The 129533-nt window shown below is 36.5% G+C and overlaps 2 protein-coding genes across 2 annotated transcripts; both read right to left on the bottom strand.

The window, feature by feature from the left end:
• Positions 1–8754: 8754 nt before the first annotated feature.
• Positions 8755–16637, bottom strand: GPR75 (G protein-coupled receptor 75). Its single transcript, XM_054575392.1, has 2 exons — positions 16505–16637; positions 8755–12049 (listed from the first exon to the last, which is right to left on the bottom strand). Exon 2 carries the CDS (start codon positions 11928–11930, stop codon positions 10308–10310), a length of 1623 nt encoding a protein of 540 aa, XP_054431367.1. The 5' UTR covers positions 11931–12049; positions 16505–16637; the 3' UTR covers positions 8755–10307.
• Positions 16638–19965: 3328 nt separating this feature from the next.
• PSME4 (proteasome activator subunit 4) lies at positions 19966–104453 on the bottom strand. Its single transcript, XM_054575446.1, has 47 exons — positions 104198–104453; positions 86070–86210; positions 85332–85448; positions 75360–75404; positions 73419–73568; positions 72200–72263; positions 71568–71642; positions 70317–70439; positions 68455–68547; positions 67657–67922; positions 65196–65382; positions 64181–64270; positions 63418–63482; positions 62987–63137; positions 61018–61116; positions 60733–60802; positions 60189–60256; positions 59339–59554; positions 58616–58773; positions 57508–57603; positions 49661–49716; positions 48780–48836; positions 48498–48553; positions 48306–48404; positions 46835–46897; positions 46604–46699; positions 45529–45660; positions 42984–43193; positions 41788–41924; positions 41021–41074; positions 40599–40728; positions 39870–39951; positions 38402–38555; positions 37773–37842; positions 36713–36838; positions 36032–36184; positions 34180–34284; positions 33506–33597; positions 32353–32484; positions 31796–32004; positions 29931–30016; positions 28404–28532; positions 27351–27506; positions 25583–25745; positions 23634–23767; positions 22277–22415; positions 19966–21530 (listed from the first exon to the last, which is right to left on the bottom strand). The coding sequence occupies exons 1-46, from the start codon at positions 104437–104439 to the stop codon at positions 22281–22283; spliced, it is 5532 nt and encodes a 1843-aa protein (XP_054431421.1). The 5' UTR covers positions 104440–104453; the 3' UTR covers positions 19966–21530; positions 22277–22280.
• Between the last annotated feature and the right edge of the window lie 25080 nt (positions 104454–129533).

Genomic DNA, 129533 nt, shown 5'->3' with positions numbered 1-129533 from the left:
GTGTTTGGTTCTTGAGGAAAAAATTTTTCTCAGTTTTACAATGGTTAGGAAAGAAAAAGGGGTATAATTACTGACTTGTTTCATCTGTATTTCTTTTCACTCAGATTCTGCATTACATTATGCAACTTTTTTGCTATCTTAACACTGCTTCCTCAAGCATGGTTCTGTATGTCGCTTCTCCCTAACAAGAGTACAGTGTCTGTGTCTCCTGTTCTATTTCCCCCATTTGTGGGCAGCGATTGAAGTCAAATTCCTGATTGCTAAGGCCAAGAAAAGAATTGCATTTTCTTTTCTTAAAATTTTTTTTTAACCTTAAAAATATTTTTTACAAATATCTATCAGTTGCCTCTCATAAGCGCCCCAACTGGGACCAGGCCTACAAACCTAGGCATGGGCCCTGACTGGGAATAAACCCAACAACCTTCCACTTTGCAGGATGACACTCAACAAATTGAGCCACACTGGTCAGGGCAAGAATTGTAATTTCAATCTCCAACTCCGTGAACTGAAAACATTCCAGTTCTAAAGTACTGACAGAGAAAGTGTCTAACATCATGGTTTCTCTGAAGAAACACAATTTCAGTCATATCTTTCCTCAGAGCAATATTAATAAAATCAGGTCTTATCATTTCTTTGACATACTTTGTTGCTAATGTCAAAGAAATGAGCAAAAAGCTTTCTTTAGCCCTTGCTAATATCAGATGTGACATGTGTTGAACCTGAAGCATTTACACAGGTTATAAAACCATCCCTAGCCCTGCAGCCACAAAAGGTAGGCATAAAGCACTCTTTGTGAATTGCTCCACTTTTTAAGGTCTGTCTGGCATCTGAACAAGCTGCATTTTGCAAAACATCAGGCTTTGCATGAAAATCAAGATTCCCACATTGAGAGTCAGCTGAAAGATCTCCCACTCATCAGCAGGCTACAGGCAGCTGAAGGTTCAAGAAAGTGTCAAAGGGGCAAACCTGCACATAAATGGAACTCAGAGAAACAAACTGAACTTACCTTGGCACCAGCGAAGTGTATTTTTTAAAAAGCAAAATTATCTGTTTACTGGACTACGGAAAGAAAATTCACTCATTTTTCCATAAGCAATGAAGTAATATCTTTACTTTGGTAAAATTAGTATCAAAGGTATTGGACCTAAAGAGATTGCCTGTTAACTCTCTCTTACGGAAAGCAAAATTTCACTAAATCTGCACCTTTATTCAAAGTGCTACATAAAGTAATTGGTATCCTCCTTTCTCTCCCTGCAAGAACCAGTTACCCCCTTTCTCCTTTAACTTCTGTCGTTGCTGAAGATAGTACTTTCATTTTCAGTGTCCTCAGGCTGCCAAATGAGCCCAGGGATTCCAATGAGAATGAATGCAGGTTGGCGGCAGTTCCTGGACAGCCAGGTGGTCCCTTTGGAAAAGATGCTCTGAGGAAACAGATAACAGGCCTTGCAGTCCTCCTAAATCAGGACTCATGTCCCCTTTCATTAGAGTCCTGCTGATCATAAACCAGGGAATACAGAGAGGGATTCAAAAAATGAAAAACATGAGAAAATTGTGAGCCAGCCGGATAGACTTGGGTTGGCATCACTTCCAGGCCTCAAACATTCAATCATTTATTATTTGATTCATTTATTCCACAGTTATGCCCTGAAAGCCCACTAGGGCCAAGGACAGATAGGTACTGAAAATATGGAGCTGAAAAAAAAAAAGACAGTGTCTTCACCCTATTAGAGCTTTATTCTGGTGGGATAGACAGCCAGTAAAAACAATGTAATTGTTACGGACTGAATTGTGTTCCCCTCCCAAAAAAATTCATATTTGAAGCTCTAACCTTGAATATGACTTTATTTGGAATAAAGGCCTTCAAGGAGGTAATTATGGTTAAATGAGGTCATAAGGGTGGGACCCTAACCCAATAAAACAGCAGAGTGCAGTGTGTGCTGCCTTTAGTAAGAGTTATTTCATGAAACGATGTAAGCGTGTGATAAAGTGTACTTCTTAGAGTGGATTATGACCAAAAAAGATGAGAAAACATGATTATGTGTGACTTGCATGAGGCTACTTAAATTTCCTAAACCCCCGTTTCCTTACATGTAAATGGAGAATAATTATAGTAACTACCTCATAATATAAGGTGCCTGGTACATAGTGATGCTTCTGTCAATAAATGTAGACATTATTATTATTATCATTATTATTATTATTATTATTATTATTTAATGGAGCAGTTTGGGTGGGAGGTTGATAGTAATGCCGATGCTTTGATTTAGTTAACAACAAATATTTTAACTTCAGAACCCCCTCTGAAGCATCCTTAAAAGCACCAAAGAGCCATTAAGAAAGTAAGAGATTACAAGGCAAAAATATAAGAGAAAATAAGCACACCAAGAGGTAAGTGAATGATGGATACTTTTGCCCTGAAGGCATTTGCCAAACCTACAAAAATTGAGCTTCATATTTGATGACTCCCACCTCCTCTTAAAAGGAGATCCATTTCCCATAAAACTGGGACCCCCAAAGATCTCTATCCTCAGGGTAGGGAAAAAGAAGAAGAAAACTTATGCCACTCTCATCTACTCCATTTCTAGAGGTCCTCAAGAACAAGTCTTAGAGGAGTTAACAGGGAAATAGCGGGGAAAACCCCTTATAGGTTGTCTCCACAAGCTTATTGCTTTATACAGGGTCCAGCAGAAGTAAAGCCTGTTTGAGTGTGGTTGGTAGGGCAATAATATGGATGTAATAATTTATAGTTTTAATTTGAACATTTCACCTAAAGTGTCATATGGTGTGCTTGATTGTAATATTGTTATGTTACAGAATTGCATGTTTACGATTTTGTAATAAAAGATTTTGTAATAAAAAAGGAGCGTTATTTGTGCCAGACCCTGTAGATAAGCACCGCTCACATAACCTAGGTAGTTCCAAAACACTTCAAGTTCACTTTAAAGCAGCCTTGGCCTGGTAATACACTTAGATGCAAATTTTTTCTGGAGGAATATGCCTTTATATAAACCAGTGTTCTCAATGACGGGCAAGAATTTTCATAGAAAATGTCGGGAAAAATTAGCAACTCAGAATAAAAGTAAACCATGAAGGGAACAAGGCACCATGAGGGAGTACTGACAAAAATAATAGACAAGAGGCCTATTAAAAAATAAAATATTGAAGTTATCGATTTTAGAGAACTATCCTTACTCTGTTTAAGAAATAGTTCACCTTTAAGTACATGTAGAAACTGAAAACTCTAAAATTATAATTTAACAGCCTTTTTTAAATGATCAAATAAAATCTCTAGACATGAAAAATATAGTAATAATAGTTAAAATTAGAGAGGAGTTGATGAATTTTAACAGATTACATTTAGGCAAGGAGAGAACTCCTGAACTGGAAGATAAACTGAAAAAACTTAGTCAGATCTGGCTGGTGTGACTCAGTGGATTGAGTGCTGGCCTGCAAACCAAAGGATGGATGGTTTGATTCCCAGTCAGGGCACATGCCTGGGTTGCAGGCCAGGTGCCCAGTAGGGGGCATGCAAGAGGCAACCACACATTGAAATTTCTCTCCCTCCCTACCTTGCCATCTCTCTCAAAATAAGTAAAATCTTTAAAAGAAAAAATTACTCAGAATACAGTCATACATCACTTAATGACAGGGATATACAGGTTCTGAGAAATGCATTGTTAGGCAATTTCATCATTGTGCAAACTTCTTGGACTATACTTACACGAACCTAGATGGTATAGTGTGCTACACAGCTAGGCTATATGATATATGTAGCCTATTAGTCTTAGGTTACAAACCTATCCAGCATGTTACTGTACTGAATAGGAACTGTAACAAAAAGTACTTGTGTACCCTAGCATAGAGAAGGTACAGTAAAAAATATGGTATAAAACATTAAAAATGGTACACCTGCACCAGGCACTTACTATGAATGGAGTTTGCAGAACTGGAAATTACTTTAGGTGAGTTAGTGAGCGGTCAATGCATGTGGAGGCCTAGGACATCACTGTATACTGCAGACTTTAAAAACACTGCACTTAGGCTACCCTAAATTTATTTTTAAATATTTTTCTTTTTTTCAATAATAAGTTAACTTTAGCCTACTGGTAACATTTTTACTTTAAAAACTTAAATTTTTTTAACTTAAAAAAACGTTTTGTAATAACAGCTTAAAACAAACACAATGTACAGTTGTACAAAGATATTTTCTTTCCTTTATCCTCATTCTGTGAGATTTTTTGTACTATTTTATTTCTACTTTCTAAACTTTTTAATTAAAAACTAAGAAACACACACATTAGCCTCGACATACACAGGGTCAGGATCATCAATATCACTGTCTTCCACCTCCACATCTTGTCCCACTGGAAGGTCATCGGGCCAGTAACACACCTGGTGCTGTCATCTCCTACGATAACTGTGCCTTCTCCTGGAACACCCCCAAAGGACCTGCCTGAGGCTCTTTATCTTAAGGAGTCATGTTTGCAGAAGTATGTCTATGATGGTTTGCTTGGTTTGTTTCTTATTTGCATAATAGATTTGCTTTTAAGCAGATGATGCGCCATGAATACTATTAATGAAAATCTTTTGTTCTTGGGGTCCATGTTTTCAAACTTTTCAAGGAGCTTGATGAGTTCTGCAAAAGCTTCTGCTAAACCCTTGACTATGAATTTTCGGTGTGGGGACAGAGTTCTTGTTTTTCTTCTGAAGTTTCCTTTTCTCTTGCCTCTTCTTCAGCTGTTTACTTCTGTTCCAGTTTCAACAACTCATTAGTCAATTCCTCAGGACCACCTCTGGGAGCCCTTCAATGTCATCCTTATTCATACCCAGGTTAGTTATTCACCTTGTTTGCTATCTCAACCACAGCCTTGTTGATTTTTGCAACCTCCTCATTCTTGGCAAATTCTTTTTGTCATGGATGACTCTTGAGAGTCTTCTTCAGATGCCATTTCCTATACTCCTTGGTGACATTGCCCCAAACCCAAGCAAGGTGTTTATGCAAATGTTGTAATCATTCTAGAATTGTTTCAGTCTCTTCCTCAGTTGAAAAATAGCCTGAGCAAAGATCCTCCTTAGGTAGCAGGCCTTAAAAGCTACTATAACTCTCTTTTTTTAAGATTTTGTTTGTGTTGGAGGAGGGGAGAGAAGAGAGAGAGAGAGAAACATTGATGTGCAAGAGAAACATCAATGGGTTGCCTCTCGCATGCCCCCAACCAGGGACCTGTCCTACAACGCAGACACAGCCCTGACAGGGAACCAAACCGGTGACCCTTAGGTTTGCAGGACAATGCCCAACTCACTGAGCCCACCAGTCAGGGCTAAGAAGCTGCTGTAACTCTTGATCCATTGGCCAGGCCAAAGAGGTGATGTTTGAAGGGAGAACACCACTTTGATTTTGGGATAAAACACACCAATAAAAGGAGGCTGTCTGGGAGCATTATCAATAAGGAAAATCTTGTAAGATATGTTATTCTCCAAACAGTACTTCTCCATTTCACTGATATCAATTCAGGAGGGCATCCTGGAAGAGGAGCTAGGTCATCCATGACTTCTTATTGCACCTGTAGTACACTGGCAGAGTGTGCTTACTGATGTGCTTGAAAGCCATGGGGTTCTCACTGCCTCAGATCACAAAGGGTTTCTGTTTACAGCCTGCAATGCTGCTCTCAAGCAAGACTCTTATCCTGTCCTTATAAACCTTCAAACCTGGCATTGATTTGGCTGTCTTTTCAGATATCAGTTTCCAGAATAGGGAGGCTTCATCCACACTGAATATTTGCTCTGGCAAGTAATTTTCCTCCACGATCGGCTTATCTAGAAATGTCCAAAACTTTTCTTCAGCTGCCTTCACATCAGCACTTGCATACTCATCACTCACTTTCACAGTATGTAATGAACCACAATTCTTGATTCATTAAAACCACCCAGACCAAGCAGGAAGTTCACCATTGTAGTTGCATCTAGCCTTTTCTTTCAAGATGGCACACAAACTTTTGCTTCGGCCATGATTGTCACAGTGCTGAGAAGGATACACTTCCGCGTCTGGCCGTCAATCCAGGGTATTAGAAGCTCCTCTCTGTATTGGAAAGGCCTTTCCCAAACTTTTGTCATTCTAATCACCTTCATTGAAGCAGATCCTTCAACAGCTTCTGTCACTGGTAGCTATGGCGAATGGAACATGCCTGACTGGCAAGCTGACTTTCCACCTGAACCACTTTTAATTTTGGATGTAGGTCTATCACCCAACGTGGTCTCTTACTAGCAACATTAGCAGTGGATTTTCACAGTTAGACACCATGATGAACAAAATAATATGAGATTACATCAAGCACAAAAGAAAATGATGTAGTCAAAATTCACAGTAAACACGAGACAATGTGAGACAGCTGCCAGCATAACACAGCATATACGACAAACTTTTCTCTTAAGTAGAAAGAGTACACTCTAATACAATAAAAAATATAGCAAATACATAAATCAATGAATACATAAATCAGTTTATTATCAAGTAGTTATATACTGTACATAATTGTGTGCTATATTTTTATATGACTGGCAGTGCAGGTTTGTTTACACATCATCACAAACACATTAGTAACATGCTACGACATTATAATGGATATATCACTAGGAAGTTTTCAGCTCCATTATGATTTTATGGGTCCACCATTGTGTATGCAGTCTGTCTTTGACCAAAATGTCATTATGCACTGCATGACTACACAACAGAGAAACAAAGACATGGGGGGAAAACATCCAAGGTAAGTGTAGAGAAAATGGGAAAGAATATTTGAAAAGATAATTGTTCAGAACTGATGAAAGACACCAAGACATATACTCAAGGTGTCCAACTAATCCTAACATAAATAAAAAGATACATATCATATTAAAAATGCAAAACACCAAAGCAATAGACAATAATAAAAGCAGCCAGGCTGGATGAAAGAAGGCATGTTTCTGTTTAAATGGGAGAAGCTGCATTATTTTAAGTGGGAGGATGCCTAACGGTATGAATACAAATGTTGGGTACCAAAACGGTGGCCCACTGTGGACAGAGGTGACTGGAACTCAGCATCTGTTCCGAACCTCCTTTTAGTTTACCTTTTTAGTGTTACTAGTTTCCAAATTTGCAGGAAGGTAGGGTTTTAAATGCAAATTGGGTGCCACCAACGAAATGCGCGGTGCCAAACTGTTCCTGCAGCAGTGTTTTGGTGTCCAGCCAGTTGCTTTGGAGGTGTCAAGAGGGTTAGTTGTGGGCATAGTGGCAGTGGAGGTTTCTGATCTCTGGATAACTACTTCAACACGGTGCCCCTGAAGTCATCCAAGAAGGCTTCGTGGCTTCCTTCACAGCTGCAGCAGAAGTGGGGGCTCTCCTGGCTCTTCCGGTGGTCGTGCTTACTGTGCAGCCTTTCCTGGACACATGTCATGGAGCCCTGATCTTCTAAGGATTTAGAAGACATCTAATTTCCTGTAGTCAATCCTCTTCTGCTTCAATTCATATTTTCTGATTCTTTATACCAAACTCTGATTGATACATGAAAAATTCTAAAACTATCTTTTTCCAGATTTTAATCTTGTTTTAAAAAGGTTTTTGAAATGTTTAGTCAGGACCTTTCCTGCCAGGTGAGAAACTTAGTTTAATAAATAATTAACCTTTGCAGTTATTCTTAGTCTGAGGATTTATGCATGCTACAAAATGTGGTCAAATTATTTCATCTCTTAAGGAAAATAACTGTCTCTGAGCTTCAATATATTACCTACGTTGCAATAATGACTACTGTTATTCTCTGACAGTTTTTAAATGATTGGACAGAAAAGTCATAATATTGCAATCTGATATTCAGAAATGTTAGAATTTTCAATATTTTTATTTTCCAAACATTATTTTAAAAGAACATTAAAAGCATCAGAATTACAAATCTGGCCTAATGGTTAACATCGGAACAATTATAAAATGCTTGAAATACACACATAGTTTGCATCACAGTAAAGCATCAAGAGAACTAATTAATATACCCTGATAATTAGTCATATTCAACTGAATTTTCATTACTTTTAGTTCTCATTTTAGCCCTTATGAAGAGAAAAGTTGTATGTGTATGTCTGTATCTATAGATACAGATACGGAGGAGGGCTAAGAATCTAGCCCACTACGTATTTCATGCAAAATAAATCAATAATTTACTGACAAGCATAGAGACTGAATGCCCCATATGCACATGCTTAGTTTTCTTTATACTATAATTTGTACCTCCCCAAAATGAGTCATCGCAAAGGTCACACAGGAAACCTGTCATCTTTAATTTTACAAGTAGAAATTGCTTTTTAAAAAAATCTATTGAATCATATTTGAAATGCCTAACCAAAAAAGAGATACATACCTTTAAAAGTGTGAAATATCTTCTTAATATTACTAATTATAAACCTGTCTGGCTTATTGGAATAAATACCAGGCTCTGATTTTAGACAAAGTCTAATTTCTAAATTGCCACAAGTCTTCAAATGTTCTTGGGAGAGAATGTTAGATACCTTAATCCTTTATTAAAAAGAGATAATATACTAACCTATCTCATGAGAATATTAATAAATGGAAACAGTGTTATATTAAAAATATAAAAGCACAATTGAAACAGGTCATAGTGACTTCCAAAAATAGCATTCAATTACAAAAAAAAAGTGGATATTTTCTCTCTTTTATTATAAAAGTGAATAGCAAAAATAAAAGAAGGGAAAGGGAAAGAAGGGAAGGAGAGAGTCCTAAAAGGTAAAAAAAAAACCCAAAAAACAAATTAAACCCATATCTGATACTTCAATCTCAGAAATAGAAATGACTGGTTGATACTGAGGTTGAGCACAGTTCTAGCTGAGTATCTACTGTGTGTTCTCTTTACCTCTTATGGCCTCTGTACTTGGGAACAGCCTGGGAGAGGATGCTATAAATTGAATATCTTTCACCCACAGGAATAAAATGCCTTCCAATCTGCAATAACTGTTCTTGAATATAACAATTTATAAAGATACATTTTGTTTCTTGATGCTCATCTTGTGTCTAGCAGTTATTGTTCCAAAACTATAACAAGTTCAAGTGCTAACTGTATAATGAAAATATTTTTACATAAAAATATGAGTTTACAGTTATGTTAGAAATCACAGAGTATATAATAAAATTAATTTTAGGTGTAGAAATACTTAATCTATTTTTCCTTATTGCCCATCTCCAGTTTCAGATTGATGGGAGGGAACTAACACAATTAGTTTAAAAATAGATCTTAAGAATTTTTCCACCACAATAATATATATAAGTAAAGACAAAAAATATTTCTGAATAGCTACTTGGATACTCTTTGTCAGATCGATAACAAGCATTCTCACACAAAAGGAAATTATAAATCAAAACATTCCCATTCCCATCCTTATCCCTTCTTGACGATAATAAAAATCGTCTAACATGTAACAATCAAGAATGCTTCCCACATAACTCCACCCTGGCTGAGATGAACACGTTTAGCACCGACACTCCCCACAACAGCATACCTCTTCCACAGGTGCAGTCATCTTCACTAGGATTTTTGGGCAAGACCATTCCGAAATAGAATATTTCACTTTTACCACAGAAAAACATCTTTCTTTTTAAAAGAACTATAGAGCTACTCAACTGACACAGAATAAGAATGTCTATAATAAGAAATGATAAAAATCACAATACTATAGTCTTGGTTGGCTGTGTTATGAAAGTACCTAACACTTGTGTATTTTTGGTAAAGATCATTACAGATAATCTATTTCTGATCTTCTGCTTTAACAATATATTATTTATTCAATAAGTCTGCTACCAAAAAAAGTGTATTCTTCCCCATTTCAACACTTCAAAGAATCAAAATTTATAATTCAATTAATAAAAATAACATCTCAGTATGGATCATACCTTCACATTCTTTCAATATCCAGCTCATATATACTTCAAAGCATGGTAACACTCAGTCAAATGATCATCATCAGTTCATGCTCTACTTCAACACAGTAGCATGATCATTCCAGGGGATCTGTTTAAAAGTTTAGTACAAAAATTTGGAACACAGGTCAGGGTAAAAATCTAAATAATAAACTTTTACATTAAATCTTAAAATGTAAGAAACTACAAAGCAAACCAATAGATGCTAGTACTTCAGATAAAAGAAAATCATAACTGCCAACTATTTAGTTGAATCTTTGTTTTGTTTTACTACTGGTCTCACAAAAGTGAAAAAAATATCAATTAGTATTAGAAACAAAAACAGTCTACACAAGATCCTCCAGCCTCCATGACTCTAAACAGAGGGGACCGGAATCTGCTTGGCTGAAGTGCTGTCATATTCTTGTATTAAATCGTTAGTGGTGTGATAATGCATGGCAATATATGAGCTGGCAAATCCAAAAGAGTTTACTGGCTGTAAGTTACATGGGATATTCTCGTCCTGGGAAGGGCTGCTGTTATAGATACTGTAGTACGGTTCAATCCGAGTGTTGACGGGTGTTGAGCTGCTCTGACCATAGTGTTGATGTCCAGCCGAGATCTTGGGACTGACCACACTTTCCTTCGACTGACTTGGGCCACAAGCCTGGTCTACAAATTTCTTCTGGGGCTTTGGAGACAACACGTAGGCAGAGTTTGTTTCATGATGGGAGGATTTGTTTCTGTTGACTTCGAGGTTCCCTTTGCCCATGGCTCGGAGGCGAGTCTTCTGTTTGCAGCAGAAAAAACCCAGGCCTACGTACCTGAGGCACCAGAGCACTTTCCTCCTCAGCCCTGCACTGTTCCGAGAATATATAAAAGGGTTTAATCCTGACTTGAAAAATATAAGGGTGAATCCAAACAGTTCAAACTGGTAAAGGACGAAGCTCCCACTTCTGGACAGAACCACCTGCACCAAGGAAATCCCCAGTGGAAGACAGCACACCAGGACCGACAGCACGATGATCACGCAGGTGACCACTGCTTTGGAATCCTTAGCTGTGGAGAGATTGACAGCTGAGACCAGCTGGAGCCGGCTGGCGGCAGGGCTTGGCAGCAGGTTAGGACTCTTGGTGTATCCGTGGGTCTGAATGTGCTGCAGTTTGTTGTAGTTCTGGTTCCTGTACAGAGCTGGCATGGGGCACTGGAGGGGATCTTCACCTGCCTTCACAGGCGCCCCCATGAAAGGCTGTGGTCTGGAAGCATCAACTGTGATTACAGGCGGGCACTTTCTGACTTGAGCATTTTTCCACAGGGTCTGAGCGATCATGATGTAAGAGACAGAGACCACAGCGACACAAAAGGTGAAGTCAACCACATAGAGAGACAGAACGGCTTTCCCTTCTCCAGCAATCAGACTGGACATGGGAAGGCAGAGGTGGGACTTGCTGGTTTTCAGGGTGGCCAAGGTGGCGAGGGTGAAACTGGTGGCCCAGAGAAGCACCGTGAGGAGCAAGGTGCAGGGAAAGGAGGCCGTGCGGTTCGGCTGCTTCCCCAGCACCATGCGGAGCCGGTGCAGGGCGATCACTGCCACCGTCTTAAGGGACATGAGGATGAAGCCGGAACTGGTGAGGTGGAAGGTGAAGCAGAAAGCATCTGGGATGCTACTGACTGAGCCGAAGAATAACACAAAGGTGAACATGGGGGCCGTCACTCCACAAATGAAGAGGTCACAGAAGGACAGGTTCAGGATCATGAAATCAAAGTTGGTTCTGAATTTCCTGAAGGCTGGATCAAAGAAGGACAAGAAAACAATGAAGTTGCCGTAGGAGCCCAGGCAGAAGATGACTGCGAGTAGAAAAGTACAGGTTACCAAAGTGGCCGTGTGGGTGAGACCCTGGAGGTCCGCCTGGAGAGCAGTGCGGTTCCCCGTAGGGAGGGGAGGCGCGGGGAGCCAGGTGGTGTTGGGAGCATCCTGGAGGTGGCCCGTTGAGTTCATCTTCAGAGAGAAAGGTCTCTTCCTTCTGTGGGAAGGGAGTCAGGGCCTCAACTCACAGATGAACGATAGGTGACAAAAGAGACCTGAGGCAGAAGAGCCTGCACACGAAAAGGCATATCCTGAAACAGAAAGGAATTAACGTAGCAAGCAAAGATCTCATGGTCTTTGAGAAAAGCACTGGAGTTTGTGAGCTCTGACCCAGTGCACAGAAAGCCCAACACAGAAAAGACACAAATACCTTCAAATACGTTCACCCAGCTAATCTGAGCGTTTAGGACACAGTGGTTTTCAAACTAGTTTTAAGCATCACCTAGAGAGCAGATTTAAAAAGTTGATTTCTGGACCTCACCCACTGAGATTCTGATTGAAGTTTGTCCAGATGTTACTTTTACTTGTTTTATTCTTATTTTTCTGAAAGATTTTTAGAAGATTTTATTTAATTTTATCTTTAGAGAGGGGGGTAGGGAGGGAGAGAGGGAAACATCAACATGAGAGAGAAAACATCATTCAGTTGCCTCTCATAAACGCCCCTTCCAGGGGACTGAACCTGCAACCCAAGCATGTGCCCTGACAGGGAATCGAACGAGCGATGTGGGACAATGCCCAAACCACTTAGCCACACCAGTCAGGGCCAGACGTTACTTTTAGAAACACCCTGGTGCTAGTCACTGGAGACACAAGAACACAACCTCTCCAATGAAAAGATCACAATCTAGTTGGAGATCAACCTACCTATGTAATTAGAGCCGATCGTGGTAAATCAGAGGATAGAAGAGTGCTATGGAAGTAAGAGAAGGGGCACCTAATTCAACCCAGGGTAGAGGCTGAGAGAGGCTGCAGTGAATCCTGTGAAGAGGAGCTAGCTGGGTGACAGGTGAGGCTGCAGGGGTTAGCAGCAGGTTAGGGCTCCAAGTGAATCCATGGGTCTGAATGGGGAGACAGACTTCGAGAAGGGGATCTTTGCAGCAGGATTGGGGTGAGAAACAGCATGTGCTTAAAATATTAGCAGCGGGTATAGCTCAAGTATACTGTGGCCCTTTAAATGACTCCCACAAATCACGAACAAACCCTATTTCTTTCTCTAAGAAGAATCCTTTATTTGCTATTCTTTACAATTTCTTCTCCCTGCTTGTGATTTCTTGGCTAACTCCACACCCTCCTTTGGAAAATACTTTGTGTAGGACCATATTTGAGGGGAAAATGAAAGTAATGAAGGGTATCAGAATCATATTTGAGATTTACAAGGTGCAAGGCACAACTTTGTAAACTTTAAACTGCTATATAAACGCGAGTTATCATTATTCCAACAAGAATATCGAAAGTTGCGGGGGGGTAGGCAGAGACAAATGTAGTTGAAAAAATAAATTAAAAAATAAGAAATAAAATAAAAATGCAAAAAAAAGAATATCTTCGTGATGAAGCAGGAGGCACGCAGCCACTCATGCATTCATTCACTCTGTTTACGTTTACCCTGTACATACTATATGCCAGCTGTATGTAAGGTGCTGTGGGTAAAAAAGATGAGTAAGACACAACCTTTACTTTAAAAAAAGAACTTGTTTTCCTTTTTGCTCCTTCGTTTTCTTAACCTTTCTCCCCCTATGTAACAATGAGGTTTAAAGTACATTCGCACAAATTTTCCATTATTCCAAAAGCCCTAAGTGGCTTGGTGCCTACCTGCTCCCAAAGATGCTCCAAGTGGGACTGCTTAAGTTGTTCCTTGGAGATTGATGCAATGCTCATGACAACCAAAAGGTATTTGCATTAATCCAGCATCTTAGGGATAACTAATAGCACTGGGGAGGCCCAGGGGTGCTGTTCAGAATATTTAACCACCAGCTCAAGCTGAGGCCTCCAGCTGTGCCAGAGGTTAACCCTTTCAGTGCTGGATAATGAGGTGCAGAACAAGGGGCTAGGTCAGTGAGGGATTACTGGGGGGCTCCAAGAAGCTGCTGTGGACCACCCAATGCACAGAAGCCTCTCAGCCTTCAATAACAGGGATGGCTGTGCCAGTGAGTATCAGACAAAACTTCAGTCCTGGGGAGACCCATGTAAGTACCTAGTGTCCTTCATGAAGAGAGAAGAGGACTTCTACATGCTCAATAGTCGGCTCATGCGGATCATAACAGTGTGATGAGTATCTCCACTGGGAAGTGAGACCAACTTTTCTGTACGTTCCTTATAGAAGTTCAATGAGAGAGAAGAATACAAATCCTGACTTTTTGTATCTTAATGATTAGAACTCTAAAAATAATAATGGATAGCTTATTGTTTTCACTTAAGATTGTATTCTGTTTCTGAATACTTTTTGATACCCATGTAGTGAAAAAAAATACCCTTTTATTATTTTTTATTGTTAATCGGAGGATTCGGATTAACTGATTAAAAGTGGAACAGGGGCTTCTAGAAAGGGAAGCAGGAATTTAGTTTGGGGGAAATTAGAAGGATGAAGAATCTGGAATTAGGATGCGAAGAGAAATATTGGGTAAGTGGATAATCGTGAAGAAGTGGGGTGATGGAAGTTACGAACCCCAGGCTAGGAGATATTTGGAAATGGAGCTGTCAAAAGGAAAATGAGATGAGAAACCAGTATTAGTCAAAGGTAAGAGGTGGGAGGAAAAAAATATCTGGAGGAGATGAGGGGCAAGCTGTACTTTCTGTACAATTGTAATTTTTTCAATAAATTAAAACTTTTTCCAATAGATTATAAGACTTCTAGGTCAGTAATATAATTATCAGTACCATGACGAGAATGTTAACTTCACTGAGTGCTCGTGGTCCTCTCACTGTTCTCAGTGCTCCCCCCATTAACCTACTGAATCCTCACAACAACCCCAAGATAGATAATATATTTCCATTTTATGGATGAGGAAACTGAGTCAGAGAGGAAACACTTAACTTAAAGTGGTTGAGCATGAATCTGAATCTAGGCAGTTACTGTCTAAAACCCACATTCTTCACCACCAGGCTAAACAGAACAGCAAAGAGATCAAAGGAAGGATCCCAGATCAGAAGATTGTTACAGCAGCTATAATTTATTGGGCGGTTATTAATTTCCAGGCACTTATACTAGAAGCTTTACATAAGCTACCAAACTTTATTTCTTTCTCAATATAATCCTTTCAAGTAGGTACTGCAATCTCTTCCCAGGTCAAAGTTCTTGAAACCCAAAATTTGAATACACGCACATACATACTTCTGTGTACCTTTTTGTCAATGTTGATAATTATGGTCCTGGTATAAAGTAATTACAAATCACTCCTATTGGGATACTTTGGAAAAAAAGTTAGGAATCAGAGGCTGAAAAAAGAATAGAGAGGGAAAGCAGAAGACAGAATAGAAGTAAAGATTTTGGCAGAGAAACTTGAGAAATAAAAGAAAGGGAGGGTAAGTAAACCTAGGTCTTGGTACTAAGTTTGGGACTACAAGAAAGAGGAGGCTGAGATCACAATTTGGAACAAAGTTATGAAGACAGAACCATGAAACTCATTCATCTGAGGAGGCGGGAAATGAATAGCTATTTGCTATGCCTAAATATTAAATAAAGGTTGCCAATTTTTTTTTTCAATGCCAGCATACAAGCTACTCTTTATCTCTGGGACCTGGAGGACGATGTGATTAAAATCATAAACCCAGAAAAATTTTAAGCTGGAACACCTGTCTTAAGCAGGCATCTTAGCTACAATAATATGGAATAAATTCATAACATGTGCATCTTGTTACAAGTAAGGAGGAGGGATCCCTAAGTAACTAGTAAGCAAGAACAATAAATAAAAATTTATTGTACAATGGCAATGATTTCTCCTTAAGATGTGTGAAGAGTCTCTCATAATTTAGTATGCTGTCTTAGTATTTTAGTACATATTAATACATTTTATATGAGCTTTCCAAGTCAACTCATGACCTGGATACTTCCCACTCATTTTTTCCTCATAATGCCTTACATTCCTCGAGGACCGGCATATTCAGTCTGACCCTCACTCACTGTATTATTATTCCCACTGTATTTGTATTGATCCGGAACACCTCAGGGAAGTTAGGTGACTTGCCCAAGGTCACTAAGATTCAAGCGAGCTTTATCTGATTTTAGAGTCCAAGCTCTTTGTCCCCACTGGAACTACATCTTGAAAACCGGGAGCAGCGGATGGGGTGGGGTACGGTCAGTGGCTGAGGGGGATGGGGAGGCTGTGGAGCAGGCCACCCCCAACTGAGTCTGGGTATGCAATGGGGATGGGGGGTTCGACCCCTGCCAGGGGCTGGCGTTGGGTAGGAGCTCCCGGGGTGGTTTAGGTTCTGGTAAGGAGGGCCTAGGCCGGGCCAGGAAGCTTGTAAAAGAGTCAGGAGAGGGTTGGTGGGGTGAGGCGGTCTTGGCCAGGCCATGGGGGATGGGGAAGGGGTTTCACGGCCCGGAGGAGCCTGGGAGTGGGCCGGACAGGGTCCACAGGGCTGCCCAGGGGTCGCAGGTGCGCGGCGGCCCGGCCTGGACCGGCGCAGCGCGCTCTACGCTAACCCACCGGCTTCCCGGGCCCCCGTCCCCGCTGAGTCGCCTCCTGCAGGAGCCCGCGGCCTCTCACCTGCCCGGTGGCCGCAGCGGCGCCCCTCCTCCTCCATCTCGCAGCCCGGAACCCAGCTCTGCGCGCCGCCAGGGATAACGCAGGGCTCGAGGCACCATCGCCATCGCCATCGCCGCCGCCTCCGCGCATCCCGGGAGCCGCGGCAAGCCGGGGGCGCAGAGGCGCAGTCACGGAGCCGCGGAGGGCGCCGCCCCCTACGCCGGACACCCAGGCCCGGCGCCCCGCCTGCGCTCGCGGGCCCCTCGTGCGCCGGGGGTCTGTGGCTGGCTCCTCGTCCTCTGCGCGCGCCAGGTTCGCCGGTCGAGAGTCGGGGCTCCCTGATACAGGCTACGGCTGACAGGAAGAGAAGCCGGCGGACGGGGTCGAAAGGAGGGAACTGTGGGGGGCTCACGCGGCACAGCGACCCACAGGATCTCGGCCTCAGCGGGATGGCACCTGCGTTAGTGAGTGGGTGGCGGCCTCTTATCTGCTCTCAGCCGGGCCTGGGGGCCACCTGGGCTTCCAGGCCCGCCAGGAGCCTCTGGACTGCAATACGTTTCCTCCTCAATTGGCATCGTTGTCCAGTTTCGTACTTTGAAAGTTAGAATTTGTAAATCAAGTCGTAATTTAAATCAAGCCAACTTTATATAAAAGAATTTTCTCCTCTCGGCTCTCTGAAAATATTAATGAATTTACTAAAGGAACTCAGCAAGGGGAATTACAGGAAAACAAATGCAAAGTAAAAAGAAACTACCCAAGCAAATAACCAAGCCAAGAAATCATGGACATTAATGTGGAATGTTAAAAATCATGAAAAGCAGTGGCGGTGGGTATGCGGCTAGGCACATTTTTAGTACACAAGAACACAAAACCAAACGAACATCCTCTCGTTCTTCCGGAGTCCACACGCCTAAAACAACGAACTCATAAAATGGGTTTAATTTTATTCCGAGCCATCAAGTAACATTCTTAAGTATGTTTGGCTATTCTAAATAGGGATTTTACTATTTTCCTAACCTCAGGTAGTATTTAGAAATGAGAATGCTATTTGAATGCCCTTTCCTTCACCCTGGTGCCAGAAAACCAGAAAATTAATTCAAGTGAAATACTTAGATTATTGCTCTTGAAATCCCATTTTGGCTAAACTCTTTGGTACCAAACACCAAATAATTTGATTTATGCATATAACTTATCTTTCCTAGTTCCCCTGTGCTTGCATCAAAAACAAAAGGGCCGGATAATTCACGAAGTAGACATTCAGTCCAGTTGACTATGCTCCCAGAATTGCTTGGAAATCAACTTTCTTCTAAGGAAAAAATCCCCATCAATTCCCATCTAATACCCCACTGTTGCAATCTAGGCTGTCAGTAATGGTGACCTTGGGCCCCAGTGGTAGTAACAGGAAAAGACAACACTATTGAGCGTGGAAACTCCAAAGTTATATCCCTCTCCATATGAATTAGCTATTGCCAGCTTATTTCCCAGCATTTGACCATGCCAGGAGATAAAAGGTTAGGGCTTAAATCCAGCAGAGTTACACACCTGTGGGAGAAATGATCATACTGGGAGGGAAAGAGGAAGAAACAATTTACAGGTTTTAAGGTATTCTAGAAATCTTGAAGAGGAAATCTGGATTACCGAAGTGCCAGAACGCCTTAGTACCATCAGCAAGGCTAAAACTACTTTATGTAGCAGCCCAGAGTGCCAAGTTGAAAGTGCCAAGTTGAAAAGAATATTGGTTTAGCCCTGGCTGGTGTGGCTCAGTGGATTGTGTACCAGCCTGTGAACCAAAGGGTCGCCGGTCAGGGTTGTGGGTGGCTCCCCAATTGCGGGGCACGTGAGAGGCAACCACACACTGATGATTCTCTCCCTCTCTTTCTCCCTCCCTTCCCCTCTCCCTCTAGAACCAAATAAAAGCTTTAAAAACAGAACAACAAAACTACTGGCTTAATAGTCAAGCCCAAGCAGGGCTGACTATCACGTTAAAATATGAATGGGCTATCAATTAGCAGGGAAACCGGCATTCTAATACACAATGTCAGATTGACAAATGTGCACTTTGAGGGAAGCTTTACCAGAGCCACTTAAAAGTTTAGATTCTTGACCTAAAAATCTCACTCCTTGGAATTTATCCTAAGGAAATACTTGGAAGAAAAAGTTCTCGGCATGAAGGTATGAAAAGGGTCACCGCAGTGTAATTTGTAGTAGGGAGAGCTGAAAACCACCCTGATGTCCAAAGGTGGGGGGATACAATGAACATTAACAAGAGAAATGGTCGTTGTCTATAAAACTATGAAGACCATGTAGGGTAAGTTAATTTTTTTTCAGTACAACAAAATTTCTTACCGGTTCTTTCTGGCCACACTACTATTTACTAAAACTGGCCTTCAACCTAAGCGCTTGGCAATGCCCTTTCAAGTATCTGAAAACAGCCTTCTTAACCTGTTTGTAGTTGTTTTTGGCACCAAAACTTACTTATTTACATTAATAGGCCGGTAAATTTTCCTTCTTAATTTTGAAACACACTTTGCAAAGTCTTTGTTTAAAAGATCCAATTCAGAAACAAAGATTATTAGCTCTTACCTCAAAGACACGAGCTTTTTCTTCGCCTTTCACCCTTCATTCCCCTCCCCCGCTAAAAACCTACCTCATCACACTGTTCCTGCTGTGTCCTCCATTCTTTTCAGTGCAATGTACACTTAAGAACTATCCTAGGCAACAGCAGCCACCCACCTCTTTTCTTTCCCTCCTCCCTTTCAGTTTTAAGCCCACCAGTAAAAAGGGAATTAAATAATTCAGTTTAACCAGATTGAGGTATCAAGGTAATAAGCATCATGTAAACCTGGTATCAGAATCACACAGGGCACACATGTTAGAAACAGGTTTGTACTCTTTTGGTCTATTGTGGACCAAAGTCTTCGCCAGTGGCTCTCAATCCTGGCTGCACAAAGGAAGCATTATGGAGATTTACAAAGATGTTGACATTGAGTCCCAACCAGAGAAACAGAAACACAGTATCTTCTATTTTTTAAAGTTCCACTTCAGTAACGTTGCTAAGGCATAGTTTCATACAACTCAGGAAAAGCTGAAGTGGTTTTAATATAACGCCTCACTGTTCCAAGAGTCATCTCAGGAAAAGGCATCAATATCATGAGCTGGGAGCACGAATTAAAATCCTATTTTTACAAAATTCCCCATGTGATTCTTAGACATATCAATTATCTAGATTAGTGCTGTCCAATAGAACTTTTTGATGAAAACATTGATCAATGTATGCTATTCAGTAGTGTAAACCACTAGCCAAGAGTGGCTAATAAGCACTTCAGATGTATCTAGTGAGACTGAGGAAATGAATTTTTAGTTTGGTTTAAATGGAAATAGCCACAAGCAGCTATTAGCTACTGTAGTGGACAGGTCCAACATAAATCATTCATTTTGGCTGGTGGCATGAGTTCATGGATCCAGATCTATGGATGCAAAAGGACTCCCCTAGGGTCACTGCCTACAGGACTATTCTCTCCACTTAATGAAGACAAAAGCCAGGTGTTAAAAACAATCCATTTATTGGGTTTTAAACTAGTTAAACAATGAAATAATCAGTTTGGCACTACTCTATACAGGGATTACACCTGTGTATGCTGATACTGTACCAGGGACCAGTGCTGTGCTTAGGTCTGCATTGAGGCATTCAGCAAGTAGATACTAAAAAATATAGTGTAGTGTTCCTTTAAGGAAGACTATACAGAGTGTGTTGCAAGATGACTTTCACCAACTTGCCAATTACTTTAACCTAGAAGATTACCTTGCATTCGATAAACTTGTCAAACCCATGGCGTCTGCATTCAAAGATGCACACAAAAAAGTTACATAAAAATTCAGACATTCTAACATTAAATGAACTCAAACAAAGCCCCACACCTCAGCTTCTGTAACATGAAAATAATTTAAAATCACAAAAAATGGCATTCAATTGGTACAAAGGCCAAAAATCACTATAATAAAGAGCTACATGGGAATCTTTACAAATTAATTACACAATGGTGCTGTGTAAAAGGTTGCATTTGTACAAAGTCTTGCCAATGCTATCTCTACAGTTTATACAGTCTTTTACATCTATATAACATTTATTAAACAAGTCAATTAAATACCAAGACTTCTTAGTCTTTCAACGATTCTGCAGGCAAAAAAAAAAAAAAAAAAATACAGATTTCCCGCAAAAACAGCAGTCTCCCATTAGGTGAAGTATAACAGTTTTCAAAGAGTCAAACAGTATTTGTAAAGAATATAGGTAAAAGTCAACCAGTCGGAGTTTTTATTGTTGCTGATGTTTATTTTCAAAATCACACATTGTGCACACACACAACAATCAATCAAAAAATGTATTCACCAAACCCCCAGTTTAACAGCAACTGCTCTTCTATTCAGCACCAAAAACTCCAGTCTGCGGGAAGCACATGTTAGACACAAGACTTCACTTTTGTGTCTTATCGAGCAATCCATCAGGGCCCTTGGTTAGGTTTCAGACTTGTCCTCTTTCCCCTCCATCTTCATGGCTCTCCAGGCTTCAGATTTAATGGCCCACAGCCCTACTACCATCTAAACCCAATAGCCATTTGGAAGGAATTCAAAATTATTTGAGATGAATGAAATGACAGGACCCATATTACAGATGGGCATTCTCCATCTCCAAGTAAACTGTTTCTTAATGAGTTCCTAGACTCCATCTGGTCTTCAATGCCATGATTATATTGGGTAATTTCTGGTCTGAGACACTGTGGCTTTGTCAGATGCCTCAAAGCAAAAAAAAAAATAATAATAATAAATAAAAAAAAAAAAGATCGATATTCTGGAAACAGTTCTGGACAAGTTAGGAAATCAAATGGCAGCTGATAACCTGTGGAATGCAGACTCATGAGACCAAACACAGAAGCCATCAAAATGAGAGCTCAACAAAGGCAAAATTTTAAAACCTGCAGAGAGCCACCGTAGATGGTACCTGAGGATCTGGAATTTTTGATGAAAAGAGCTTGAAGTGAGGACTACTCATCTGTATTAGGGAGGAAAAAAATTTCAGTTAGGCAACAGGACATCTAACTTTAAAATCGCGGTAGGTGAATGAATCTCTTTTTATTCTTCCTATCCCAGTGGAAAGGCTTCTGGGTCCTCCCTCTTCAATACAGAATAGATAATAAATACTTAAGAAGCCAGATGAAGCCCTGGCTGGTGTGACTCAGTGGACTGAGTGCTAGCCTGTGGAAACTAAAGGTCACTGGTTTGATTCCCAGTCAGGGCACATGCCTGGGTTGTGGGCCAGGTCCCCAGCTGGGGGCACAGGAGAGGCAACCAATTGATCTCTCACACATCAATGCTTCTGTCCCTCTCTTTCTCCCCCCTTCCTCCCCCCTAAAAAAATAAATAAATAAAATCTTAAAAAAAAAAAAAAAAAAGAGTCCAGATGCAATGTTCTCACTAAAACATAGAACCTAGAGTTCTCAGGACAACCCAAAATGCCCAGGCCCCACTCAGGAGGCAACTAAGAATAGTATTTCTTTTGTCTAACCATTTCCATGCTACTAAGCCTACTCGAATACCTGAAGAAAAGCAAGGAAAAAAATTCTTTGGGAACTTACTTCCACTGGCCATAGCAAAAATTATATTTAAAACTTCATCTAAATAATGACTTCTAGGAGTCTCAGCAGAAAGCATAACTTACACCCACTTCTCAGCCTTCACACCAAAGACACTTGCCTCAGGATGCCAGATTTATTTAAACTCAGAGCTTTGCTGACTTACCCTTTTATGCATAATAGCATGGTGACACAAGGAGGTCGGTGAGAACAAGCAGCTGGTCATCCGTGAACTGCTGTTTGTGTTCCTGCCAGTTGTCATGGTGTGTCCTTCGGAAATTAGATAAGGTCTTCTTTACAGTCATCTGCAGAGTGGGCAACCCACATGCATTTATTTTAATCTCACTGAACAACTAAGGTTATACTTAGGAGACATTAAGCTAAGTAACAAATCCTCTAGACTTCAGATCTCACTGTTCACCAAATGCTACAGAACCAACAGGCCAATCTTACTTCACAAAGCCAACAAGTTCACTTTAGAATTACTTGGACAAGCTATGGAAACTTAAACATTATTAAACCAGTTTCCATATACACCTAACATCTATTTACTAAGGTGAAAAGGCCAAAGTCATTCACCTTTTGAGTTGTTTACTCTAGAACAGAGGTGCTCACTAAATAATACCATCATAATTTCCTGTTTGATATTTGCTCCTAATTAGATACTTCGCAGATACAATGGGGGACCCCCCCCCCAAAAAAACCCCCAAAACAGAATTATCTACCCAAAAGGCAGACCCTTTGTAGAACACTCCCCCGCTAGGTGAGTGTTCTAGGAAGCCATTTGTATCAGTGTACCAGCTGGCATTGTTGTGAGAAGCTGCATTGAGCTTCAGTGAATTTTTTTGGAAGACTGAACAAATTTGTCCATTTCATGATGGGTGATTTACAAGCGCACCTGCCCACCGTGTGCTTAATGTTCAGCAGTTTTTGACCAAAAATGGCACAACCCCTGTTCACCCAATCTCGCTTCAGGAGACCTTTTTACTGCTGTCCTCCTCCCTACCCCCAATGAAAAAAGTCCTCAAAGGAAAATGTTTTGCTGATGTAGAAGAAGTGAAGGAAAAAAAACAGCAGAAGCACTAAAACACATCAAAAATAATGAGTTCAAAAACTGTTTTGAGAGGAAAAAATGGCTCAATAGGTGTACAGCATCAGATGGACAGTACTTTGAAGGTGCCTGAAGTGTAAACATGTTAAGACTGTGAAATTATTTAATAAATAAATTCTGGAGTTTTGCCCCCACCCCGCTCCTGTAGAACATGCTAGTAAAATAGAAGTATAAAATTTATACTGACAATATTGACAATGCTTTACTTTCATTAGATTGGGAAGGATAGAAATTATAGTAATTTCCTTGTTACCAAAAGACTTTAAATATACATGGGAACAAACTCTCTGCAAGATTTTAATAATTGATCAGCAGATGGTCCAGAGTGTACAGGAAATGAACAGTATAAATAGTGTGTTACAAAACATCACTGGTAATATGTGTACAAAGAAATTAACAAGGAATATTTTACCTCAATAGGCTGAGGATCATTCAGATGTGCACTCAGATTCATAAGGAGCTGGGGCATCCAGGTAGGAACATCATAAGGACTAGAAAGAACACATGCACCAAGTCCTAGCACCCCAGCATGGCGTTTGACCAACTCTGCAAAGAAAACAGCAATATATGTGCAAGTATTTATAGGACTCTATTGCACTTGGTGCAGTGAAATAAAATTAGTTCCAGATCATGTTAGTTGTTTTCAACATGTAAATTTATGCATTTAAAATTAACCTTTATTCATATCTGAGGTCTGTCCAGAAGGTATCCTGCCATATAATATGGAAGAGAGACATATTAAAGAAGATACAAGAAACACTGCATAGGACAATGATGCCTCAGTTCCCTTCAAAGTAGGACCCTGGGACCTCACACAGTTCTCCCAATTGCCATCAGCTGCCCACAATATTTTCCTGAATCTCACCGACGGCCTGAAATCTCTTCTCTTTCAAAGGTGATTTTAGTTTTGGAAAAAAAGTCACAGGATGCCAAGTCTGGGCTGTAGGGGGGCTAAGTCACCTGGGTGATTTCGATGTTTTGCCAAAAAAACTCTGTACAAGACATGATGCATGAGTAGGCACACTGTCATGATGAAGCCACCAATCACCAGTTGGCACCCATAGCTGCTGCCTTCTGACTCATCCCTAATAGCTTCCACAAAGGAATGTTCAAGCTTAATGCAAAATCTTACGCACATTCATTGCTCTACTCAGTCATTTTGAATGCAACAGCCACACAGTACACATGCTCACTCAACAGCATCTACCACCCCCAATGACTAGTGAAGTCATCATTGTTCACACATGTGCATTCCAGTCCACTTTCCTTGGCTGCCAGGTTACATCAATGTTGTGCAAACCATTCGTGTTATATTAACAATGGCTGGACTTCTTCTGGACAGACCTTGTACATCAGAAACATGAATTAGAAGCTGACCTAAAGACATCCTTAGCCTGTCAGTGACAGCCTAATTACATCTAGGACAGAAATGTGTCATACATTTGCTAAAACTAACAAAACAATGGCTTTTGTGATTGAGTCTTATCATATGCAAAAGTATAATCTCTGATCTTAAACAAATTCCAATAAAAATTGGACCCCTCTTTTCTGGATGCAACTACTCCTCTATTCATTAGGCAAACACACTCAAAACAGAACTGCAATTTGTCTGTATTCTAAAGGGTCTATATTCTTTCTTTAGCAATGTAAATTAAAGTGCTTTCTGATTTTCACTATATTTTAATAAAGATGTGCGTATGTATGTGTTTATAAGTATATTATATGGTATACATGAAACATAGTGGGGATAGGGAACTGAAGTTAAGGAAAAGGGAATTTGTAGTAGTCAGACTTGTAAACAATGCCATTTAATAAAGTATAATAAAGACCTTAAACTCCTGTGGTACTTAATTATTAAAATATATAGCTCTTAAGCAAAGAAACTAGAATATACACTGGTGTTTTATTGGAAGTTGCTATTAGGTAACTATATGACATAACTAAGAGAACCTACTATAAATAGCACTTATGAGCTTCGTATTTGAAGCACTTATTGCAAATTCAATAAGCTTCCTACTTACTAATAATCTTTCTCTATATTTTCCATTCTTGTGACTGTAGTTACTTATGGCAAGATCAGATGCTTCTTTGCAATTGCATTTAAATTTTTCTTTAAACATGACATTGTAATAAATCTTATTGTCTTGTTTATGTTAATGTACAGGTTCCTCTGAACCGATCTCAATTTTAGCTCTTACACACCAGAACTTGCCTTCTATATGCAAAGCTCCCCAAAAACAGAGACAACTATTCCCAGTACCTAGCATACCCCTAGGGCACATCCAAGTATTCAATCAATATTTGTTGAGTAAACCTGGTTAATTCCCAAAAGAATATGGTGTTTTCTACCATTACTGTTACCTGCAGAAGGAATTGTATCTCCTACGAATCCAGGGTCTCGCTTTCTTTTCTTCGGTAGTTTTGTTTTGCAAAGTTGTTCAAAATGAATCTGCATAGGACTGTCTATGGTAAGGAAGTTACACTGTAACAGACCACTTAAGGTGGTTGCAGCCATTTCTCGAACCTGCAGAGATAATCACTTTTATTAGAGCTAAGATTCCCAAACCTGGTGGAATAATGGAGACTAGAGGGTGATATGGGAACTGCAGTGGGGACTTTCCCTGGCATTTGTATAAATGTTCTTTTGCAGTTTCTTAATAGAGATTTTTTTAAATAATTTTTTATTTTACAGTTACAGTAGGCATACAGTATTGTATTAGTTTCAAGTGTATAACCCAGTGATTAGACATTTCTATAACTTATGATGTGAGCACCCTGATAAAGCTAGTGCCCATCTGACACCACACATAGTTATTACAGTATTAACAGAGGTTTTATCACATTGTCAAAGGGTCTATAAACTCAAAGTGGAAGAAAGCCACTACATTCAGGTAAATGCTTAACTGTTTTATACAAAATTAAATTTCTCCACAAATTGTTTTCCTACTGAAAGCCTTCTTTAAACATTCTCAAAACAATGTTTTTCCCCCAATATTATCATAAATAGCTGTATTTAACTATTACTGATATTCAGCATCATGTTTTAAAAATGATAGTTTTAATAAACATCATGGTTACATTTATGATAAGAGCTATGTTTAAGCCAACTACTTGGATGAAAATATAAATATATAAAAATGCTCTAAAACAAGGTCCAGAAAATGATAAATTATAATGCAATGGCTATAATCTTTGAGGTTGTTAAACACTGACTTCCAAGTTTCCACTTTTCCATTTCCATTCTTTAGTTAAAAAAAGTAACAGAAAAAGTTACGATTTTGTGTTGGACTGCACTCAGAGCCATCCTGGGCCGTGTAGGGCCCGCTGGTTGGACACCCCGGCAGACTACATCTGCTCGAAGAACAGAAGGAAGCTGGGTTGCAAAATGAATAGGCTCATTAGGGAGGTGGAGAAATTTCCATCCTCAATCTCCTGCAGGTACACTCTACTTGCAGTGCTCTCAAATAAAATACATAATAACTGGGAGTGCTCCACTACATGGAAAACCCATTAAGTCCATAAAATGAGTAAAGGATTTCAATTATGTTTTCTTTACCTAAAGCCAATTTAGGAAGTTATATCTTATTCCACATTTATCATAACATGCTTTTCTTATATTAAGCTATTTCAACTAATGTATCTTTTTTATTCAAAATTTTAATGTAGTCCCACCACAAAAGTTATCTTTAATTTCTCTACCAAACAAAATAAGAGGGGAAAACAATCCTATCTTAAGTTTACTGGATAATAGCATTTACATGTAGATTTTCATTCTCTTGAAACTACCTTCATGTACATTTTTATTAGTCCTTTATCACATGCAATTTCATAGATGAGAAAACTCTGGTTCACAAATGTTATCTGCCCAACTGCAAACAGAAACCAGGAAAAGAATTGCCCAATGTTTGTTTCCATCAGTACTACAGAAAATCATACTAGGGTATCAAAACTTTACCATAGCCCTATGGGGTATCATAATCCCATAGGGCTATGTTGAAATTAAAGTCCCTTTCAGTAATTTACACTTTAGTAGATCACATCTTATTAATGTGTAAATACTACTTAAAAGGGAGCCATGATGTTCTCTTTAAATTTATTGTATTTTGATTTGCTTTAACTTAAATTTTACCTCTAGCTGTTCATCCTCCAGAAGACTTATAACCAGCCACCTGATGTCTTTAACAGCATCTTCATTGTTTAGGAAAATAAAGAGGTTATAAAATACCATGGTCTGGAGGTAGGTCAGTACTGTATATCTAGCATGCCAAGAACTGCTTCTTGCTGTCTGTGAATTAGAAGTAGAAACAATGAAAACAGTGCTGACAAGAGCATGAGATGACAGACATTGAAACCACCCACAAATAATATAATCTTCTAATATAATTCTACCTATTTTACAGGTATAGTTAGAGCAAACTCACTTTATAGTTCCTTTAAATGAAAGGCTGTATGAGCTATTTCAGGTAAATGTATTCAGAACATACGAATGGTTGAGAGTAAAGGGAAAGGAACATACAGATACATTTTAAAAGAGAAAATTATTTGTAATTAATGACTCACTCCTCCAAGAGCTGCACATAATTTTATTTTATTTGATAGTAGAAGGCAAAAAAGATTGAGAACTACTAAATTCCATTACAAAAAGAATACCAAAATTTTTGGCTGTTAAAACATTCTTCAGTGTTACTCAAACTTAAAAATCTGAAAACCATGGGAACGTGATCCATTTTTATATTCTATAACACATATATGACCTGAATAAAGCAGAGCACACAGTTTACTAAAAATGCTGCCAGAAAATATAAAATCACCTAGGTCTTTCTACCATAGGCTAGGAAATATAAGTGAATAAATTAAAGGAGAAATGATGAAAGAAAATGACCATCCCCTTCCCTCATGAGCACTTTCTATCCAAGGGGCTTCAATATAAACTCTTTAGGTACACAGAAAAACTTGGGGTTGAGTGACCTGCCCAAGGTCACAGAGGTTGGCAACAAAGCCAGGTAGAGAATCTAGATCTGTACATGTATCCACTCATACTAAAAGAAAGTTCAAAATGAAAACAAATACCAGGCACTGTGGTGCATTGCAGTTGACTTTGTACAATTCTTAGAATGATAAGCCAAAATCCCAACCAAAAGATATGCATACATACATATATATATATTTGTTATACACTTACTTGTTTTAGCACCTGAAGTACCAAAGGCACTTGATGAGGGTAAAGCAACCCCTGAGACATTAGTGATAAACATAACTTTGCATCTCTTTTTAGTTCATCATAGCTATTATCATTTTCAACGGGGGCAATCTATAGAATAAAACAAACCAAAGACATAAATTGGAAAATAACAGCCAATGAGTACAAACCCAACCACCTTTCCCCTCACTCAGAATGATTTCCCTCCTATCCTTCAAAAGTGAACAATGATTTAAAAAAAAAGGGATCATTAGGAACCAATGAATTTCAACAAACTTAATGGCTTTGATCCATTGTAGTTACTCTTTTTACTGATGCTCAAATTGGCTCCTGAGTCCTTTAACACAATTATAGCACCCTGATTTCCAGTATAACAAGATGACCGGGGTTTATCCTATATATTTCTTGGTCTATACCTGAAATCAGCCATTTCTCTAACCGACCTTGGTTCTTCTAGTGGAAAATGACACTTAGAAACTGCAATCTGGGCACTAGGAACACTGACTGCTACTTGGTTGGTTAGCGGTTCTGGGCTTTTTCAACAGATACTGTTAGCAAATAAGCATATTTTCTAAACAGAAATGGATCATGAGATCAAAACTATAGCTTCAAATTTAGGATTACAGGGATTTACTAAACAGCTTAGATTTTTTATATCTCTTGTCTTTCATGCTTAAAAATCCTGGTTCCTACTGACAATTATTATTTGCTCTTTATTATACAATACAAATAATAGTTTCACTCCAATATCATTAATTAAGGATGTTGTCTACAAGGCATGTGTGAATATCTATGTTTTTAAAAGTCACTGTTCTGTGTGTTTATACTACCAACCAGATTCACAGTGGGGTACAGCTCATTTATTTAATTTTGCCTTTTTGTAAGGGATTTTTCTGTCATTCAACCTTTACTGTGACAAACTTCAGACAGGATCCTTCTGAGCCCTTTTTTTTATCTCAGTTTCATTATCTCCATCCTCTGACTACATGAGTAATTAAAACCATCTCATGTTATACCTTTTATCAAATAAAATTTCAATGTGATTACCAGATAAACCCAAGTTCCTTCCTATAGTCATTTGTTAGGACTAATAATAGTGCCATTTAACACTGTGAAATAAATACAATATACCAGCCATTTTGATCTTCAGATTCATTATACACTATATTAAAAAGTCAGAAATAGTTATATTCAAAAATTTCGCTGTGGCTTTTCATTTTAGCTATCAGTATTTTTCTATTACTTGGAAAATTGCCTATCAGTGAAACAATATTCTGTCTGTAAACTTTTCACCTTATCAAAATCCTACTCTTACCTACTTTTACAAAGATTATTTCAACAAATATTAAACCACTATCACCTAATGATTTTCCTGTGGCTATCCTATTCCTTTGAGATACAACCAAATCATACAACACAGTCTGAAAACCTATCAACCCTCAGATGATAAGTATAAATCCCTTTTGAAAGCCAAAGTGGATGCATTCTTAATTTTAGCCATAAACTTACCTTAAAAAACAAAGGTAAAAGCTGAAGTTGTTCTGTGACTGCTGTAGAGAAGGATCTTCCTGCACTCGCCATCAGCCATTTCAATACTATTTAGAAATGAAGATGCAGAATCCAATCAGAAACCACAGAGCAGAACAGCACTGTAATGCTAGCGTCAGGCAGCCATGCTGACAGTGCTTCAGTGTCAGTAAACAGGCTGTTTATATTACTTCATAAATTAGACACCAATCAGCAGTATGACAGGACTCACAATAACACTCTAAATCGGTGTTAACCAATCTAGCATACTGACGCCACTCTCAAAGAACGAATCAGCAAATTAACAAGTCTACCGAATAAAGCTAGCCTTAAGTAATTCCAATGTAGCAAAAATAATGACTAAGTTAGTCGCTTATATTTAGAATCCTTGAAAAACTTTGAGATTATGAAAACGATAGGACACCACAAATAACCAAGGTAATTTTGCAAAAGAACTAAGTTGGAAGACTCATACTTCCAGGTTTCAAAACTTAGTACAAAGCTAAGTAATCAAAGTAATCAAAACAGTATAGTACTAGCATAAGGACAGACATACAAACCCATGAACTAGACGAGAGGGCCTAGAAATAAACTCTCACACATTTGGCCAATTAATTTTCAAGCGTGCCAAGACTATTCAATGGAGAAATGAACGTCTTTTCAACAAATGGTTCTAAGGAACTGGACATCCATGAGCAAAAAGAATGAAACTAGTCTCATATCTTACACCATTCACAAAAATTAACTCAGAGGGGATGCAAGACTCAAACATAAAGGATGAACTCTTTTAAGAATACCTAAGGGAAAATTTCATGACATTGGATATAGCAATGATCTTTGGATATCAAATGTAAAAAAGCAAAAAGGGAAAAAATTGATAAATTAGGCTTTATCAAAACAAAAACATGTGCATCAAAAACATGTGCATGTGGATACTATATCAAGAGAGTAAAAAGACAATCCACAAAAATGGGAGAATATTTGAAAATCATGTAACAAATAAGGGACTGATATCCAGAATATAGAAAGAACTACTCCTCAGAAACAGTAAAACCTAATTCAAAAATAGGCAAAAGACTTGAACAGGCATTTCCCCAAAGATACAAAAATGGCAAATAAGCAAATGAAAAGATGTTCAACAACTTATCATTAGAGAAATGCAAATCAAAACCATGAGATAGATACTTTCTTTACACCAAATAGGAGAACTATAGTCATGAAAACAAGCATTGGCAAAGATATGAAAAACAAATGGGACCTCATTGCACTGCTGGTACATAAAATGGTGCAGCCCCCATGGAAAATAGCTTGGTGGCTCCCCAGAAAGTTAAACACATAATTACCATATGGTCTAGCAATTCATTCTCCATACACAAGAACTGAAAGGGCAGACTCAGATACTTCCACCAATGCTCATAGCAGTATTATTCACAATAGCAAAAAGATGTAAATAACCTAAACATCCACCAACAGAGGAATAAACATTTTGAAAACACTATGCAAAATGAAAATTTAAAAAAAGACATGTATGATTCCACTTATATGAGGTATCTAGACTAGGCAACATTACAGAGATAGAAAGTAAAATGGCAATTGCCAGGGGCTGGGGCAAGGGGAGAATGAAGAGTTACTGCTTAATGGGTACAGTTTCAATACTGTAAGATCAAAAGAGTACCAAAGAGAGACGACGGTGATGGCTGCACAACAAAGTGGATGCATTAGAAGCCACTGAACTGCAAGTTTTATATTATATACTTTTATCACAATAAAAAAAGGGAGAAAAAAGCCCTAGGAAAATATAAATAAATGTCTGTTTTTAGGTGAGTTTCTACTAATGAGCTACTCACTAGTTTTTAAGAGTTTAATGCCCTGAGTTCGTTCATCTTCTTCCCCAATTCCATTTTCCTCCATAACATGGTTCTGAATTTCTTCATCCACATCCATGAGGGGTTTCAATTTCTCTAGAATTCGAGCAGTAAACTCAGGGACACGAGGAGATGCAGTTGGCGCGGTGTTTGGCAAAGAAACATCTATCATGAATATGTAGGTCAGCACACTGTAAAATAAAATATGTATTTTAAGAAGAGAGCCCACATTCTCAATAAAACTAGGGATCAGAAGTTATAACCCAACTAAGGCAACTCCTGGAGAGTCTTTTTGCCTGTGCCTGCAATTCTGAGATAATAAAAACTGGGGTGCGGTGACTGTGGCTTTTGAGCACGCTGGCATCCTATTTGACATTCAGAGCCTCTTGTCTCAGTCCCACAACACAATACAAAACAAAATCTGAGGGAAAGGACAGCATGAAACTCAAGAGTAACATAAACCAGGATATTATTAGATATTTAAATATAATAAAAAGAGCTCAAGAGGTATACCATACCACAGAGAAAACAGTACATACCTCCCTATTCTTTCCCTGACATTTTTGTAAACCTGGGTGAGTTTGGGTTCCAAATACTTCAACAGTCTGTGCAATAGCTCAGGCACTCTCCACTCTTGCTGGGCAAGGCCACCTTGCAGTACATAGAGTCGACTAAAATGAAAGCACAGGAGAGTTGTATTAGGGTCTTCACATCCTGACAGTATAGAGTAATGATGTCTGCATGCCACTGAAAATTGTATATTTTCTCACCTAATAAATAATAAAAATGACAATTCAAAACAGCATCTTTATGAAGTTTATTTTCCCTGCATCATTTTCTTTGTATTCTCATTTCATCTCTACTATCATACAATCAAAAGAAGATTGAGTTAATCTCTAAACATCAGAATTTTCCTAAGAAAAATAATTAATCTTCTTGTTAACAGAATTATCTGGAATTCTTTCTCTTATCCATTGAATTTTTCTCTTACACTCCACCAAATATATTTTTTCCTAATAAGAAAGACTGAACAATGAGAAGCCCTGAGAAAGAAGTTAATAATGTCCTAGTATAAGAAGGCAGTCCTGATATAAAAGTGGAGAAGGCTGAATCTAACTTATGTCTGAATTGTTTCCATTTCTGTTACTTGTTCCCAATTGAGAAATAACTATTTAGTATAATATTGTACTGAAATGGAGCACATCCTATCTCACAGAAGAAAGTACAGCTGACCGTTAAACAACAGGGGGATTAGGGGTGCTGACCCCTGAGCAGTTAAAAATCCCCATGTAACTTTTGACACCCCCTAAATTTCAACTGTCCCTTGGAATCTGCAGGAGGATTGGTTCCAGGACTCTCTTGTGGATGCCATAACCTGGAGATGTTCAAGAGCCCCATATAAAGTGGTGTACAACAATGCAAAGAGTTGGCCGTCTGCAACCATGAATTCCTTTTTTGAACCAAGGCTGGCTAAATCCTCGGGTGAGGACTGGCTGTATATGTATTGAAAAATATCTGCACATAAGTGCACGAGCACAGTGTGAGCCCACATTGTTCAAGGTTTAACTGTAATTATATTATCTAGCCTTTGGGAGTGCAGGCAGTTCACTTCCATTCATAAGTCAAACACAAACATATTTTCTTTTGTTGTCAGATCTTTTTGGTAACTACATAAGTTTTCTTTTTATTTACCATGCATCTACAAAGGATCCACCTTCACCACTTAACGGTGATTCCAACAGTAGCTCAAAAAGCCAATGAAGTTTCCGGGGATCTCTGCTTTCCTGCATTCAAAATATAAAATAACAATTAAAACAGGGGTCCTACAATGCTGTAAATAAGTCAGGTCCTGTCATTTTAGAAACGTAAGTATATATATTTTATATAAAAATATGTATAAGTAAATATAAGCATAGAGGAAGAAAATCAAAGTAAAACTCACAAGTGAGTAAAATCCAAATGTTATCATAGCTCATATATAAAGATTAACAGTGAGAAAATTATTAGCTAAATGGATTTTTTAAAAATTAAAGTATACGAGCTATGGACTTACTTAACATTAAAAATAATACCAACAATCATGTATCACCTGGCTTTTACTATCTGTAAGTTACATATGATCTGACTTATCATCTAATCTAAAATATGGCCATTACCATGGCCAAAAAAAATAAAATAATCTCTTAAGGTTATCACTCCAGGCTTATTTGAAAGACTGAACAGATTCATTTCCAATTATGTTAAGATGACACAGCTATGAACAAAATTCCAAGATTCAAGAGGTATAATGAGATTTTACAGATTTTGAGACAGGGTATAATGTTTGAATAGATGAGTTAGACACAAAATTAAGCAGGAGAACTTACACAGGATGTTGCTATACAAGTTCCCCAGTCATTGTAAGTTTCTACTGTAATGTTGGACAATGCTGTTCTAAGCAGAGGGCACAGAAGTTCCCACAGCTTCTCCACCTACTCAAAACAAAATACATGGGAAAAAGTTAATAACAACTTGAACATCTTTCTTCAACTACCTTTTTCAGGAAACACACACATACAAGCACACAAAGTGCATTTAAATTAGTTCTTAGAATACTCAAATAATCCAGGAAAGTACACTATATTATCATCAGACATACCCAGTTATAAGGTGAATTTTTCCAAAAAAATTATTCAGAAAAGAGGAGATACCTTATATGATTCCTTACAAAAGCATACTACTGAGAAACTCTCTTTTTAAAATTTTAAATAGTAAGAGTATACTGGGCTGGAAAAAAAATTGCATCATTTCAAAATTTTGCATGCTTTATTGCGGACAGTTAATTGAATCCTAATAAAGGAAGCAATGACATTTTAATACAATTTAGTATTCGTCTGTAGCATAATCTTCAAATTTCAAGTTTTAGACTACCGTCAATAGCCTTTCAAGGGTGTTCAGTTATACAGAGACTGCAAATATGTGCCTATATGCTTTTCACAGTTTAATAAGAATACAAATCACCTTGAGATCTTGACAAAATGCAGACTGATTCATTAGATCAGGACGGAGCCTGAGGTCCTACTTTTCTAACAAGCTCCCACATGATACCCATGTTGCAGGTCCATGGATTGAACTTTAGTGAAAAGGACCTACAGAGAGACCTGACTGGTGTGGCTCAGTGGGGTGGGAGTTGTTCCACAAACCGAAAGGTTGATAGTTTAATTCCTGGTCAGGGCACATGCCTGGGTTAGGGGTTCAGTCCTAGTTGGGGGCATGCAAGAGACAACTGATGGGTGTTTCTCTCGCACACAGAACAAATGGGGAGGGAGGGCTCAGGATAAAGTTTCCAGTGGTAGCACTAGGCACTGATTAAAAATAATCAAAAATAACTTTAAAACTGTATCTAAACTTATAAGGAAATGATACGTGTTCTGGAAAAGAAATAATCAAAAAAGAAAATGACAGAGACAAGATGACAAGGGTATGTGTGGCATATTTAAATAAAATTGTTTCATGATATATGAACAGGAAAAGGAAATAATACAAATTAACACATACTTTTATTTAATAAGAGATCTGAACACATATCACTAATACATTAAAAAGTATTCACAGGTCTCTAAAAGTATGAGTAATTAAGCTGGCCAAAAGCAGTATTTATCTTTTCTTTGAGGAAATGGTGGCCTACCTTATATTCAGGCATTCCAGACATTTCACCTGGTTATTTTTAGTCTAAGGCATTTTGCTAAGAAGCTAACCTTCAGGCAAGTATATAAAACTAACTTTTATATTTAAAAAGTGTGATGCTCAAAAGAAAAGAGGGGGTGTCAAAGTCAAACTCCCTACAACACAAAATTTGCAATGTAGATAAGCAAGGAGGCTAAGAGAAGGGATTTAATGATAAGCTACAGAGTGCCTCATGGAGGGAGAAGCCCATGAGCAGCACTAGCCAACAGATACAGTGCAATAATGTGGGACCAGTGTTCCAGGCCCTTCCTATTTTTCAAGGGAAACCCAATTTTTTATATGACATATCCTGATTTTCCCCCAAATGCTGGTAATAATTCAAAAATTTAGAAGATGCTGAATGTTGCTACATATCAATGGTTTGCGGCCTACACTCAAAAGCATTATGGAATTGAACATTCCACCCTTTAAGTATTAGTAACTAATATGTTGGGAATTACTGCATAAAAGGAAAATGGTTTTAACAGATAATGTGCTATACAAATACATCACCTTTTCAAATGTCCAATGTTTTGAACCTCTGATTAAACCAGCTATAATTTCTGCAACACATCGCTGGGTGCTTTCATGTGAATCTGCAACCAAACGTTCTAAATGGGGCTTCAGAACTGGCAAAAAGGCATCATCAAAATTTCTGAATATACCCTACAAAAACAAAAAAAGAAAGTTCCTCAGTACTTAAATGTGACTATCACCTCCATTATAATTATAATACACTTGTATTTGTTTACAACATTACTGCTGTACTTAAAAAACCCAACAGTTCTTTCCTCTGGAACTTCATATTTTAATGTGATATATAAAATGACGGTATTCTTACCATTTTATCTTAGAGGTATTGTTCATCAATAATAGAAATTAATAATCTTTCTCACCTTAACATTACACACACACCCCCTTAAAAAAATCAAATGAATATAGTTTGCTGGGGTTTTTGTTTGCTTAAACTGCTAATTACAATTACTAAAGACAAATACTAAAAAGTTTTTTTTAAACAAAGAGTTCTAGGACATTAAGCCACAATCAATATGACTGGCATAACTTCTATAGCCATTTTAAATAAAAATAACAAATGACTGAATTTCAACTTTGATCAAATACTTTAAAATGTATGAACCTACAAATTGACAGTCACTAAGCTTTATAAATAAGGTATATAAAGAGCATAGTTACCTTAAAGAGGCAAAAACGTCGAGGATTAAATTTATCTTTTCCTTTTCTGTCTTCTAAAGATAGAAAAGTAATTAACTGTTCAACAAACTTAGGATCAGAAAAATGATCAAATATAATCTGTTCTGCCTATAAAGGTAAAAAAAGAACAACATTCAGTGTTTAACATGTATTTAAAAACATGATTCTGAAAATATTAAAATTCATCTATAAAGTTTTGATATCCAACAGTAGGCTGCTACTTTTGTTCTAAACAATTTTTAGTTCTCAGAGGCTTTCTAAAACCATTATAATATTGCTTCCTAAAACTGCTAAATCCATAAGAATAGCTGAAAGTTTCCCTCAGATCTTTAAGTTCGGATTCCATTTCTCAAACTGAATTAAAACCAACAAATCTTCTGCATGGGAAATGAAGGCTTAATGCTACTGTACCTTCCTATGTGCAATTTACAAAAAGTCCCCAAACTGAAAACCAAATCCCAGTAAATTACTTACAAAACATCAGAAAAGTTAAAAAGTAAACTTTTCAGAATTAGAAAATGAAGCCAACAACCAGTAACTTAATTGAGGAACATACAAACTTAAAAGCCTTTAAATCAACTTTTGAAATGATAAATGTTTTATTATAAAGATTAAGGAGTTTCAACTTAAATCTAAAAACATTTATTTACTGGGTACCCATCATTTATATACAAAAAACTCCGCTAAAAGCCAGTCATTATCTTTGTGTTCAAGAAGCTTGTTAGCAGACAGAAATGGTACAAAAAACAAGCACATCGCTACATAAAGTAGTGCCCAAGTGAGAGCTAAGTGGGGTAGTAATTTCAGAGTAACCTTAGACACAGAAAGACTCCAGACAACTGGCTTTACTAGAATCGGGAGAACAAGAGAGATAGGCAGGGTGGAGTAAGGGAGTACACATTTACCAATACTTAATCCAGGGCTTTGCTGAAATACACAAATTGAGGGAAAAACATGAACTGAGTTTAAAATGAATCCGACTAAAACTAAGATGCATTTGAACCACATTAAGTGTTTACACATGGTAAAAATGAAGGCTTACCTCTGTCAAATCCTCCCTGCTTCTGCCAAGCTTGGGCTGCTCTTCCACACCAGCATAAACAACCATATTCCTACACCGTGAGAGTTTGCATTTGTAATACACATAGGAAAAAAATCGGAGCTTCATGGATAAAAAGCATTAGAAGGCACTTCTAATGAATTCTATTTAGGTGCTAAATTTGAGAATAAGAGTACATCACTAACAGTCTTGGCCTCAAAAATCCATTGGGTCACTGTGTCCTTAAGACAAATTATTGGAGTCAACAGTAAGAGATAAGTATTTCTCTGGGCTGGTTTAGACATGTTTAGTATTAATAGGTAGGAATATAATTAATGGCAGCTATTAATAAACATCTTAGCCATATAATGGTGGGACTAAGGAAGTCTAAGGATTTCAGAGGAAAAAAACAAGAGGCAGGACCCAAGGCACAGTAATGGCAGGAACAAAAGAAAAAGAGGAAGAGTGAAGAGGAAAAAAAAACCAGAAAAGTATGTATTTTTGATGACAGAGTCCTTCTGTAACTGCTTCTAGTGCTTCTGAACATCCCCCAGAAATTCCAAGATGATAAAACAAATTATATCAAAGATAACCTGTTTAAATAACAAGGTGCATGGCAAGATGCAACTTACTGTGGCCAGGTGTAGTATCCCCAGTGAGTTTTTTCCACAAAGCAAATTGACTCCCATTCTGTTTTTGTTTTTGGTATACTTTTGCTATCATAATGGAGCCAATGATTATCAGGTCTATCACCAGCAAGAACTTGGGTGGGTTTAGGGTATCCACCTAAGGAAAAGACAATTACATCTGATGAACTTAAAAACAGTCACGTAATAATTATTCTCAACTTTCAATCAACAGGATTAGTGTGACTTTGTCTCCATAACAGGACTATCTTAAAATCTGCTCAAGGCAAGACTGACCATATGTATATGAGGCATTTCAAACGAAGAGAAAAAGACTACCCATTAAATAATGGGTGGGTAGTTATTTGGAGAGAGTAAATCAAATGTGATCGACTGTATTTATTTCACCAAAATGAAAAGGATTAATTTTGTTACAACTTCTTAGTTTTGAATTAATCCCTTTACAGAGCTCAAATATCCCCGCCCCCCATATATTCTTCACAAAGATGCTCCAAAATTTAACATTTTACCATGTGTACTTTGACATTCTCTCCTTACACACACACTCACACATTTACTTTTTTTTTGGAACCAAATATCCATTTAATATGGGACTTACAAACGTGTTTTAGTGAGTATGAGACAAGATCAGTAGTTGGGAAATAATGAAAGTCTTCCCTACATTTAGTTAACATCATTTTTATAATATTCCAAAATAAAGATGGTAATATATAGCTATACTCCCCTCCCAAAAGTGGGGGATGGAAGAAGTAAAGATAGATGTTTGAAGATCACAGGAGTTATCAGAGATTAAAAAAAAAAATTTAGTAACCAAAGGAATAAAAATGACATTTTTTTCTCCTCCAAAATCAAATTACTTTATTTTTTCTGAGTATATGAAGATTACTATTCAAAAAGTCTGATAATACAGTGAGCCATGAACAAAATTAACCTTGCCCCTAATCCTACCACCCAGACAGAAACACCTAACATACTGATATATCAATTTTAATGATAATGGTATTTAAGTCTTTGAAATACAGTTTGATAAATTAATAGTGTACTTACTTACCTGGTAAAATAAATAAGTAGATGACATTTTTGCCCAGGTGTACAAAAGATATGTGTATTAATTATGGAGACACAAAGAGTCAATCTATTCTTACATTTTTATCACTAGTTTTTACTAAGCCAACTGTTTTTCTTTAATATTTCATACTTCTATGTCTATAATTTGTATAGAAAAATATTTGAGATCAAGAACTATAATTTATACTTTTTTTCCCATTTCACCAATAACTTTATTGATTTGGATATCCTGAGCATGGTGGCTATCTCCCACTATTGGCTTCTAGCAGGTAAAGAGCAGGGGTGCTGCTAAACATCTTCCAATGCCTGAGATGTAATTTATACTTTCAAAGAAACTTTCCAAGTCTGCTGAGAAGCACTGTTAATTACATTTGGAAGTACTTACTGATTTCATAGGGGTTGATGGTCAGCTTTTTATGAGTTCTTTTAAGCTGCTTAAGAATACCAGCAACAGCTGAGATTGCCATCTAGAAAACAAACAGGTAAGGTAGATGTGTCAACATTTTAAATCTCTTAAATGGTTGCCTGCCTTAACCAAAGCAGAAGCTGGACTCGGTTTCTTTCAAAAGCAGAGAAGTATCTCACCCAGTGACACCTGGTGGCACAGTCAAGTGAGTGCTAAGTCCAACTTGAAAGGAGTCATTCACAGTTCTTACCCTTTAACCTTCATCCATGCTAGATCTTTCCATTGTTAAACCAATACGTGTTCATTTTTCAAATTTCAGCCTAAACATTTCTTAAGGGTCTCTATACTATACACCAGCCTACTTCAGCCCCATCATATACCCCACCTCCAATGCTTTTGTGAGTAAAAACCAAAAACTGTATCCTCAGGTATCTTCCCCTTTCTGTAACACTTCATCCTATAATTAATTTTTCCAAGTCAATCTTTTCCATTAACCTATAAACATATTCTCTGCTATAGCCCCAGTGCTGAAGTGTACAGCGTCTGAACATGTTAGAGGAATTACCATCTCTCAACCAATGGAGGTAGACTTCAAATTAATCCATATCGAGATATTTATTAAGTGTGCCTTGTTGGTGAAGAATTTAAATGCTTCAGGTGAGGTAAAAATTCTCAAACCCAAGATTGTAACTAAAATAAAGTATCTACCTTTCGAACTACAATTGCATCATGGTTGAGATTCTCAATAAAAAAACGTATGGCACGAAGAGGTAACACTCGGTCATCTCTCAAGAGTAGAGACAGAAGACCAATGCCTATATGTTCAAATTTCCAGGGCCTAAAAAGGGGAGTGGGAAAAGAAAATTACAAAACGCATTGCTCATAAAATCACTTTTTAAAAAAAAGGAAAGAAAACTATATTTGAAATATTTTTAAGTTTCCCAAGAATTAAAACAGGTATCTTAAAGAATATCATTTCTATCATTAGCCCCAAACTTGCTTCTTAATCTTGTAAACTCGTTAATCAGACCACAATATTTTGTGATAGTCTTTCATAGCCTCCAGGGCAGAAACCTCCTATAATATTTAAGATAAAAGCTTTGAGAATAAAAACAAATTCTTATACTTACAGATTTCTCTGTTCCACACCATCTAGCAAAGTGTCTACCAAATTTTCATAGTTCCTTTAAAAAAAAAATTCATGTGAGGTATTGTTTTAATACATCACTAAGATGAACATCAGACAATATAACACGAATTCGAATTCTGGCCAGATTCACCCTCTCTTACTGGTGAGACACAAACCAGGGAAAAAGCAGATGGATGAACAGAGACAGCAAGAAAAGAACATGAAGGGTACAAAGAAACCAAAAAAGTGCTAGGTACACTGAGCAACTCAACTGTTCCTGAGTGGACTTTCAAAAGTAAATTTGTGAGTAGTAATCAAATAGTTGGGAATGGTCTGCCTATATGGCCCTCCAAGTATAATAAGATAGGCTACTATATAAAAGTTTATTATTTCTATATAGACAGGTTAGGCTAAAATTACTGATAAGCATATTCATAAGGCAAAGAAACAAATCAAGATAGGAAGGCCCCTGACTGAGTTTTATCACTGAAGCAATTAAGTGCTTTGGTTTGAAAAATCTAAAAACAGTTTGTTAATATCTTGATACCAAATTTGTATAAATCTAACTGATACATGTACTTAAAAATCTCCACAGCTAAAAGTGACAATCAGGTATCTTCTCAATGATTACTTTCTAACATTTTTGTTATTTTCTCAGAATCAATGTGTAAATTTTATTAAATAGTTATGGCTCACTATATTTTAGAAACATTTAAAACCTGCTATCTATAATGTAATCTATTTTAACAGGTAGGCACTTATAATTACCTTAGGGCATCAGCATTCTTTTCTTGTTGGCGTTTAAATCCTTCTTTTATTTCTTCTGAGCTAGGCATTGTCTGGTTGGTAGAGGGGTTTTTTGATTGCTGAAGTAATTCTGCTATTCGGACACATGAGTTTGGAATCTTATTAAAAAGAAAAGCCAGGGGAAAAAATGAAGTACTGACACATACTACAACATGGATGAATCTTGACAACATTATGCTAAGTGAAAGAAGCCAGATACCATGTGCATGAAATGTCCATAATAGGTAAGTTCACAGAGAAAGAAAGCAGATGAGTGGTTTCCAGGAGCTAAGGATATGAGAGAATTGGGAGGTAACTGTTGTTGGATACAGGGTTTCTCTGACTGATAAAAATGTTCTGGAATTAGAGTAGTGATAGTTATACAACCCTGTGAATATACTTTCATGATTATATAAGCACATAACACGTTAAAAGGATGAATTTTTTGGAATGTGAATTACATTTCAATTTTTAAAAATTTAAGATGATGTAATCTAAAAACAGGTGTAAATAGCAAAACTGTTTTATAGAAAAGGCATACATTTAGAACAGTGATTTTAAAACCATAGGATGGATGTCAAACATAACCACTTTAGACAAGTGGGACATTCGACTGCGCTCACCCCTCTTCAACCCATCCCCAGAGCTCTGATGGGTGTGCGAGTATGCACCTGAAAATCTGTGAATGACCCGCTGTGACCTCTCTCCACCTGAGCACCAACGAACCTGATATTCTCTTACCCTGATATTCTCTTATTTTTCTTTTGTCAAATGATTCCATTTTAATTTTCTTCACTATAAATTATGAGCCCTGTGGCCAATATTCTGCAACTCTGGCTAAGATGATCACCAATTCTTACAGAGGCCACAGACATACAGGAAATAATGGTAAATGCAACAATGTAATAACTCTTTGTGGCTTATCAGAAGAAAAACAACCTAGCTCTCTCCTGGCCATCCTCCAACCGAGTACTCCACCCTGCTATCTACATGATCACAAAGGAAACCAAAAGCAAATGCTTAAAAAATGATCACAAAGGAAACCAAAAACAAATGCTTAAAAATATGAGAATCAAATAGCAAAAATATTATTACTAAAAAAAGACATGAAAAATAAAAAGCACTGTAACAAGGCAGTATTTCCACTAAAATCTGAGTTACAAAAATGCTATGCTTACTGTGAAGTCCAAGCCAATTGTTTCATATTGCCGATGAATCTTTTCCGCAAGATCATCAAATAGTCTCACTATGGATGGCTTTTCCAGGGACATTGCTTTACTAAGACCAGAAGAAACAATTGCTGGCCATGTCTGTACAATACAGTCCCAATCATGAAGGTTTGCCAAGCATACACCACTGTGATTTCCAAGGAGACAATACAAAGCACCCTGTAGGAAAAAATGATTAATATGGGAACTAAGAAGCATTGTTTAATTGCAGCCAACTCACCCACATGATGTTTTTAAATTTACTAAACACTGATTACTTAAATGTTTGATACTGTTTAATAAATTAGGCTCACATATTCAACATGTTATGTTACTTTCAGAAATTTGAACTTGACATCTAATTGTAATCCAGCAATATTTTCTCTAAGTCATTTAATAAAGGGTTAGCTCAAAACATGGCTATTAATATAAAAATGAAAGGATGTTTTTAATGCATAGCTTTCACTCCAGTTCTCTTGTACAACTATATCATAAATGTCATGAACTGTGCCACTCTTAGCATTATAGGGCATAATGTTTGGAATACTTTCTAAAACAGTAGTTAACATTTCTTTGCATTGTATCTTCCCTAAGTATATAAAAACTGGGTTACTTAATTATACTGCACATTTTCTACAAATAAAAATTCAATTAATCAGAATGATTCTGACAACAGAAAAGTACCCCTTTTTAATGAAAAGAGCAATTAGTAGTACCAGAATATTTTATTTCCTGAACATTCACCCTAAGTTCCAGTCTGGCTTCTTACCCACCTGATGCTCTCCTCCTCTTTACAGGCTCTCATAAGGTCACTGGTAAGCTCAATTTTCCTGATACAGTAAGACAGTTTTCGATTTTGATATTATGTGACATATCCAATTTTGTGCATTTAAAATGCTCTCAACAAGATCAACAACATACCACCCAATGAGGTACACCTTCTACAACACTCTTGAATTACACATCTACATTGGGGGACAGTAAATTTTTCCCATAAAGGGTCCGGTAGTAAATAGTGGGCCATACAGTCTCTGTTGCAACTACTCATCTCTGCCATTGTAGCATGAAAATAGCCACTGACAATACCTAAAGGAACGGGCATGGGCATGTTCCAACAAAATGTTACTTAAAAGAGCCAGCAACTGAGCCAAAGCTATAGTTTGTTGACCTGTCATCAGAGGCTAACTTCAAGGAACATGATTAGCTCTCATCTTAACTCTTTCCAGAAAGTAACTGACAGTGCTGATTGAGTCTTCCTTCTGGAAATAGTACATCCTCATCTTCTGTAATTCCTCCCCATTTCTTTTTTTTAGAAGATTTTATTTTACAGAGAGGGAGGGAGGGAGAAAAAGAGGGAGACACACACCGATGAGGGAAACATCTATGTGCGAGAAAAACATTGATCTGTTGCCTCTTGAGCACCCCCAACCAGGGGCCTGGCGCACAACCCAGGCATGTGGCACGACTGGGAATTGAATCAGTGACATTTCACTCTGAGAAATGAAGCCCAACCCACTGAGCCACACCAGTCGGGGCTGTAATTCCTTGTCCTTTCTTGATGTATTTCTGACCTTTCCCTTCTGTGTTAGCTCTTCTTCTTTGGCTTCTAATTAAGTTTTCTCAACACTTGCCCCCTGGTCCTCTTCTCATTCTCACTCTCCTCCTTGGCTCTCTTACCCATGTCTAAAGATTTCAATTACCATCAACACAAACTGAAACGTTATCTTTAAGTCCAAAGTAACATGTCTAACTGCCTACTTGAAATTACCTATTTGTTTATAGAAACCACTTCTTCAAATTAAACATGTCCAAACAAACTAATTTTAACCTATTCTCCCTCTGATGTACCCAACAACCAGCTGTACAATCCAGAACCTCAATAATTTTGATAGCTCCTTTTTTCAGTCCCCTCATATTCAACCATCAAGTATTAACAGTTCTCCCTCCTAAATCATTTTCAGTCAACCCAATTCTGACAGTATAGCAATCACTGTATTTCACCTACACTCTATATTGCATCCCTATGAAATAGTATTTTCCTTGTCTTGTGTCATTCCCTTCCTTCTCTTCTCTAATCACATAAGCCTTCACTCCTTTGTTCAAACTTACTAAGTTTCATGCCCTCCATGCTGGTCACATTACCCTAAACAGTTTTTGGTCTTTCACCCCCTTTTCCCATATGCCAGCCAACATACTTATCCACTGGTGCTCAACTCAAGTTGCATCCTACATTTTCTCCATCATAATGCTGATCAGAAATATAGGTGAATAAGCAAATAATTAGGGAGAGAAAAAGACTATACTTGCAAAGTGTACTGATGTCTTCAACTTACTTTGAAATACATAAAAAGCAAGATGGATAAAGAGTTGGACAGGTATGTGATAAAGCAAATATAGCAAAATGGTAAATAAAGAGTCTGAATGGTGGACATATGGATGTTTACTGTAGAATTCTTTTAACTTTTCTGTATGTTTGAAAATTTTCATAGTAAAACGAAACAAAAAAACCCTGTACCTTGAACTGCTGTTGTGTGACGTCCTGTCTATCAGGTCGTAAGAACTCCAAAACTAAGGGAATGATATCTCTGCAACAGAAGTTGTATACTCCCAAGGCAGCAAAAAATGTCTGCTGAGCCTTATTTCTGACCTGGAGAAAGTATTATTGACAGAAGACTTTTGTTCAATGGTAGACAAACTACAAAAATTTTTAAATGAATCATCAAAAAAAAAGAAATAATTTAAATATCATAATAACAAAAATAAATCAAAGAAATGCCTTATCAAAAACAAGTATCTTTTAATCAAAAGTAACACATTATTACCAACTGCATCCACATTAGGGAGAGACCGAATGGAACCCATATGCATTTGATTAGTAACATAATCAGCATAATATTAAACTTCTTATTCTATGTTATTCTTGATGAGAAGAGTCTGACTTTCTCCAAAACTAAGAACTTACCTTTTTTCAATGCAAACCTTAAGTACTGCTCACATATTTTGAATACAAATGATTCAGTATAAATTTATAACCCATGAACTAGTTAAATAGTAATAAATAATACCTGATTATAGTAAAAGCAACACCCTGTACCTGTTTCAAACTCTTTTAAAGATTTCTGTAGGTGAAATCCCTGGGTTAGAGACCAGTTTCCCAACTTATATTATTTTATAAACACAAGAGTAATTGGCTGTACATGAATCTCTACTTTTTCCAGTTCTCTGTGCTTGGAGATATTGGGTAATCTCTTCGTCCTATGCTACTTTAAAGGACAGACCCCACAATTTACATGGCAGCAGCTTTCTGAAACCCAAGCATAACACCTAGAAGGAATTATATAGCCTTTAAGATGTGATTCAATTAAGTAGCAGCAATATTAAACTAGCATTATCAACTTTAATAATTGAGAAGCAATTACAAACAAAAATAAACACTATTTTCTAAAAGAATAGCAAAATTAGCTTGAATATATTTGCAATTTAAAAGATGTTTTCTATGCCAAGAAATTTAAACTCCCTTGTTAAAATGGGGATATTTAGATTACACATGATAAAATGGGAGAGTCGGGGAAGGCAGTGTTTAGCCTTACCTGACTATACGAACTTGTAGATAAACGAAGAAGATCTCTGATCATATCCTGATGGATCTTTTTGTATTCACAACCCTCAACAGTTAGTGTTCGTAGCTATGAAAAGAAAACAATGTAAACCAAATCTCAAAGTTTGTACTAAAAATTCATTTAATTATGAAGTAGCACAAATAATTAAATATTCGTCAAGAAAACTGTGATTTAAAAGTCATCTTGTAAAAAGATATTTACCTCATGCTGCAACATTACTCTGTCAATCAATAGTGCTCGGATATGCTGTTTTTTCCCATGAAGCTGAAAGACAAAGTAGCAAACACTTCATTCAACATTTTCCCTAAGTGACCTCAACAATGGATTGCCCTGAATCCCTTAATGAAAAATTAGTCCAAAGAAGGTCATGGTTGGCTGGTGGATAGTGGAGGTATTTTCATTTATTCTAAAGCCATCAGGCTTATATTAAAATACACCATTTCAATAAATTTTATGTCTAATAGGAGAAATATCTCCTTTAAATGGCTCGTCCAACACCCTATTTTTCTGATAACTTATGAATGGATCCATGCATGGGAAAGCAATGGAGTTGGTTCTTACTCAAAGTTCAAAAATAGCCTACAAAGAAAATTCCTTAACTCTGATACATTTTTAAGTGACTTTCTGGGTAACTGTATGTTTAATGAACTGCTGTTGTGTGAAAAAAAATATAGCTATCTTTTATTTTTCTGAAAATTATCATTTAAGCTCTCCTTCACCCCCAATCTTCTACCAGTTAGTTACATTGGTCATCAAGCCCCCACAATTCCTTCTTTTTTCAAAACACCTTATCTCCATCCTAATGCCTGTGCCTTGATTCAGATTGTTTTTCTTACTGGGCTATTATACTTTCACCACCTTACCTTCATCCTGCCTCCATCTCCTATAGCTTACTTTTCACAGTGGTTACAGATGTTTTAAAAATTCACTGGATTAAATACTGTTCTTTCCAACATTCAGGTAATATCTGGTTAAGAACCTTTAACAACTCCCTCGCTGTATATAAAGCTGATGTACTTTCTGGAGACAAAACTATAAATGACCTAGTTTACCACCTGCCACTCTTCCCTACAGCCAGTTTCCTAAAGCATGCCATGTTTGTAAAATCTCCCTGCCCTCTTATATGCCATTCCCTCTGTCTAGCACCTCCTGCCTAAACAAGGAACTCTCACAACCTTTTCAGACTCAATTTCAACAAGTCTCCTCTAAAGAAAACTGCCAAAAACATCAAATTGCTGACTTAAGTATTCTTTCTTCCATGCTCCCAGAGAAACGTATACTGACTTCTCCTGAAGCACAAATACAACATAAGATATATTGTTCTCAGATCTACATAACGTGCAATGCTTTAAATTCATGACTCTGGACCATTGCTCCTATCCTTTATGCAGTACTTCAGGTTCTTCCAAGGCAATCTGAATGAAGAGTTACTACAGTCCAAATTCCCAGTGAGAGTTCAGAGGCCATCATGGAAATTGACAGCAGAGTTTGTATTAGAAAAAATACACTTTTTTCTAGGATTCTTCTGGTTATACTATGACATAGTATTTGAAAACCTACTATTTTTACTTATGGAAACTTCCTCCCCACGCTGAATAATTGCTAAGATGACATGGTTATATCAATATTATACACCTTTTAAAAAAATGCAGTTGTAGGTGAAAATACTGACCCGATTTTCCATTGATTTCTTTACTAGGTTAAAGCTTTTCCAACGGGAATCAAATTCATGCTTGTGGGATCCCTGGAATTGCAATAGGTCTCCAATAATCTGTGTCAAAGAATTTCAAATTTTGTACTTATTAAGTCATCACATCAACCCAGTTATATTAATAATTATGAAACTATTGGGTAAGAAATATACCTTTATAATAAGAAACAAGGACTTGGTATCATCTTCTGAATTATTAAGTATATGATCTACAACAGGAAAAGAAATAGGATTTTGGTTAAAATATTCTGAATTACTACATTACTATTAATCCATTAGTTAAAATCTATTAGTTGAGGTGGGGGGGGGGGGGAAACACTGCCTGATGTTCTCACCATTTAGAATGAAAAATGTTACATAAAAGCACATATGCTACAGAATCAAATTCCTAAATATTTATTAATAAAAATAAGTTAAATGCATATATGTACTTACTAAGAAGTTTCCTTATGACCCTAGCAATTGCTTCTCGGTGGTTCTCTCTAGATAGATCTATTTTAGAAAAATGAGAGAAGTTATTTTAGACATAATGAAATGCTCCCATATCGCTGAAGTTTATATCAACAGTTTGCATCAGAAATATAATGCATCCAAGGAAAAAACAAATGGGTTGGCCTTTATCATAGTCTGATTAGTGTCTAGGCATGATATAGATTAACCTTCACATTTACAATGACCTGCTTATAAAACTTTGTTGGACAGGCAAGGAGGTGGGAGAAAAAGAACTCCATTTTTGCCAATATTTCAAAAGCTCTATTTACTAATTAGAGACCACATATGCATAGGATTCTCTAATTAGTTATGGGTGACCTAAATCAAGCAAGCTAAAATTATACTCTAGCAATTAATGTATGCAACTAACTCCAGTGTTACTCCAGTAATAAGAAAAGTGTGTCAAATTTCTATTAATGTTACATTTAGAACATTAAGTTAACAAAATAAAATGTACATATATAAAATTTAACTATGATAGAAAAATACAAAGATAGCATATATAAAGGTTACAATATTCCCATTCATATCAAGTATAACATATCAGTTCTAAAACAATTCTAAATATAAGTGAAAATTGCAATATATGAAAATCGGCCTCTGCACATAAAAAACATCCAAATATTTACTGACCGAATTTCTATCTTTTACTGGCTATTCTTTATGCAATAATTTCCTAGTTTCTCTAGAAAAAGAGAAAAAAAACACTATTGTGTAATTAATATTCATTTTTATACATAACTACAAAATTATTCCATTTTAACCCTTATAGAATTGACCAAAAAAAAAAAGTCCACAGATTTACTTCGGTTAGGTCCACATACCATATTCAAGTCCAGTATACAACTTTGTCTCTTCCAAGGACACCATAGTTGGTACCCTGTATAAAAACAAGAGTGCTCATATTTATTAATAATACCAATAAGAAGGATTAAAAGGGAAAATGTCATTGCTAGAATGTTTAAATCAAAACAAAGATGATGTTCTTTTAACAAACAGATTTCCCATCTTCCATACTTCAATTCTTTACTCTGTCCTTCTGAGGATTAATGCTATCTGTTTCATTAGTAAGGACAATGTTATTCATCTTTAAAGAAAATGTTAATTACATTTAATGACTTTAGGGGAGAAACTTAACTATAAAAATGAGCATAACACTACTATTCTATATTCAACTGTAAAAGCTTAAGTATAGTGATAAACATTTATACAAAGAGTCAGATTTGTAATGGCATAGTAAAGGTTAAACCTAGTTATCAAAACCCGCAATCAAATTTTATTATAAAATACATAGCATAGCAAACAAGCTTCCTTAGATAATCATCACCCTTTCTCTTAAAATCAGACAAACTGATTTCTCCTACCATCTGCAGAAAAATGCTACTACTTCTGATGTTCAGATGTAAAAAATACCACAAATCCTAGTTAAAGATCTATCACAAAGAAATATGTTACTAGAACAAGCCAAGCTAGATAAACCCCATATATGGTTAAAAGTCAATTTTGGGGTATTTAAGAACAGGTTTTACTGGAAGTATATGAACCTTTATAACTGAAATCTAAATTTTCTTCATTGAAAAACATACTTTAATTTTCAACATTTTATGTCAAAATATGAGATTCAATTAAATAACTTTTTATAAACAAAGAGATAATACTTTCTAAGGAAAAACAGGCACAAATGCCAAGAAAACAGGGGTCAGCATATCTAATGCAAGGCCAATTATTAATAAACAGAAATTTTATAGTTATTATTCACACTCATGAATTATACAACCTTGTAAAACAGAAAACACTTTTAAAGTCAACATGCCCCCATCTCTATTGTACTTTTTAAGCTGAATGAAATTATCTTTACCTTAATATTTCATAGTATAAATTCTGGGATTTATCTAAATAGTAATAATATTAAGATTACTAAAATGCCAATTATGTAATTATGTTCCCCAACCAGTGCCTAGAATGGAAAAATACCATCTCAAGTTTCAAAACCAAGTCTATAGAGGATAAACAAAGAATGGAAATAGTTTATAATATAAAATGCTAATTTGCTTCTCAGAGACTTTTGAGTTCAAATTCTAATTCTTAAAACCTGCCTTTCATTCTATAAAGCTCCAACCTTTAACAACAGCTTGCAAGCTTGAGCATTCTGTAAAATGGTGTATGATTGCCCTGACTAGTGTGGCACAGTGGACTGGGCATCGTCTTGCACACAGAAAGGCCTTGGGTTTGATTCCCAAGTCATGGCACATGCCTTCGTTGGGGGGAAGAGTTGAAGACCAGGTCCCACTTGGGGGCAGGCCAGGTACCAGTCAGGGGCATGCTAGAGGCAACAGATCGTTGTTTCTCTCACACATCAATGTTTCTCTCCCTTCCTTTCTCCCTCCCTCCTCCTCTCTCTAAAAATAAACAAATGAAATAGTTTTAAAAAATAAAATAAAATTGTGTATGCTAGAAAAATATGAGTATCTAAAATCTAGTCAGTAAAAATAAAATCAGATCCTTTACAATGAACTTTAAGGAGAATCCAACATGTCTACTGAAATCAGATTTCGCCAGCAAAGAGAAAAAGTCTGTGCTCAAGTTTAACAAGCATAAAGCATAAGACTGTTACCCACCCCCAACCTGTCATCTCCCCACGGAGAGGATGGGGAAGTGCTTGTCATGAGCTGTCACACGATAGGGCATGCCTTCTCACTGTTGCTATAAATATAAGTAGTTTACTAAAATAGGAATACAATTGTACCTTATTCACTCAATATCTAGTACTAAATAATATTGAACCAAGCATGCATTTTAATTATCACAAAATTACTCTCTCAAGTTAACATAAAGAGCAATCTCAACAGCGAATTTTTGAACAATTTTTAGTATATCCAAAGGGGGAGAAAAACCTATCAAACAAACAAATAAAAACATATCAATTGGGAATTTGAAATGCTTTTCTTATATGTCATTTCAGACCCAGTAACACCAATTACATTGTAATCATATTTTAAAACAAGTCCCATCTAAAAGTCCTGATACTAATTTTTAAAATCCACGTGTTACTCTAAATTGTTTCCTACCAAAAGATTTGAAGTAAGATTATCAGTTATTACAATTATTTTAAAATATCAGCCTATATGGGATTTTAAAGTATTAAGTAACACATTTAAATAAAAATGACTTAGGCTTTTATTTTTAAAACCTGAATTAAAATACATCTGTCATAATTCAAGTGTATAGAAGGCATCTGGTTATACATATATTTCAGTTTTACTTGCTCTTTCCCATCACAAATTCCTTTTATTTATCTAAGATTCAGCTTTAATTGATCTCTTATCTAACAAATTTATTAAACTGACATGTTTTACACTAAATGTTTCTCAGCAAGTGGAAATACATATTTATACCAAATTATTTCTTCTGATCTTTAAAAGAATAAAATTCATGACCTAAGTAAGATTTTCTGATTTTATCTCTTTGTGGTCACATTAATATAACTTGACAAAGGAACTAAATAAAATTCTGACAAGTAATTTCAACAACATATCATAAATAATACCATCTATAAACAATAAAGGTATAACAGCCTCATGGCAACTAAATAGTACCAGGCCACCTAATTTATAACAAAATCTGCTCAATACGTGTGCCACTGGAAGGGGGCGGAGGGGGGCATATGCTTGTTTAGTGTTCCACAACTATGTTATTTGTACCACTAGATGGCAATCTTCTTTAGATTCGATCACAGTAGAACTGAAAACAATCACTGGTTGTAAAGGATGGTGAAAAAGGAAGAAATGACTAATAACATAAAAACAAAATATACAAGTCAAATATGCAAATGAAGGCTAGGTTAATCGTCAGGAAAGAACTGTAAACAGTAATAACTATTCTGTCTATAAGTGAGAAAATAGGGTACCCTTTCCAATAATCCCTTCCCTCCCAAGTGAAAACAAACGTTAAGTATAAAACCAAGCCACTAATAGATATTTTTTCCATTTAAGATTACGAGTGTTGCACAAGAGTTATTTAGCCTATTTCTGTGTTCTGTTATGCAATTCAATCCTAGGCATCAATAACAGCAATAAACACAAATGAAAAGCTGGCTCTTACTCTACCATGTGCACAAAAGGTTGCTAAGAAAGAGAAATCTTACATAGTGCTAGGTTTAAAATTAATGCTGAGAATAAGAACTATTTCCATGTCTGACACACAAGCTTTTATAAATCAATGAAAACAGTCAGAAGGTGAAATAAGGAGAAAACAGGATTACTCACCGTGGAGTAGTAACTGTTTCCTTTTCTGTGTGCGGCTCCCCCAGCAGAGCTGGGTAGTTCCCTGGAGGTGCCAAGAGAGGTTAGCTAGCCCTGCCCCTCATCGCATAACAACACATCCTTTCACATATTAATGAAATGGTCTCAACTCCTAGACCTTAAGTATGACTTTTTCTTGAGTGAAAAGTTAGTAAAAGCTGAGATCCTAAGAATGATTTAACTAAGAATGACTTAACAGAGAAAAGGGGGCACAAAGAAGAAATATTTGAGATGAAAAATGATGATTTCTCTACCTTGAGTAACCCTGTCTTTATAGATGTTAGGTTTTGCTTTATGTGATAGCTGGTTAAACCCAAGAAGATTATGAGTGGACTGCAAAAGGAGAAACTAAGGACGATTTGAGGATTAAAGACAAGCGCCCAAAATTCTTGTGACCCTGGAAAGATACACCAACTTCCACGTCTATAAAGGTAGAACTGTAAGTATAAACTATACCACAAATATTTCTATTAAATCATTACCTAAAGATTCCAAGAGCAAAATAGAGACTGCATTTTAAGATTACTTCCGAAGACTTAGTGTCTAACAAAACTGTTAAAAATTAAAATTGTACTACAAAAAAAAAAAAAAAAAAAAATTACCCTTAATTACTCTCAAGAGATCATATTTTATCCATCATTTGAAACAGTAAAATGTATAGCATGTACAAGGTACCTACTGACCCCCCCCCACCCTGTTAAAGGCCAAAAATTACAATGCAGATACCATTAGGTATATCATTTAGTTTATACCTATTAGGATAATCAACCCATCTAAGCTTTTTATTTTTTGTCAGTCTCTAATCATTTAGCACAGAAAATTAATTTTCACATTTAGTAGTCAGTTCCCTGAACAATGGATTTTTAAGACCATCCAATATACTCTATTAGAAACTAACATTTTCTTACAGGAAAACTGAGAATGAAGCCTCCAGTTTTTCACTACTGCAATTTTCCAGAAGACACATATCTAACACATGCTCAAGGCAAACTTAGTAATGAATGGTTTACCAAAACTAAGGCAGCTAGAATATTTTACCTAATAGAGATTTAGGTAAGAAAATATAAATATACTATTTAAATTTAAAAAATTATTTGAGCCCTGGCTGGTGTGGCTCAGTGGATTGAGAGCCACCAGCCTGAAAACCAAAAGGTCACTGGTTTGATGCCGGGTGAGGGGACACGCCTGGGCCAGGCCCCCGGCTGTAGATGTGCAAGAGGCAACCAATCTATGTTTCTCTCACTCATCGGTGTTTCTCTTCCTCTCATTCTCCCTCCCTTCCCCTTTCTCTAGATAAATAAATATTTAAATAAAAAATTTGTTTGAGTTGTTACGTGCTTCCAAAACCTGCTTGAGTATTTCAGAAAAGGTAAAATGTCCCATAATACAAAGGCAAAAATGTTATTAACAAGAGTGACTCCTCTCAGGCATCTTAGGCATTACACAAAAGCATTTGTCAACCATTTATTCATTTCCTTTCTTCCCTCACCCCGACCTGGTACATTTTACTTTATTTCCTATGCAGTAACTAATGTCCAAAGGGCTTTTTTTCTGTCTACTAGCTTCAAATTGACGTGTTGCTGAAAATTTAATTAATAATTATGCTACAGATATTCTTTTCTCACACTAGGCAGTGTGATTTAATATCAAAATACAATGGCAACATCCATTCAAATCATCTAATTTTTTTCAAACCAATTTACACTTAGGGGTTTTTGACAACCGATTTATTAAAAAAGCATTTAGAAATTTCAAAAGCTAACTTTATTTTATGACACTTTGGTTGAGAACTAATTTATGATCAGTCAAAAAAGTAAAAATGTTATATAAAGAAAATATAGTAAGGCAACCATTACCAAAACAAATTAAAATTTCAAATAAAGATGATGCCAGTTAGAAATTAGTTTTAAAGGAAAGGATTCTGTTTAGAACTAATTAAAAGCCCAGGAAAGACTTTATAAACTTCTTGTTTTGGCAACTCAAAGGCAAAGGGCTGCTCATCCATCCTAATTCTACTTCGTAGAAGCATTATCCTGCATAGATGTATGTAACTATGAAGAAACCTAAAAATGTGTATTATTCAATGATGAAAAAGACTGACATTTTCATCACTTTATATTTTTTTGTTATGTATTATTAAATATACAGGGATTGGAAAAAGTAGGTTTATAGTTGTTTGTATGAAAAATACAATAATTAATAATACAAGAATAAATTGTTTTGCATACTTACAACTGCAAACCTACTTTTACCCACCCCTGAATACAAGAAAACACTTTATATGCACATTTTTAAATATACTGAAAGGCATAAACATTACATGTTCATATTAAATACAACTTTTATTATTTATATTTCATTATATTAAATTTTCACACCAAAAGTGAAAATTCTGAAGCAAAACTTTTCAGTCTAAATTATCTTTAATCTTCAAATTTTCTGGGAAAAATCTATAAAGAATACTCAGGATCAACTTTATAGCCTATAATGTATGGTAATGTAAGCTAACAAACTACTTAATTATATTCCATCCCATTCATAAAATTTTTATTACATGGTATTCTTTTCTTTATTGAAAATACATTTCATTATAAATTTAATTGGTTTATAATTATGAAGTATATGGCAATTTTGTCCTGATGCACATTTATTTCAAGAGATAAAGACTTTGCTTCAATTCACTATTACAGTGCACGAGGCGTAAATATGGCTACATGCTGATATGAACTGCAACAAATAATCTCTAAGCCTCTTGAGCTAACCCTTCAAGCAGTACGTCCTAACAATCACTCAATACTAAAAATCTTCTTGCCCCAGCCTCTATGGCTCAGTTGGTTCAGAGTCATCCTGTAAACCGAGGGGTCACAGGTTTGATTACTGGTCAGAGCACTATGCCTGGGTTGCAGGTTCTGGCCCCATATCAGGCACGCATGAAAAACAACCAGTCAATGTTTCTCTCCCTCCCTCCCTTTCCCTCTCTAAAATCAATAAGCATGTCTTCAGGTGAGGATTTAAAAAAAAATTTATATATATATATATTTTATATATATATATAAATCTCATTATCATATACACAGATTACACATGCTTTTGCTCTTAAATAAATTGTTGGATTAAATGACACTTCTCACTGTAGACACATTCGAACACAATTAAATTTACTAATGTAATAAATTCATTAAGTATGAAATCACTTTTTAGCATGCCATAAAAATGTTAGTTCTTACTGTATTACACTGTTAAGCTCAGGAAAATCAAAACCATTTCTGTAGGTCTCATTCAAAAATAGTCTTTAATAGTCTTAAAAATTTTCTTAAAAGTCTTAAAAATATTCTCTCTTAACATAGATAAATTTTAGTAAAATTGCTCTTATATCAAATTATAAAACTAATGAAAAACAAAAGTGTATTTTTAACAAATTCAGCAAATTCCTAGGTAAACTGGAAACAGATTTCCTTACCTGGAATGACCCTATTTCTCCCTCTTAAATCTAAAGTTCAATGCCTAGAAACAGTTTTTGGATTAAAGTAAGTGGGAATTATGAAAAAGTATGATTCCAAATAATGAATATGCAAAATATAGGAAAGACAAGCCACACTTTAAAGCAAATCCTTGAAGCTTTCTAATATTTTTGTTACAAAATCCACAAATAATTCTCCTCTTTGTGTTTTTTGAGGAGGAAAGGATTACTTACTCATTTTTATGTGATTTTCATTATGTTTCTGAGCAAGGAGATGTTGATGTTGACAGAAAATGATCTATGATGGTACACTGAAACTAGCAGCTGTCTACTTAATAAGTGGGCTAAAGTTACATTGCTGATTTCTGTTAAATCCAATTTTTTTTCAACTTAAATGGTAGCACTAACAATGGACTAAATCAAGACAAAATAAAAATTCCCTGACAAGCACTTAAAATTCATAAAAGCAATTTGTTAGGTCTAAAAAGTTCAAAATCATAATGAATAACACTGAACAAATTTTTATTAAAAAACACCCATTTTTTTGCTACAAAATCTTTAATCAACAGTGACTGCAGGCAAACTAGTATTCTTCTTCCCTTTTTAAAGATGAGTATTTATCTTACTTAACTCAGTAAACTAACAGATGAACTTAAGTATCTCCAAGTTCGTATTTTAAAACTCATTTACATTGAAAGTTATCCTGGCAACATGTGAAGATGTGAGGAAGCCTTAAAGTTTAAAGACCAGACTGTGCCTCAGGTATCTGTAGCCTAACAATGATAAAAAGGTTAAAGTGATACAGAAACAACAATAATTACAAAGTCAGGGACGCGTTAAGTGACTAAGACTTAAAATATATGCAAAATGGAAAAACGGCAAAACATGTAAAGTAATTATTTTTACTTACAAGTTAGTGACCGGCTCTCCCTTCAATGGAGGTAGGAGGTTTCCTGAGCCAATTAGACAGTTGTGCACTATAGTCAGACTCTGTAGCACATCATCTCTGAAAAAGATAAAAGGTATTTTCATATTTCAGAAGATTCCAAATCCCTATTTAAGAAAAAGCCAAGAGTCTAGGGTGAAGTACAAAAACTCTATCAAGTCGGGTTATACAAAATTAAGGCAAGGAAATGGCAAACATTATAGTTCAACCACTTAATAATAGGTACTATAACAGCTATTTACTGGTAATAACAGACCTGCTTCTATTTCAACAAGTTCTAAATAATCACAGGTAACAAGTCAATACCCTTTATGAAACAATTCTGAGTGTAATCACATTTACCTAAAGATCACTACCACTAACAAAAATGGAAAATAAATTTACAGAAAATCTTCCAGCAGATCCCATCTATTAAAAACAGACTAGCTAAATGTTTACTTCAAAAGTCAGCTGTGTACTATATAGTTGACAAAGTCAATGATACTTCTTCCTCCAATCTCATTTCTACTGAATTTGCTATTAACATTTCATATTTGACATGTAGTAATTTCCTTACTATTTTTTTATGACCTTTCAAATATCCAAACTATAAAAGTCTCATCTCAAATTAGACTCTTAACTGTTTCTTATTAAAGCCCCTAGGAAAAGAAAAAAATTTTATCATAATGTTTTTTCTGTTAAGTAATATAAATGTCAGTGAATCACTAAGAAGATACAACCCCATAAACCTAAGCTGATCTAGAAAAGCAGGAATTTCATTTCGAAGGAGGCATACATACACACTTCCTAAAAGATATACAAGTGAAAATGCTAAGTAGAAAGCACTAAAAACAAACTAGGAAAAAACCCATTTTTCTACTCGAAGTGTTTAAATGTTATGACAAAATTTCTGTTACAAGATGCTCTATTACATGGTTTTCTAACTCCACTTATGGCGATGCTCAAAACACACAGAAAATGAACACCTCAGGTATGAGAGAGAGAGAAAAAGACACAAAAATGATTTTTTAGTCTGCAACCATAAAACACACAGAAATTACTTAAAAAAAAACAAAAAACAAAAAAAACTAACCTAGACATTTCAAGTTCTCCATCCCCACAAAGCTGAAGTTTGGTGAGTTCAGGCTGAAGGAAAGAGTCCAACAGATAGAAAGCGAAAGCTACTTCATCGGAAGAAGGAACGTGCCACTGGATTCCTAGATTCCAAAGGTCCCCGGGTTTACCCCAGTCCTAAAAAGAGCAGCGGGTTGAGAAGTTGAAAAAAGAACATATACACAAAATTTTAAATGTTTAAAAGAATACATGAGTATTCCAAACCTAAGGTAGGAAAAAAAAAGGCATGAAAACATTACCCCTTCATTATAACCCCTGAAAAAGGTCTCCCTGAAGAGCCCCTCAAATATTAGTTTACTTTTAAGAATAACAGTAAGTTTACGTGAATTTGTGTTCCTCAATAAAATTATATAGAATTATAGAGGTTAGACATGACATAACAAGTCACCTCACACAAAACCAGAAAAGAAAAAAACTAGAGTTAGCTCCAGAACTATGCTGGAATTTGAAAACATTCCAGGGAGTGCCCTTCTAGTTGCCAGAAGAGATGCTGTCCCATTCATGAATCACTTAATAGAGCGAATTAGATCTTCAAAACAAATAATGCAGTAAGTTTTAGTAATATACTTTAAAAATAAAGAAGTGACACTTCCATATCTAACACAGAAAAAAACCCCACTTTGAATCCCTTAGGAAAATAACTGAATCTACCCTTGAATCCTAAATTATTGAAAATGCTTGCCTTGATAGGAAAGTATTCAGAAGGTTGCTTGTCAAAGCCACCTGGCACACTGCAGTATTCTGTAGGGTAGATGAGCGTAGTAGAACGAAGAAGGTGATGCAAAAGGTTACAGGACAGAGTGTAACCCTGCTTACAGGTTAAATGTAGGGTTCTTTGGAGAATCTTCACAAGCTGTTCCCTGTAAAGAAGCAACTTCTTCCCATCCACTCGAGTAATCTAAAAAGAGGAAGAAACAGTTGAAGATATTGTGGGTTAAAAGATAAAGAATCAGTAATTAATGTAAAGGTAATGTTTGGCCACTAAAATAGCCAAATAAATGTTTTTCTTAATTTAATTCATTTTAGGACTTTCATTTTAATTATAGTCTACCAATTTATTGTTTTCTAAGATCAAAACACATTTTCTGAATCTGGGCTCTCGCGTGCCATGGTATAGTAACATCCTTTTCAAAAGTGTGTATCTCCCTCAAGAGGCAAAATTAACTTAATTGAATTTCTTTGTTTCCTGAGCTAACCCATAAAAAAACTTAAAAAAAAATCTGAGCTTTGATTAATGGCCAAATTTAGAACATAGAGAAAAAAAGGATTCCCAAATCCAATAAACTTTTCAGTTAATTAGTTACCCATACTAGAATTAATCAGTAAAAAATCCAGTACTGAACATAAAGTAATCAACAATTATCATGCTTCTAATAATAAGAAAATGATATTATACGACTTTGCAGCCATATCAAGAAATATTTAAAACTTATGACTTCATGTTTAAAGTCAAATTTGCAAAAAAGAATAAATCCTAACAGCATGTCAACATTTTTACAGCAATGTTTTCTTATTCCAAAGATTCACAATACCTCAGACAAAAGTTGAAGATTCCATAGTAACTCCTTGTCTAGCTCTTCTTCATTTAATACATCATCATCTAAAAAAAGGCAAAATAGCATCAGAGGAATAAAAAAATCTATGCCTCGAACTAAATGAATCATTTTAAAAATAGTTACATTAACATTTCTAACAACTGAAAACGCCCCTTTTAGGGAGACTTTTCAATTCCTTCTTCAGTAAGCTAATTTGATCTGGAGGAGGTAAAAACTCACTTTTGAAGAAAATAAACACACCAGCCCAAATGTCTGACCCTGCACATATCACAAAATAACTGGTATTTTTTATAGCAATCTCTGACTCGGTCTTATATGTATGAAAATATTAATTTAATAAAGTAAAATTTCTAAGCTTCCTGTCAACATGGTGATACCTTATTTTGAGCAATTTCCACCAAAACTGCAAAATTAAAATATTGCATAGTTTAAAGAATCTGTTTTCGTCAACAGAGTTCTAGAAACCAAGAAAAAAATTTATCTAAAATTATAAATACAGAGTGATAACTTTATGACTTACTCATTGTAAGCTGAGTTATAACACTGCAGCAGTGGGGAACAAATAGCTTCAAAGATTCCTCTGGGCAGCACTGAAAACATATTTGTTTAAATAAGTTTTCTGAAAGGTACAAGGATTTAACAGTCACAGAGTTTACACTAGCATTATTTTTAGTGACAAGAGCCGTAAGCAGCTACTGAAAGAACTATGTATTTTAAATATAACAAACACATCTAAAATAATTAATCACATAAACCCGTTCGTTGCTGCTTCATTAATTCAACAGTCCAAAACAACCACACTCACCTTTACAGCAGCACGGCACATGTCTGCCACCATCCGGCCTGCTACTCTTGTTTCAAATATATGTGAAATAGAAAAATTAAAAACCTTCTGAAGGGCCACCTGTTCAGATAAAAAAAAAATGAAAATGTCTAATCAGCATTTTAAAGAAACTTAACACAAAGTATTTAAAATAATGCTCAGACTGTATTAAAAGCAACTAAGTAGGAAATTTTTAGCCATCAGAATTTATATGGATTTCCTTAATCATGTTACATTCATGTCTGCAAACAGTCTTTGCACAAGACCCTAACATGAACAAAACACTTGAGGCACAAGATTTTATTTGCTACAGAAACACCAAATACAAAATTACAACTTCTGGAAGCAAATACAATTACCTAGTTGGTTAATCCAATATAACAAAAGAAAATTTTTTAGAATATCCAACATTTACATTTTGTCATTCTGACAACAAACTATAAGCATGTACATCTAATCCAAAAGACTGGAAGCAGTCTATTTAATTTTACAATCAGGTCACAGAATTTCAGTCGCTGAATGAAAGAAAGAGCTCTATACATGGATTAATAATGTTCAAAATTATGAACGAATCTCTTTAAAATATTTTGATTAAATAAAAGGTTATGTTAGGTTCTTTATACTCATATAATCTTGGTTAATATTTCATGCAACTCTCAGACAGGTTAGCTTTTCATCAGGATAAATAAAGTGCACAGTCATAATCTCGGATGAAGGGAAAAGAAACAGAAATGGAAAAAACACGTAATTTTAAAGACCATACTGTACATAAGATATCAATCAATTATCAAATGAGTGTTACAAAACACAATATGAGAACATTCTCACTCATCATAATTTGCCAGATGTTTATTATAAGGATTTAATTTCTACAAAGTTATGACATAAACAATTTCCAAGACTATTCTCCCAAATTGTATTTAATTACAAACTTTAAAACTACAATTAATTCTTGCTGTTTGTAGTATTTACATTCTATAAAGCTGCTGAGAGCTCTGACTTATTAAACACTAATTTGCACCCTCACTGGTGTGGCGCAGTGGATTGAGTGCCAGTCTGCGAATCAAAAGGCCACCGGTTTGATTCCCGGTCAGGGCATAGGCCTGGGTTATGGGCCAGGTCCCCAGTGCAGGGTGCACAAGAGGCAACCACACATTGATGTTTCTCGTCCTCTCTTTCTCCCTCCCCTCCCCTCTGTCTAAAAATGAAATAAATAAAATACTTTTAAAAAAAAAATAAAGAACAAATACTAATTTGCTAGATAGTAAAACCCTTGTTCCTAGGGGAAACATAGGATTAAGTTCCTACAAGGCTCTGGGTAAATTTTCATCAAACGATGAATTCTGTGTTAATATGTCTCAGTTTAAAGGCACCTTATTAAATATGTATTCTTGATTCATTAGCAGGTAACTCAAAAGTCAACAGCACTATAACTCATGCTGCACAAAGCTCTTCTAAAACATTTTATTTTCTCCATTAGACCATTACAGCTCTCTCATACTCAGAACACTAGATATGGCTCCAGAACTGCTTTTGGGGCCATTTTTAAAAAGCAGCAAAATTACCAAGAAAAAACAAAAATGTAAAAAACCTGGCACTACACAGACACAAAAAGAACACGTTTACAGTGTGAGGGCTGAAACAAAAAGGCATAGTATCACCTATTCGACCCCAGCTGAAAACATGTACAATTCAAATTTCTATCACTCTTATATGTCTGCATGAAAGCAATGCAAGTATTGATTTAGGGGTTACAAATAAATTGTAGCCAATTGGTAAATTTGCAAATATGGATTTTGTGAATAATGAGCATCAACTGTATGCTGTTTTCAAATTTTAGTATGAAAAGGATAAACTGGCACTGATATATATACTTGAAGTAGATTATTTTTATAACTTCGAATAAAATTACAAGACTGGAATTTAATTTTCTGTAGCAATGTATTCTTACCATAAATATTTCTTTGGAACACTGTGTGAGGATTGTACTAAATGTAGAAGAAAGACCTAACTCTACTAAACTCTCCAAGTGAGTCATTTTCTCAGTTTCTGTCTCTTCTCTTGTTTGCTCCAATGTGCTGCTTTCTATAAGTCCAAAGCATCTAAATAATGGAAAGAAAGAAAGCATAATTTTAGCAACTAAAAACTGGTTTAACATTTTTAATGATGACTAGATAACCTTTATTGTTATAACTGTTCAAGTGACGGCTATTGAATTTGCACAGGGCTCACAAATCAATTGTCCTTGTATAACTGCAGAAGCACCATCCTTGGGGAGTTGTTAAATAGAGGATGCCAATGCAGCAAGAGACTAAAGTTGCTGGGACAGAACAATCATTGTTTTAAATTCTGATAAAGGGCAGGTCTGAGGTACATACTCACCTGTCCATAAACTGTAAGACAAAATCCTCAAATTCAGCTGTAGCTGAACACAGTTCTCGTTCCACCTATAGCATTAATGTGGAGAAAAAATAAAAACAGCCTTTGATATTTTTCTCTGAACAAACAAAACTCAAACATGGTCTACTAAGTAAATATAATGCTAAGTTATTATATTGTGTAGTGTGAGAAATAGCAACATAATCACGTATCAATTTAGAATAACTCATCTATTACTTTCCAGGAACCAAAATAAAAATTAATGTATTTTATAAGGACCAAACCAGAGCTCAAGCAGCCATTTTTATTACCAATTACATTTTTCAAACTGTTTCAAACTTCTGGTGTCCGTGTAAAGGCTTATCCCTCCCTACTTAAACATCCAAATGACAAAAGTTAGGTAGTAGTATGCTTACAGTAAAGAAAACAGTTGTAAAAGAACCAGAGAGTAACAAAGAAAATCTCTCTTCGTTAGATGCCAATCCCCTCAACAGATTTATTACTAACATAAGAAAATGGAAAAGCAAAACAGCACTATGTTTGCTTAACAAAACATTAAAAAGTGGCAAACTGAAATATACCTCTGAACGTCAAAATAACCAAGATGACATGGCCTTCCGTTTACATCATGTAGTCCCAAAACAGTCATTTTAAGTTGTTAGCACCTATCCAAAGTTGCTTTTAAACTAGCAAATATTGCTACGCATATACAATAAGAATTAGAGCTCAGTTAACCAATTCCTTTATAACCAAGAAGTATCCTTACTTCTGTGAGGTCATTTCTTTCTTGTAGTACAGATGAACAGTCTACTAAAGGCACCAGAGTGGAAAACGTTGCTATGAACTGGAATGTAATCTGCAGGAAGATGCAACAAATTTAACATTGATTAGATAATTCTAGTTCAAAAATACATGCATATTGAAACCTACTCAAATAAATTATCTTGAGGGAATCCCACAATGGTCTTTCTGTAAATTTTTCACTTAGGTTCCTCAAAATGAAGCAACTGTTACTTCAGTAATGAAAGTATAATACATTTATTTTCCTATAGTTATTTATTAGATTTAAGCACAGGGTTCTTCAACCTTTTGTCACTGAGAGGTTACTTTGCCCGTCTCCTAAAAATGTAATGGTAACTAAGGGTAAATTAGCTAATGCAGAAGCTAGAGACCAGGGAAGATGATTAATGTCAGGAGATGTGTATATAACCAGGATCTGGATTCTATACCTAGTAACTTCTATTATGCCTCCTTGTCACCAATGTAGATGAAGGTAAGTGCAAATGATCATATGCTATCATTTTTAATGTCTCTGCTTAAGGAAAACTACTAACATACAGGGTCTGGCATAAATAACACCCCCATTTTATTTCAAAATCATAAGCATGCAATTCAGTAACATAACAATATCACACTCAAGCACACTACATGACATTGTAGGTGAAATGTTCAAATTTAAACTATAAATTATTACACCCATACTAATACCCTACCAATCACACTCAGAGCAAGGCCTTACTTCTGCCGGACCTTATATAATGGGCTTTAAAACGTCACATAATCATTAAATGAATAAAGGTTATAGCAAGTTACTTATGAAGGAAGATGTTATAGAGATCAATTAACCATCCACCAATGTAAACTTGGACATCTACAGATATAATTCTGTTATCATTAACCACTTTACATTGAACTATGTTCTAATGAATATTTGAAAAAAAAATTAACCAGATGTCCTCAGTTCTCACTTAGATACAAAACAGAATCACAAATATACTCACCATGCATTTACTAAAGTCATTTGGATCCACGCCAGGCAATGCTCTCATCAATAGAGGTAGCATATGTGTTGGACCTTCAGGAAACCATTTGCCTCCTGATACCAAACTGCGGGCCACTCCAATTACACAACTTAAAGTAGCTGTGAGCTGGTGAGGTTCTGTTAAAGTCTCTAGTGCAGGATATGTTCTACAATTTGAAAAGAGAATTTTAAAAAATTTCTATCACAGATAACCATACATGATATATTAAGTATAATACATTCATAAAGTGTATTTTGGTTTAAAGGTTTGTAGCTAGCAGATATTTTGAGTATTTGCCCTTAAAGTTAACCAAATCACTCATATAAAGGAAACAAAGGGAAGGTACATGTCCCCCCAAACTCCTGCTATCTCCCCATCTTTCCTCATGCAATTTCCACAGTGAAAAAGGACATAAACCAGTTGATTCCGCATTATTTGAACCGTCTTAATCCATTTCCACATTTCAACAGGATGGTCATTATTAGAATCCAGGAATAACAAGTACAAACTACTCCTCTCTTTCCTTTTATAGGAAAAACCACCTTACTAAAATTCTGAAATTTCTATTTTATACTTTTAAAAGGACTGGTATTTTAAACTGGGAAATTGGCTATCAGAAATATATGAGAATATTCCTGACATTAGAGTGAATAATTTGAGAGGAGTAAGATAAATGCTAAGTTAAGTATATAAGACCCAAGACATTCAAGTCACTCTTTGACTCAGCAATTTAACTTTTAAGAATCTATCCTACAGGGGGAAAAATCTAAAATGCAGTCATTTTTAAATTCCTCACGCATAAAAGATATATATATATATGGGAAATTTCATCTTAAGCAGGAAACAAGGGAGGCTTCATAACTAGAATTAATAAGAGCCACACCTATTATTTTAAAAGATAAAGAAATCATACCAACTCTTTAACAAAGGTTGTCTTTATGAGTTGTAAAACTAAGAACCTAAAATGTTTTTATATTTTAACTTTTAAAAATATTTTGCATTTTTAAAGAAAAAAACTTCAAAAAAAGGTAGTCATGCCACAGAACAGAATTACAATTGAGTCTCAAAAAATGACATTGCAGTGTCAATTTTGTCAATTAAGCATTTACTTTGGTCAAGCACACACCACTCAATGTGCTGTTATTAAATCTGTGCCAAAATTGAGAACTGAAGAAATTGTTCCTTCTAAAAAAATGTGTCTATTCGTAATTCATCAACTGGAAAACACTGACATAAAACAAAACTCCTTAAACTTCAAAGTTTAACCATGCAAGCAACTCAAGTCCCTTGTTACAGGCTAGTCCCTCCTCTCAATGGAGCATCAAGAGATCTGACACTGATTGTTAGCTTCTGCTACCACATGGAGGCCAAGCAGCAAAAAACATTGGGGACTGAAATCAGAGTAGAAACCACCTAACTTTTCCATCCCATTTCCTAATTAAGTTACGTGTGTTGAAAGAGTTTTGCATGCACACAATAAGATGTGCGTGCAAAAACAGGAGAGGCAAGAAAGTGAGGCACAACCTAACTGGAATATTTATGGTAATGAGGACAGGGCAAGAGAGTATAAACAACTCGAATTTAATGAAGCCCCATTTTGGGTAAGATCTGTAACAGGGTACCCTTCTCCAAGTAAATATGACCAATTGTCCTATCTCAACAATGAGTCAGAAAATAGACTGTCATCTGCATTCTCCCAATATGGACCTTGTACAAATCTGAGTTTTATGGAACTCAATTTGTTAGAGTCTTCTGGGCTCTAAAAGCTAACCTTCTACTTTTGACAAAGACATCTAGAGACGGATCATAAAGCTCAAGTTCAGGCAGCAGAGGAGTAACAGAAGGTTGAAGTAATCTGCTCTCAAAACACTCAGAACAGTCCAGTAGCTCGCTTTTCCAAAACACATCAAGCCTCTGTTGTAACAGTGACTAGACAAATGGAAAACTATTTTGTTACTGTTTCAGCATAAGAAACAAAATGAATGCAGTAAGGTCCACCCCGTGGAAACAATCCACATAAGCTATACAGTATATGAAAATAATAAAGAAAATAAAAAAACTTTCCATGTCACTGGTTCTAAGAAATCCAAAATCATTTTCATTGCTATGTTCTCAAAATTTTGTGACACTCACATTTTAATGAAAAAACAGCCAGACATTTATGAGCAAAAACTTCAGTAACTAAAATGTGCCAATAATATAAAATACTTATTTTATCCATATCATGTCAATCAATTTTCTTTTCCTCCCCAATAAACCTTTATGAAGTCACCAATCATTAGGTTAAAATATCTTACTTCTCCTCCAGGACATATATAATAGAGCAATAGAGAAGCCACCGAAAAGAACACCAAGCAGAACATAAGAGCAGAGGGAAGGGATAACCAGCATAACTGTAGCTCCCACTGAGGCATCAACAAACACGTAAAACTACGCTTACCTTTCAAGGACGGGGGGTATTACTAACTCAGGTCTCATGAGTGCAAGATTCTGCAGAGCCTGGGCTGCTTCTAAACTACCAGTTTTGCTAAACATAGCCAAGAGAACAGGTTGAATAATGCATTGTACAAAGTCTGTAACATCTTGATCAGTAAGCTTATGACTATCAGGCACAGGAGTTAACCAAGAAGGCTTCTTATATCTTTCACGATGCAATCTTCGTACAACACTGTTTGGCAACCGCTGAAGTAGTTTCATTAACTTGTTCTGGGGACACAGAAACAAAAAGTCCGAAGTAGGTTCTATCTCCCAGATAGATATTCATGGTTCCTTTGTACCCTCCCAAGTAAGATTTTTAAAATAATGGCTTTTATAATCTTATTACAAAGACCTACACAGGATATCTAGACAGAATAAACTCTTACCCATTAACTATTGATAATAATCAATACAAATATATTTTACATTTCAGTTTTAACTTCCAGTACCACATTAATCTTTCATTACATGAAAAGCCATTTTAACCAGACATCTTAAAAAAAAAATGACATAAATAAAACTGAAAAAATGAGTCCGTGGCATTATTGTTACAATTTTGTTGCCAGAATGTGGCATTCTGTCACCAGTTAACAACACCAGTATTGTATTAGTTTATTTATGTTCTCTGAACACAGTAACTTGATCATTAAGCTTATATGAAAGACAGAAAACACCTCACAGGGTACATAATAGGTAATAGTTACATGTGACCATATCTCAAAATATTCCAAAACCTAGAGTGAAAAATGAACATACTCACCAACCAGCGCCCATTATTTGAAGGATGGTAAAAAGATGTGATGCTGTTAAACAAACCAGCCAAGTGTTTTTGCACTAGCTTACTTGGTCCACCCTGTTCAGATATAAGAGTAAAAATATCAGTAACCACATACAGTAACCATTATACTGTAAAATTGGAGGAGTTATTAGACCCAAGCCTACATGTAATCTCTAATGTGGTTCATACTCATCCTGCTGACAAAAGTCAATTCCAAATAGGAGTAAAAGACACTCCTCAATGAACTTCATACAAATTGACACAAAACGGTCTACTAAAAATAAGGACAACTTACTGAAACCAAATTTAAAAAACTGAAAACATATTTTTCAATTTAGGATAACAGTATTTTTTACTCTTATACAATTCTAATATCTTTCGTCACTAAGATTTATCATTTTAAAATAACGAAGAGTGGTAACATCAGGCATAAAAAACATTCCCTAAATGATTCAAGAAGTGAATTTCCCATTTCAGGAAATAAGGTAAGATTTATAAAAGTGCATTAAAATATTTTATTATTACTTCTAAATGTAAACGTTCAAATGACTAAATCTGTTATATGTGACCACATTTTGACTCAACAGAAAAATTTATTTTTTAATCTATTGCTAAAACAAAACAAACCAAACAACACAACTTGGGGGGAAAAGAAAAAAGCTAGTGCTCTTTTTATATCAAGTTGAACATCCCTGGGGATTGAGGCCTTGAAACCTCCTATCTGCCTCAGGCTGATCTTCTTTCAAGAAACAGCACAATGAAGGCAGAATGCCAGCACATTAGAAACCTGTCCTCCTAATGAAATGAAATCCACATTCACATTTCCCACTATAGAACAGGGCAACTACTAAGAGACCATAACAACTCCACAACAAAATTTTAAAAATTCTAACATAATTATCATTGTTGATTTTTATTATATTCAATATTCAACACAAAATGAAGCTGCCAGTGAGAACAACTGTGTTAGAAAGACTATTAACTAAAATAAGGCTGATAATAACCATCTAATTCAGTGGCTCCTAAAAAAATGAGTTCCAACTAATTACGTAACATAGTAAACATCTAAGAGTTTTGCTGTTATTTAACACCATAAAGAAAATGGGATTTTCCCCTCTGTTTAATAATGAAACAGCAAAAACAGGGAGCTTAAATTTTCTTTTAATCTTACAGTAAAATGGAAGAGCCAAACTTTTCACAAGCATTCTGCCTTTTCCAAAGAAACTAACACAAAACAACCAACCAAACAACAACATACTATAGAAGAAAATATCATAGAATAATAATTCAAGAAAGAGACATCTGTAAAAGCAATATGACAATTTTGTTCCATAGTCTTATTTGAATGATGCTAAAATCCAAGCACGATATACTTTCACTTTCTATCAATGCTGTCAGTAAAATAATCCTTCATGTTTTTCTTTTCACTAGGTTACTTTGTTAGTAAGCTTGGTACTCAGTGTAATGTTTTATGTTTTTAATGTATTTACACTAAATCCATTAATACTGAGCATGTGCAGAGCCTGGAGTTATAATCTTACCTTTATCATTCTCAATTTGACCTTGGGAATAACCTTTTATCTATGAGTCTGGCTCCTGGTCTGTAAAGCTGTTACAGACCTTTTGAATTTCTCAAAATTCTAAACTGTGGTTGTAGTTTTAGGGTCCACTAGTTATGGATATTTATAAATGTTACATATGACTACATTCTGGGATTGAAAATATCCAAGAATCAAGAGACCAAGTGAGCCACTAATACAGACTCACTAGATTATAAAGAATTTTTGTATGGTTAACACAATATTTAGATGAACTATATAAAACAAATAAACTGTGTTACAAACCATCATAGCAGTGATCCATATCACGGCATGTCCTATATCATAGGCATTTGTTAAAAACCTTGGGACTAACACTTGACTGCTTCCCACTGGGAGGTTCAAGCTTCTCAGAATTCTTGTAAATATCTTTAAAAAAATTAAAAATAAACATAGAGTTATCAAATAACTTCCCTTAAATAACTTACATGTTGTATACTGGTGTTACTGGATGTATTCTCATTTGGTCATTTTTAAAGCAAGTTACATACTGCTTGGTAATCTGTTTTATTCTTGAAAAATTATATAAAAATATCCATACTTTTAAAAATGACACTAAGGTCACAGGCATGAGGATATAAAGCTGCTATATCCATGTCCCCAAAAACAGACAAATAAGATATAGTAAAACATAAAAAGGCAAAACATAGACACCTGAATTTAAACATGAAATGTTTTGACTCCTTTCTCCCTCTCTAAATGCACAGAACAAAAATGTCTGCTGGTGGATTCCTTTCCCTCTTTAAATTTTAACACTGACTTGATTTTCCCCTCAAGAATTTTCATTTTAATCTGTTATTTAATAATTACATTTTAATATAATTAAATTTATATTTTAAATCTGTCATTACTAACAGATAGAGGGCCCAAAAGTGGGAAAAAATTACTTCTCCTCCTTAGCTTCCATGGGCCAGCAACAGATGACGACCGCTCAAGCAAAGCAAACAGGGCGCCTGCCTCCTGCTGGCCCCCAGCCCTGCTCTGCTGTCACTGTGTGTACCTGCGTCACCTGGACGCCCCACTTCAGCCCTCCTGAAGTGCCACAGGTGATTCTACTGCAGGTGAAGCAATACAGAAGATGCACTGTTAAGAACACTGCACCTAGAGACATTCTAATTTCACTTAATCTAGGGAAATATATAATGTGATCTAAGAGTGGTGAAGACTGTAGAATAGCAATCAAATACCAAGCACAAAATTTGTTGGAAAGTATGAATGTTTGACACCCTGTATTTTCTGTATTATTCATTCTGAAATTTATAGTTTATGTCCTACATAGGTAAAACAAAAATCACACATTTTTTGGCATCTTGATATGATCCAATTACTCTGAAAATAAAATTACTCTGAAAATCTACCCTGTAGGTTATGTTTGTATTAATGGGTCTAAAAATATTTTATGTGGAGCTAGGAATTAGCATACAAAATACACTTCTTAAAGACATAAAAGTGATGGCAGTGCTATTATATGTTATATGTTCAGTTGTACTTAATTACCTTTGGTACATATGGATCCCAATCTATGTACCCGATATTATCTGTAGCCAATCGTGCAAAGAGATTTACTAGTTGCTGAAAGCAAACAAAAAAAGAAAGATAATTAAGTAAATACATGTGTTGTTGTTTTTAAGTGGCACAGTCATGCTTCTTCATATGTTCTTTTCAGCAATATCAATATTAGCATAATTTGATTTAACATATGCTTTATAACTTAGCTTTTTTAAATCTCCAAATTTAAGTTCTGATTCCTGTCACCCATTTAAAATTAACAGCAGTTGAAATACTTATAAAAGGAAAATGACAAAGCATTATCTACAATGTAAACAGAAAAACTTTTAATCCATAAGCATACAGAAAACATGCACTATGTGTCCAGCACTGTGCTAGTGAGGATACAAAAGGAAACAGTGTCTTATGGTTTCATGCATTTCCCATTATATTTGTATACTTCTACATATTAACAAAATCAAAATAAAGAAATGTCTGCTTCTGTTAGATTACAGCAAATACAATTTTAAAAACTGAATACAACACTGCTAACATACACGTCTAGGGAACTGAAGTTACTTATCAAATGATTTCATGTATTTCCAAACTAAAAAGAATAGGAGGAAAAATGGGATACTCACCCCCTCCCACTGTGGGAGATTTTGCACTGAAACCCAAAGGCCAATTAATTCATCAAACCAAAGTCTGAAGAAGAAAAATGTTATGAGTAGCAAGTGAATTATAGAAAATGGTTCAAAGCCAAGTATCCTTTGTATATTTTAATCTGTTATTCTTACTGATAACTACACAACCTAGAAAAAATAATACTGAAAGTTACAAACTTAATGTAACAAAGGATTTTTTGTCTGAATATTCCCCTCCCAATTTATTTATGTTGTAAAGAGTAATTTCATACTTCTACTTCATTGTTAAGTAACTACTGTCCACCTCTACCTAATACTGTCTATAAGTTACTCCTTCCTCTTCCTTTCTCATTAAATGTTTTCCTGCTACTATATGTTCTTGTAACTCTCCCTTACTTTCTCATTTTAATAACCCAATTAGTAATTACGCCATTTAACTAGCACTATAGTAAATGGTCCACAAAAGAAATGGGCCACAAAGTCCTAGGTGCAATTAAATTACAGTGGGGGAAACCATCACAAGGAAATAGAAAAGAATATAGGGGCAAGAAAATGTTTGAATGTTATTAACCAATCTTTAAAAATGTCAAAGAAACTAAAAGCTTTTAGAATTTTAAAATTAAAATTTCCCAAATATACAGCTATACACAAAATTCCCGACTTGACAGAAATAAAATAGAAAACGGGAGAGAGGGGGGGAAACTAAGCACGAACCCACAACACTGAATGGTAATTACTTTCATACTTTCAGTCCTTTATCTTTTTTCTTAAAAGTACAGTCTAAAAAAATTTTTTTCATCCCAGTTCCTAAAAATGGTGCAAAGACTACCAAAAAAATTATAAAAGGACTGAAGAGAAAACTACTTATGAGAGTTAAAACCAAATTTTAGGAAAACACTTTCCTTTCCCTAAACTCTACGCAATTTAACATTTCTATCACTGCCTATTTATTAATAAATTCCATTCCTTTTTTAATTTATTACTCTTTCTCTCTTGATTTCTTAAATTAAAGCCCTCATCTTATTTTGTTTGACGTATAAGCGTTATTCTCTATTTACAATCTTATATTTATTGTTTTAGCCTTCACACACTTCAAGTATAAACATAATGGCTGAGTTCAAGTAAATTTTTCTTTACTTACTATTACTTTACTAGTCTGCCTATATCAATATTTCCTTCTATATTCTAGAATTGTGCAAGATATGTAAATACTTACTTAAAACCTTTATGATGAAGTTCTGGAGGAAGGGAGGTAGGAAGAAATATTTCAAAATAAGTGATGGCCTTTTGCATTGTTACATCAAAAGGGCACATTAAAGGCCTCCATTCTTCTAGCATCTCAGCTGTTGCATCTGCTGGAAAATACCTAATTAAAAAAAAAAAGGCTTTCATGAATCTGATCACTGCTAAAAGCCCTACAAAAAAAAAAAAAAAAAAAAAAAGGAATGAGGGGAATGGCTTTCATAAGATACCTCACACATTACAAATGTCATGTTAGCCTATAAGGAAACATTTCAACAACTCTATACTAAACACCCAACAGACTTAGGATAAGGTAAATTTTCTTGTCTGTAGGATTTAGAAAAATGCTACAAAGTTGATAAAACTCAGATAAAATACAAAGTCATCCAAATCACCTACAAATTTAAACATGGTTATATTTTTTTCTTCCTGTGTGCTATGTAATTACAACAGAAAAAAAATCTAGTCTATATAAATTCAGTCCATTTTTTTTTTTTTAAATGGATAATCAGTGAAGTGAGAAAGAGAACATCAATTCCTAGACTCATCTGGAGAAATCATTTACCCTCACTGGACCACAAAGTCCAGTATACAAGACAGGACTGGACTAGATGATCCAGCCTTACATGCTTAAACATTGCACAATTCTATGAAATGGGCAGGAGTGTTCTTGAGCTATGAGCTAGAGATTTACAAAATTAAAACCTAAACTGTACACATATTTGCACACATACACACAAAATGAAGGTACATGGGCAGAGGACCCATGTACCATTTTTCAAATACCCATTAAGGGATTTAAAATAACAAAACAAAACAAAACAAAACAAGGAATTCTGATTTGGGTAGGGCCAAAAAACTACAAAACCCTTTCAAATCCCTTACACTGTTTATAAACCTATGTTCACTAGAATCACACTTCATTACTTGATGTTAAAATTACATTTCTTGTATCAAACATTTATATGCTAGGTCATTGTACAATAGGTTAGAATTTAAAAAGAAAAGCAGAACATATTCTGCCTTCAAAGATGGCATACGTCAATTCCCTTTTCTAAATTTTCAGAGTCAACTTATTAGCCAGTAATCTAAAAAGCTTGGTGTCCTATGATTACACAATAACCCAAGAACCAGTGAGTACCTCAGTAATGATCAAGTTTCTAGTGAGGAAACACAGGCCAAGAGAGTAATTGCCTAGTACACAATGACACTGCTCACTGGTGGCTTGTGAATCAAGTTACATCTTAAGCCTCGTAAAAGGGAGACATTTTATATCCCAAAAATACATTTGCCCATGATTGAGTAGTGGAGTAGATCAGCAGCAAGTATCTGATTTATAAAATAACTTTAACTCATATTACAGCATATGATAAACACAGAGATTTCCATTCCAAAGAATTCCCTGTATCCACAGCGGAATAAGTAGTCTTAAAACAGCTAATAAACAAGAAATCAGAAAATATTTCAAGTCCAGAGAACTGGACTTTAATTAATTAAAACTAAATTCTAAGTATATTCATCTTTAAACATCAGAATATGGGATAGTTAAAATCAAATACTCTAATGAAAGAGAACTAGAAAAAAATATATGGACAACCTTCTTGGTATTGTTCATTTTGAAAAATATTTTTGATCTAAATAACAGTAATCTAGAACCTTTAAAAAAAGGTGATTATATGTAAATTGTCATTCTTTATAATGGGTGATAGATATCCACACCACTTAAAAATTTCTAAATTTATAAATAAAACCTGAAAATTTCAGTTCAAGAGTTTAAAATGACTTGCTGTGCCCAGTGACTAACATCTCAACATCAGAAACTATTTATACTTTTATTTCCTCTTCAAAGCATACCAAAGCTAGGGAAGAGCCCACAGAAATGACAAAAGGGTTTATAAATTGACAAGGTACTTACGGGCGGCAGCTTTTCACGAGTGTTTTGAGAACATTTTCTACAGAACTGGGGGAGAAAAGTCATTTGATAAATTAGTTTGGTGTATTTTAAGAATTCTTTTATTTCAATTAATAAAAACTCTCTAAGATATGCTCATAAATTTAGCTATTATCTGTATACATGCAACAACTAATCCTCTTTAACACAGACAGAAGTGTGAGGATTAACTACCTACACTCCATAATCTGCTCTTTCCTTTGCCCTGGTTTGCTCTTTCTCTGTTGTGAACTAAAAGGAAGAAAACTAGGGAAAGAACAAGTCATTTTCAATCTTTACAAAGTCAGAAGCAATGACCAACCATACTTATTAACACATCAAGAAATATTCTCAATGGCTTAAAACTTTAAATACCAATTTTAAATTTTTATTAAAGTTATTTTACATGAAAACTAAGAGCAGACAGAATTTGGTGTGCTTCTATCAGCAACGGCCAGAAACTACTTTTCTGTAACCAGCTAATGAGAGTTCTATAACCTTCCAAGGCAATTTATTGCCAGCAACAATTAAAAAAGCAACAGCCACCTTTTTGACCAGCTACTTAAGAACATTAGTTGAGTAACTGTAAAAGCCATACTTATTTTCCAACTTGTGGTTCAAGTGAATATGGACAACAGCAAATACTTGTTTATTAATTGATAATAAACATTTCTGTTTTAATACTAGTTTAAACACACATGACCAGAATAGAATTTTTAAAATACTAACTAGACCACAGTCAAAAAAAGGTCAAATCCAAATAAATAAAACAAAGGGGCAGTAGGTAACTTGAACTGGAATTTTAAAATAAATGTGTGAATACTTATAGTATGATATATACAACTAAAAACAAGTCTCAAAAAAAAATACTATGGAGGAAGGGGGTAACTTTCAGGCAACGCTTCAACCTGACACTTTCTCATTAAACTTCTTGAAATTGTTAAATACAGAAGTTTATCCAATTTCTCTGAAAGCTTAGTAACTAATCTGCAAAGGAATTCCAAGGAATAACAAAGACCGAACACAGCACAAATAATCAATCTATCACATAACCAAGAGTGAAAACTAAATTACCTAAAGCAGTAGGAATCCTCTTTAATTTCCAAACTACTCAGAAAACAACTAACTTAAGAGGAAACTGGGCTACAACTTATGAGATCCTTCAAAATAATTAAGATGACCATATGGCCAGAGAGCAATCATGGAGCATTCTCTCTGATTTTCAGAGAGAGATTCTATCTTCTCTCATAAAAAAAGTGAGCAATTCACAAAAACAGATTTTAGTTTAGAGAACATCTAAGTTGCCTGGTTAAAAAAAAAGTCAAGTTTCTCTCCAACTTTTCTCTCCAACATTTCCCTGAAAACAATGACTACGATTTTTTTTTTTTTTTAATTTCTGCCAAAGTGCTTACAACCAGGCTATGAGTTCATCTCCATTTATACTTTATTTACTTACTTACTTACAATACTCAATAAACATTCTGTCAGGGCAATGAACACAGATCTTTGGGTCTTTTAGTTTGGACTGAAGAATCACATTCAGAAACAATTATAGAATTAAAGGACGATGTTTAGAGTGATCTCGTTCCAAAATAAATAACAGATCAACTTAAGCACTGATTTAAAAAAGAAAATTCTAAAATACACTGTCCAAGAATATACACAGATCTGTAATTCTACAGTTCCTAGAGTTTGTGCTCATGTTAAATTTTCATTTATTTTATTGCTTCTGTGGCAACTCATTTGAGAGTATTACACAGAAAACCTTCTGTTTCCACTGGTAACTTTTGTATTCTACCAAGAAACTTTCATATAATGCAAAAAGAGGTTCCAGAAAGCAAGTCACAAAAGGGACGAGCTATGTTTTCTCCAGTTCCCTTCACTCTTCAGAACAGGAGGTTAAGATAGCTCTCAATCACTCATTAGAGGAGAAGGATTATGTGGGAATGTGATTTAGTTCATCTAAAGAAAGTCATTTTCAACCCCTTGGATTTATGCTCTTTATCCAGAAAAGAGTACAATCTCTCTAACCTGTGGTATCTGTATAGTGACCTTTTGTGATTCTTGTAATCTCTCAAGATGAAGTAAACAATGTTTCTGTTTAAAAATAAAATAAAAGGTTAAGGCTAGATGCTACTAGACTATATTTTTACTGATTTTTAGAGGGAATGAGTAATCACTACATACTTCTCCAATTGCCAGAAATGTATAATATTAAAGTGATAACAAATTAAAACACGTTTTTTGGTCAACCAGCATCTACAGATGGACTAAGTTTTGAATAGGTTTTCTCATACCCTATTTCCTCTTATTAAAGGCATGTTAAGTTGAAAAGAAAGCCATAGTATACTAATTATGTAATGGTTCTTAGCTTGGGCTTAGGGTCAGACGTCTGAATTTGAATACCACTTCTGCCCCTTACTAGTGCAATATTATGCCCTCAGTTTTTCCATCTATAAGAGCAGTAATACCTACCTCTCATAAGGCTGTTATAAAAATTAAATGAGATAATGTAAAGAAAGAAGTTATATGGCTCAGAATTAATCGCAATATACATAACTATAATTATTTCATACTTAGCCAAAATAAATTCCATTTTCAATTTCCTTAAGAACTAAATTTTTGTGTTTATTTTGTTTTTATATCTACTCTCCTGCCTCTGGGAAGCTATTAACTTATGATTTAGGAAATCATATCAAAATAGGAAAATCCTCCCCCAACTGCCAGCCTACTTACTAGGGCAGAGCCGAAGTTTTTGTCCCAGTTCTTGAGCTTTTGACCCAGATTCAACAAATGACTCTGTGTCAATTTTCCTCTCTGGGCTGCAATTACCTTACGATGACTTTCTTTATGATTCCTTATGATGACATTAATAAAGCAAATGCCAAATATGGAGCAGAGAGGCCTGAGGAAAGCCAAAAGCTTTAGTCTCCAGTTACTCCAATTACTGAGACAGCAGACTTTTACAAACCTGTATGTTTATGCTTCCAACCTTCTCCCCTTACCCACTATCACAACAATGTTCACTTCTAAACCAAAGAAATGTGCAGCAAATGGTATGTTCAAAGCAAGAGCAGTGAGGACTGCCCAAAACCAGGAGTAATTTCAGTGTCCCTTGACAATTCTTGAATTACAATTTAATTTCAGAAGTCATATTTGCATTTTCACACACACAAAAAAGTGGGAAACTATGACCTCTGCCTTAACTTCCTAATTTAATGGCAATAGCAGCTTATACCGTATTTTTGTCTTAAGAATGTACTTAACACTTCTTCTAAAAGAACTCAATTTTACCTGCTTTCTCTAAATCTAAACAAATCCACCATCAATCAGACACTACCTATCTTATATGTGACCTTTTCAGATCTAATATTGCTTAGTTAAATCATCAAGTAGTCATTTTTCACAGCCACTTCACGCAAATTAGGGTCAAGATAATTTTACCATAACAAAGGTATAAATAAAGTACAACATCTTCATCAATGATGTAGCATTAACATTCACTATTAATTATCACCTTTTTTTAAGTATGCCTCTGTGGTTAAATGTTAAGTTGTCATAATCCTGACCACTCATGTAAAAAGAACATGCAAAACTGCTGTTAATGATGGCAAGCCTGATCCACGGGAACTAAGGAGTTTTTAAAGCTGCTTTAAAAAGTACAGTTTCCAAGGAAAGATCATTGTGGCACAGAGACAACTTTTGGAAGAAACACTATTGAAGTCAGTAATAAAAATCAACCACAAGCCTCTAATTTCCAAATAAAAGTAAAAGTAGAATTTTTTTTAAAGCAGATAGAAGTTCCTCAAATACGATGTTAGAAATCATTGCAAATACCATATTAATAATCATTGTTTATTAACAAAACTGCAAACTATTTTAAAATTTCAACAAGTTCTCAAAGAAATTACTTATATCATTTCATTAGCATGTTAAATTCTGTGCTAGAGATCATTCCCAATTTCTAAACTTAAATTAAAAAATGTGGCCACATATGTCAAGAAACCCCATGTGTTGAAGAAGGAACAAAAGATTTAGCTGTATCTTAAGGATAAGAGCACCAATTCAAATGCCATGAAGAAGAAGTACAAGAAAAGGGAAATAACAAATTTCCCCAGAGACAAATAAATATGAAAAATGAAAGTTTAATACTATATGAGCCCCTTAGAATATAGATAAAAGAAAAAAGATATACCTTAAAATATATTAATATATACTTAAAATTATATAAACTAAAAAATTTATTTTTAAAAAAGTAAAATAAATTATCCAGGCCCAAACTACTTATGATGCAAACATGTAAATCTTTAACAAGCAACTCAGGCAATGATAAGACTAAATAAACAAATTTATACACATAATTCAAATGTGAATTGTCCAGGCCCATTTTGTAAAATCCAATTAGTGCATAATTCGCCCACATTTTTTTAGTAGCAATACCCATCATTAGTGTGCTGCCTACATTTGTAACTTGCAATATGCTACTCCAATTAAGCACATGGGACATTTTTTTATGAAATAAAACCATGCCCATAAAATTCAAATGCTTTTTTTATGAAGTAAACAATAAGCAATTCTTATGTTGCCAGTGTAAGTTCACAACTACCTAGCTCCTTTTCAATTTTGATTTTTCCACTGGGGAAAAAAAAAAACTCTAAATTGTTTCTCCAGTAAAATTACAAACAGATGAGAGTAAAAAGGGTCCTTGTCCCTGAAGCAAAAGATAGACGAAAGGAGGAAGGGAGGGAGAGAGAAGAAGTTAAGGGAAAAGAAGGGAAAGGGAGAAGAAAGTTTAATAATCCTTGCTCTGAACGATATAAATGCTTTTTAAATCATGTGGCAATGCATGGCACTCTAAAGCAGTGGTTTCAATAATGACAAACACATTTAGGCACGAGTTTAAGAACTGAAAGACAAACAGTTAACAAATGAAGCAATCTTTCACTTTTGATTATAAAAGTAGTATTCTAAAAATAGTATGAACACAGGTAGTCAGCTGACAAAGCTGTTTCAAAATGTGCCAGAATACATCTAAGATAAAAATATTCAAAATGCCAAATTCAAAAGTATGCCGTATTAAAGGACTCTTTAAGGAGTTTTCTGAAATAAAATGTTTGTATAAGTCATAATTTTATCCTTTGACTAGAAATGCTTGCTATACTAGTGTTCTAAATATAATCTTACGTAAAAAAATATTTTGTTTGAATTAATATTTTTATCTTTTAAGTTATATTTTATTTTTTACATCACTATTTATCCTCCCATGCTCTCACCTCTGCTCACCTCTCCCCTCCACCCCACAATCACCACACTGTTGATTCCCTCTTAGAAGTTTAGTGGACAGAGGAACAGAAAGCAAAAAAAAAAAAAAATTTAAAAAAAGTACTTATCATAGAACTCTCCAACTGGTTTCTCTTAACATTTCTGCATAACCAGGACTACTAGGTAACTCTGATTTTAAAATCAAGGCAAGTGTGAAGAAAGCCCAAGAGTCAACAAATCTGAAAATCTTCCAAAGCTGAAGTTTTGTAACTTTACACAGTGGATGTTCTATAACTTTAAACAGATCTGAATGTAAATAAGGTAACAGGTAATCCTTTGAAAAGGAGTTAATATATAATAGTAAAAAAAAAAAAAAATTAGAGAAAATGAATAAAGAATTCATTCCAGTCCTGAAATATGTTTTGAGGGTCCCCTCAAAAGCAGTTCCAGATCCCCAGTATTCTTTCTGATCCCTTCAAATTGGAACACATTATCATTTTTAAAAAGAGGCTAAATGAACAGAGCTCCATTTCACAATGTGTACTCTGTTTAGCAGAGGTACACAGTCCTGCATGTGAGTACTCCAAGTCACTGGACCAATATGGTTCATCTGTCTGCAACATGATTTTTTTGTCAAGAGACATAGAGGTAAGAATTTTTACTTACGGAAACATTACTTAATAAACTCGATGCAGATATAATTGTTTAAGTAAAACGTGAAACTTCCAAGAAATTTCTCACACTAGACCTCTTTAGGAAATACATCAGCGTCTTGGAGAAAGGGAAGGAGATATTAATAGTAGATAGTCTGAAGATAATCACTGGTAAAGAAGAAAAAAAACAGTGGTTTGGACACTAGAAGATCTGGATCTTAGAGATTTAAAAACAGGGAAAAAAAAAGCAAAGAGTGCTGGACTTGTAATAAGAACACAAGGGAGGACTGATTAATGAAGCAGAAAACTTTTGATTGTACAGATGCAACATAAGAGGTAGAAAACCTACAGCCTTTAACCATATGTAAGGAGCATTTTAGAAATGTACAGGGCATTTTTAATTATTACAATCACTAGGGAAGGTTCAATGGACCTTTAATGATCAGAAGCCAGGTATATTAGATATCCTGCAATTCATGGAACAGCCAGACACACACACACACAAAAATTGTTGCAAGACTTTCACATGTCCCCCCACTGCATGGTTATAGGAGTTAAATTTTTTTGAACCTAAAAGTTAACTGCTTTCAACATTTAGTATTTTTTGCATAGTCTTGATGGACACTGATTCTTCTGGAAATACAACCAACAGGTAGGTAAATTGAACAAGGCTCTACAAACTTTGTTTTGTTGAAAATGTTACTTAGGGTTATTCCTGAAGGAAAAAGAAAAAAGTCACACCACTATGGCAATTTGAATTGCAACACCTAATTTGTCAATACCACATTCTTGTCAATATGTAGCTGTTGCATGCAAATATGTAACTAAGACTAAAGAGTGTTTTAATAATCTTAGAACCAAGTATCATCACATTGGCAATTAGCAGAGACACAAAACACAAGGATGTCATAGAATTTCATTAATAATTTTGTTGTTAAAATGCTATGTTATTATAATCCTTTTTCATATTACACAAAAGGCAATTTATGTTGTGCAAATTACATATTAACATTATTTATTTCGGCATTGCTTGTTAGTTTTCAATCTTACTGATAGTCTTCCCCAGAAATCTACTGCATAAATTCTCTATGGTTTCATATATTAGAGTCTTTTCCCAATTCATCCTTTGCCTCTAATTCCTCATATGTAATAATGTTCAAAAATGTTCAACAAAATAAACTAACGACAAAATAAACCAACGAACAAAATAAACCACAGGCACAGAACATGGAGCAGACTGAAAGCGACCAGAGGGGAAGGGGAATAGTGGAAGGAAGGGGAAGGGACTAGACAAAGAACATGTATGAATGACCCATGGACCTGGAGAACAGAGTGGGAACTGACTGTGGGAGCGGGGACGGGGTGGGGTGCGCAGTGGGATGGGTGGACGAGGGCAAAGGGGGAAAAGCTGAGACATCTGTAAGAGAATAAACATGATTTTTAAAAAATAAAAGAAAAAAAATGTTCAAAAATGTTTTGTGATACAAAATATCTACACCACCCAATATCATTACATAAAAACTATTGACACTATGTTATAAATAAGGACAGCTGATCCATAAGAATATCAAACTTTCTTTTTTCTCAGTTCAGTAGTCTGAAATTAAAGTTATTTCTCTGTACCATCATATTTCAATCTCATGTCATTCCTTATGCTAGCCCTATCTTTTATTATAATGTCCACTCATAATGCTGTTCTTTCATTTTCTTGTACTTTTACAGAATGTGTTTTAACCTTTTTTCTTTTTAACTCCAAACTTACTCATCGTTAAGTAGATGGAAAATCTGAATACCATACTTTACATCTTTTAGAGTAATAATGCCTGCATGTTTAAAACTTATACAGGGTGGAGCAAAAGTAGGTTTATACTTGTTTGTATGGAAAATAACACAATAATAAATAAACAATACCCTTGTGTTTTGTGTACTCATAACTGTAACCTACTTTTGCCCCACCCTGGACTGTTTTTATAATAAATTACTTTCCTATTATTTCTCTCCTATGGTTAAAACATTTATTTTTATTTTTGTCACTGAGTATAGATATACTAGTGTAGTTATACTATTTATGCATTTCATTTTTCAATAGGTAACTACAAAATAGAAAAGGGGATGCTGAGAGTGCTAAGAGTTGAGAACCACTGCCTTAAACCAAATGATAATTTTGGCAAAGACACACTTTCTCTTCAAAAAACCAAGAATGTTCATGGTAACATGTTTAAGAAAGAGGTTTTCCCAAGGGCAAGGATGCCATGAAGCTTTAGGCAAACACATGGTAATAAACCCAGTATCAAGAATTGAGGGATGAAGTATAAGCATTGATTGACACTTAACTATAAACTCTAACAAAATTTCCAGGAAAACAGCTGGTATTACTTGAAGAGGAAAGCCACAGGTATTTGTTAATGACCACACAGGACCTGAAAGAAAGTGGCGCCTTTGCAAAGGTACACCTGTCAGGGCAGGGAGTACGAAACTTGGCTAAGAAGAAGCGAGTAAAGGACATGTTGAAGAAGAAATTATTGAAGAAACTGCCTTAATTTACCAGAGACTTTCAGACACAGCCAAAAAGAATCAGCCAGGGAAATTTCAGAAATATAACTAATTTTGAACACAGTTTAAAGGTCCCTGAAATCTATGAAATGGTGTTTCCAATTCTAACCTCAATGGGCTCTTATTTTAAATATACCCAACCCAGTCCATGCCATGGTTCTTCCAGCAGAAATAAATTGTAAAGAAGGGATCTTTACAACAAAGCTTTTATGTTTTTTTAATTTTCATAAAGTTTATAAAAACATATTTGTGATTGTATCATTTAGTTTTATGATGGATTTTCTATTTCTTATTGTTGAAAAATGGGTTTCCTTGTTTAAACGCATGAAATCTTGAGGAAATAAATGACTTGTGAGCACTCTCCGAAAGCCAATTAGGGCCTAAATTCAGGATCAACTGCAGTCATTTTCTTTTTTATTCTTTCCATTTACATAATTTCACTACTAACTTACCCATGACCTGAAAATCTCTTAGAAGTCTGCCGTCTGCTGTGATTTTCAAAAAATTCTACAAAAAAGACTGCTCACTTAACTGAAGCCTTAGGATTAATCATGGATTAAATGAACTGAACTGGTGAACTGGGGCGGCTACAGGAAGTAATGAAACGTGTCTAGGATTGAGAGAGAAACCACAGAAATAAATCTTTAAAGGCAACTTATTAAAGAAAAAAAGGAAAATACGAATATAAAATGGTGCTCTTGAGGAATGAATATATATCCACACGACACACACCTCTACGTAATGAGAATACCTAAAGGAAAAATTTCCTAAAAATAAACCGGTTTCAAATAACATGAGTATTTTAAGACAAATGTGCTAAGATGGAAATAATTAACAGCTAGATCACAAATGGACAAACCCTGTTAACAGGGGAGAAGAATACTTTGCAGTCAAGTCTGAAATCACTACTAACCAAAAAGGGCAGATAATCCTATGTAAATTCAGAATGCAAAATATACCAAAATTAGATATCTGGGAGAATCAAGATATATGTACAAGAAGCCATAGTCAGCCAGAGATTTGTAAGCTTAGTATGTCTAAATATTACAGAAAATAATATAAACCAAGGACTGTACATTTGAATAGTTTGTGCTCTCAGCACAGTCAGACACACTAAAGCTGATGCTTCTTTAACTGGGACTGTATAGGCCCCTGGAATATACAAAGTTCCTCTTCTTGAAGCACTCGTTTTACTTGAACAATTAAAAGTATGTGGATGTATTATGAAGAATGCCAAATATGTATTACATTTAATGACAGTATGGTGATGTTGGCTGTTAGAAAAATCTTGATGGGAAATTCTTAAGTACAGTTTCAGATATAATTTAAAGAAGGAAAAACTGTTTTAGGAGTTAAGTTACACAGAAATGAGTACATTAAAATGTACATTTGATGGTTATCTCAAATAACCCAGTGTTGCTCAATTATAACCAAGCCTCTAAAAGCCCCCAAGCACTCCCAAAGAAGTTCTTTAAATGGAAATACTTACTTAGGAAACCAATTTAATCCCAGGTGCTCTGTCTTGGAATATAATATTCTTTCCACCATGTCATAAAGTGGTCTCCAAGGTAACTCCAAATCTTGTCTTGAAAGAAGTTCCTTTTTCCTAATTAGAGGAAGGTAAGCACATATTTGCATATGTGTGCACAGGTGTACATATATCGCACATACTACTCAGGGAGGACGGCTGGTAAATATAGGTGTCCTCACATCAGGTTTTGCTTTCCCTCACCCACACCCACTCACTGGCAGAACATGAGAGGGAGCAAGAAGAACAATATACCAAATTCTTGCTGCTGTTCAAACATCAAAGAGCACCTGGTAAAAAGGGGTATTTAAATTTGTGCCACCATCACTATAGATGAATTTCATACTTTCCACCACACTATTTATGGAGTACTTAAAAGTTTCTAGCATTGTGCTGCGTGCCTTGGGATAAGCGATAGAATAAATTATCTCTGTCTTCAAGGATCTCACAACCTATATAAGGGACAACATACAGGCCAGTATGTGCTAGCGAAGAGAAGGCTTTGTGGAAGAGATGAAATTTAAATTAAAAGGTTAATTAACACACATGATTTTAACTTAAAAAGTTTTCTGCAATCTTTCTCTAAACTAGCAATTTTGGGTATGGTCTTCTTATCAAAGAACACCTAGTTCTCATTCCCTAAAACCTTGAAAAAACAAACCAAAAGTCTTATCAGAAATCATAGGAAAATTGACTTACTTTAACAAGTTGATCAAGAGACGGGCAAATCCCTGCATCATGCTGATTTCCAGTTTTGGAATTGATACCAGCTCATACAATAACTTGATAAAAAGAACATGATCTTCCTTGCTAAATTTTCTCCCATAAAGTCGAATATATCTGCAAGAAAAAAAATCGATATAGCCTTTAAAAGTAGGCACGGTGACACATCCATGTTCCTTGCAGCATTGTTCACAACAGCTGTGTGGAAGCAACACAAATGTCCATCAACAGACGAATGGGTTTTTTAAATGTATATAACAATGAAACACTATTCAAACTTTAAAAAGAAACTTGTCATATGCTACAATACAAATGAACCCTGAGGGCATTACACTAAGAAGTGAAATAAGCCAGTCATAAAAAGACAAATACTACATGAGTCTACTTAAATGTGGTATTTAAAGTAATAAACCCTGAATGGTGTGGCTCAGTGGGTTGGGTGTCCCCAAAAAACGAAAAGGTCATGAATGCAATTTCTGATCAGGGCACATGCCTGGGCTGCGGGCCAGGTCCTGGGTTAGGAGTGTGCAAGACACAACCCATCAATGTTTCCCTCCCTCTCTTTCTTCCTTCCTCCCTTCCCCTCCCTCTAAAAATAAAAAAATTAAAAAAAATAAAACTCAGAGGAAGAGAAAGTAGAATGGTGACTGCCTAAGGGCTGGGACAAAAGGAGAAACAGGGTATATAGAATTCCAGATCTGCAAGATGAAAAAGTTCTCAAGATTCTTTGTACACCAATGTACATGTGTTAACAATACTATACTGCAAACTTAAAAACTGTTGAGAGAGTAAATTTATGTTTCTTGCCAAAATAAAAAAATGTGTCCCTATGTACAAAAATTCAAAATGGATCAAAGCCCTAAATATCTGAAATACCCTGGCTGGTGTGGCTCAGTGGATTAAGTGCTGGCCTGCGAACCAAATGATCCAGTTCAATTCCCCAGTCAGCGCACATGGCTGGCTTGCGGGCCAGGTCCCCAGTAGGGGGGCACGCGAGAGGCAGCCACACACTGATGTTTCGTTCCATCTGTTTCTCCTTCCCTTCCCCTTCGTCTACAAATAAATAAAACCTTTAAAGATAAATAAATAAATAAATAAATATCTGAAATAATAAATTATATAGAAGAAAAGAGGCACTAAACTTATGGACCCTGGTCGTAGGGAACATTTTATGAATTTTACCCCAAAGGCAAGGCAAAAATAAATGAATGGGGCTATATCACACTAAAGAACTTCTGCACAGCAAAAGAAACTGCTAACAGGACAAAAAGGTAGCCAACTAAATGGGAGATATTTGTAAACAAAAGCTCCAACAATGGGTTAATATACAAAGAACTGATACAACGCCAAATAAATAATCCAATTAAAATACGTTCAGAAGACTTGAACAGATGCTTCTCCTAAGAAAGCATACAAATAGCCAACTGATACATGATAGTATGCTCAGCTTCACTAGCTACTAGGGAAATGCAAATCAAAACTTTAGTAAGATACCACCTCATACTTGTGAGAATGGCTATTATGAACACGACAAGTAATAACAAGTGTTGGAGAGTCTGTGGAGAAAAAGGAACCGTCATTTACAGCTGGTCGGAATGTACGTAAACTGGTATAGCCACTATGGAAAACAGCAGAGGTTCTCAAAAATTTAAGGATAGAGTTACCATGTGACCCAGCAATCCCTCTTCCGAGTATGTACCCAAAAAACTTGGAAACATTTATTCATCAAGAAATATGCACCCTATGTTCACTGAAGCTTTATTCACATGGTCAAGACATAGAGATACCATGTGGTACATATTACCATGGAATACTACTCAGCCACAAGAAAAGATAAAATACTGCTATTTGTGACACCTTAATGGACATTGAGAATATTATGCTAAGCAAAATATGTCAGTCAGAAAAAGCAAAGAGCCATATGATTTCACTCATATGTGAGATCTAAAACCGGAGCTCATAGACATAGACAACAGTATGGTGGTCACCAGAGGGAAGGGGGCGGGGAGGAAGTAAAGGGTAAAGGGAGTCAAATATATGGTGATGGAAGATGATTTGACTTTGGTGGTGCGCGCACACTGCAATATACAGATCATGTATCACATAAATGTATACTTGAAACCTACATGATCTTATTCACCAATGTCACTCCAATAAATTTTATAAAAACATGTATTGTAACACAATTTCAAGTGTCTTTGGTGTTAATCATTTTATATCTACTCATGAGGAAAAGAATTATTCTGTATTTCATTAACATTACCAACTAGGTATTTCTTTTAATTTTTAAATTTATTTTGTTTTATTTATTGATTTGGGGGGGGGGGGACGGGAGACAGAAAAACACTGATTTGTTGTTCCACTTACTAATGCATTCATTAGTTAATTCTTGTACGTGCCCTGACCTGGGATAGAACCCAAACCTTGGCATATAGGGACAACACTCTAACCAACTGAGCTATTGGGCCAGGGCCATCAAATGAGTATTTTATTAACAAAAGGCTTATAATGGCAACTAAATTCTCATCAACATTTAATAACCAACTAAAACATTACTGTCTTATTGTTATATGGTCTTAACTGGTCTTGGGTCATTAGTTACCTGAAAAAAGGGCCTCTGCCCTGCTTTCTTCATTCAACTCCCTGAAAATACTTAAAAACAGCATATCACAACAGAATTAAAAAATAAGACAGAACAAGAGTACAGATATGTAATTTTGCATCTGTTTTAAACATAAGAAATCTTTTAAGAATGCATATGTCTTACTTAGAATGCTGAAACAATAGAGCAAGTCACAAAGCATGAACCATTTGTTTCCAAGAGTTCTCATAATTATAATGAAGTTACTATTAAAAAATGTGGTATTTTGCCTCAAAATTATACATTTTCACTTTTTTAGCTTTAGAGAGCCAATGTAATCAAAACTATCAACTATAAGCAAATTTAAGAAAAAGGTTCCAAAAAGCATGAATAACTAATCACAGCATATTTAAGGATTCAGAAGTAACTAAAACTTAAGTAACCAAAACTTACTTAGAACAAAGTACTGGATACTTAAAATTATAAACTCCTTTGAGAAAGACCATTTTACAGACAAATATATAAATCAACAGAAAAGACAGCATTAGTATTTTTTATATGATCTCTGGCACCTCCCCAACAGCTAAAATCAAATTAAACGTATACGTAACTTCTAAAGTGGGGATACCTAAATGCTTTTCATTTTCCAGAAAAATCCTTAAAACTCTTTGTCCACTAACATCACTCTTTTTCATTTTCTCAGGCTGCTGGGTATTTACTCAGCTCTTTTCTATCACTTCAAGGTCTAATCCCATAAGAGCGAGGGGACAGCATGGGAAGCAAACAGTGAGACCTGAGGTGGTGTTCTGCCTCTACCAATTACCTGTAAAAGTTTCTTAACCATCCTGGGCTGCGAATGCAAATAGGATCAGTGAAGACCTGTACAGAGTTCTTAAAGCTCAAGACTGCCGGAGGTTCTCCAGGCTACTGAATAGACAGAATACATGTAGACTCTTCCTGAAGCCTCCTTCAATTTCTCTAAGTTTAGAAGTAAAAGCTAGAATCATTTAAATGCTACTTCCAAGTGAAAACAAACTATCTTTTACACCCATCACACATTTTAAAGATAGAGCAGAAGAGTTCAAAGCAGCTTTCCTTGATTTCAGTGGCTACTTTCAGGCCTTGCCCGACTCCAGAAGCCCCCAGGATTGTACGCTCACTTTCTCCTGTGGTGGGGACACTTCCCAGGAAAAACTAGAAAGACACTACTCTAAGCCACTCAAATAACTTAGCTACAGCCCACTGCTTTTACCACAGTAGAAATACAACTGTATGCTTACCATTAGGGACATAAAACTTCAGAGCCTCAAATTTAATACTAATGAAGGACCAACAGGAGATTTCAAGGGGAGCCAGAACTGCTGACAAAATTAGAGATTTTTTAAAAAATTGTTCAAAACCATTTTATTTCCCCGTCAACCAACAAATAGTTCTTGCCAACCAGACAGTGATTCTGCATTCAGCATTTCTCAAAATGCAGTCCAAGATTTCTTCTGAAGAGAATAAAAAATACTGAGGAAAAAAAATTAATCATTGGTCTTCATTAAAATTAAGAACATCTATTCACAATAAAACACCATTAAGTGAAAAGCTCAATCAGATATTTGGAATACATATATCTGACAAAGGGCTCATATCCAAATTATGTAAGAATTCCTCCAAATCAGTAAGAAAAAGACACACCCAAATAAAAAAATAGGCAAAAGACTCAGGCAGACACTCCTTAAAGGAAAACATCCAGATGACTAACAGCATATGCAAGGATACTCAACATCTGTATTCAACAGGAAAAACAAAGTAAAACCCCAGTAAGGTACCAGCTTACACTCCCAAGACTGGCTAAAACTTAAAAGCCTGACAAAACCCAGCTTGGATGAGAAAGAATGTGCATAACAGGACATTTCATATGTTAAGGTGGGAAAAACTGCTAGACATTACCTAGTAAATGTCTATTAGACAATTTGACTATTTAAAATGCATATTCATTGGCTCCATCTTAAATCTAGTCCATCAAAAACAGTGGGAGTAATATGCAATAAAACTGACTCTTAAAAGGGGGAATTTATAACCCAAATATGAATTTTCCTTTTTTCAAAACTATTCTAGTTGGTTTTTCCGTACATTTATGCCCCAAAATCCTACTTTAAACCATACTTAGTTAATTTCCTTTTTCCAATTAATTTTCATATTATATTTTAGGACAAAGTATTACTACTAGATGTCTCAAAATACTTGGAAACTTTGATAACAGTCATGATTGAACTTTTGAAGAGACTATTTCTTAAACTATCCAGAATATATAGATGACAAGTCATTATGTTCCATCCTCCCACGGGGCGGTGGGGGGGAATAACAATAAAAGGTAATATTGTACAAAAGCACTTTTCAACTGCCTCCTCCTAACAACCTTATAGTATATTAATCAAGTGTTTTCATCTCAAGTAAAGAAAGACTGCAGAATGCCAGGGACAGTAATTATTTAAGAAAATGTACAATACTTTCAAGGTTTTTTCAACTATACATCTTTTTTTTTCCCCCTAATCCTCACCTCAGGACATGTTTATTGATTTGAGAGAGAGAGGAAGTGGGGAAGAGGCGGACAGACAGATAATCAATGTGCAAGAGCATCAATTGGTTGCACTGCCTCATATACAAGCTCTGAACCAGGAACCTAGATATGTGCCCTGACCAGGAACCGAACCCTTAACCTTTTTGGTTTACAGGATGATGCTCCAACCAACTGAGCCAACCAGCCAGGGCTCTACCATACATCTTGATAGTTTACTATAGATTACAAGGAAATTTGAAGTAAAATATAAAATTATACAACTCTATTGAAGTGGACTAAGAATTAGAGATTGGCTAGAGGCTACACATTCGTTTTCAATACAAGCTTTGTTTTCACCAGTTATTTTTCTCCAAGGCAATCCCAGGTTTCTAATCCATCTATTTCCATCAATAAAGTAAAATGAACATCATTTCAGAGGACCATTAAGACTATTTGTAATTATAAAACATGCAAGGCACTTAGCAATGCTATTACCTTAAGCAAATCTTTTATTTGTGGTAGTTATATTCAAAAGACAAAAAAAGGCATTTTGACTTGAAAATTTAAAAACCAGAATTTTTTTTGCTCTGACCAGAGTGTCTCAGTGGGTTGGACATTGTCACAAAAAGTGAAAGGCCACTGGTTCAATCCCTGGTCATGGCACATGACTGGGTTGCAGGCCAGGTTCCAGGCTGGGGAAGTGCAAGAGGCAACCAACTGGTATTTCTCTCCCATGCTAAAGTTTCTCTCTCTCTCTCTCTCTCCCCCTTCCTCTCTCTCTAAAAATAAATCATTTTTTTTTAATGTAAGCTTACAGAAACTATGCCATGCCCTCTTTTCAATCTTCTTTCTGTGGAACACCTGGTCATAAACCAGTCAACAATGAAAACCTCACTTAATTCTAACATGTGAATGTTATTATAGCCAAATAGTCTGATTATAATAAAATGTAAATTTAAAAAATATTAAAGTATAATAAAAAGAAACCAAATTATTCTACAACATACATATGAATCTTAATTAAATAACCAGTATCAAGACTTAAGGCATTTCCCCTCCAAGAGGAACTTCCTTTAAAGTCAGGTTCAGGACAACGACTATTCTTACGGTTATTATTTAACATTATTCTGAATCTAGATTAAAGGTAAACTAGGAAACAAAAATAAGGGTGTTTCAGGAAAGGTAGAACAGTATGGTGTCAATGCTATGATTATACCTAAAACACAGAAGCAACCAACTGAAAAAGTAATTTTAGACTACATATGACAATCTAGTGTTTCTTTAAAGCAGCAGCCTTCCCATATGGCACCTAGATTTAAAAAAAAAAAAAAGTGGCGGTTGAAGGAATATTGTTCCATTCATTCATAACATCAACAAAAAAGAAATTTCTCTGAAAGAAATGTGCAGGAATTATATTTTAGAATAAAAGACTAAAATGTAAAATATCTGAATTAATGGTAAAACGAAAATTGTTTTTAATGCCTTAATACCTGACAAGGCTAAATGACAAATATTTTACAAAAAGGAACACTACCATGACCAGTGAAATCTCTAAACAACTCCAAATTTTAGTTTCAAACAGTAACTTCAATTCATTCCCTCTGCCAAAATAAGTATCACATTTTTGCTGTAGCTGTATCAGTTCCAGTTTTTTCTTTCTTTGCAAAATGTCACCATATAGAAAAAATAAATAAAAAAGGGCAAAATTAGCAGAGAAAATTGGAGGATCAGGAATAAATTATTTTGACTTACACCAGGACTAAGTCCTTCATCAATACGCATAATACAAAAGATAGACAACAGCTTCTCTCTGCTATAAACAGAGAATAAACGGTTAAAATCAAGTGTTTTTCATAAATCCACTTCTTCTCTTTTCAAAAAGCATTTCTAAAGCAAATGAAATGTACACAACGAAAGTTATGATTCAAACAGTTCCTTTAGGCCAAGAACTCACAAATCAGATGTGAGGATACACATACCTGGAAAACCAAATATACAGAAATAAGGGGCTAAATGAAGTATTATTAGAGTTTTATGATTTTTTTTTAAGCCAAAGTTTCATCATATACAGCGATCATAGAACTGAATATTAAACGATTAGAAAGCTGTCATCACTCTGAATAGGCAACACAAGGTCACAATAATCTGAACATTTGGGGCAAGAGGAACAGGTCATAGCTCTAGGTAGAGGAACAGAGCAGAACAGGAACTTTTGTGGCAAGAAGACAGAACCAAGAGAATGTTTCTTATTTCCCCATTTCCTCTCCAAAGAGGTCAAGCTGAGGATCAAGAAAGGGGATGTACTATCACAAACAACAATAAAGGATATTAATTCCAAGTGACTGCTGGGATGGAACGAAGTTAAGTTGGTTGCTATCTAATATGGAGGATGTCTTATGTTTCCATTCTAGCTTCTTTACAACTCTGGACACTGTAATCAATTTTGGATAGACAGATTTATTCATTTCAACAAACCAGCAAGCAGCCAACATACCAACCCAGGAAGCAGGAGAAGCATGGTTCTGAAGATTGCTGAGAATTCAAACTGCCCTATGTTAGTCTCTTGGACACTCATCTGCTATGTATATAGGTAAAACCTGGATGTCCTCACAAGGCTATGGTGATGGGTAATTGATTAACATACATGAAAAACATTCAACTTAATTGTTCTAGAATGAGGAGGGGTGGGGGGCTCCAGGTACCAGTTGTTTTTTTATAAGCTTCCCAGATACCTCACCACATTTAAGAACTACTACCCCTTAGCAGACTGACTAGGGCACAATACATGCTTTTAAAAATCTATTTCAGTCATTAAAAATGTAATAGTAATGCAACCTATTTCAATTTATATTTCATTAATTAGTTATGATGCAAAATACATCTTAAGAGTTTGCTTACTATGTAATTTTCCTGTGATTTGTTCATATCCTTAAAAATCTATCTGTCCTCTAAGACTTCCTCCTTCCTGAAGTCTTCCTTCATTCCCAAAAGTGCTATCTCTGTCCTCTCTGCCCCTAAACAGCTGTACCAAACTTCGAGTATTTTTCATATTCTATCTCATACTACAGTTATGTATGTATACATTAGTGTTTTTCTTTAGATGACTGAAAAATACTAGGTGGCAAGGACCAACCCTCCACACCACCTATTTAACCCTCAGCTCTAACTAGAGATAAAATAAGATGGACATTCTGAGAAACTTTTTTTCAAATGATTGAATATACAAGTATACTTTGAGGAGTATACTGGACTTAATTACAAACAGCCCACCAGAGCTACTTCTATTTTTTAAAAGTCGGGGGAGGGGGACTTCAAATTAACAATAAATATTTAACCAAATTAAGCAAATTGGCTTTAAAACATTAAGAGATTTCCAAAACACTGAAAAACAGGTCTATCATCTATATTAAGTACCATATTTCTAATGGAAGACCCCATATTGGATAGGAGATCTGAGGTATACTAAGTCTGCCCAGAAGGTATTCAGTCATGGAATATGAAAATTAGAAACATTTACTCAAGATACAAGAAACATTGTACACAGGACAATGACAGCCCAGCTCCCTTCAAAGTAGACACCTTGGGATGTCACACAGTTCTCCCAGTCACTATCAGCTGCCCCATCACATTTTCCTGAATCTCATCTGTGGTCTAAAAACCTCCTCCCTTTCAACAGTGATTTTAGTTTTGGAAAAAGCCAGAAATCACAGGGTGCCAAATATGGGCTGTAGGTGGGCTGAGTCATCTGGGTGATTTATGTTTCACCAAAAACTGTACAAAATGTGATGCATGACTGGGTGTGTTGTCGTAATGAAGCTGCCAATCACCAGGTGTCCATAGCTGCAGCCTTCTGAATCTCCCAAATAATTTCCAGAGGAATGCTCAAGCTTAACACAAAGTTCATTTCTCTGCTCCTTGGTTATTTTGAATGCGACAGCCACACAGTACACAAGCTCACTCAACGAAGTCTACCGTCCTTACTGACTAGTACACTGAAGCCATCATTCATTGTTTACACACGCACATTCCAGTCCCTTCTCCTTGGCTGCCAGGTTACATAGATGATACACAAAATGTTCTTGTTATATTAATAATGGCCGGACTTTTTCTGAACAAACCCCATACATTTCTCTTTAATTCCATCCACCACAGGTTAAACAATGCTCACTTGAAATTTCAGCATATATTTCAGTATTTCAGACTTATATTCTTCATGACATATTAAAATTGACATGACAATTTCTAGAGTAAAAGTCATTTACTACTAACACCTGATAATGATGGTTCTATTCATTTTTTTCCCTTGAGGCATGGATAATGGGCATTCATTTCTTGGAATGCTTTACAGAGTGTCACTCCGGAGCAGGGCATGGCAACACACAATAGAAACATAAAAATAAATAAGAAATTGCCCTGGAGCATACAGCTTAGACAGGGAGACAGGTAACTGATTATTTCAATATAATGCTCTCAGTATAGACTTTAACAGCTGTACGGTCAATTTGCTCACATCTCTGCTCCCCCCATTAAAGTGGCTTTCTCCAAATTGTTTCTTCACCAACCAAATTCCGCCTCCAGGCTCCACTGCAGTCCTCCTTCCCAGTAGTCTTTCCAGGCTACAGAGCCCAGGAGTTTTCCTTCCTCTGGATACATGGTTAAGAGCAAGAGTCCAGTGATCATCAGGGGTATATGCTGACATGTAACCTCGCTTTAAGTCTCATTTCTTCAATGATAAAATTGGGATAATAAACATGCCTACAGTTCGTAGGGTTGTTTGTGAAAATTAAGTGAAATAATGTATGTAAAGCCTTTAGCATAGTGCTAGTATATCCCGAGCCCTCAACATATGCTAAGTAACATCTATAATAATGCCCTCTTGTAAGATCCCTCAGGTTAATGATGTGTGTGTGTGCGCGCACGTGCATATATATCTATAGATATATCTATATATATCTATAGATATATAGATATGTTTATATCTATATGTTATGTTCATTGCCTCCCTTGATATGTTTATTTTAGAGGAAGAGGAAAGGGGAGAAAGAGGGAGGGAGGGAAGGAGAGAAGGAAGGAGAGAGAGGAGAAACATCAATGTGAAAAAGAAACATCAATCTGTTGCCTCCCTGCCACATCCCCACCAGAGATCAAACCTGCAACCTAGGTACGTGCCCTGACCAGAAGCAAACCCGCAATCTTTTGGTGTACCAGATGTTGGTCCAACCAACTGAGCAACCTGACCAGGGAAAGTTACTAATATTTTTTAACTGTTGCAAATTTTCATTTTCATCCTTTTTCTCTTTATAGCTTAATAAATAGGCGGTAATGATGATCTGAAAGAAGCCTGTGAAATCAGTAGCTTTCATGTTGTTTGGCTACCACCCACAGTAATAAATATATAACCCAGTATACACATGAAGATATATATATCTGAAACAAAAGTCACAAACATTCCCCCTTATTATTTCCAAATTCACTCTAATAAATCTAATTTAGTTCACCAATCAACAAACAACCCCACCAACCCACAATTTGAAAAATTCTCTATTCAACACTTACAAATGAACATAGAGATAAAAATTGTGAGACACAAGCCAGCCAGCAAGCAAATAAAATACAAAGTAAAAGTCTTAAGATATTTTTTGTTAAATTATGAATTTTTAAAAAATTACATTTCTAATCATTCTTCAGTTTGTTAAGTGGTAATTTTCGTTCTGCCATATACATAATTGGGACTTCTGTCTGGTGTATGGTAACAGAATTTTGACAACATTTTATTTACTGGGATCTCTGAAAAGTAACCTGCCTTCTCCCAGAACACAAATTATCCCAACTAAACTTTTCAGGAATCTGACCAAAACACAAACTCTCACATGCAAAAGGCTGCCTTCATAAAATTTCTAGCTCTTAAAAACTCCTTCATTCTTCGCTTAAAAAATAGTCAGAAAATAAAATGAAACACCCACACTAACAGCTCAAAAAGTATTAATACATTACATTTAGACTGTCTACCATTATAAGATTACAAAACATTTTTAACAATTCTTAAGCAGTCTCCAACTTATTTGAATTACAGCACTATTCTCAAACCCATGTCAAAGCTACAACAGTGTGTTTTGTTAGATAGGGAGAAAGCCTTACCCTGGCCAGGTAGCTCGGTTGGTTAGTGTCATCCCAATATGCCAAGTTGCGTGTTGACCCCCAGTCAGGGCACACACAGGAAGCAACGAACGAATGCATAAATAAGTGGAACAACAAACCCGTGTGTGCGTGTATGCGTGTGTGTGTGTGTGTCTAAAATCAATAAATTAAAAAAAAAAATAAGGGAAAAAGCCTTTATTATATTTTTAAACTTAAAATTTGGGGTCTAGGTATTATGAAATGCCAAATTAACATTAAAAGGTAATGACCACTACCAAAAAATTTTGGTTCCTCTAACTACCTTTTAATACTAATATTTAGCCATACAATATTATAGATTTATTATTAAATGAAATCTCAAACTCGCTGATACACCCAATATCATCTGCTTTCTTCTCTTATTAACTATGAGTTGGCTATGAAACATAATTTCTTCCTTACCCAAAATGCTTTCCCTCCCACTACTTTGGTTAAACATATATTTTCTTTAGAACCCAATATTAAAATAGATCTCATCGCAGATTTGTTTCTCCATTTTGACTATAAAAGTAACCATTCCTTAGATCAGCATAATGCTTTAGTTTTCAAAAAACAAAAAAGATTCAACTCTAATACTGCTGAATACCTACGAAAGTATATACCACTATACTAAATGCTGGGAGTGGAGGGAAGGAGAGATAAACGTGAAAGACACAGACCTCAAGAAAGCTCACAGCAGAGGGAAGGTGTATATAAAAGAACAGAAAAGAATGAACAAGAGATCAAGAGAGTGCAATAAAAGGGAAGAAATGCTGAGCCTAGGCCAAATATGGAAGTAGCCAACCTCAAGATTCCAAATGAGAATATTTATAGTATGTACTGCTTTTAACATACCAGTGGTGACCTCAATGAATGTAAAGGTTTTTTGTTGTTTGCTCCCTGTTGCTTTTATTATCCATGTTCTCAGCTTGCTGTTTACACAGTATGAATGAGAATTTTTAATCTAATTTTCTACAAAGATTAGAGGGAAACAGAATGGGATTTTGTGTTAAGGGGGGGAAGATTCACAAGAAATGGGTCTCACCAGAAAAAGTTAACACACGGATTCCACAATAAGGACAGGTTTAGAGGTTGTGTACCTATTTACTAATAAGTGTCCCTTTGAAAAAGATCTGCCATCATTTCACTTCAATTAAGATGATATATTTCAAAAAATTTTATTTTACAATACTGCAAGGCTACTTGTGAAAATTGTTTTTAAATGATATATTCGGATCTCAGAGGAACAACTAATGGTACTGTTTTACTATTCTTTTTTCTGTCTTTTTCAATGTAAGGTGTTAAAATACAATGGTCATAATGAGAATTTTTTTTTAAACCAATGAACTTAGAATTCATATTTTCTTTTCCCAAGTTTCCTGGTGGAGTTATACATCTTACCTCATCTTTCCCAAATAAACAAAATGTGCCTAAGAGAAAGAGCACACTGGCACTTCCCCTGAGGGCAGAAATCTTCAACGACATAGCCCAAGTGCCAAAAAGTGCCATCTATACAAGGCATTTAGAAAATAATTTGTTCAAAGAAGACTTCTGGCTTTACTACTTTGTATGCAATTATTAACCTACAAATATCCATTTTTAAAATGGAGGTAATTAAGGGAGTCCTTCTTATCCCAGGACTTACTCTATATCTTCAAAGTTAAGAGGAGAGAAAAGATAAATGTTGTAGTATAAAAATGTTCATTTTTAAAACATGTCCATGAAGTCTGTTTGTAGTAAACCTTAGATAAAGCAATACAAATGAAATGGAAACTCAAAAGTAAAATCACAAATTTTGCAAAACAGAACTTCAGTACGTTGATCAAAGTGACAATGAAGTATTGTTAATTTTTTTAAGTTTGCTGATGGTATTGGTATTGACTTTCTGGGTCTAGTTCCTTTTCCTTTAAGTATTTATACTGTAAGCACTTATGAACGAAGGCATATGCTTCCAAAAGAATGGTGGGGTGGTGGCGAAAGTAACACAATAGGCCACTGAGTTGATAACGTGGAGTTGGTGTTTTAAAAGAATGACTGAGAGGTCCCTGCAGATTGGGATGAGCCTCAAGTATAACACTGCTATGAAAAATCAAACGTGTGCATGTGTGGGGACAAGGGGTGTATGGAAACGACTTTCTGTTCAACTTTGCTCTGAACCTAAAACTGCTCTAAAAAATAAAAGTTTGTTAATTTTTTTAAAAAATCGAATGTGAAAGACAGCGTATTGTGTGTACTATTATTACACAACTGTCAGAAAAATTTATGTCCCCAAAATCACTTCATTTACTTATTTTGCTTTTGTCTACGGAAAATCAACTTTCTCACTGCGAAGAAACTGTGGTTCCATTTGAGTGTGGTTATTCAATGAAGAGACCTTTTCTACTACTTTTTCTAACTGGTTTTGCGTAATGAATGCGGTAATTTGTCAATATTTCAAGATTATTTTACAAATAAAAAGCACTTGTATTGGGCTGGCCAAAAAGTCCATTCAGTTTTTTGGTAAAAGACACATTTTTTATTTTCACCAGTAACTTTATTAATTTGGATATTTTGAGTATGTCGGCTAACTCCCACTATTGGCTTCTAGTGGTTAGAGGCCTAAACATCTTCCAATGCATAAGGCCGCCCCACAGCAAAGAATCACTTGGCCAAAATGTCAATAGTGCCAAGAAACTTAGCAAACCACTTCTGACACATTTGATCAGTCACAGCACCTTCTCTATACACTGCACAAATCTTTTTTGCCTTTCAGTTCCATCTACCTTTCTTGAAATAATAAAGCATAATACACCAAAAATGTTGCATATTTTCTTCCATCTTCAATATTAAAATAGCTACACAAAAATTCACCAATTCTGAAAAGGTTTTGTTTGAATGAATGCTGCTATGACAACTGTCACAATACTATCTAACAACTAGTTTGTTCAAATGAAATTAAATATAACTAAGCACTACTAGATATCATACAGAAAAACTGTAACAGACTTTTTGGCCAACCCAATATTATTGTGTACTTCACAATTTCAACACTCAAACATTAGATACCCTATTAAGTACACGTTACCAAGCAACTGAGATTCAGTGGTTAGCAATTTTTACTTTCTTCCCCAAAACAGGTAATATGAATTTGGGTGCTCCTGTGTTCACATTACTTTCCAGAAGAGACAGTCAGTGCATTTGATAACTCGTATCTTGACTAAATTTAACACCCTATGTGTCTTCAATTAGGACAATCCAATTCCTGTCCTGGAGGAAGGCTACATATTGTTCTTAATAATAAAACAAGGGAGCTATGGTTACATTAGCAAATGAAATAATTCCTCAGTATAATACACAGTTATTTCATTACGAAACAGCACAGAATATACCATTTTGTTGTAACAAACAAGGCACCTAAATTTGTAATACACCAAGCCCACTTCACTACAATCAAAATTCTGTGAAAGAAATGATCATGAGTGGGGTAAGCCTGTAGGAAATAGTAGCCCATTCACTTATTGTCCCTCCCTTTGCCCTTCCTCCAGGCCAATTTAAAGTAACAGAGCTAGCTAGAAAGGCCCTTAGAGACTACTTCAGTGGTGATTTTTCACAGTACGTTTTGGAGCACTAAGCAGGCATCAGGGGTTCAATGAAGTGTTACCAAAAAAAAAAAAAAAAAAAAAAAAAAAATCAATGCTGTTTTACTCAGCCTGAGGAGTCCAATTCTGTGTTTAAGATTTTGTTCTCATAAACAGTCCGCTGCTAAATTTTAAGTTTGAAAAACCACTGAGAGTCTACACTCCCACTTTCCACAAGAGGACTTTAAAGCTAAGAGAGGTTAGGCAACACCAAGATGATAATGTTGGTGGCAAAGCCAGTTATAGATAAACTAAGGTCTTAGGACTAGACTTCTGTGCCTCTCACAAAAGGCCCAGAAGGGTAAGGGAGGAAAAGCAAGTTTCAAGACTACCTTTCTTCAATTCCATTCTCTACACTGGCCATACCAGCTCCCATCACTTAGTGTCCATAAGCTGCCTTACTGCTATTTTCTAAAGACCACCAGTTTGTTCCTCTCTTCTGTTTCCTTGCTTCTTAGAAAACGATTCTGTGATGTTATGTCACACACTCTAACAGATTCTAATACTTTAAACTGTCTGTAAAAGGGAAGTTGTGTTATATTACAGGACCAATTTTTTTAAATACACAGAAGTAACCTTTCTTTACAGAGACCCACAAGTATCAAAATGGACTGAAACAGAACCAAGATAACTAGTAAAGTGAAGTAAAAAGTCAACAAAGGGGATCCCGAGTGCCTCTCAAACCAGGACTCTACCTCCAACCAGATCTGTGACACCTAGATTGGGGGTGTACACCATTGGTCAGGGATCCAGTCCCAGTGCCTGTGAACAGCAATTACATTCCATTCTTCTTTAGGAATGTACCTGACACTTTACAAACTGCCCAGTCCTTATAGGGACTGTGTAAGATACACACTGATTTATTTGAGGTTCTATAGGGTAAAAAATAAGAATCATAAAATACCAGAACATTCCTCAGGAATTATTTAGTCCAAACCCCCTCATTTCTTTCCCAAGAATACTGAAACATATGATTAATTTCCAGTCCCAGACCTAGTGGGAGAAATGAGATTTTATTTTCACTACTACTTTCCACTCTCCTATAAAGCACTAAAAATGATCACTACTCAGGTGATTGACAGCTATCAGCACAAGTTCTGGCATCATTTAAATGTAAACTTATGCAACACACCAAGGCTTTCATAAGCAACAAGCACAAACATAAACAGGTCATCTTAACATGAGGAAAAAAACACCCCCAAGATCACAACATGTCCCACCAAGTTCAAAATATCTCATAGGACAATCCCAAGAATCAGTTTGCAGCATTTAACCTCTGTCCCAAAATAAAATGCTATCTGAAAGCATTTCCTGTTGGTTATTTAGATATAAATGGTTTTAGGTTCACAGGTTATTAAGCCACATAACTGCAATCTTGCCTAAACACCAAGGAATGTGTCAAATGTATCTTTAGCCCTTCCTAGGTAAAAGTTGCTTATACTTCAGACAAAAATTAAAAACACAAAACAAAAACAAACCCTGTGATATTTTACCACACTCAGTAACAGTAAATGTCAGAAAAGAATGCTTAACTATACCTGTATATATTTTAGATTTATAAATCCAAATCAGATATGCATTCACACTCTGGAATATTCACATTTCGTGCATCTAAAAGGAGCTGTTTGTGTCCCCCAAAATGGTTATTCTCTGGCAAATCTAATCCAAGAGATTAAACTGGGGAATTACTGGGACTGACAGAGCAACTTTATTTTTACTGTGCCTGAGTAACACAAACACTGAGGAGGCTCACTTGAAAAGTCATGTTAATTTTAATCATTTATAAAACATTCTTCTGTTTTGACTAAAAGTGGTTCTTCTCTCTCTTGCATTTTTCCCCCCACAAATCTTTAGTGGATCTGAACACCACAAACTTTACTCTGGGAGGGCTGTTAACCTTGACATTTTATGGTCACTCTTCGAAAAGGGCAAATTAAGTGTTTTAGGTTTGCTTTTTAATTAAAGAGGTCATTACTCCCACCACCGTGGCCACGTGGAGATGAAAAATTTGTCAGAGGCTCCCTAATAATAGGCACAGAAGAATCATCCTGTGAGGAAATGTTAAGACTGACTATTGCATTACAAAACCCTGAGTCATCACCCAGTTCACTCAGCAGATTTGGATAAACATTGGCTAAGTAACTTATGTCCTCTTATGTGTTCACCCATTCATACCTCAAAGAATAAACATACAAGATTACCTGATTTCATGTACAGTTAACTAAACAAGATAAAGCAAAATTCTTTTTAAAAAAAGTTCATTTGACACAGTGAAAGATGGCCATCTAGCAACAGTCTCTAACTCTCCACTCCCCGCAAATGTCTTTTACTCGTTTTCCCCTAATTTCAGTTGCACTATATAGTTCGCAGCCAGGTTATGCAAGTAATAGTAATAGTAATAGATAATAATAGTAATAACGATAATAATAGAAGACTATAACTCCTGAAACTGAGTTCGATAATCTACATTCATGTCAGAGACTCAAAATAAACACACGCCCGATAGTCAGTACGTCCAAGACAACCTAACATCTCTGTTCTCTATTTTTCTTAGTACCGTACATTTCCAAACAGGAGAAATATACACTTGACATTAACATCTAGTACACAGCCCAAGTATGCGCTGAAGACTGATTTTAAACCAATCTTTTCAATCAAATCCACAAAGACTAAGCAGGCCCAAAAGCAGAACCTTTAAGTTCTCTAAGGCCTCCTTCCCATTCAGAAAGTTACTAGACGCGAATGGAGAGTTACGAAGAGGCGGGGATCATTAAATAGAAGAACGAACCGGAGGAACCAGAAGTCATGAACTGCTCCCCCAAAAATGAATCCTCGCTGCACCCCTTCCCACAGGAGCACAGGTCCAAGGAGGACCTTTGGGGGGCCGCATATCTCTCTCCTTCGGGACCCCGCAGGTCGGAAGACAACAATCCGAACCCTTGTGGAAAAGCAGCAAGAGTAGAGGACTGGTGAGAACCGGGGAGGTCCCGTAGGAAAGTGGTAGGGAGGAGGCTTGAGTGGTTTCCCCAGCTTCTTTCTGCGGCGACCCTGGGACTACTGTACGGGGACCACCGGATCGAGCATGGGCAGAGTTTAGGGTCCACCCATTAGGAATGGACAAAGAGCCAGCCGCCCCCCTCCCCGGATGCCCTCCCTCTGAGCCTTTGCCTCTGACCCATCCTGCAGGCCCAGTCCCACTTACGTGGAGAGTTTCCTGGTCCAGAAGAGGCCCCCGGGCCACAGCTCTTGGAGTTGCACGGCCCGGCCCAGGTTGCTTTTGATCTGGGCCAACTGCGAGTCGGACTCGGCGTCCAGCCGCTCCGCGTAGGGCAGCAGCTTGTTGTAGACAATCTCCTTCTGCGCGACGAAGGGCCGCAGGCCCAGCCCGGGACGCCCACCCGGCTCCGGGGGGTCACCGCCGCCCGCCTGCTCCGCCGGCTCCATGAGCCCCGGGACACCCCCCCACCCCCGCCCACCCGAACCCTCCCCGGCCCCCACCCCTCTCCGGGCTCCGCCTCCTCCGCGTCGTCGTCGCCCTACGGCCGCCGGCGGCCGGTCGCCTTCGGCCCGACCGCTGGGCCCCTTTCCCTGGCCGGCGCGCTGCTGGCTCCGCGCGGTCCCGGTTCGTTAGCAGCAGCGGCCGATCTGTTCGCCCGGCACCAGCTCGGCTGGTGACGCTGCAGCCGCCGGCCCGGAGGTTCCGGACGGGCCTCAAGCCACTTCCGGGGCGGGGCGAAGGAGGCGGTGGAGGTGATGGCGGCTGGGGCGGGAGCTCCCGGGGCCGCGCCGTCCTTGCCGGCCGCGCCGTCCCCGTCGTCCCCGCCGTCCTCGCCGTCCTCGCCGTGGGCCGGGCTCGAAGCCTACACCCTCCGCTTCACAGGCGCCAGGCCCCCCCACCGGAAACACGAGGCCGAATTCCAAGCTATTGTCCGTACTTGCCTGGGGTTGCGCGCTCCCAGCGTCTGCCCCTCCAGAACCCTCAGTCGCCGCGGCCTCCGACAGGGCAGTTGACCTAGTCCCCCATGACCCAGTCTGTGGAACAACCTAGGAACTCTTGTTTCTATCCCAGGTGTTATTTATAGATTTTTTTTTTCCGCTCTGTCCCCTCATGTTTCTGGTGTTCTACTAGCCTCTCTCGTTCCAAAGAAGGGAATAGTTATTCACTTAAGTAGTTGAAATATTTTATGTGTCCGACGCTTTGCTTTGAACCTTGAGATGGAACGTTTAGGAGCACCAGATCTCTGCCCGCTAGAGATTTAGTCAGACAGAGATACTCGGGAATAAGCAATTACAAGACAATACTCGTAATTGCTAGATAAGTACAGGATGCTTAGGGAACACCTAAAGAGGTGTTCAAACTGGGGTGAGGTGGGGTTGAGAATGTCAGGTAGTGTGCTAAAACTGATAACGTAAATCGAATTGAATTAAGGGTTAAGTGCAGAGATGCTTAGAGAAAGAAAGGAGGAAAAAGTATGTTTCACCTGAGGGAACAGCTCAGAGACTTGAAACAGGCACTCTAGGAATTCAAAGAAGTTCAGGATGGCTGGCGTATTGCTTGCAAGAGAAGGGAGCAGAGAATCGAGGTTGAGAAGGAACTGTTAAGGACTTTAGAGCGTTATCCTAAAGGCAACAAGAAACTCAAAGATTTTAAGCATTGTGCAGAAGCATGATATAATTTACATTTGTTTGAAGAATCACTCTGGCTTTGTATGAGAATGTTCAAAACAGACAAGATTGGACACTGGAGGGTTCTTAAAGATGTCACATGATGGCCTGGATGTCATTTAAAAGGACTTGAAAGCTGTATCAGCAAGAGGAATGCCCTGGGCTTGATAGCTGATTGAACATGAAGAGTGAAAGAGAGGAAAGAGACAGAATGTCAGATCGCTGGCTTGGGAAGCTGGGTAAATAGTGAAGCCTTTTGCTGAGGTAGAGAACATTACAGAAACAGTTTTGGAGGCAGAATGCCTAAGGGCGGTTAAGTATATATTTTGACATATGGATAAGGAGGGTGATCTAAACTGGGATATAGATTAGCATATAGGTGGATTGGAAAGAATGAGATAGAATATCGTTAAAGGATAAACTGAGGCATATTAAAATTTTGAAGTTTACGTGATCAAAAATTGATTCAAGTTGGGCAGGGCCAAACCTTAAGTGGTTAAGGGTGCTCCACTGGCAGAAGCCAGGGGGAACGCATATACAATAGAGAAGCTATAGAAGCAAAGAAAGGAAACTATTTGATTGGCTATAACTTCAAGCCTAGGGGTCTGTTCATGATTGTCCTTAGCATTTAGATTTCATAAACTTGAGGCACACCTATATTTTGATTTGCTTAAGTAGGCTGCCAAAGCATTAGTGCCACCTCAGTCTAATAGCCTCCTTGTTTAATTGACTTAACTGTATGGAAGATTTGGGCCCTCTACCAAACTCTGAGGAACTCCATAGTTTGGGACAGAAAAGAGGGAGGAGGTCTAGGAAAGTGGGCATTCCTGAAAACTGTCTCAAATGGAGGAAGTGGCCAACCATACAAAAAGGTGCAAAATGAAATGAGACCTGAGAAGGGTTCTTTGGAATTATTGATAAAGCAGATAAGAACAGTTTCAGTGGCGTGTAGGAATGGAAACCAGATTACAATGACAATGGACAAACCGGAAGTAAATAAATAGAGGCAGCCAATTGTGGACTACCAGTTTTGAAAGTGTGGGTAAGAAGAACAGAAGAGAGATAAGGAGGTAGCTGGAATAAAAAGGAATTTTTTAAGATATATTTAAATATGTTTAAATATTGATGAGAAGGGGCCAATGGGGAGAGAGGTTGAAGATGTGTGGGTGAGGATGACGGGGAAAGAGAATGTGGAGTCTGGCCCTTAGCAGTTAACGGGGTAACTTCACTTCCATAGTTAGAGGAGGAAAGCAAGGAGCGGATTGAGAGTAGGAATAGGTTTGGAAATGCCAAAAGCTTTGCAGGCTTGGTGGCTGGAAGCTTGGGAAGTTCTTTCTGATAGTTCCTGTTTGGTTTTTGGTTTTGTTTGTTTGTTTTTTTCCTGTGAAGCAAGACAATGAGAATGATGGGAGGAAGGGATAGGTATGAGCTCTGAGGAGATTGGAAGGTTTAGAGTAGTCTCAAAATTCAGAAAACTGACCTGGCTGGTGTGGCCCAGTGGATTGAGCGCCAGCCTGCTGACTGAAGGTTCGCAGGGCATAAGCCTGGGTTGCGGCCCAGGTCCCCAGTTAGAGGAGTGCAAGAGGCAACTAATCTGTTTCTCTCCCTCTCTATCTCCCTCCTTTCCCCTCTCTCTAAAAAAAATTAATAAAATGTTTAAAAAAAAGAAAAAGAATCTTTCTGAGTTTTTTTTAAAAAATCAGAAAAGTGATTAGAGAAACAGAATTGCTTGGCACTTAGGGTTGGAAGCATGAATTGACTATCATCTGTCTACACAATTTAGTGATTTTCTCCAATAATGTTAAGCAGCCCAGGATTCTGTGCATACAGGCTGGTATGATAGAATGACAAGTAAGGGAATGTTATGCATGTTGGTGGTAGTGATGGCAGTGATCTTAGCTACCATTTGATGAGCATTTCTCTCAGCCAGTGTTTTACCTATGTTATTTCATTGGATTCCCTTCTCTAAATAGAGATAATTGAGTTGAGAATATTTGAAAAAGAGTGGTTGATGTCTTACGTTGTTTGAAACTGTAGGGGAGGAAAATAATTTTCTTTCTACTCTTCTAAGTTCTGGCTGGCCTAATAATTAAATTGACATGAGAAAGATTAACAGGAGAAAATAACCAAATTTATTATGTATGTACATATGGGGTTTCATAAGAACATGGGGCACCAAGACAAATTGGGCATTTGAGGTTTATATGCCATTTTGGACTTGGCAGGCGGAGGGGAGTTGTGGTTTTGAGCCTTCGAATGGGTAGAAGACAATTCACATGGAGATGAAAACGCAAATGTTTGGTAAACAAATGCTTGCTGGGCCATCTTTAACAATGAGGCACAGAAAAGACTTCCTGGAGCAGGTCCTGTAAATTTTTCTAAGCAACTTGGGGGGGGAATTCAAAGGTTCTTCTGGAGTCTTTTGTTTCTTAAAAAATAATCAGCTTAAAATAAGCAGTATCCCCAAAAGGTACCTTTCGGGGTGGCAAACATTGTTCCCCTCCAAGTCAAAGTGAAGAGAGAAGAGGACAGCTAAGCAGAGTAGAGGTACTCAGGATCCTGGTGAAGTACAGGGACAACATGAGAGGATTAGCCTGAGCATGGGCTCTAGAACAAGAATGCCTGAATTTACTATTTTCAAAGATGCATTTGCAGGTGATGTCAAGTTTCCTGGAAGTGGATGTTTGAGCTGGAAAAGAAGAATTATTGGAGCAAACTCAATGTGAAGTTTAGTAGAAAACACTATTGAAACTCAACATGAGAAACGTCCAAACCTGTAAGAATTTTTATGAGTTTATTTGAGCCAAACTGACGACAATTGCCGGGAAGCAAAACTGAAATGGATTGAGAAAATGCTCTGGAAAATGACAGTTTTGCCCCTTATTTTATACATTACAATCAAAAGAGGAGGCATAAGGGGGTTACATGAAATCCTTTGGCTATAGTTTAGAGAGGCTGGAGAAAGCAAAGCAGGGAAACCTCTGGATTTGGATAAAAAGTAAAATGATAGGCACATCTTTTACATAGGTCAGTATAGGACAGTAAGAGTCACCAATTATCACCAATTAACATGACAACAGTAACAATGAGGGGATTGATGTCTCTCCTCGGGTACGGTGGTTGTGCCCCCAGCGCTTTGGAAAAGGGGAAGTTAGCTGACATTCCAATGGTATATTATCACAGATGCAAAAAGACAATAGGCCCAATTAAGGTAGAGTGACTTTTATCATGGAAGATTCTACGCAGTGATAAAGGCAATGACTGCCCCTCCCCATGACCTTCTTTTAGTTAATAACTTTTCATTTTAGACCATCCTTTGTGGTTACTATAGGTCTCTGAGTTTGTAAGGCTATCAGGTTTTGTATGTGGCCCCTTTTCCTCCACAAAATCCCTTCAAGTGAGAAAGATGGGAGGCCTTAAGTTTTTCTGGGTGACGTAGTCTACTCTCCATGAAGACAGTAACCCAAAATCTGGGGTCAGTTTTCTTCTCAGACCAACTCCCAAGCGTTTTGTATCTCTTAGAGCTCAGGATTCTCTGCCAAAGATAACGGCTCATTATCCTTTCAGTCAGACCCTGAGGGGAGACATTGGCCTCTTATCAGACCCCTGCAAGATGCTGACTGTAATGACCCTTCTTGGAAGACCCAGAAAGTACACTGTCCCTTCATGGAAAATATTCTGAAAGAGAGGTGTCTCCTCAAGCTGGAAGAATTGGCAGGGATAATTATCAATCAAATATTTATGTCTTTGATGCACTTACTGGCCCACTACTTGATAATCCACTTATTAGCAAAGAACAAAATGAAAGGTTGTTAGTTTCCTGTCTTAGCCTCCCTTACTTTTTTTCTATATGTGACGTATTTAGGGATGGGGTTATATTGGCAAGTGGATGAATCTCTGTTGCCAGAACATAGTCGTTAAAAGCATAATCTTTAAAAATGAGTCATTCTAGTATAATCAAATATTCAGACTCTTGCCATTACAGTTATTAAAGACACTAGAATATAGAATCTGAGAAATGAGGACTTTTTTCCTAGTTCCCATATGATTTTTAGCTCTTGTATATTTCATCCTCAAACCCTTTTTATCCAGTGATAATATCCACTTAACTTCATTTGGACTAAAGCACATGGAGTTCAATTTTTAACAAGAAATCACAGCGAAAGCAATGAATTTTTCTATTTTACAGTTTTTCTCTTCTTTAGGCATTTTGCCATTTCACTACAATGTAACTTGATGGGGCTTCTTTTTATTAATCTTGCAGGGAATGTGTGTTTCTTTTAAAAAGATTCATATAATTTATCAATCATATAAAATTTTTATCCATTATCTTTTCACAATCTTTTTCTCTCCTTATAGAATTCCCATTAGACATGCATACTTTCTCATTCTAATCGTTACATATTTTTTAATTTAATCTTTATTGTATTTTTTTCCATTACCATTTAGTCCCCTTATACCTCCCTCCCCCCAGCAATCACCACACTGTTGTCCATGTTCATCTTTATATTTCTTAATTATATTTCCCAAGTCTTTGTCTTTCTACCTCATTCTGGATAACTTTATCAGATCTGTTTCTGCTTCTGAGAATATTGTGTTCACATGCATCTATCGGATCTGCTGTTTAACTTGACCATTGATCTTCTAACTCCAAGGATTATATTTTTAATTTTAGAAGTTATATTTAGTTCTTTGACAAATCTGCCTGTTTATCATTGAGTTTTATTCTTTATAGTTCCAATGACTTTGTAATCACTTTAGAAATAATTATTTCAGGCATTCATATTTTGGATATACTTTCCATTTTCTCAAATTCTTAGAGATGCTATGCTTGTTGACTTTTGTTCATGGTGGATCATTTACTTGTGTGTTTTATAATTTTTTTTTATATTTAAAGATTTTATTTATTTATTTTTAGTAGGAGGGAAAAGGAAGGAGAAAAAGAGGGAAAGAAACATCAATGTGTGAGAGAAACAATTGGTTGTCTCTCAGCATGCCCCCAACTGGAGACCTGGCCCACAACCCAGGCATGTGTCCTGACAAGGAATTGAACCAGCAACCTTTCGGCTCACTGGCAGGCACTCAATCCACTGAGCCATACCAACCAGGATATGTTTTATAATGTTTTATATTATGAGATCATCTTCAGATAGCTTTTTTATTCTGTGGGAATCCCATGTGACACAGAGCAATTTCTTGTGTGTGTTTCCTTGCATGAGGCCCAATACCAATCAATATTTATGTTCATTTTTAATTTAGTGCAAATTTGGATTTTTAACCTATGCAAGTTATAGGGCTGGGAATTCAACCCTTGGAGAGTTCTGTTTTTATGCATTATTTTACTTCCAATTCTCTTAGGTCCAAAGCTTCAACTTCTGTCTCTGAGTAGATATTAAAACCCTGCTTAATTGCTGTTTCCAGATCCAATAGCTCTGCCCCACAAAGATATGTGAGCTTATTTATGATTATTGCTTGTTGTTATGTTTAATGAAGTTTTCCTATATAAAAGGTTCCTGCATTCGTTCCGGCTCCCATAATGCTGGAACTGGAAGACCCTTCGGGAATGAAATCCTAACTCTAAAATGTCAGCCATCAGACATCACTGGGATCAAAAGGGGGTAATTGTAAGCTACTAAGAGTTTTTTTAGCATCGTCATATCACATAGGTGGCCATTGGTGCTGCCTATCCACCAAGCTATATTTATTTAATAATTAAAACATAATATATTATTTATTACTTTTAAAACACCTATTGAATATTTAAATGCAATATGTATTTTTCAGCACCACTGAAGCTCTTTGTGTTTCTTCTTTGACAAGCTGTGAATAATGTAGGAGGTCACAGCTTCTCTCAAAATCAACTATAATAAAGACATTTTTTTTTACAACGGTAGTTGGAAAAATTAACAATAGAGTCAGTGGAGAGATAATAATCAATGCACAAAGAGTAGGTACACCCTCTCCACCTACCTCCAGTTTTTATATGTATAAAAAGAATAGGCCTTGTTCATAGGCAGAGAATAGAGTTGTCTGCATAAATAATTTGAATAGCCAGCAAGCCACTCATACTTTATTAGATACTTGAAATGCTACTTTTTGAAATCATTTCTTTGTACTAACCAGAATCTATTTTGAAACTTATGGACTCCTAAGAGGGATAATACATCAAATCCCTAGTTCTCCACAGTAAATATATATATCCATTAATTCTGTAAATATATATTGACTACCTCTGAGAAGCAAGTTTGAGATCATAAAATAAATGACATAGTTCTCCACAAAGAGTTTGCTGTCTAATGTATTAACAGACAAGTAGACATACAATTATAACTGAATGTCATCTGGAACCTTCCTACTTAAGATCACTATATAAAACTACAAAAAAAAAAAAAAAAAAAACTACAGCAGGTCCTCAATGTCATTTAGTTATAATGTTGATGAGATGCTATAGGAACTTAACTCTTGTTTATATCAATTAGCCAATGGGAAAATTAGGGGTTTTTTATACACCAATATGCTTAAAGGCACAACCTGTCGATGACACTGAGGATTTACTATAATTCAAACTCCCTTACACAAACTGAAAAACTCAATGCCTCATCCAATAATTCTGTCAGTTTTGGAGGATGGGTGCTTATGTTTTTTGTCACTCTTGGCTCTAAACTTTAGCTTCTGCTAAGCTAGTTCTTTTGAGTCACCACCTTACCATGAGGCTTTTGTTGTCCCTGTTTTAGTAATGCTTTAATCCAAACATACAACCTGGCTTTTTTTCTTAGTTTATGCAGTTTCCATACAGCAAAACATTCACACAAAGATCTGTATATGTGTGTAATAAAATGTAGACAGGTTCAAGGCGAGAACAGATTTATATGCTAGAAATACAAACAATTTAAAATTTAACATAAAATATTTTCCTAAAAGATCTATTTCGTTGTAGTTCCTGGTATTATGGTGCTTATTGTCTAGTGGTGCAGGCAGACATCAAACAACTCATTCTACAGGTATTTATAATTTCATTAAATCCTTTAACAGGATAAAGAGTGCCCTGACTGTATAGAACAGAGGGACATAGAAAGGCTTTTTTTGAGTAAGTAGCATTTGATCAATGAACTATTGAGAAGGAGAAGGAGAAATGATTCAGGTAGGAAGACTATATGAGTGGAGACTCGAGGTGGGGGAAGAACTTGGCTTGTTTGAGAAGCTCTGAAAAGACCTCCGTGCTCAGGGAGGGAGGACGAGGGTGGCAGAAAAGGCTGAGAAGGTAAGAGAGTTAGATCATGTAGTGCCCTGTAAATTGGGTCAAGAATTTTAGCTTTTATCCTAAAAACTATTTCAGTTATATGAATATGGCGCTGTGAGCAGTCACCAAACACTTGGGGAAAGGTGAAGGAGTGCCATTAGGGTCTTGAAGTCTTGAAGTCAAGTGCATATGTATACCTCAGGCAGAGGCGTCAGTATGTAGAAAGCCCTGGAGTTTTCAGTGGGCCCAATTAAGCTAGGAAGCAATGAACACAGTGTAGGGTAGGAGCACAGAAAGGTGGATAATTCAAGAGAAGAGCCAAGATAAACCGAGACCAGATTACAGAGTCTTGTATGCCTTCCTAAGGTTTTCGCAGTTTATCCTGTGAGCACTGAGGCAGGGACATGATGTGCAGAGCCTTGTAATTTACAAAGATAACTCTGTACATCATTGTCATTGTCATAACAAAAATAACCATTATGTTGAAGGGACAACCAGTGGTGAACAGTGAGGTGCTTCAGAGGTAAATGATGGAGGCTTAAAAAAAAAAAAATGCCTTGGTAGTTGGCAGTTAAGAACTAGATCTAATTTAAACTTGACCCCAAAACTAAGTGAGGAAATTTTAGACTAATCCCATTTGAATGTAGATGGGAAAAAAATCTTACAAAAAAAAAAAACAAACAAAAAACAAAACAAAAAACCCCCGCTACAAGATCCTAAATGAAGATTCAAGTAATCTTTTGGATATCAGTTTCTAGAGTTAGTGGAGATGTAAATTTGGAAGTTGTCAGCACATAGATGATATTCTATTTAATGTTAGGAGACTAAATTAGATCACCTAAAAACAGTATAAAGAAGAGAAGACAGTAAAACCTTGAGGCCTGCAAGTGGGACAGAACAGGAGAAACCAACAAAGGAGTATGAGAAAAGGGAAAACAGGACAGATTAATGTTGGGAGTCCTCAAAACCAGCTCTATGTTCAGATATTCACTAGGAGGCTCGCTGGAATCACCATGTATTGTACTCACAGCTAAGATTTATGACAATAACATATAGTAAACACACAGCACCACATTATAAGGGAAAAACACACCGATGAAGTCTGGCGGAATCCATAGGCAGCCTCCCAATGTCCCCTTCCTCCCAGGAGGGGTCGTGCAGAACATATTCTTCCCCCAGTAATGAAAATGCAGCAACATGTTTGTGATGTTTCTGCCCAGGAAAGCTTATTAGAGACTCAGTGCCCAAGATTTTTTTTTTTGAGGGGGGGGATCTGGTCATGTAGGCACCCTCTGCCCATAAAATTCCTGAGTCCCAGAAGGAAATCAGGTGTGTAGCATAAACTACATTGTTTATATACTTTAAGCAAGTGAGCCATCATTATCAGTTAGAGAACAATGGGAACACTCCTAAAAATGAAGTTTCTAAATGCTACCTAAGGGCCAATGCTTTCAGTTTCTTTGAAGGATAACAATCTCAGGCCTGCTATCTTAACTATTCTGCACAGAGTGGCATCACAGAAGCTGAATGGAGAATGTTTCCAGGGAGAGAGATGCGGCTGAAGAATCAAGTAAAATAAGGACTACAGTGGCCAATGGAATTGGCAATATGTAGGCTGGGGCAAAAGTAGATTTACAGTTGTTCATATGGAAAATAATAAATAATAATACAAGAATAAACTGTGGGTTTTGTCCTCACAGCTATAAACCTACTCTCCCCTCCCTCCCCATAGAGATCATTGTTGACCTTAGCAGGCACAATTTTACATGCTTGGCAGGTTAAGGAAGCTGGGGAAGATTCAAGAATGACTTGGTGAGGGACTGTAGAGCATCTCCAGACAGGATATTTCAAGAAGTCTTCTGTGAGGGGAAGCAAAGAAGGAAACGTAGCTTAAAGACGACATAACTCAAGAAAAGTTTCTTTTTTATAGGTAAGAGATGCTAGCTGGTGTTTGTTTGGCATCAGAATAATTAAAAAGGGAGAGATGATGATGCAGAGAAAGAGAGATTGGGTCCAGAGCAGGAATAAAATCTTGGAAGAAGAGACAGTCCCTCCATTGATATGGGAGGAAAGAAGTAGAAAATGTACAGGTGCAGGCAGAATCATAGATTTGGGAATGGGAAGATGAGCAACTTCTGATGGCTTCTGTGTTCTCAGAAAAGTATGAGGCAGCATCCTCAGCTGAGAGTAGAAGGTTGTGAAAAAGATGTGAAAGGTGCGAGGAAAAAGTAGAAAGTTGGGAATTTGTAGAGTAAGGGGGAAAATAATTTGGGAAAGCAAATGTATAAGATAGAAAACCGGCAGGGGAGGGGTCATACTGGGGGTTATGGAGGACTATGGAATTATTTTCCAAATGTTTTATTAATGAGAGACAACAATTTGAATTTATATCACTGAAATGTTTCAACCTCTACCAAGATCAACTTCAGAAGGAAACTTGTATTGGGTAGTAGTTAAAAATAGGAATGAAATGATTAGACCTTTAACGAAATGATTTTTATTAGCTCAAAACTACTTTGGTGTTACAATCTCATTCCCAAATTAGTCTACCTCTGAACAACTGAAACTCAATGACCAAATAATCTCCCCAAGCACCTCTCCAGGCACACACAAAATATATCTCTAACATTACACTATAACTTCCCCCACCAAAGAAAACAGGAAGAGTGGTTATGTTCAGCTGGTAGTGTTAGTCTGTCATGTAGAGTTTCCGTTACATTCTGAATATCAAGCTGGTGTATTGTGTGACAGTTCTTTTTATTTACATATGTATACTTTTCAACACTGCCGTGGCAGGAGCATCCTTCCATTTTTCACAAAAGTGTCTCATGAGCACAAGAATGAATAAAGAATATTTCAAAGAAGCTCCAAAAATCTTTGCTATCTGAAAGACAATTTTAGTGTGTACACGGGCTCTCAAATCTGCTGAACCCCAGCTGCAGTGCTTGTCTCGGAGAACCGCTCGCCCCACCCACTTATCCCATTATTGCTTTCAGTTGTGAGATGAAAACGTTCTCTTTAAAATAAATTCCTCTAAATAAAGAAATGTCCAAATAGCAACTTTAGTTTTGTATTTAATCTCAAGTTAAGTCAGAAAAAAGATTTCGGGATGTAGAAACCTCATTCACATTGGCAGTGACCTTGGTGTTTTTCTCAATACAAAGAACCATTATTATCACATTTCTTAGTTTTCTGGTGCATGAAATAAAGTTAGAATATGTCTCTATTAGACACAATTAATTCAGTACTATCAATTTAATTTTTACTTGTATAAGTTTCATAACATGTAACTTTTCATGTATTTCCAAAGTTTCTTTCTTTAAGATGGGGAGTGGTGGGACACCTATGAGAAATAAAGGAGGAAGGAGGTTTAATTAAGGAAAGCTTTACGGTCCTCCAGGCTGATCTGTCACCTGTGAAAGAAAAGGGAGGAAACAGGATTGGACAGGGAGAGCCTCAGACTGATGTGGATCTAGAAGAGTCTGAGCCAATCACTCCAATGGGAAGCTCTGGAGCCAAGGTTGCCTGTTAGAGAAACCCTGCCCTGGGTAGGAATGGCTAGACCCTGGTGATATTGCCATGCTCAGTCATGGAGGGGGCTTCACAGGAAGACAGTGACCTCAGTTCGAATGCGGCTGTGGTAGGTCCCAAAGGGGCTGCAACCGGAGGCTATTATTAGCTAACTGCCTCTTCCAGCTGAAGGGAGAGCCAAGCCAGGCACCTTCCTGCTAACGTTGCTCTCCTCAAACAGTTCAGATACGTAGTTCACTAGTTCAGAGTATGGATTGTCAGACAGTCTCCTAACTCTCCTCCTTTTGGCCAGTTTTTCACCTCTCTGTTAAACACTTTAGCAGATTAATCTCCTAAAAGATCATTTTATCCCATCAGTCCTTTGCTCAAAAATATTCACTGCCATGGCTGTAAAAAAAAAAAAAAAAAAAGGAACCCTTACCTTTTGTGACTTTATGGATGGACCTAGAGATTGTTATGCTAAGTGAAATAAGCTAGTTGGTGAAAGACAAATAGCATATGCTCTCACTTACATGTGGAATCTGAAGAACAAAATAGAAACAGAGGCATGGACACATTAAACAGACAGCTGTTGGGGGAGGTGGGAGTGGGGAGGGAGGGCTGCATGGAAGAAGGTGCAGGGATTAGCCAAAGAACATTTATGCAGAACCCATAGACACAGACAGCAGTGTGGTGATGGCCAGAGGGAAGCGGGAGAGGACAAGGGCCTGGGCGGGGGGAAGTGCATAAAGGAGGGAGAAATGGGGACATTGTATGTATTTAATGTAAACAATAAAGAAAAGAAATATTCAATATCTCCCTATTGTCGACAAACTAAAGCCCAGACACTCTAAGCTGGTACTCAAGGCTAACACCAGTCTGGCCCCAATTTATTATTCTGTTTTTATCTAACTTTGTGTTCTTTCTGGTCAATCCATGTGGGACCTATTTCAACATTTCATTTATATTTACATATTTTTTTGTTGCACACACAATACCTTCTATTCCATTTATCATACCGCTTCCCCTACCTACCTATCAAAAGCCCAGCCCATCTTTCAAGGCCCAGTTTACATTTTGTATCTCACAGAAAGCAGTATCTGACCCTTCCTTAGAAATAGTTCAGTGTGTCTCCCACTTATTTGTATTTGTATTTTATTACTCAAATTTTAATGTGAGCATGCCTCTTTGCCAACTATACTGTCATTTCTTTTGAGAAAAGAGGAGCACATTGTTGTTTTTAACTCTGCAAGTACTCCATGATTGAATGAAGAGAGAAATGAGGAAATAGATGGTAATATAATAAATAGAGGAGAGACAAAACTTCAGGGTGACATAGGAGAACACATTAGGAAGAGAAAGAATGCCTCACGTGGCTGTTTTGTGGGAATAAACGACCTTCCTCACTTTCTATTTCTTCCTTTGGTACACACCAGGGCAGAATTCTTTACCCAAAGTACAGAGATGTTTAGGCTATTTATGGATAGGCTCTGGGGGAATGTGATGATCAAAGAACTCTTTAATATTTTTTTTTGGAAGGGCTGGTTCTTTATTTTAAAAAGACATTTGTCACTTTTCATTATCAAAACAATTGCACTATTGGTTTCTCTTTCTCCCATTTAGCCCCCAAAGAAACCACACCAAAAGAGTACATTTTAAGCCACTGAACTGCAGGATATGCACCTAACAGACCTCATAGAAACCTCACCAGAAAGAGGGGATTGGGTAAGAAAAGGAAGTTAAGATCAGCGCCCTGTCAGCCCTGGCTGTAGAGAGCTCTCACAGCCAGATGGGGTGGCCAGTGTGCCCCAACCCCAAAGAAACAAAGGTTCAAAATAATGCAAAACTTAAACAGTTTTGTATATAAATTAATCAAAAATTTCTCCAGCACTAACTGAAACACAGCACAATGAGATGGTACTTCTAGAGACGGCAGCTTCAGACCCAGAAAACAGTGATGGGATGAGTTTCATACAGCTCAATCATGGCAAAAACATCGTTTGCTTTCTTTCAAGGAGGCAGGAGAGCAAATAGCTGGTCAATTCAGTATAAGGGGTACATGATCCATCCTGTGAACCATTGGGAAAGGGAGAGAGATAGGACAAGGATTTGGTCTCAGACAGAAAGTTCTCTCCATTTTAATTTAAAAAAAGAAATCTAACATTTATGAAAAGTTTATATGCATGTATATGTAATTTTTCTGGGGATAAGATCCATAGTTTTTATCTGATTTTCAAAGAGGCTGTGATCATAAAAAGATTTAAAACCACTTGACCAGAGAAGGCAGGATTGAGTGTGATTTGGCAAGTAGGAGATCATTAGTAATCTTAAAGAAAATAATTTCTGAAGAATGATGAAAGCAGATGCTATGTCCCCAGGATTTAAGGAGTGAGTGGGTGCTGAGGAAGTGGAGGTAGCAAATATAGATTTCCCTTCCAGAAATGTATCAGTGAATCGGGGGGCGGGGGGGGGTATGATAATTTGAGAAACAGTAGGCTCAAGGCTTTTTGGATAGGAGATACTTTAATATATTTACAGAGGAAAAAATGAAATAAGGATAATTAGTAAAGGAAGTAGGTGGAGAAGTGTCTGGTAGCCTGGTTTTATGTTGTAGCAGCAACCCCAAAAGAACAGTGACTTAAAACATGAGTTTATTTTTTGGTAATGCAAACCATGCTGTAGATAAGTATCCTCTATTCTGAGATCCATTGATGAAGACTGCTTCAGTCTGGGCTGAAGAGAGAGGCAGAAAGAGAGATGAGGGAGCGATGCAGAGGGATCTCTCTGCCACTACTGCAAAGTAACACCTGTTACTTCCGCTCAGTTTCATTAGCCAGACCTAATTACATAGTCACACTTAATTGGGGGGCAGGGAACATAGAAGAAATATGAAAAGGTATTTGGCGAACATATAATTATGTTTGCTACATGAAGGGATCAAGAAAAAAATAAAGAGAATCCTGGGGAGTTGGAAGTGGCTTTGTTTTTGAATATTCCCATATCTTCCTACAAAAACAGTAAGTTGGATAGAAAAACTAAAACCCATTAACAACATCAATAACATCTTTAGGTAGCAAAGTATGAGCTCATAAATATATACAAGTGGATACACATCATGATAGCAAAAAGATTCTCACGAGGCAGAGGGAGCCAAAACAAAACAAAACAAAACACCTTACCAGAAGATGCCCCCAAAGGATAGAGTCCCACTTGCTGTTAAAGTTTAGAGGGTTCACCTGAGGGTAGCAGTCAAAATGGGGGAGAATCTTTGTGGGCTCCATTTCTTAGGTGAACACAAAGGAACTACTGGATGATCAGATGGGGCTGGTCTAAGCTCTATGAACTTTCAAAACCAACACAAGCTCTCTTCTAGGACCAAGCCCTGCATGAAAGAGAAGTTGCTAAAACAGGACATAAAACAGACCATGTGTTATAACTGCCACAAATAGTACATTAATTATAGAAATTCTAAATCTGAAAATTTATTATTTTCTCTATTTTCCATACCAATTGTATTCATTACTATTGCCTGATCTCATGTATAAGAAGGTGTGCTATGAGATGACTTGGCACTATTACAATACTTTAATAATAAAATGCTGTTAATACAGAGACCCTCCAAATTTGACCATAAGCTCTCTTCCATTATCGAATTCCCAGGGAAATTTAAAGTCTAAAGATTAAAACCCCGTACAAATTAAAGCCCAAGGAAATTAAGATCTGAAATCAAATTCTCTTGCCCTTGAGATTTAAACTTCAAAGAAGTTAATGTCCAGACTTCATCCATTCTACTTCTATTTCACTCACTCCTAATTAGAGGGGTTCTTAAGGATTAAATGGGGTTGAAATATTTTTGCGAGCCCTTGTAGCTTAGACAGAAATAATATCAAGTCTCTCCCTGAGTATCTAGAGGGTCCAAAAAGTCAATAACACACAAAATTATTACAGGACTGTCTCCACAGCCATTAAATTTAGAAAAATCTATTCTCCAATCTCTAGTGTAGTTATTTCAAGCAGGATTATGTTCCCAAAGCCTATTGATTGCTGTTGTCAAATACCAGATCAGAGATTTTGAAGTCAGGGGTGTGAAGGAAAGAAATTCTGAGCTTTTTCTTTACCAAGATGGTTAATCTGAGATAAGGATCTGAAATCTATGTCCTGTGAACATAAACTTAATTAGGAAATGTTAAATTTGGCACTTTGAATTTTCCATTTCTATGGGAAAAATGTATATATCCACATTAACTCCTCCTTTTAAGCGACATTTGAGATAATGTGGTTTTCTTGCAAAGCCTAGAAATTTGTAGAGTGTGAAGACTGTATTAGGCCCTGGCCAAGTAGCTCGTTAGAGCATCGTCCTGATTTGCCAAGGTTGAAATTTGATCCCTGGTCAGTGCACATACAAGAGTCAACCAGTAAATGCATAAATAATTGGAACAAAAAAAACAGTCTCTTCCCCCACCCTCTCCGTTCCTCTTTCCCTCTCTCAAAAAAAAAAAAAAAAAAGAAAGAAAGAAAGAAAGAAAGAAAGAAAGAAAGAAAGAAAGAAAGAAAGAAAAAAAAAGACTGAGTTAAGACAGGCTGTTGTGTTGCAATAACAAACAACTGGAAAATCTTAAGGGATTAAAACAACAACAGCTTTATTTTTCACTCATACTACACATCCATCTTGGATTGGAAGAGTGTTCTATTCACAGTATATTCAGTTAAGGAACTAGGATGAGAGAATCTTCATAGGTTTTCCATGATCATCACAACAAGGAAAGGGAATGTGACAAGTTATACCTTGACTCTTGAAATTGCTGCCCAGAAGTAGCACATCTCTTCCACTTACATCACTTCTGTTCGTATTCTGTTGGCCAAAGCACATTGTGTGGACTTCTAACTTCAAAGGGAACATGGAAGGACAAGTTCTTACCCTTTCAGTGCTACATTTAGGGTGAGCTCTGTCTACTAATTCTACTTGTGTTAAATATTGTGAGCCGACAAATTTAGTGCTTGGTCATCAGCTGCTGTGACTGCTTTCAGCTACAGAATAACTTAAGTTAGTTTTTCCCAAACTTGTCTGATCAAAATGATCACCTAGGGGAAGAAAAGAAAAACCCAATTAAAAAATAGGCAAAGATTCTGAATAGACACCTATCCAAGGAGGACATACAGGTGGCCTATAGACATATGAAAAAAGTTCATCACTAGCCATCAGAGGGATGCAAATTAAAACCGTAATGAGATATCACCTCACATCTGCCAAAATGGCTATCATTAATAAATTAACAAACAAGTGCTGGTGAGGATGTGGAGAAAAGAGAACCCTCGTGTCGGGGATGGTGAAAGCTGACGTCAAAAGACAGGTTAAGCGCTTGGCAAAGCCACGCTCGACTGCTTGTTATTTGCAAAGCAGAGCAAGCTGGCAACTGCCGACAGCCCGAGCCCGGGTTGGATTGGGGTGGGGGGGTTGTTGAGAAGGGAGTAGACACCCGCAAGCTCTGCTGAAAATGACTGCAACCTTTGCAGAACAATGTTTTATCATGTAGGTAGCCTGTGAACAGAACAATCCGTGCCCACAGCGTTCCCCTAAGTCTGCAAAAACTCCCTGAGTTTTATTTAAACAACCCCTATAAAATAAACGAAGGGACTGTGGTCATTGTCATTGTCTCTCCATCATAGGACAATGTCCCACCTGGCCCCTGCTTTTCTTTAAATTGTCTTGTGTTGTGTCTTTGTGTTGTGCTGTCCTTTCTCAATCTCCCGTCGTTCCCACTCGGGGACCGCTACTCTGCACGCGTCGCAGCACCCCGGTGCCCTGCTGGTGGGAATGCACACCGGTGCAGCCGCTGTTGAAAATAGTAGGAAATTTCCTCAAAAATTTAAAAATGGAATTGCCTTTTGACCCAGAGATTCCACTGTTAAGAATATATCCTAAGAATCCCAAAACACCTATTCAAAGGAATATGTGCATCCCTATGTTCATAGCAGTGTTATTTACAATAGCCAAGATCTGGAAACAGTGTAAGTGCCGATCAGTAGATGAGTGGATTAAGAAACTGTCATACATTTATACAATGGAACACTACACAGCAGAAAAAAAAGGGAACTCACCTTTGGTGACAGCACGGATGGAACTGGAAACTATTATGCTAAGTGAAATAAGCCAGGCAGTGAAAGACACATAGCATATGATTTCACTTGTAAGTGGAATCCAATGAACAAAATAAACTAATGAGCAAAATAGAACCAGAGGCACAGAAACATGGAACAGGCTGACAGCTGTAACAGGGGAGAAGGGTGCTGGGGACTGGCTGATAGAAGGTGAAGAGATTAGTCGAAGAACATATATACGTGACCCACAGACATGGACTATGGTATGGGGATTGACTGAGGGAGTCGGGGGTGGGCTGGGTGGAGATGGGGCCAAGGCAGAAAAACTGGGACAACTGTAATAGCATAAACAATAAAATATTTAAATAAAAAATAATCACCTGTGTGCTTATTAAAAATGCTGAGGTCTATGCTCTACTAAAAAACATGATTCAGTAGATCTGGAATGAGACCCAAGAATCTGTATTTTTAAAATTCCCCTCTGTTATAAAGTGATTAAGAAGTACAAATTTGTAGTTATAATATATGACAGCATAAGGAATATAGTCAATAATATTACAATAAATATGTATGGTGCCAGGTGGCTATTAGACTTATCGGGGGTCACTTTGTAAATTATGTAAATGTCTAACCACTATGCTAGACACCTGAAACTAATATAAAATAATATTAAATATCATCTGTAGTTGAAAAATAAACAAGAATAAAATAAAAATAAAATAAAATTACCCTCTGTTAGGCCAAGGAAGCCTAACTCCTAGCATAGTTGGGTTTTTTTTTTAAGTTTTTAAAGCAATTTTAAGTTCATAACAAAACTGAATGGGGACTTCCAGTCAAGATAGCAGTATAGGTAAACACGGCTTGCCTCTTCACACAACCACATCAAAATTACAATTAAACTATAGAACATCCTACATTCAGAACTGTCAGAAATCAACCTGAATGGATTCCTACAACTATGGAATTAAAGAAGAAACCACAATGAGAGCGGTAGGAGGGGCAGGGATGCAGAACAGGCTGGTTTCGCACCCACGTGTGGTAGATAAAAATTGGGAGGGATGTCTCAGGGATGAAGGGTCCCAGTCTGGAGTTCCAGTGCCAGGAAGAGAAGTCTCCATAACTTTTGGCCATACAAACCAGCAGGGATTGTGGCTGTGGAAGACAGAAACTGCTGGACTCCCTGGCAGTTCCTCTTAAAGGGCCCATGTACAAACTTACTCAGATTCACTCCCTCTGAGCTCCAGCACTGGGACAGCAGATTAAAGGCATCAGAGACATATAAGGAGGAACTGAACTCTCCAGCATCAGGGTGAAAGTTGGGGGGCAGCTTGCTCCCAGACAGAAGTGCTGGCAGAGGCCACTGTTCCTTCTAAGCCCTCCCCACACAGAGCCACAGAGCCAGCAGGTAGGTGCTGTGTCTGAGACTCCATCAACCTGGCTCACACTGTTTGCCCCACCCTGGTGATTGCGTGAGTCTCTGCCCCACCTAACTTTCTGGCCCACCCAAGCTCTTTCCAGAGGCTTTTCCATATGATGATTTGTCTTGGCCCATGCTTCAGATTCTCCTAAATTCTCTCAAACAAGAAGCATCTGGCTTCAGCAAGCCCTGTACCTCTTGTTCAGTTGCCCCAGGCCTGTGCTAGTAGTAGCTGGTCTTGGTTCACAGCTTGGCCTCACTGGGGCACCTCCAAGCCCAGCACAAGTACCAGCCATCTGAAGATCACTTTGTAGCTTATGCTATGTGACCCTGGAGAGAGCACAGACAGTGGCTAACCTTGGATGTACCAACAGTAGTCAAGGCTCAACTGCAACCGGAGGGTATACACAATCTACACAGTGGACCTATCTTTAGTACTCAACTTGAGTAATAGAGACTGTACCACTGGACCCTCCAGGACACTTACCACTCTATCAAGCCTGGGAAATGAAGCAACTCTACCTAATACATAGAAACAAACACAGGGAGGCTGCCAAAATTAGGAGGCAAAGAAACATAGCCCAAATGAAAGAACAAAACAAAACTCCAGAAAAAGAATGAAACAAAATGGAGATAAACAATCTATCAGATGCAGAGCTCAAAACACTGGTTATAAGGTTGCTCAAGGAACTTGAGCAGAAATGAAGGATACGCTAATTAAAATAAACAATTTATAGGTAATCAATAGTAGAGTGGATGAAGCTGAGAATCAAATCAGTGATTTGGAACATAAGAAAGAAAAAACAACCAATAGGAACAGCAATAAGAAGTCCCCCCCTAAAAAAATGAGGATAGTGGAAGGAGGCTCTGGGGCAACTTCAAGTATACTAATATTCACATGATAAGGAGGAGAGAGAGCAAAAAATTAGAAACCTATTTGAAAACATAACGAAAGAAAACTCGTCTAACTTGGTGAAGGAAATAGACATAAAAGTGCAGAGAATCCCAAACAATATAGACCCAGAGGCCCACACTAAGACACATCATAATTAAAATGCCAAATGTTAAAAAAAAAGAGAGAATCTTAAAAGCAACAAGAGAAAAGCAGTTAGTTATCTACACAGGAGCTCCCATAAGATTATCAGCTGATTTGTCAAAAGAAACTTTGCAGGCCAGAAGGGATTGGCAGAAATATTCAAAGTGATGAAGGCAAAGACCCACAAATCAAGATTACTCTAGCTACTCAGCAAAACTATCATTTAGATTCAAAGGACAGATAAAGAGTTCTCCAGATAAGAAAAAATTAAAGGAGTTCATCACCACCAAACCAGTATTATGTGAAATGTTAATAGTTCTTCTTTAGGAAGAAGAAAAATATCAAATATATGAACAATAAAATGGCAATAACTGCCATTGTATTTATAGACACATTTATCAACAATTGAATCTAAAAAAAAAAAACAAAATAAACAAGCAGAACAGAAACAGAATCAGAGATACAGAGGTTTTGATGGTTGCCAGATTGGAGAGATGTCCGGGGGATGGATAGAAAAGTCGAAGGGATTAAGAAGTACAAATTAGTAGTCCCAGAATAGCCATGAGAATGTAAAGTACAGCCATAGGAAATAGAGTAGCCAAAGAACAATAGGCATGACCCGTGGACATGGCCAACAGTGTAGGGATTGCCTAAAGGAGTGGGGAGTGGAAAGGGGGAAGTATTGGGACAACAGTAATAGCATAATCAATAAAATATAATTTTAAAAATTGAGTGGAAAGTACAGGGAGTTCCCATATGCCTATTGACCTCTCACATGGACAACCTAGCCCGCTAACAACATCTCACACCAGAGTGGTACATTTGTTACAACACATGAACCTACACTGATACATCATTATCACCCAAAGTTCATAGTTTTTCCTTAGGATTCATTCTTGGTGTTGTATATTTTGTGGGTTTGGAAAATGTTTAATGACATGCATCCACCATTACAGTACCAAACAAATTGTTTCTCTTCCCTAGAAATCCTTTGTGCTCTTTCTATTCACCTCTCTCTTCTCTCTAACCTTCGACAACCATTGATCTTTTCACTGTCTCTATAGATTTGCCTCTTCCAGAATGTCATTTAGCGTGAGTCATTCAATATATACATTTTTCAGATGGGCTTCTTTCACTTAGTGTTATGAATTTAAGTTTCCTCGATATTATTTAATGTCTTAATAGCTCATTTTTTAGTGTTGAATAATATTCCATTCACTAGATATATCACAGTTTATCCATTCACCTACTGAAGAAGATCCTGCTTGATTCCAAGTTTTGGTAATTATGAATAAAGCTGCTATAAATATCTGTGTGCAGGTTTTTGTGTGGACGTAAGTTTTCAACTCCTTTGGGTAAATAACAATACCAAGTGCAACCACTGAATCATATGATAGAATATACTTAGTTTTGTAAGAAAATGCTAAGCTGTCTTCCAAAATGGCTGTATATTTTGTATTTCCACCAGCAACAAATGAGAGTTTCTGTTGTTCCACATCCTCATTCACATGTGGTATTGTCAGTGTTCTGGGTTTTGACCATTCTAGTAGATATGTAGTGGTATCTCATTATTTTAATTTATAATTCCCTGATGACATATTATGTTGAGCATCTTTTCATAACCTTATTTGACATCTGTTTGTTTTCCTTAGTAAAGTGTTGTTCAGGTCTTTTGCCCATTTTAAATCAGGGCTTTTTTTCTTTATTGTTCAGCTTTATGACTATATTGTATATTGTGGATAACACTCTTTCATCAGATATATTGTTTTGCAGGAATTTTTTCCTAGTCTGTGGCTTGTTTTTTTCATTTTCTTCAAAGTATCTAACACAGAACAGAAATTTTAAATTTTAATAAAGTCCAGCTTATCAATTATTTCTTTCATGGATCATGCCTTTTGTCCTGTACCTGAAAAGTCACTATACCCAAGGTCATCTAGGTTTTCTCCTATGTTATCTTCTAGGAGTTTTATACATTGTCATTTTACACTTAGGTTTATAACCCATTTTGAGTTAGTTTTTGTGAAAGGTATAAGGTCTGTGTCTAGATTCGCTTTTTTCATGTGGATATCTAGTTATCTCAGCACCATTTTTTAAAAAGATTATCTTTTCTCTATTGTATTGTTTCTGCTCCTTTGTCAAAGATCAGTTGAGTATATTTGTGTGGGTATATTTCTGGTTTCTCTATTCTGTTTTATTGACACATTTTTCTATTCTTTTGCTAGTACCACACTAGCAAAATCTGGAGTACTAGAGTACTGGAGTACTAGGGTACTACAGTAATCATAGCTTTATAGTAAGTCTTAAAAGTGGTTAGTGTTAGTCCTCCAATTTGTTTTTCCTTCAATATTGTGTTGGATATTCTGGGTCTTTTGCCTGTTTATAGTCACTTTAGAATCAGTTGGTAAATATCCACAAAATAGCTTGCTGGGATTTAGGCTTGGATCGCGTTGAATCCATAGATCAATTTGGGAAGACCTGACATCTTGACAATATTGAGACTTCCTACCTATGAACATGGTATATCCTTCATTTGTTTAGTTCTTTTATTTTTTTATCAGAGTTTTTTAGTTCTCCTCATATAGATTGTGTACATATTTTGTTAGTTTTATATCTAAGTATTTCAATTTTTGGAGACTAATTAATAAATGATATTGTTTTTTATATCAAGTTGCACTTTTTAATTATTGGTAAATAGAAAGTGAATTGATTTGCATATTAACTTTGTATCCTGCAACTTTGCTATAATTGCTTAATAGTTTCTGGACAGTTTTTGGCAATTCTTTTAGACTTTCTACATGGACAGTCATGTTATCTGTGAACAAAGGCAGTTTTATTGCTTTCTTCCCAATATGTATATATTTTGTTTTATTGTCTTATTCCATTAGCTGAGACTTCCAGTAAAATGTTGAAAAGGAGCGGTGAGAGGAAACAGCATCCTTGCATTTTTCCTGACCTTAGTGGGAGAGTTTCTAGTTTTTTACCTTTATGTATGATGCTACCTGTAGGTATTTTGTAGATGTTATTTATCAAGTTGATAAAATTCTCTTCTATTCCTAGTTTGCTGAGACTAGCATAGGTTTCTCATCTTATTTTTTAATTTGTTTCAGTTGGAAAACCAGCAGTAGCTGATTCCAAAACTGCTGCTGATATTTCTAAGGCCTGTACCCCTGGGATCTGGACCCTACTGAGGATCAATACCTTTGCCAAGTTCTCCATGACACACTATATCTTCTCTGTTTTTGAATTTCATAAACTTCCCAGGCATGATTCCACAGGGCACAGAACTTCTGCATGCTCACCTATAACCATGAAGTTGCCAGTAATTCTTCAAGTATTTACTACGCTTCAGTTTATGGACAAGCCAAGTGCATTGAAGTTTAGTCCCTTAAATTTTGTCCTTTACCCTTAATGCCACTAACAATTGAAAGTTAGGCCCTGGCTGGTGTGGATCAGTGGGTTGAGCACTGACCTGCAACTGGTTCAATTCCCAGTGAGGGTATGTGCCTGAGTTGTGGGCCAGGTCATCGGCTGGGGGCATGTGGGAGACAATCAATAGATGTTTCTCAGCAACCAATTGATGTTTTGTCTCACAGATTGATGTTTCTCTTTCTTTCTTTCTTTCTTTCTTTCTTTCTTTCTTTCTTTCTTTCTTTCTTTCTTTTTTTCTTTCTTTCTTCCTCCCTCCCTAAAAAAATAAATAAAATCTTTCAAAAAAACAGCAATCAAAAGTTAGAACTTGATTTTTCTTGAAGGGCATCCAGAGAATGTAGTTAAAAAACAGCAAATATTTAAAAGAATCTAATCTTGCCACTGTCTATCCTTTCCAAGTGCAGTGTCTGCCTGTTTGGCCTCACCATTCAGAGAATGTGGAGACTACTCACAGGTCTGGTGCCTAAGCCAAAGGTCTTGTGGCTCCCGAGCCTTTGCTGAAGCCTGCCTTTACGAAAATACCCAGTCACCTGTGGACCATGCTACCATAAACTACAGTTTCTCCTTGTGGTTAGAGCACTGGCTGCTCTGATTTACAGCCTCTTTTCCAGACTACAGCTGTTAAAAGCCCATACAACTGCCAAGGTCAAAGTATTCTGCCTTCTCTCTCTCTTCTTGCTTGCTCTTTTTCTCTCCTTCCAACAACTTCCCTTGATTTTCCCTAGGAGAAAGGTGAGAAACAAAGGCTAAAAGACATGTTGCATTGCTTATAATCATGGCTAGTTGGTGACAACATCAAATGAAATGTCTCAATAAATGATTAAATCTCTGTTGTTTGTCTTATTTTAACATAGAGAATCGAGCTATTAAATACCAAGTAATCATGTATTATGAGACTATATATAGTATAACAAAGTTTTATTTCCAGAATAAAAATATAGCACTTTTATTCCCAGAAGCTGCTTTTCTGTTTACCATTAAAAATTGTCTATGTAGCTGACACATGTCCCATTTAAATGTAATTTTTATTTCCTTGGATATTCTTGGATAAAACATTCTCTCTTGTGCTGTTCCCTGGCAAAAATAATAATCATTGGCACTGTCTGAGGACATTTCAAAAATGTCTCCTGCTTCCTTCTTTC

The sequence above is a fragment of the Pteronotus mesoamericanus genome, unplaced genomic scaffold (assembly GCF_021234165.1).
Source record: "Pteronotus mesoamericanus isolate MK-2021 breed Mesoamerican mustached bat unplaced genomic scaffold, CSHL_Meso_final contig_291, whole genome shotgun sequence".
Classification (NCBI taxonomy): domain Eukaryota; kingdom Metazoa; phylum Chordata; class Mammalia; order Chiroptera; family Mormoopidae; genus Pteronotus; species Pteronotus mesoamericanus.
The sequence above is the reverse complement of the archived record's forward strand: the minus strand, read 5'-3'. Positions and strand labels throughout refer to the sequence as shown.

Bases quoted from the DNA above. Each gene is read 5' to 3' on its own strand.
- GPR75 (XM_054575392.1), bottom strand. From the start codon at position 11,930: ATGAACTCAACGGGCCACCTCCAGGATGCTCCCAACACCACCTGGCTC.
- PSME4 (XM_054575446.1), bottom strand. From the start codon at position 104,439: ATGGAGCCGGCGGAGCAGGCGGGCGGCGGTGACCCCCCGGAGCCGGGT. The intron at 46,700-46,834 runs GTAAATATCTTT...TTCTTTTCATAG, and splicing joins GAGTAATGTTGCAGCATGAG to CTACGAACACTAACTGTTGA. The intron at 34,285-36,031 runs GTGATGTATTTG...TGTTTTGAGTAG, and splicing joins AACATTGGACATTTGAAAAG to GTGGAGAAGCTGTGGGAACT.